Source organism: Oenanthe melanoleuca, chromosome 5, assembly GCF_029582105.1.
Source record: "Oenanthe melanoleuca isolate GR-GAL-2019-014 chromosome 5, OMel1.0, whole genome shotgun sequence".
Lineage (NCBI taxonomy): Eukaryota > Metazoa > Chordata > Aves > Passeriformes > Muscicapidae > Oenanthe > Oenanthe melanoleuca.
Window position 1 is genome coordinate 18,444,112 of NC_079339.1, and position 106,551 is coordinate 18,550,662.

A 106,551-nucleotide genomic window follows, 5' to 3' on the forward strand; every position below is an offset into this window, starting at 1 on the left:
CACCTGAGCAGCTGGCAAGAGTTTCTGGACAAAGCACAAAGGCCAGGCCACGTTAGCCTGTTTGCAGCTGTTATAAATCTGGTAGCTACCTTTTTCTTAGAAACAAGTGTCTTAACCTATGTTTCTGTATTTAGAGAAACCCCGAGCAATCTATATCCTATTTTGTAATTCTTGAACAGGATACCATTGTGAAGATGTGGAGTCCCTCTGATCTGAAAAGGACAATCACCAAAAGGTAAGCAAACGCTCTAAAAGTGTTTACACTGTTTAAACCCCAAGATGTTTTATGTAGAGACAGGCTCCCATCAGCTCCCTCCTACCTTATTCTTGTAGACCAAGGATTGAGCCCATTTCTAGCTTGGATTACTGTTTCTCTCCTGAAAAAGGTGCTGCTTTCTGCAGCAACCTCAATATTTGTGTCCTTATAATATCACCAGCTTTGTCTAAATGGGAGCAGACCTGCTGATTGTTTTTCAGTAAGATGTAAGTACAGCTGTACTGAGCTTAACTTTGTCAGCTGAGCAAGTGAAAGATGTGAAGATATATTATTCACAGTGTAGTTGCTTTATTCTATTTATGCTGATTCATAATGAAGTTAAAGAAATATATTGTTTTCTCCTTCCTTTGGTACATGAAATAAACACAGTTCTACCGTCCAGTTTTCATGTCCTCTACACTAGGGGCCTGCAAGCACTACCCCAATGCTAAACTATCATTTCAGCTTTGTTGTTTCTTTCTCCAGTGTAAATAAATAAATTAATGAATCCTTAACTAGCCCGTGCCCTCGTAACAAGAAACCACACTGAAACCTGACAAAGTCCCATTGAAGGCAGGCGAAAGTCCACCAAAACCAGACAAAATCTGTGGACACCAGGCAAGGCAGGTAGCTGATGGTAACCTGCTGCCCACAGGCGATGTGCTGCTGACCACGGCTGGGTGGTCTCCAACAGGGACATGGATGTCATCCTGACTGTGACACTCTGAAAACGGGGAGGCTGTCCTGAGGGGCCAAGGGGCTGGAGCCAGAGGGGTCACCACCTCTTTGGGCAGAGGTGATTCGAGAGGCTTTGTGAGGGAAGGCCAAAAGTATCCTGGCTGGCCAGAATTTGTTCATGCCTTTAGGAGACAGGGCGCTCAACGCGCACCGTGGATGCCCTATGGCAGATGTGGGGCATAAGAGGCTGCCTGTGAGGTGTGTGTCACCTGTGAGGTGTGTGCCACCTGTGCAGGTGAGTGTCACCTGTGATGCTGTGTCTCACCTGTGCAGGTGAGTGTCACCTGAGCTCTCCAGCAGAGGTGCCCGCCGTCTCAGCCGAGCGGGGCTGCAGTGCAGGTGGCACCCAGGGGGGTTTGCCAAGGCTGAGGCACAGCACCCACCCTGGATCTCACTCACGATCATTCCAGGGCACTTTGGGCTGTACTGGGAATTGTGTGGCCACAGGAGCAGGGCAGTGATTGTCCCCCTGTGCTGGGCACTGCTGAGGCTGCACCTCGAGCTGGATTGTGCCCAGAGAAGGAAAGGGTCTGGAGCACAAGTCTTGTGGGAGAGCTGGGGGTGTTCAGCCTGGGGAAAAGGAGGGTCATATCACTTATCTCTACAATTGCCTGAAAGGAGGGTGTAGCCAGGTGGGGGTTGGCCTGTTCTCCCAGCTAACAAGTGACATGGATGAGAGGAAATGGCCTCAAGTTGTGCCAGGGGAGGTTTAGATTGGATATTAGGAAAAATATATTCACTGAAAAAATGGTCATTAATTAGAACAGGCTTCCCGGGGAAGTGGTGCAATCAAAATCCCTAAAAGTGTTCAAAAAGCAGGTAGACCCTGGGGACATGGTTTAGTGGCAAGCAAGGCGGTGTTGCTGGCTGACGCCTGGACTTGATCACCTTAAATGTAGGTCATTTCCAACGATCCTACGGTTTTACAAAACACACGCTGCCGGCTCTCAGGCGGCGTTGGAGGCCTGGCGGGCACCTGCAGGGAGGCAGGCTCGGAAAAGGCAAGCCCCGCCGGCGGAGAGGGCGGGCACCGATCGCGCCCCCTCACGCAGCCCCGGCGGGCACTGACGCGGCCCCCCGCGGCCCCTCCGCGCGCCGCCGCCCTGTTGTCAGGCAGTTTGGCGCCCGCGCGCGCCCCGGGGGCGTGGCCCCGCGCGCTGGCCAATGGCGAGGCGCGGCGCATGAAGCTGCGGGACGGACGCCACGGCTGGTACCCGCCCCCCCCCGCCGCGGCCTCCGAGCGCCTCGGCTCCGGATTGGACGGAAAGGGTTTATTTTTAAAAGTAATCTGCTTTCTCTATTGGCCGAGGGAGACGCCTGTCAGCGTGACGTTGCCTTGTTGCTAGGCCGGGAAGGTGGGAATCGAGGTGCACCCGCCCCATGCACTGAGTGGCCAACGGGAAGACGAGCGCCCGCCGCCATCCGCGCCCCGCCCTGTGGCAGCCGCTCAGCCGCGTGAGTGACGTTGGCCAGGCGACCAATGAGAGACCGAGCTCGGCACAGCGCCCAATAGGAGGGCGCAAACCGGGGAGCGGGGCGGTGCCGAGACGAGGTGATTGGCAGGTGGGCGGAGGCAGAGGAGGGCTCGCCGGAGCTGCCATGTCCGCCATCTTGGAGCGTCGGTGATGGTGGCGAGCGGAGGTTTTCCCGCCTGAGCGGAGGCACCCGGGGCCTGTGGCGGGGGACGCGCTGCCGAGGTACGGCCGGGACGGCACCGTGATCTCCGCTCCGCCGCTTCCAGGGGAGCAGCGCTCCGGCGGCGGCTCCTCCGCGGCGGCGCGGGCCTGGCGCCCGCTCTCGGCCGTGTGGGGGCTCCGGGCGCTGCTCGGGCGGCTCCGGGCCGGGCCTGCCGGGGCTGCCGGGCCGGTGGTGCGCGGCCTCCCGCAGGCGCAGCGCGGGGCGCGGAGCGGCCGGGGCGCGGTGCGGGGCCGGGGCCGGGGCGCGGCTGGAGGCCGGGCCGCAGCGCGGAGCGCTCCCTGCCCGCCGCCGCCGCTGCCCCCGGGGCCGCGCGGGGCTGTCTGCCGGGACGGCTGCGGTGTTCTGGGGCTCTAGCAAGGCAGCTCGCCCAGCTATTATGTTTTAAGAGCGTAGCAGTGTTTGGGTAGGCTTTAACTGCTGTTAAATACGTTTGGCAAAATCTAACCTAGAACCTGCCAGTTTTTCTGGTTTTGTTTTGTGTTGGTTGCTAAGAACTTCCCAAAGTGTAAGAGGGAATTAGTGTTTTAGTCTATTTAGTGTCATATGAGACTATCTTGTATGACATAAGTGCAATTGAGGCTAAAGATCATTTCTGTCAGCATAAATGTTGTTTAAGTCGGAACAGTAGGATACTTTGAATGGGTGTGTTGCTATTTTAAAAAAATGTTCTGAGTGGAAGAGTGGAAAAAACTTAGGAATAGGTGGGTAGCTTTTGGAAGGGATCCTTTGAGATGTTGACAACTTAAAAATGAAACATTATTTTACTGCTGGTGATGTTACTTTGGTTTTAAATGTCCTTCAGTGAAATGAGTCTATAAATGTACTCTACCAGTCTTTGCATTACACAAATACCTGCGTGCTTTTTTTTTTTTTTTTTTTTTTTTTTTTTCCTCTGGGGTGCTGAAAGATGGGAAGTCTCCCTGTTTCAGTGTTCCAGAAAGATTGCTTCAGTTATTTGAACAGAATGGTCTATTTCCAGCCCAACAGACATTCAAATAAGACTGATTACTTAGCTCTGTGTTATTTATGTTTTCAGTGGCAAGACATGGACTAACTGAAGCTTGCAAGAGTTTCTTTTTATACAAGTAGAAAATAACACTGCCTTTCAATATGTAAATTGTTAATGAGACACCATGCAGAAGTGATATCGAGTTTATGTGTTTTTCTTGACAGTTTTTACTTTTAAGTACTTGTTTAGGTTCACTTAAGTTAGTTATTTTGTCCGTCTATGATATTATTTGAACATAAGGATTCTTTTTATTTGTTCTCTGTTTGAAAACTAAAATGTATAGGCATTGAATCCAGCACTATCTTGAGTTAATAAGGGAATTTATTTTCTAAAACTACTTGGAAATACTATTTTGGCAGATGAGGTCTGTTTACAGTGACCAAGGAAAACACTGAGTTAAGTGAAAGCTGTAGTTTAGAAATTCCGGAAAAGCAACCTGTTTAACAGGAATGCCTTCAAACAGTGTAGTGCATTGCAGCTTCTTTACAAGCCAGTTAGATTTGTATGCAAACTGCTGTAATCATCACAGCTTTGCATTGTTTTAAAAAATACAGTTCAACTAGCTGTTGTTCCCTTATGGAATTAAAGATACTGAGTAGTTTGTATGTCTCTTCACAATACTGCCTGTAAACTGCTCCCTTCTGCTGAGTTGCTGAAGTGAGCAAAAGTGACTTTTTCCTTCCAATGCCTCTGTCTTGCACTTAAGGGAGGTGATGCTACAGCCTATGTACCGCTCAGAGACTCAGATTGTGTTCCAAGAGTGAAATTCAAGTGAATTAGTAGGTGGAGCCTGAAATTAGCAGTATTAGAGCAGAAATCTGTGTATGTAGCTTTTGTATTGGCAGATGTTTAGAGAGTGAACTCTGTTATGGCTCAACATCTTTGCTTATTTACTCAGCTTAAGCTTGACGTGCATGTACTGTGAAATGCTAAAGAGCTGGCTCCAAACCAGCCAGTCAGAATGCTGGGACAGTCAGAAGGGAGAAATGTGTTGAAGAAGTGTTGGGTGCACTCTCCTTTCTGTCCATTAATGTCCTACTTTGTCCAAGTGCTTAACAAGCCTTGTAAGTATGTACTTAACACCACAGTTAAAGATTACTCTGTGTAACTATGTTGCAATAAGCCATTTTTTAGCTTCAGTATTTCAGCATAGTACACAACATCTTTGTAGGTGGGAGACTTTTGTATTCCCCTTTTTTTTGGGTGACCTTCTGAACTGTGGTGGAAACCATGACTTTTGTGCTTGAGCAGAAGAGATGCTGGTATGAGCATGAGTAGTCTCTTTCTGTGGTAAGGTAGGATGGCTTCAGCACATTGTGTGCCCTTTAGATTAGTCTTTTGTGGTAGCACCTTTGCCTGTGATCCTTAAGCTTTCTGTGTGCTCTGCTATCTGATATGCCAGGTTTAGGAATTCTCTGTTATCTCAAGTTAATATCTCTCAGCCGGATTCTAGAAGACCAGATGTCTGGTTGGGTTGTCCTTGGAGCAAGATGTAGAGTCATTGTTTTTGGCAAAACTTTTCACAATAATAAAACAAATATGAGTAAATGAGAAATAATATCTTGCTTGTGTCTTCTTATTTTGGTAAGTTGGAAGAAGAGAGCAAAGAACTTGAGAAACTAGTGGTCCTGATATTTTTGTGGTGGGAAGCAAGCCTGAACGATCAAGGAGAAGACACACATAGAACATGAAAATCATGCTGAAAGCTCTGCACAGCATGTTTAATTGTTTCTGTAGTGTGTCAGGGTGCCAGCATCTGTTTTAGAAACTATATGCTACTAGGCAACTGAAGTAAAATATTTTTCTACTCTTGGATATTATATGTAGCTTTATAGCTAGTTTGGGACACTTTTCAGGAAGTGGAATAGACTGACTTGAGGAGATTGGGAGGACATGTGGTTTAAGCTTGCCTGTTTATGGAATAGCTCTTCACATAATATTGGCAAAGAATTGTTGGGATGAAATACAAGACTTTTCGTGACTCTTGATTATTTAATAGCTTATATAACATGTCAAGAAGCATGTTTGAAATGCTGTATGAGATTTGGAATAGGTGAAAAAGTTCCTAACTCTTTGACTTTTTTTTTCTTCTTGCTGTTAGTTCATACAGTTACCCCTTAATTCTGTTAAATGATGTGTCTTTTCCTCTTAAATTTGAAATGCTCAGTGATAAATCTGTGGGATATATTGCAGGCCAGCTGTGGAAAAGAATAGCAGAAGCACCTCAGCATACAGCCTTATGGACTAGTAAAGCTGTAACACTCCACTGGGGGGAGATTTATGTTGTTAGGCATGTTGGCAAAATGGCAGAGTAGAGTGCCTGGGAAATGCATGGTGGGGATTTGATTAATGAAGGGGAGGAGAGTAGAAAAGGAGAATAAAAAAATGTGTGTACAAGCAGAAACTGCCCAATGGTGAGATTTGAGGATTGATTAGTTTCCTTGGAATGTTCTTAAAATTTTGTCCGATTTCGTTTTGAATGGGTTGGTTCCAAACGTTTATGTAATTTGTGTGTCTGTAAGGAGGTGGAGGACATGGCCTAGTGGTCACTGGCCTGTGTCCACTGGGCCCTCTTGAAAATGAGCACAGGAGCACCATAGGCCCTCTCTTGTCACCTGTGCCAGAAGTTACTTTTAAATGAGGAAATCTCTAAAGCCTGTTTAGGATGCCCAGGTGCATCCTGGATGAGGCTTGGGAGATGGCCACGTGATTTCCCGTTTGGTGGCAAAGCACAGTTGGGATGGAGGATGAAAACTTCAAATCTTTAAGTAAAAAGTAGTTTCTGAGTTAATTAAATATGTTATAGAATATCTCTTTCCGTACTAAAAGCATTCTGATTGTTAATTACAGAAGTGAATCCCAGGCCTCCACCCCTGTTACAGAGTGGGTGAGTTCTCTTCTTGAGTGACCATTGGCAGGATTTCTAACTGGATACCAGTATATAAAATAAGATTTTTGTTGTGCAAGTTTAACTCCTGGTGTGGGTTTTTGAAGTGAATCCCATTATTTCCTAACTATTCTGTAAATGTACATGATGCTCCTTTAGAAGAGCAAAGCCTAAGACTCTAATCCTTGGTTGTGTGTTGCATATTTCTCTCTTGTGGGAGTAACCTAATTGATAGATTAAAAGCTTCAAGTAGTGCTTTATGCAGTGGCTGTAGGCAATGCTAGTGCAGGTGTGATTGCATTTTCCATTGTAACTGGTTTAAGCCTTTGTTAGAGCAGAAAACAAGGGAGTAGCAGATACTCTCAAGTTGCTTGCTACAAGTTGGTATTATTTCAGTACTGTTTGCATTGTGAAAGGAGTGTAAGCCACTGCCTCCACACGGTGGATTTCTGCTTTTTTGTAGCAGTGTGCATAAGCAGAGTGCTTATACAATTAGTGATTCTCATAGAAACGGTGAAAATACAATGCTATTTGCTTTTTATGTAAGTGTAGTGGAAACCAAATCTTGTGTTTCCAGTATTAGGGGTGGGGGGCAGGGAGATGGAGGGGTTTTGTGTGGGGAGATTTTTTTTGTGTGTGGTTTTTTTTTTTTTCAATTACTCTAAGTTTCATTAAGGCAAAAATCATAGGTTAGGTATTGGTGAAAAGACTAATTCTTTCTGTGATTTGCAGAAGTAGGGCTCTCCATATTCTGTTCTTGCTTACCATGTACCTACTACTTTGACCAGTTCCAATCTTAAAAGTTCAGCTGGTTTGAACTGCAGAATTTGAATTAATGTTATTTCTTCTGCTACTGTCTTGAGGGACTTGCTGAATGTCCACATAACTGAAAGCTAAGTGTTCTAGAAAGTAAGAAGTAGTAGGTTACATTTGACAACTTCAGCTGTTATCACCAAACTTCCTGGAAAAGGATGGGAAGTTTAGAGACAGCTGGAACACACCCACTTTTAAGTAAGGGGTGGGGGGGGGCCCTACTGATGGGTTCCATCTCCTTTCTGTAGCAGCTCAAGGTCCATTTCATATCCGTGGTGCTCAGTCTAGATGGAAGTGCACCTAGAAGTTGCACCAGCACGGGGGTTTTGTTCCCTTTGGCCATGTTTGTGTTTCTGTGTCCTTTCTGGCTGTTACAAGGAGGAATTTGTGACTGCTCCTGACAGCTCTGAGGGGTAATGACATGTAGGTGTCTTTTCCTGTCTGTGAGGGACAGCTATAGAGGGTGCAGTGAGCTGGCCATGAAGTATCAATTCTTCCTTTTTCCTGTGACAAGCAAACATTCATCCAAGGATCCTTCTCTGTGTGTACTTGATGCTGATGATGGGCTCTTTGTTACAACTTTAATCCACATCTAAATAGCAAAAATTTGTTCACTGAACAGTTATTTAGTAAAATTTGCTTGATACAGGAGGCAGTAAAGGTAACATTACTGAGAGATCTGCATTTCTTAATGGTCAACATAAAAAACTAAATGTGTCTTTTCAGGCTGCTTGCCTATACTATAAGGGCTAAGGCAGTCTTCTAGAGTCACAACATTAAAGTTTATAAATTTCTCTGATATGAGTAATATGTAATTGAAGACTGAAGTTACTACTTCTCAACCCACTAATGCTTGATTTCTTTAATTACTCAGTAGTTGGACCAGGTGCAGTTGTCATAATTTGACTTCAGTCATAGATTGGCACTTGTTTTCCCCTGTGCCTGCCTCATCCTCCTGCTGTACTTAAATATCACTTATTTTGAGAACAAGAGCCAAAGAACTTTAACAAAGCTGAACTGAGTACCAGCTACACTTAGCTTTCATGCTCTGCTTCAAATATGCAAATTTATGATTTGCAAAAATTCAAGTTCTAAATATAAATTAATTCCTAATGCCTAAGCTATGGACTAGGAAATTTAGTTGCCCAGATTGGAATTGAAGAGATAGGATATTGAAGGCAAACAAGAATAATTCTGAATCTTTTATGTATGAGAGTGTTAGTGGAAAAAAGATTCAAAGTCTGAAAAACCCATGGGTTTTTGTATTTATTTATTTATTTATTTATTTATTTATTTATTTATTTATTTATTTATTTATTTATTACAGGGAACACTGGCAGATGCTTTTCACGGTGGATGCCTTTTAGGGCATAACAGAAAGCAATGATATCAATACTTGTATAAGAATCTTTTCTTTGAAATGCAGTGGTCCAGTCTTCCCCTCTTCTGGACTTGGAAATTCTGAAGTCTAACTTGCAATCCAAGCCATAGGGCTGGAGATTAGAATGTGGTGGAATTGGGTTTTTTCCCTCCCATGTTGAAGTTGTAGCCCCATGCAACCAGGAATGAATTATTTATAGAGACAGTAAAAATTGTAATATGGTACTGATCTCATCCTCATAAGAAGGGATTATAGGTTATCCAGATGTGTAATTTTTTACAAAATTATTGTAGGTTGTGAACATGGAGTGAAACCACCTAAGAAAGAAGTCTTGTTATAGGCTTCAAGGCATTTCAAACTAAGTTAATTTCTGTGCCACTTGGCATAGCAGTAACTTGATTTTTAGGAATGGTAATAGGACTGTCTTGACAAGTCTGTGTGGAACTCTAAGTGTTAGTGAAAAGGATCGAAGACTTAACTTAAGGTCCTAAGTAAATTGATTTCTTAGTCTTTGGCTTAGCAGGGTATTTCTCTCTAGGGCTCTATCATGTAATGCTGTAATAAATACCATTTTAGATTCTGAGCTTGCCATTTTAAATAGCTTGGTTTCTTTGAAACTTTATGCTTTAAATCCCTTGAGTAGGGCACAGAAGTATCACTGTAGTTTTGTGTAGCTGTACCTATCAGTGCTTTTTTCAGTCTTGCATTGGGATTAGTTTTAACAATATGTGTTCAGTAATTCCTAGTTAGTAAAGTAACACTTGGTGAGAATTGAGGTTCTTCTTGAGCAGGAGAAAACTGTTAAGAGAAAGAACTTGTAGGAAGGAATGGATGCTGAAAGTACTGTGGTGAGTTACTGTGTGGTAACCCTCTCTTGAAAGGGCACAAAGAAAATGAAAGAGAAAACAGCCGGTTGAAGGAAGGGTCATTTCAAAAGAACACTGTGTCCCTTAATTGTGGCATATTGCTTGAATGGGTTTTTTAAACTCTGTTTGCAAGTACATACTAGTGTCCTTATGGTATTGCACAACTGATGATCACTTCAGTGTAAAAATTTAGACTAATCACTCTTTGGAAACAGTAGTATTAAGAACTGCTGCTAAATCTTTGAGACAGACTTGCCCCATAGTTCCCTGTGACTGACTACTTGTGACTGCAGTAGAATTCTGAAAGGCACTCAAACAAATCTGCTCCTCTGATACTCCAGAGAGAAGTATTGAAGTAGAGTTTTGAAAAGATTATTTTGAAGATCACAGAGAAAATAGTAAGTTTGGCTTTTTTTTATGGAACTTCAGTTGTTGTTGGTTTTTTTTTTTCATTAAACAAGGGTGAGTGTTGCACTTAGAAGAAGTGTCTTATTCTGTTAGGCGGCCTTGATTTTGGACTGTTGTCTAACAAAAAAAAAAGAGTTCCATGGTGGAGGCCTTACTTCTGTTCAGTTGAGACACCAGAGACACTTGTGCCTAAAAAAATGTTGTGTGATTGCTCTCTGTATGTGGTTTGTGAAAGCACAACATTGCAAAACTCACGTTGTTGGAGTGTCCAAAATATAAATTGCCTGTGGGAGTGGGGAATGGGAAAGAAAGATAGCATTAGCTAATAGCCACTTCAGACTTCACTGGGAAGGCTTTTTGCATTGAAGTTTCATGATTTTGCTGGGTTTCTAATTTGTTTTCTGGAACATATTTTTGCATGTACCTAAATAAAAATGATGGTAATTCATTAAACTTACGTAGATGATAATTGGTGAAATCTTCTCATTCAAGGCATTATTTTCTTAGTTTTCTAAGATGAATCTCAGAAAAGACAAGCTGGTCATTCTCATTGTTTAAGTAACATTGGACAGTTGTCTTCGTAGCACTCTGTGTTAAGGAGGATATTGAGTCACTATTCAGCTGTCTTAGTCTTTGAGTGAAAAGTTAATCTGACTTTGGCATCAAGTACTTAATTGACATTTCATATGTATTAGAATATTTTTCTTTTCTAAGTATTTACCTTCATCCTCAGAATATCTGCAGAAGTAGGGAAACTGTTGTGTAGACAATTTTCCCTGGATATGTAGGGTGTGTTATATGAAGTAGTGTTCTTGTTGGTAAAAGACTCAAATAAAGCTGTACCATTTGCACTAGGCTGGGGAAGATTCCAGTTTTTTCCAGGTGTGTATCTATATAATGTTCCAGGCATGAAAGCATTTTGCTAAATGCAGGTACCAAAATCTAGAGAAATTAATATGCTAAAGTAGCATCACTCCTCTTGCATCTAGGTGCTGCTTCTGTGTTTTATTTCTCTTGCTTGGCATTGGAAGAACTTTTCTACTTTTGTCCTAGGAATTGTATCGTTAAACTTGAAAATGCTGGTATTGTAGAAAAAAAGTATAGATGGGGCTTAAGCTCTTTGGTAAATCAAGTCAATTTTGTAGTCCTTACCCATGAGCCAGTCAAAATAAAAGATGTTTTATCTTGCTTGATGATTAAAAGAAGAAATATCTTCAACTCTTCATTATTTTGGATTTGAACCTTTGAAGAGTGTTAGAGAGTCTTTCATTTTGAAAGGCAAAAACATGTTTATGATACTGTCATTAAGGGAATATTTAGCTTCTGAGGGTGGGTTGAGTAGTTCTGTCAGCTTTTTCAGGATATGGTTGCGTATCTTGATACCCTAATTAAAAGAACTTGAGAACTTGCAGCTGTCAAAACTTATTTGAATGGCTTTGTAAAGCTTAGTATGAGGACAACAAGGAAGATACTCTTGCCCACAGCCTTTAACTAGTGCAGTTCATGTAACTTACAATGAAAATTCAGGTTACCTGAACAACAGGTCCCAGAAACCTTTAATGAAAGTGAAGAGTTAAGCTAAGAAGTTATAAGTTGCTTTGGATTTAATTTTAAAATTTCTGTCTTCATGCAAGAGTCCACTCCAGTTCTGGCTGCAACTACAGCTGACTGGAGCTTCAGGAGGCAAAACATTGATGTGCTCCTAGAAGCTGCTGACTTTATTTCTGAACTGCAAATGGTCTTTGAGTATTCTTTTTAACAAGACTGGGATTTTGCTTGAAAAAAACATAAAGCAAATAATAGTCATGAATGCACTGTCTGTACAGAAGGAACACTGGTGTCCTGGTTAGAAGTTGATGAAGTAGCTTTCTTTTACCTCTATGTATTTTTCATGTGCCTCAAAATTTATGTCCAACTTTCAAGGCCTAATCCACAAGGGTAATAGGAGGATGAACTTGAGAAAAAAAATCCAAACCCATGATGTCTTTGAACTGATACAGTGAACAGAATAAAACACATGCTTATAAAAGAAACCTCTGATAAAATTAATTTCTTTCAACTTCAGCCTGTGTCTTTAAGTTACAGTAGTTGTTTCCAAAATGTTCAAACAAAAAAGTTAAGTTTACTGCTAAAGCAGTGAGTCAGTGTTACTGGGGTTTTCTGCAATTCCAGAGTAGTAGTTAGGAATTCAGGTCTTATTTACAGTTGCAAATTATTAGCTGGTTGAGACAATAGTAGAACTGATGCTGAATTATCTACATTCAGGATCACGCATCTTATTTATCAGATTCAGGGGAGTTTTTACTCTGTAATCCTGAGCAGGCTTGATGTGATATAATTTAGGGCAAAGGTGGAAGAGTCAGTTCCTGATTGCATTGTCCCTAATGGTGTGTTCCCTCTTCCTTGGCTGCACTGGCCCCAGTGATTGATGGACCCTTTGAACTGTTTCATCCCATGGACGTGGCAGAAAAACTCTTTTCCCTCCTTCCTCCTGCATTTGCCACTTTTAGTGTAGGTTTTTTTCATTTGGAAGTGTCTTGGCAGAAGTTTCATCAGTTTCATTAGTTGGGGAGCTAACAGCAAGGGGTAGAACAAAGCTGCTTTGCATAATCTAATTTAGCATCCTAAAGCACTCCTGTGAGAGACCATCTCAGTCCTTATCCTCATTCTGAGTGTGGATGGTAGCATTTCAGCAAACAAATGTATCCTCTAAGCAAGGTATTGGGAACTGATAGCCAAAGCATTCAAAGTTCGAGTTCTGATCTAAATGAGATGCTTCTTAGTGTTTAAAAATTGCCTTGATTATCATGAAGATTTTTCTATAAACTTAATTAGTTAATAAATGAGAATTCTAGACTAGTTCAGATGCAGCAATGTCTTGGCCCTTCAGCTCTCACCACTACCAAACTGATGGTTGTGGATAACACGCAGGTCAAGTTTCTTCGAGAACCATCTGTCCAAGGGGTTTTTGGGAAGAGATGTTCCTGATTGTGTGGGAACATGAGTGTTCTAAGGAGTGTATATTACTTTGATTTTCTCACCTGACATTTGGAAAGGTGTGATAGGGAACAATGCTGAGTCTTAAATTATGATTTCACAGTACTCTGCTTAAATGTTACATTAAGCAGTTTTGTATTGCTGGACTATGATTTCACTGGGGGATCTTTCTGGCCTGTAAGCCAGTGGAAGAAGGGAAAAGATTCTGCCGTGCTTCAGCTGTTTTTCATGTTTGTTGCATAAAAGTTCTTGCACTTGTGGCCCAGAGAGGTGATAGAACTAAACCATTCCATGCCCTGTGCTTCCCTTTTTAAATTGTAGTCCAGACCCTTATGTTCTTTCTGGAAGAGATGCTGGTGTTCTGCTAGTGGTTTTGTCAAGCTTATGTAACAACTTTATTTCAGATATATGAAGTTATATAAGGTAATGCATGCAGTGAATTACTCTGGGAGCAGCACTCTTCAGGAGCTTGCAGATCTTGCACTTTTCAGCCAGGATGCACAAATGTTGGATTGGTTTCTATTAGTAGACATTTGGTTGGTGTCAGTGTTTGGGCCCATAGAGATGCATGGGAGTGGTTTTAGAAACAGACATGGCCAGTTCATGCAACATTAATAAAATTAGTTTAGTCCTCTTTATGGTAACTGGTCGCATAGTGGTTGACTTCTCTTACCTAAAAATGTGTGAAGGAAGTTTATTAGGTAATATTAAAACAGACTTTGCCATGCTATTGCATTTTATGTGAAGATGGATCCTACCCTGGGGTAGTTGTGCTTTGCTTTATTTTCTGGGTATATCAGATAAACGTGAATATGGGTGTGGTCCTGGTTGTGATGAGTTTTCATAGTTCTGTGTTTGAATGTAATCCATCTGTTCACATGACAAATACTTCCATCCTGCCTTTGCATGTTACCTTCAGGTCTAAGGCTTTGACCTTCCATCATTTGATACTTCATGACAGGACTGTATTGACTTGGCTGAACTATTGCTGAATGTAAGCCATCCCTGGATCTAGGAAAGTCAAATTTAAATAGACTTGAACTTCACCCAGTCAGGTGATTCTTTTTATGCATTATTTTATGGAAAGAACTCCTGTGGGCTTTTGGGGGTGGGGGTTTGTCCTTTTTTTCGTGATGCAATACCTAATCTGTGCTGTGGGGAGGAACAGTCTAAGTTAATAAGCCATATGTACCCACTAAGTGTAAGTCAGTCTTTAGACCAACCTCTCCACTCTAGCAGATTCTGAGGTGGACTGAAAAAGTCCTGATTGACCAGAGCAGGGTTCTGGTGGCACACCTTTCACAGGGTATGCTTTAATACATGCATTCCAGGTATCTTGCTAATTTTGCTTACACTGGTGTCTAATTTACTATGTAATCCTACTGTATTGAATTCAGAAGCCAACTGTTCTGGTGCTACACAGTGGTATTTACACACTGAAGTCTTCAAACAGAAAGCAGAGTAGAGGAATAACAAAGACATCCTTGTGAGGGGAGTAATCATAGTGGTTTCCATTTGGGTAGTTCTACTAGCAATTGAAATCTGTGGATCTTAATGTGTAAGTTCTTCAGAAAGTGCATTAAGCTAAGCAGGCTTTGTTTCCACATGACATAACTGAAGAAGTGATGTTCTCTCCCTTTTTGGAGCTCTGTTTTGGAACACAGCACTTTTAAAATGCAGAAACAATAACCTAGAAGACTTCAGTAAAGTGAACTGAGTCCAGAAAATGTGTTTACTTTTTCTGCTCTAGTTCATCACTTGACTCACAGGGGATTGGCAGGTCTGTCAGGCATGGAGACCTAAAGGTCTGCAGATGCAAAAACATATTTAAAAGACTTTTAAGAGAATTGTGGCCAATGTGTTGCTGAGCTTCAGTTCATGTGTGTGTTGGTTACCGAAATAACGCGAGAAATAAAGTGAGTAATTATCTTTAAGGTCATTTCCAGCCCCAGGTATTCTTTGAATCTATGATCTTTAGGTTGACAGAGACCATCTGTTAAATCACCTGCAAAGATAAAAAACCAGCTTTGAAGACACAGCTCCTTATCTTTAACATGGAAGGTGTAAAATCAAATCATTCTCTTTGGCAGAATACTTGAAATGCTTTTCAGGTGAATAGTTTGGGTTTTTTAGTTCAAGATATGTTTGTGACAAACTGATAGCAGAGCTTCTCAGCCAAATACCGAGTAGTCACTGACCTTGGTTAATAAACATGCCACTAATTTTGCTACCCTTCTTAGTTGCTAATACTTTATTTTCCTTAAACAATATTACCAGTGTTCCCAAAAGAAACGAAAGTACTGTGTTGCTTGAAACCTGTGTTTCAACCCTCAAAGTGCTGGAAAGTGGAGGTGAATTTTTGTTTTAGAAATTCTTCCTGCAACTAGTACAAATGGCTAATTGGAAAGAAAAGTCAAGATGCAGGATCAAAATCAGTTTGTAGGATGCTTTTTCTTCCCTGTTTGGTGTTGACTAGAGCACAGACAGTAAGGACAGGTAAGTAAGTGTTAGTCTGAAGCCAGTTAAGGATACCTAATAGAGCTCTTCAATTCTTCCAGTGTAAAGCAAAGTAACATTAAACTATCAAAAGTAGAGATTTTCATAATGGTGAGTGAATGCTATCTTAATTCAGCTGTTACTTTGGAAGCCTGGATGTGGTCTATGTTGGTTTTTGCAAAGTTGACCTGTTTTCAGATTGAAATTGGCTGAATTCTTTATAAACTTGTGCCAACATAACAGGCATTCTTAATTCTTCTTAGTTTATTTCTGTGCAAGTTTGTGGATAAATTACATTAATATGAGGGAATAGTTACGAAGATAGTAAAAAAGCTACTGCAGAAAGCTCTAGTAATGGGATTTTCAGATCTTCCAGATCTGAAGGTGCTACTTTATGGAAAATGGCTAATAGTTTTTTTTCAGACAGTCTGGATTTGTATTAGATTTCGGTGAAGAACAGATTATAAAGGCAGTTTCATTTTAGTGACATAAAGTAATTTCTTCCTCTGACTCCAAAAAATAGAGGGAAATGTTAAAACTGGTTTAAAAGTAAATAAGTATTTCAGATGACATGCCGTTTCATTTTATTTGCAGTGTATGCTCCGCTGAACTGACACTTTTCTTCCTAGCAAGTTGTTTCCTTCCTCTGTTCACGTGTTTTATTTGTTGCAAAACAGTCCTTAGTGTTCATGCAGTTGTCAAGCTATTGAATAGAACTTATTAACATTATTAAATTATACAATTTTTTTTGTCGTTGTAGGAAGAAATCTGCTTCATCTAATTCAATGCTAATTCAGTCCTGCTAATCTGCTAGTACTGTAGATTGAAAGATTTTTTTGCTGTTGCCAGGATACCCTGTAATGGGCAAGAAGCCTGAGAGAATACAAAACGTTCTGATTTTTTAACTTAAAAACTTTTGTGTTTAACAGGTAAGAAACTATTAAACTTCACCTACAGCAGTAGATTTTACTTCATCTATAAAACTTATCCTAAAGCATTCAGAAACCACTTAAAATTTAAGCTTTTCATCTCCCTGATGTCTGCTAAAATCACCTGATTTTGTAGGTTCACATTTACCACTTTCTAAGCTGCAGTTTCTTCTTCAGTTCAGGCTTTGCGGCCACGTCTTCCCTTCTCTTGCAGTTTTTTCTGACTACTTTCTAGCTGGCTGATTATAACTTTGTATTTTAACCTGCCCTGCTCTTACACTATCTTCTTTCATCATCCTTCTTTGGTTTACTGTGACAATCAGGGGTGTTCCAGACACACTGTTGTGGATATTCTGTTTCTTTTACACTGTTTTGCTTTTGTGCCGGGAAGTGTATCTGTTGCCTAACCTTTTTGAAAGAGTTTCAAAGCAAATGTGTTCAGGAGCTGACATATAGTATGTATGAGTGATTTATAGATTATTATATTGAAGTAATACTGTCTTCTGTAATTTAATTTTTTAGTACTTCATGTTTTAGCGCAAAAGTGTCTTCTGGGTAGCTATGCAGTGTTGAGCTTGCATTTTAAATTGTTATGGAATCATATGCATTTCTTAGTGCAAAGATTTCTTCATTTTCTTTGTTTTGAAGCTAATTGGAAGAATTCAGAATAGGAAAAATCTAACTGAATTCTGTGACCAGTGAATATTTTAAATTTGTAATTGACAGTTGATGTGGAATTACTAGAAAATGATTCATCTTCTCTACTTGGGCAGGAGAGATTAGTGTCTTAATTTGAAGTTATTGCAGGTAATTAAGATCTTTATTTATTAACACTTACTAATGTGGATTGAGATAGTGTAGGAATTGATGAGGATATAGTTGTTGCTCGGTATAAAATTGCTCTTGTAAATTCTGTGTAGACTGTAGATTTCACCTGATTTTTGTACTTCTGTTGAACAGTTATGACCTCTTGAATCTTGGGGGATTGGTGTCTTGGAGTAAACTTTAACTAGCTTGGATTTATTTACATATTTCAGCACGTCAAAGCTGTTGATTATTGGGGCATTCAGTCATAAGGGGGGATGTATATGCACATGTGTGTGTATATCTGTATAATGTATTATGTAAAAGATCATAGGATGGCAGAAGAGTTAGGGTTGGAAGGAGCCTCCAGAGATCATCTAGTTCCCCCCTCATGCCAAGGCAGGGTCACCTAGAGCAGGTGACACAGGAGCATACTCAGGTGGGGGACTCCATGACCTCCCTGGGCAGCCTGTTCCAGTGCTCTGCCACCCTCAGTGTAAAGAAGTTCTTCTTCATGTTGAGGTGGAACTTCTTGTAATTTAGTTTATGGCCATTGCTCCTTATCCTATTGCTGGGCACCATGGAAAGGAGTCCAGCACCATCGTCTTGGCACCCAGCTTAGATATTTGTATGCAAGAATGAGATGCCTTCTGAGTCCTTTCTTTTCTGGGGCCCAGCTCCCACAGTGTCTCCTCATAAGTGATGCTCCAGACCTGAAATCCATCTGTGTGGCCTCTCTTCTTGCTTGAATGGTGGAGACTAGATTGAGCATAGCTCCACTCCAGATGTGGCCTCCCTAGGGCTGAATGGAGGGGCAGGATCACCTTCCTCCCCCTGCTGGCCACACTCTTAGTGATGCACCCTAGGGATACCATTGTCCCTGGACAATGTGGTGTCTGCAAGCAATTCTATCATGACATCAGGCCACTGTGGCAGCAGTGTGTGTGACCCACTGTGGCTGTCCTGGGAGCTGGGGAGGCTGTGGCCTTAGACATCACTCATGTGGGAGAAGGAGGCTTAGATAGACTGAGGGCCCCTTTTTGGGGGCTCACTCCCCTCTTCCTGATGCTCCTTGGGCATAGGGACTGCCCTCTGCCTCCCCTCATGTGCCTAAGCTTCAGCCAGCTCTTTATGCTGTGCCTGGGGACCCCTGCAGGAGACAGTGGCAGCAGTTTTGCAGGAGGGTCAGAGATCCTTGGTAACCTCCCACTCTGCAGCCCCCTGTGCCCAGCAGTGGCTGGGAAGAGGGTGAAGCATCTAGAAATCCTGCTGTGAGCAAGGAAGTGCAGCCTGCACAAGATCTTCCAGCCTTCCATGAAAGAATTGTTGGTTGGTTTTGTTTCCTTTTTAGTATCTCTTCTAGTTTGTTATGCCCGTGGACTAGGAAAGAATGTGCATGGTATTAGAAGTTTGCATTAAATTGTTGAGGTAGAGGTGTTTCTATTTTCTGTTCTATTTAATTCCTATTAGGTTCAAACCATTTATTTGCTTCTTTCTCCAAAGTTTCTTTGAAACTTCACTAGCTTATTATAAGTAATGAAGTATTTCCTTTCCACTAGGTTTTGGGTTTGTGACCTTAATAGGCTGTTCTGACACTGAAGAAACAGCTACATGTTATTTTGTATTCACTTGAGAATAGTATTCTGTATCAAATTGATCTTACATTTTGTTTCAAAATGCAGCAACTGTACTATGAAAGTTCTCCTTTATTACTGCATTTATTTTTTTGTGATTGCTGTGTGTAATTGTAAAGTACTGTAATTAAATCTAGGGATTTTGAACACCAACTTATATCTTTCTAGCTGATAGAGCTCAGTGAACCTCTCTGCTCTGATTGAAACAAAATTTATTCTAAATAGGTTAGGACAGGCAGTTGTAGACAGCAAGTTTATTGTGGGTGATGCTTTGAGTACAGCAGGCACTTTAAAAAGTAGCAGCTGGAGTGTCTTCTGTCATTTTTGTTCACTGGTAATTCTCCTTAGCTTTAAATTTTTTTCAGACGTGCATTCATGCTTAGTTTGGTTTTAAACAGAGTCCATTTTCAGTGTTAAAATAAGCACTTTATAAATGCTGTGACATTGTCTTATTACTGTCCATTAATTGAAGAAAAGGGATCTCTTGCCCCAAACTGGAATCTAACTAAACAGACCTAGATAGTAACTAGGTGAGGTTATGTGACGCATATTTTCATCATTACTGTCTTTCCTTAAACTTATCTGCCTAATTGTTTTTTAGGAGGCAAGGGATTCTTTGTGTTTATCATTAAGAAGTGCAAGACCATCTTAAAATCAAGGACTCCTTTGTGGTGCTTGCTCTCCTTGCATCCAGTAACTAGTTTGGCTTTTGCTAGGTGCTGCACAGAAATTATAAATCCTGATTTGCTGAAGGAGGCTACATCACTTAAGGCCTCTTTCAGTTGAGGAAACGTTTGTTGGTGCATAAGTAACTGATCTTCTTTTCCACGTGTGTACTTGAACCCTATAGTAAGAAAATACAGTAGTACACAGAGAAAAATGACAGATTCAGGGTTTATTTTTTCTATAATGCAGTAATTGTTACAACACCTTATGTAGCATTTTTCAGGATTTTACATGCTGCAGAATCTTCAGCTTGACACTGATACTCTTAAAGCTTCCCTTGCTTGAAAAATGGAACTGGGCATTGCAGTAAAATCTGCAGAGTTCCTACCTGAAGCTCTGTGTCTATGCCTTTGACATCTGTGTATTTGTCAGATAAAGATTCTTCAGCTGAAATCCTTCTGGTTTTCATTCTGCACTGGTCTAGATGCCCATGTCTGCTAGGAGCTGCATATACTCAGCTTTTGTGTGGAGCTCTGAGGTACTGAGAAGGAACTCAGTGTAAACCACCCTTCCCAACTCAAAGGAACAGCTTACTTTAGTTTTCTTATTTGCTGAAAAGACTTCTGGCTGCCTTAAAAACTTGTTAGTCTGTTTTGTGAAAGGTTCAGTATAGGAGACATTGTCCAAGATTACACCATATGTTTTCTGACTGGAGTTCACATTTTAGTCTGGTAGCTTGAAAACAGTAATGTGTCTATTCAGGAGAGTGTGTGACAGCCACCATGACTTGAAGCTAAAGAGAGACTTTGTGATAGAACTGTTACCAACTTTTTTGATGGAAATGCCACTTAAGCACCTGATGTCTAGAAAGAACCACTGATAACTGTTAGAGTACTCCTGTGGTTTTGTTTCCCTGTAACAGACAGAAGATTTGATTTTGCTTCTTGGTCTGAAAGGATTGTTTTTAAGCTTTATTTCTTCCATTTAGCACATAATAAAAGTGAGAATTTCAGTTACCTGTATGCCAGTAGCTGAAAGCAGGCTTTCTTTGCTTTGTTGAACTGCTTTTTATTTTCAGATTTAAGTCAAATGTTTATTACATGAAATGCTATTCAGTATTCATTCAGAGAAGAATTTGTTGACAATATGAAAACAAAGCCATATTTTTCCGGATTTTAGATGTTACTCAGGAATTGAATTGTCATAAGTTATGCATCAGCATAAGTACTTATGTCAGTCTTGCTTACTGGGAACTTTCAGAGATTATAGAAAGCTAACATGTTACAAAAGACAGGCAAATGCATGCAGCATATTTACCATCTTTAACACGTTTTGTCTTTCCACATATGAAAGTTTTTAACATCATCCTGGGTTATTTTGCTTCTTGTAGTTTCTAATCTTGAGCACGTCTCATATTTGGAAGTCTTGTATCTTGCATTGAGTCCAAAAGTCTTTTTCTGCTCTGACTGAAAGTGAAGTAACATTGGGAGTAATACAACCCATGTGACCCATTGAGTTTTTTGTAAATTTGCATGTAGTGAAGTTTTGGAAGAGCAGACTTGTGAGTTTTGGAAAGAAGGCCTAATGCTGACTGTTAATGGGACTGAAATTTGAAAAAGCATGATGATGTTTCAGAATTAGTAGTTGGGAGGGAGGGTAGAACAGTAGGCTCTGAGAAAAGTAGCAATAACCTGTTTTGATTTTAAAACTTCCAATCAAAACTATTCTAGGCTGATTCTAGATTACTGTCAGTAATAATGCCTAAGAAAATTCTCTTCAGGGTTCCTGGACTTTCCCTTTGGCACAGTTTATGTTGTTTATTTTTCCTTATTTCAAAGGACCTGGGCTCCTGTTGAGAAGTGATGGAATAATCTGTGGCCGGCACCTGACATGTTGAGGGAGCAGCCCCTAAAAGAGCTTGCCTGGGAGACACTTTGTGAAATAACACAGTAACATGTTTGCAGTAGTATGCCTCTTTTTTTGTTATTGCTCTTTTCCATTGTTGAATTTCTCTTGAAATAACTGACTGAGAAATACATTCACGCTACTGAAATGAGCATTAATCATTACAGAGGTATTTACATCTGGAATTAGCATTGATAGTGGTTACTTACAAGGATGGTGCTTTGACTAATTGGGGCAATGGGAGGGATTTGATCTACTTTCTAGAGGTTTAAAAATCCCAATCAAAAAATATCCTCTAGCTTTTAATAATGCACTGGTTTCACTTCCTTACAATAAGTTTGTATCTTGCATTACCCACAAGCTAGTGTTTTTCCTAAATGTACAAGTTGATTTAAGCCAATTTGTAAGATCAGGTGTGTTAAACCCTGCTTGCAAGTTTACTAATACTTCTAGTACAAAATAATTTCTTTCTGCTTCCTAATCGTTTAATACTTGCATGGGATGTTAGATAAGTACCAATACTGCAGTCAGATAAATCTGTACATTGCCTGATTGATTTTATTTGAACCCTATATCTTTATAAACAGAGAGCTGCATAATCTAGGACCAGTAATGAATGTCATAATTTTTGAAAAAAGTTTAAGCAGAGTAATGTGTAGTATGTATGTATTGGTTATGTAGTGGTTAAAGCAATAATTAAAACTCTTAAAGCAATTAAAATGTCTCCATACTGAATATACCAAGCTTTAAAATATTTAGGCTGAATACTGAGTGTCTTGCTTGTGGAAAAATTGTGCACACAAAGGTTTTGCTAGATCCTTGTTTTTTCTGTTTCCAAACTGCTCAAGTACTAAATTTGACACAATGCTGTTCTGAGTAGCTGTTGTGTGCATGCTGAATCAATTTTAACTCCGAAATAAGTGCTTAAATGCTGTCTCTTAGTTGCAGAAGAATTGGATATTTCTATTCTAATTTCATGGGGTGTTTTGAGTGTATGACAACAGCATAGTTGGATTATTGCCTTTAAGCTTGCTCCTGTATACAGCCTACAGTTTACAGAAGTGTCCTTGCTAAAATAATACTATTCACTGAAATTCTCTGCCTTACTACATGTCCTCACAGCTGATATTGCTAATGCACAGCAGTAACTAATATATTGAATTAATCTTTCACATTTGGAAAATACTTACTAAAGGAGGAAAAGGAGTGTGTGTTTCTTCCTTTCTTTAAGAGTGCTGCTCAAAACTGCTGCTTTCAATTGTAAGGAAAGTAAAGTTTTTCTTAGTGTGTTCTAGTATATGTAGTATCTCTCTTCAGTCCACTTAAAACCTGCATTCATGTAAGCCCAGTTAATACTGTGTCAGAGGTCAAGTGTCATATAAAAGCCCTGTTTTCAGGGCTGGAGGGAAATGAAGTGTTTATATGGAGCTTAATGAGAGGTGAAAGCAAGAATTTATTTGATATATTGTAGACTGAAATACTCTTTTCTAATAGCACTGAGTTGTCCTAGTAGCAACTGTTCAAAAGGTTTCTTAGAGAAATGGAATTAATATAGAGGTGCCAAAACATTTTATGGGAAAAGATGAAGTTGTTCATTCTTACAGATCAGTTATAGTCTCTTAGAGTGTTTCAGTGGTTGGAGCCACAGCCCTTGGCATGTTTGAGTAACACATCTTGACCTTTGATGTTCCTCCTCTGCCAAGTTTGTTGAGGGAGGGACAATTAGCATAGTGTTGAAATTAGCTCCTGTATTCTGAAGTGTTCTCCCTGCAAGCAAAAATTCTTTTCATTTCTCTACCTTTATAGATGTTTTCTTCGATGTAGGGGTGGTATGTCAGTGCAGTTATTCTTTGTCCATTTCATCTTCGCCCAGCTTGATTAGTTGCTGAGCAAATTGTTCTGAATCTCTGACTCAATGCATAGATTAAAAACAAGGAATGGGAAAAGCAAATTTCATACCTTTTTCTTTAATGTAAATTAGCATGTTCCTTTCATGTAAATAAAAGCCTGCCTAACTCTCACCTTTAGATGTTAGAATAATGGCTACTGCTAACCTACTGCTGTTCTTCTTACACAGACCAGCATGTTTTGGAAATTTGATCTCCATTCGTCATCGCACATAGATACACTTCTAGAGAGAGAAGATGTAACACTGAAGGAATTGATGGATGAAGAGGATGTTCTACAGGAGTGCAAGGCTCAGAATCGCAAACTTATAGAGTTTCTGCTGAAGTCAGAATGTTTGGAAGACTTAGTTTCATTTATTATTGAAGAGCCACCTCAAGACATGGATGAAAAAATTCGATATAAGTAGGAAAACTTTTGGGATTGGGGGGGATTTGGAAGGTGGAAAGAGGACTAAATAAATCTAGTAATTTGATAGTGTGAATCCCTGTGTGCTGGTGTATAGCTATATTGATGTGTTTTAGATGAAGTGTTTTCAAGAGGCTTCATGGAACTTATAAGTAAATTTTTCTAATGTATGCATAGTTTTCAAGTGGAAGCTTCTTATCCACAAATGCTTCCAAAAAGAGTTCATGTCCAAAGGAATTGACAAAAAGATGTGCAATCAGAACTCACATTAAGAATCCTGTAGTTGTGATAAAAAATAGTTGACAGAAAACCCCTTTTTGGGTAGTATAACTGAATGGTTAGCTTTGTTTTGTTGACTTTGTAAGATGTTTTGGAGGTGCCTTTTAGAAGAATTGTGATGCTCCTGGGGAGAATGTCCTTAGGGTCTAAATGCTGATGTTTTCCTTTCCAGAGTATGGGCACGACTTCTTGCTTGCTGAGAAGGTTCAGACTCAAAATCCATCTAGAAATTTGTAGAAAAGCACTTCTACTGCTTTTGGCCTCTTTTAGAAAGCTGCTTTTTTTCTTAAAATTGTGTGTTAAAATAATGTGAAATAAGCTACACTCTTAGTTGCAGAACTTCACCATTTCTGGTAAACCATGCATCCTGTAAGTGTTTCTAGTAGTGTTGGAAATTAAAGCAAATAAGAAGTCAGTACTTGTAGAGATGGATTTAACAATATATCTTGAAATGAAGGCTTGCTCTTACCTTTTTCAGCTTTTCTGCTGATGTACTATTGCTACTGATGATCTAAGTAGTGCCCTTTTTAAATGAAAACAAAGCTTATAGGCTGAATGTGCAGTTTTACTACTTTGTGTTAGTTTGCTACTTTAGAGTAAATCAACCCTGCATAAAAATTTAGTCAGATGCATTACCAGGTTCTGAATTCAGAGCTGGAAGTATGAGAAATCTGAAGTATGAGTGATGTATAACTTTTTTCTTTTCCCCAGATACCCAAACATATCATGTGAGCTGCTTACATCAGATGTCTCACAGATCAATGATAGGTTGGGAGAAGAAGAATCCTTACTCCTGAAACTGTACAGCTTCCTCCTAAATGAATCTCCTCTAAACCCTCTACTGGCCAGTTTCTTCAGCAAGGTGTTAAGTATTCTTATCAGCAGAAAACCAGAACAGGTAACTTTTTGCCAACTCGCTAATTTTACAAGTGCTCTGATAACACTGTAGTACTCAGCTATTTTGCTTTAAGACTGCATGATTGAGGGATAGCAGCAGAGTCAAAAGAATATTCAGGTTCCATCCTTGCTGAAGACATCTTTTCATTAAGTACACGATCGAAAAATGCACTTGGATGAGTAGGATGTATTTGATTCAGATTTGCCTGAGCTATTTATGCAATCAGTGTGCGAGTGCCTACCTTTTGGCTTAGCTTAGCTCAGTGTTTTATATGATCATATTTGCATTTATTGCTGTTAAAAACAAATGTAAATTACTTGAATCAGTGACAGTGGTTCTGACTTGGTGTGAAGAATTATTCAGAACAAGGAGAAAAACATGGGAGTCCTTGCTCAGAAATGCATTTGTACTCCGTGCACATGATCCAATACTGCAAACAGCTGCAATGACTTGATTCTCAGACCTGAAATACCTGTCTGTGTTAAGAGTTTTGCTGTGTTGAGCTTTGCCCGCTAAGCAGAGATGAGACTGATTCATATCAAAAAGGAAACCTGACTCTGCATTGGATTATAAGTAGGTTATGGTCAGCAAGTTGGGTTTGAGAGGAGACCCAGGACACACTGTACGTAGTATGGATCTGCCCTGTGCCACTTCTGCTGTTGCAGAGGCCTGGGTTTTATTTTATCTTCTCTTGTACTGCAGGCTTTAAATAGCAGAAGTGTTTAAGAAGTTCTCATCTATTTTGTCAGTTTGATAGGAAAGTGAAATTAAAAGTCATTGGTGTAATTTATCATGTAAAATACATGAAACAAATATAAGCTTATTTTTTCATTTCCAGATTGTGGATTTTTTGAAGAGGAAACATGATTTTGTAGACCTCATTATTAAGCACATAGGGACCTCTGCTATCATGGACTTGTTGCTCAGGCTACTGACTTGCATAGAACCTCCACAGCCCCGGCAAGAAGTGCTAAATGTAAGTATAATGTCACAGAACTTCTGTCTGACTTGTGTGAACTCTAACCTGGCTTAACTTCTGCTGGCTTTACTAAGTTTATTTCTTGAATATGCTGAAATTAGATGTGTGGATTTTATTTGTTTGTGGGATTTTTTTTAGTTTGTTAGTTTTTGGTTTTGTTTTTTTTTTCTGAGCTGCCAATACTTTTCCAGTGTAACCCCAGTGCTGCTGGGGACAACTTAGAACCTGAGTGGCTGGTCTCTTCCCTGATCTTTAGTATCTAACTTCTACCTGGCAGATATAATTTTAAGATTGTTTTGGACCTTACCAAACACACTTTTGGCAGCAAAGTTTGTTGAAATTAACCGAAGATTTTTTTTTTTGCTGTGGCTCAGAAATGCTGCTTTATTTTTTATTTTTCTTCATTTTCTGAAGTACTCTTAATACTTATTTAGGAGTATTGGCCTTATGACTTGTGGTAGTTGTCAAAAGGTTACTTTCAATTTCATTAGTTCATTTAATTAATTCACTGTGGAAAAATTAACATCCACACACATTTTTACAGTGGCTGAATGAGGAGAGAATTATCCAGCGGCTTGTGGAAATTGTACACCCATCTCAAGATGAAGATGTAAGTATTGGTCTGATGATGCCTTGGACTGGCTACCTGAAACAGAGGCTAGACAGAATTAAAGTGGGTGTTCATTAAATGCCTTTAACAGATATACCTTGGCCAGTGCAGGAGCCTCACAGAGGCTTACACCCAAGATGGATGGTGGTCATGAGTTTTCTCAGATCTAAGTTTAGTCTGTGTGCATATCAGAAGTAAATTGTCCAGTTACAGCTTCAGGTAATCAAGTCACATGTGGCTCCAGTTTGCTTCTGCCCTGGATTCACTTTTGTTTATACTTTTCAGGTCTGAGGCTGTGATGGTGACCTTGGTTCTCAGACCTGGAAGGATTTTGTCTGACCAAACTGTAAAGAGAGCTTACTAACACTCTAGATGAAGTTCAGAGTTATACACTAATGTATACTTATTACTGTATTCTAAAACCCCAAATTCCAAATCTTTCACAGTGTGATATTACACAGTGTGATATCCAAACTACATACCATTGGTTCTAATTCTGTCATTTAATTTTGGAAGCCTTCTCCAAGGCCTCAGGTCAAAAGCAGTCCTCTTTTGGGGGTCTGGCCTGACAGCACAGAAAGTTCAAAACTTTCAGTTTCCAGAGTTCCAACAGTGCAGGATCTGAAAAATATGAAAGCTGAAACTTAAGGCATTACTGGCACTCTCCTGGGTGTATGTTCAGCTGTGTTAGAACTTTTAGTTTTACTATTTTCTGCTTGCTTATTTCAGTAAGCTGATTTCAGTATTAAGTGTGGTTATTTGACGAAGGTTATGTAGTTTTGTTCACCTCCCCGCCTCCTTTTTGAGATCCATATCAAAGCCTTAGGTGTACTTGGAGTTGTTGGAAGATTCAGCTGTCATATTTTGCCACCTTATTGTTGGAAATAGATTCTTGTCTCGTGCTTCAAGGCTTTTGTTTTTTTTTTTTTTTTTTAAGGGTTAGTTATGGCATAAAGCTACTGCCTGAAAGTTTTTTGGGTAGGAGAGCTCTTGTCCATGTTGAAGCTTTCACCTTTTTTAACTGAAGAATTAGAGTCCAGCATGTTATTGTTCTTGTAGTGAAAAGTGCTGTTTTTCTGTTTCAGAGGCATTCAAATGCATCACAGTCACTCTGTGAAATTATTCGTCTAAGCAGAGACCAGATGCTACAAGTACAGAACAGTTCAGAGCCAGATCCCCTGCTTGCAAGTTTAGAGAAGTAAGTTGGTTTGAATTTTTGATTTTATTCTCACTTCATAAGAAACTAATTTTTAAATTTTGACCTTGAAAACCTTCAATGGCAAGCTCTTTTCAGGTGAATTTTCTTGACTACCCATCTGTTGTTGTGTAATGAAAAATAACTTGGCAAGTAAGCAGAGCACACCTGGAGGATTTTCTGTTGGGGAGTGTGAGAGAGGAGTTGTCATTAAATTATTTCCTGTGCTGCTCAATTGAATGGTATCTTATATATGGAGGTCAGCTTGATACAGTGCAGACTAAATAACAGGAGACTTCAGCTTTGTTCTGTTAATTATTTTAAGTTAATCTAAGTGTATATTTCTGCCAGAAAAGATTCTCCTGTATTCCCTTCTCCCTTTTTTATGTGGGCAAATGATAGTTACTTCTGCTAACAGCTGTATCCTGAAGTGGTTTCATCTGTTGCCAATGCTTTTCTTTTCAGACAAGAAATCATAGAGCAGCTTCTGTCTAATATTTTTCATAAAGAAAAAAATGAATCTGCAATAGTCAGTGCAATTCAAATCCTATTGACCTTACTTGAGACAAGACGACAGACGTAAGTGTTATTTCACTTGGTTTATGCCTGCAGTAGCAAATGCCTTCCTTGTGCTTGTGACCAAACCATTTCTGTGACCTGTTGTAGCTGAAGGAGTAAAAATTCAAATCAAGTGATTGTGGTTGACATTGCTACACTTTTACCAAATTACTGGTCTTTCTACAGCTTTTTCTAGTGTGAGTATCAGTAGACAGATCAGACTAAATACATTTCATCAATTTGTTTCTGGATACAGAGAATAGAGTAAATATGTATAGTGCAGTGACTGAATATTGACTTCTAAAAAGTTACTTGTAATGTTATTGCAACTTCATTTGGAGAAACAGCTGAACAGATCTCTTTGGTACATTCAATTGATGTTGTTTCCAATAGACAAATGAAGCTCTTTATCTGCTTCAATAAAGCAAATTAAAATGTAATTTTTAATCTCAAAACTATTTTGGGGATTTCAAGCACAACAGAAATACTAGGGCTAGTTTGGGAAAATCTCTTGTTCAACCATTATGTCACCCTTAATTTTTGTGTGTGTGTAAGCCTATGTTTTTGAATTTTTTTTTCTCTGTTATTTTCACATCCTTTCAGAACTGTTACATACCTCAGACATGTTTTACAACTAGTTTAGGTACTAATTATCAAATTTTGCTTATGTGCATTTTAGATTTGAAGGCCATGTAGAGATCTGTCCTCCAGGCATGAGCAATTCCACATATTCTGTCAACAAAAGTGTTTTAGAAGCCATAAAAGCACGACTTTCGTCCTTCCATGAGCTCCTACTTGAGCCTCCCAAAGTAAGTGAAATCTTGTGTTAACAAATTAATTGAAGCAAAACTCACTATGTGTCTCTGTTAGGCAGATTATAACAAACAAAACCCAGTCTGACAACTTTCAGGCAAGCACCCAGGCTACTTCCTTGCCTGTTGTGAGCCTTGGCTCAGGCAAACAGTAATAATGAACAGCAATGTTTTGTGCTTTTCCAGCACAAACTTTAATTAGCAAAGTAACCTTGGAGCAATTACTTTTTTCTAAAAGCAATGAAAAGAGATTTGCTATATATTCTCAAGGGAGGTTCTGTTTTCTGCTTGGAAATCGAGTTCGGATAGGAAACACAGACTATAGCTGCACTAGTTGTTCGGAACTTTGCAATGGCTCACATTAGGCTCGTGCAATTCTCTTGACTTTCCCAGGACCCAAGTAGATTAGCTTCATGACACAGCCCTGCACTCTAGGCATGTTAAATTCCTTGGGTTTTTTAACTGATTTAAGCAACTTACCTATGTCGTGCTCTTGTCAAAGATTAAAAAAAAATGTATAAATAGGGAGTTTACCTGTGATCCATTTGTATTTTTTACTCACATTTTCACTGGCAGAATTTCAGCTGAAGCACTGCACCTGAACTGAGTGATGCAGATTTTAACAGAGAAATGAACATGAAATTGTTTTTAAATATATGAAGTTAGGGTTGCTAAGGCATTATAATTTATTTAGACTGTCCACCTAGCTGTTCTGTGTATGTTGTGGTAACATAGAATATAGCTGGATTATGAGTGAGATCTGTTTCTGAGGAGCTATCTCCCAATTCCTGTCAAAGTTGAGTAGACTTCATCTCCTTTGAGATCCTGTTTGTAATTAGCAATAATTTTTTTACCAAGTTGTTGCTTTTGTGTGACTGGTTTTAGTACTTCCTGTCTGTGGAGTTAAAATAAGCTACAATATTTGAAATTAAAAAATAGGGTTTTTTTGTAGGATGGAGGTAAGACAGTTGCTCAAGGACTATGTGTATCCATTTTTAAGCACTACTCAGTCATTGTATGTAGTAATGATAAGCTGATATTTTTTTAAAGACATTTTAATGGGTTTATGTATTAAACTTTTTTCTTATTCAGAAAAGCGTCATGAAGACAACCTGGGGTGTACTGGATCCACCTGTAGGAAACACTCGTCTAAATGTGATTAGATTAATATCTAGCCTTTTACAGATAAATACAAGCAGTGTGAATCAGGAGCTTATAGAACTTAACAGCATAGGAGTTATACTGGTAAGAACTTTACACTGTCTTCTTTATTTTTATGGATTGCTGATAAGATCTTGTCTGCTTTTTCTGACTTGACAAATAATTTCCCAGTCTAACTTATTTTCCAGCCTAATTTTTCATCACCTTTGTATTGTGATGTCTCTTGCTTGGTTTAAGAACTTTTAATACTAGATTTGACTGTTAATCAGTCTGTCTGAGGTCAGTCTGACCACTTGACTAGCTGTTACTTCCTATGCCTTCATAAATACATGAAGTCGTTTTCTTAATAATCTTATTTTCAACTGGATGTTCTTGAGTTTTCAGCCATGTTCAAGGCTGAAATTGCTTCATTGCTATTTTCATTTCTTCCCTAAGTTTCTTCCTCAAAGCCCTTTTTTCTAATGTATGGCCTACAAAATGGTATTTCAGCAGTGTCCTGTAAAGGAACAGTTATTCTTGGTAGCTTGTACTCCTTCAAACCTCAAAGCAAGATCGTGTACAACAAACTCAGTTACCTCACTCATTGCTCTTTGCTAATGTGAACATGTACTTTGAGTACTTCTTACCTCATACTTCCACTATAGCAGATGTATTCTTTGTGTTTAGGTTCACCCAAGAAATCCAGATGTTGGTTGATTAAAAAATAACTAGCAAGTCATGTAGAACTTAAGCTAGTTACTGAATAACAGTGTGTAAACTTCTAAGTTGGCAGTTTTAAGCTTAAAGTGTAAATACCTACTCTTCCCTGATTCTAGCCCAAAACTTCTTTTTCCTGTGACTGATTAATACAGTGTGATTGAAATGTTTTCATCTCAAATTTTCTTCACAGTTGGGTTTGTACACAGGAACTAACTTTCATACAAATACCTGACTTCACCATTTTCTTCAAAAACTTCACAGCTGAAGTTTTTTCTAAATCCATTGTGTAAGGGAACATACACACTACAAATACTTGCATGTTCTTGTAAATACGTTTTTTTGTTAACTAAGTTCAGTGAGGTTTGAACACACTTTTCTGTTGCAGTTTTTAGGTAAGGAAAAAAGTAGTTGTAGCCATAGAAACATCAGTGCTTCATGCTGTTTGCTGAAAAAGCACATTTTTTACTGGGCAGACTTGACTTAGGAACAGTTACAGAAGAATGTCATTAGTTTAGGAGGACTGAAGATAGATTGAAGACCTTTAGCTGTAGTTTGAATGAGACTGAAATTGTTCAATACTGTTCCAGTCACTGCATGGTTTTCCAGAACCCCACTACATTTTACCAGTGACAGGAATAATTTGAATTTTGCGGTGAATAGCCTAAAATAAAATAGCTAGGCTTGACAAAAATCTTTCCTGTGTTTAAGAGGAAAAATGAGAAGCAGGAACTTGACTAAATGGATGCTGTTCATTGTATCTCAGCCTCAGTATTTGTCTTGTGCTTAATAATCTTAAACTGCTTTCAGGTTATCTGAGGCTAGTGAATTGTGTTGGTTTTGAAACAGGTAGATACAATTTCATAAGGAATGTTGCTGAGATGGGGAGCACATTTATAAAAGGGTATTAAAGGTACTAGGAAGGTTAAGTGAACTCAAAAATGTCAAGGACTTTTAAGGTCATAAATAACATTTCTGACTCTGGGGCTTTCTGGACTGCAGCTGGTGGAAGAAATGTAAGGGGGGAGAGCATTGTTTTTCCATGTCTTGATAGTCTGAAGTGTAGTACTTATGACCCTGCAATAAATCCAGTTAGTTTTGATCCAGTATAGTATTTCTTGCATTCAGATGATGACAGGCACAAAAATTTTTTGTGTGTAATGATACTTAGTGTACAACTTAGGATTTCTTCTGGTGTAGTCATTCAAATGATTAGGTGGGTGAGACTATTGGTCATGTTTAAAGAAAAGATCTTGGTTTTTGTAAATCTCGGTGAATTTGTTTTTCAGGACATGTTTTTTAAGTATACGTGGAATAACTTTTTACATACTCAAGTAGAAATCTGTATTGCGTTGATTCTTGCAAGTCCTCTTGAAAACACGGAAAATGGCACAATTACAGATCAGGATTCCAATGGGGACAATCTCTTACTGAAACATGTAAGTTGTGTTTTGTGAGTCTCTTGAATTTTCCCATTTGCATGCAGTTAATGTTACATAAAATACACTCCAATTCTACTTAATATATGGAATGAAAAAGAACGTCTGTCTGGTTTTACTTAAAATGTTAGTTCAGGGTGTTAAATCTGAAACTGCCATAGAGTAGATTATTTTTTTGTTGCTCCAAAGTGAGCATGGTGAAGAGCTGTAAGTAGTTATTTTCCCTGAAGTTCCTCCTATTTTTAAGGCTTAAAATTGCTATTTCAGTAGCTTTATGCTGCTACAACAACTCAGCACTTAAAAACAGGAGTAGAATTAATACAAGTTTCAAGGTGTGATCTGACTGCTGGACTTTCAACCCTTTAATGGCAGTATGTATCCTGAATGTGAAATTACTAGTCTTGAAGACTTTAGTAAGAGCTGTAAAATGCATAAATAGTGTTCTATTTTACTGCTACTAAGCATCTTTTGCTTTTTTGACAGCTCTTCCTTAAGTGCCAATTAATAGAAAGAATACTTGAAGCGTGGGAGATGAATGAGAAGAAACAGTGAGTAATTAGTTGCCTCATTCCCTGCAATTGTGAATAAGTCTTGTGAAATGAATGTATAACCAATCCAGAAGTGATCTAGCCAGTTTTCTAAAATCACTTTTAGGTTAATATTTGGGTTAAAGCCTTCTCTTGTACTTTTTTGATAGCATTCTAATTCTTTTTCCTGTGACCATTTGAGAGCACAAGAGTTGTCATTCTTGCCATGTTTAAAATATTACTATGATCTTTAAAGTTTACTCATGTTTGAGTACAGAAACATAATGTCAGTTTTGAGGGGACAGGAGATATTTTTCACCAGTAAGTAGAGAATTACTTGTGAACACATCAGAGCATATCACATACTGGGGAGCATCGGGCTCCTAAATAGTAGAAGCCAATTCCTCAGCAATAGAATACCTTCTAAAATTATGTGTTTGAAAGGGTGTAAGCTTCAAGTAGCTAACATTGTCTGAAACTGTTTTTGTAGCAGGAGAAAAAATCCTTAGTCATCACCTGAGATGGTAAAACATTGTCATGAAGGCCAAATAATTTTAGCTCTGGAGATACTGAACAGTAAATGTTAGTTCTGACCTGTCAAAATATTGAATTAACTGGCTGGGGTAGTGCTACTGGTTTGATGGAATGTTGAGACAGTTCCACTCCCCAAAACATTCCTGTTCCTATCTTAAGTGAATCAAATAGTAAGTATATGGCTAATGTAACTGACCTGGAAATAAGGATAGTGAAGAAGGGGGTAACAAAAAAAGGAATGTGCTAAATTTAACTATAGAAAGCATGCTCTCCTGAATGTCTTCCATTTTATATCAATTCTCCTGAGGTTATAGAGAATTGCCAACTTTACTGGCAATTAGATTCTTGTAGGACAGAAATATGAAAAGTTTTCTCTGTAATTCCAGCCTAAAACTCAAGTTTTGCTTGATTAAGACTATTCTTGATCCAGTGCTTACTGTATGAACAATTTAATTAAATATTTAGTCTCACTTTTGAGAGTACTGATGAAGAAAATAGTGTTTCAAGCCTTAGGTAGTGCTTTTATCTGGAAACAGACTTGTAATGAATTCACTCCTTTATCCAGTTTTGTACAGGTGTGTCTCCAGCTGTAAAAGATAAGTCTTTAAGGGTACTTTTAGCTTAGCTGTTTCAGGAAATGGTATTTTTTTAGTCCTTTTGTATTGTATCACTTAACGTTATTTCAGGCAGCTCTGGAAGCTTGAGTGACTGCTTTCTGCTGGTAGAAATCTGACATAGTACAAGTTGTTTGGTTTGCTGGGATTAATAAGCATTTGCTAACAAGAGATAACAATTGTATTCCAGACTTTCTGGCTAGGCAATGACAAGTCAGTCTAGTTTGTCTAATAGAAGCACTCTGTGTCATATCCTGTATTAGAAACTGTAACCTTTGCTGTTATCATGTGCTGCTTGTTTTGAATGTGCTTGTTACCTAAAAGCAAGCTGTAAGCAGTGTGGTAGTTTATTAATGATATCTTGCATAGGCATAACATAATTTCAGTTACCTCCTATGTTAGATGATGATTGTGGAAAATAAAATCATGTGACCTATGTGTGCATAACAAGGTACTTCATGAGCTGCTGTCACTTTACAAAGATTTCAGTCATGGGAGGTTTGTCTAGCTGGGTGAGGGGGTCTTGGTTTTGTTTAAAACACAAAACCTTAAACTGATGCAGCAAAAGTTTGGTTGGCTTGCAGCCAAATGCTGGAGAATCAGTTCAAGCTGGACCTCTCATGGTTGCTATTTGGTCAGATGTAGAATGGTTCCAGCTGGCACTACTACTAGTGTTCAGAGCACTACTCTAATGTCTGGTAATTCCTGTTTCTGCAGAGCAGTTCTGTGTGAAATATTTAAATGGCTTTGTAATTTTAGTTTTGGTAAGCATGTAAATGTTGTTCCTAAATTTCAGGAAAGCAATGACCCTAACTTAAATGGATATGCTACATGTAATGATAAGAAAATACTGAAGTACGTGAAATACTAAAGCATACTTAAGAATACTCTTCCCTTTTGATCATGGGCTGAATGCTCTGAGGGAATATTTGGTGTTTTGGGGTTCTGTAGAATACTCTCAGCAACAGAAATTTCCTAAAAACTCTGAATTAATTGCTAGTTCTGTCATTATTTTGCTAACACTATGCATTTTGCTTTCTACACACAAGCAGTACAAACACTTGTACATCCTTCTTGGTACTTTATGTGCTTGTTAAGTCTCCTAAACTGGCTCAGTGAAGTCAAACCAGTTGATACCTTAAATTCATAAGTGTTTTTGTGAGCCTGTGGTTTTAGGATGCAGCTGTAACTTAAGAAGCCCTGTTCATTGTATAGCATCTTGACTCTGGCAGTGTTTCACAGCAACGTGCGGTATCAGAGTTAGTCTGAGTAAAGCACTTGAGCTCTTGGTCTCTTGCAGGGCTGAAGGAGGAAGGAGGCACGGCTATATGGGTCACCTGACAAGGATAGCAAACTGCATCGTGCACAGTACAGATAAGGGGCCAAACAGCACACTAGTCCAGCAGCTCATCAAAGGTATTCATTCATGGTCTTGACTTTATCTTCAAGGCTTTCATTATCAAATGGTGAGGAAATTAAGCAAATCTGAATGAGAAGGCAGCTGTTGGAATAAAGAATAAAACAACTGGATTACTTCGGAAGCGTTAAATTTAAAGCGGTCATCCTTGAACAAATGCTTAAGTATTTTCATTTCAAGCAGTGTTAAAGCTTCTTGAAATAGATGCAAAGAGGTGCTGACCTGCTTAATTTGGACTTGCTTGCTAGATGGAGTTGCATTTTTGGATTTAGGGGGATGTATAAGTTCTTACTGGTATTTCTGGTAGAGCAGAAAAAAATATTTGAAAATTAAGTGATGCTTCATTGTTGATAGTTTGTAACTGGTTTGGTTTCTTTGTTTCCTGTGCTAGAGCTTCCAGAGGAGGTCAGAGAGCGATGGGAAACATTCTGCACAAGCTCTTTAGGAGAAACCAACAAGAGGAATACAGTGGATCTGGTAAGTAGTGATGGGTAAGGTATGAAAATTGCTGCTGCTTTACTTGGACAGTTTCTTTTTGTCCGCAGCGCTTCCAAAATCCAGTGTACTTGTAAGAAGTCCCTCTAGTTGCTGAGCTATGGAACTGATAATTCTTTAATTTACTTTTCAGCTAAAGCCATATTATTAATATTTGTGCAGGCAATCAGTTTGTAATAACTAACTGGCTCATTACCTACTGTAGCTAATCCCAGGCAGTCTGCAAGGAGGAGGATTTCTTTACCACTTCAAGGTAGTGTCCTTGAAAACTCCTGTCTGCTTGAGACTACAAACTAAAAGTGCAGGAACTGGTGTTGATTGCTTTATCTACAGGATATAAATGACCCAGTACAAGTTTAACAGAAGACTGCTACCTGCATTCCACTGCCTGTGTTACTGACCTTGCTTAAGTAATTTTGCTTACTGTTGTGCACCTGCCATGTTTCTTCTGTGTGCAGCTGTAGCGATTACACTTTCGGAGAAACACTTAAGTAGAAGAGGTTTATGTAATCCTGTTAAAAATACAGTCTTAGGGTGATCACTTGGAGACTTTAATAAACAGAGGCAGTTTCCAATGTCATCAGATCAGTTAATGAATTGTTTTACCTGACTTCTCCAGGAAATGCAGTGCTTTGCATGTGGCTTCATTAAACTTGTGCTAGTCCTATGTTATTTGGACTATATTTAATTGTTGAATTTGCTATTTCAAAATAAATATTAACTGGAGCATGATGTTAACAGGTGTTAATAGAAGCAACAGGAAATTTATCTGAAACCAGCTTTGAACAGGACCTAAAGTTAAGGCATTTTTTCTTGAGCCAGTGAATGCAGAGAAGTGTGTAGGGCTTGCAGATGAATGTTTTTCTTTTTTTTTTTTCCTCTGAAAAACTACATCTACTGAAACTACATCTTGGTCAAGACCAAGAGAAGGATCATGTAAAGAGGAAGAATTTTAGGCTTAAAAAAGGGCGCTAATTGGCTCTTTAGATGCATAATCATTTACTTGGAGGTACTTGATGTAGTAGCAGTAAAACTGAATTGAAAACTAATCTCCAAACTCCACAGTTTTCAGTAGAATAGGAAGACAAAGAATTAAAACAATTTCTTTTATCTTTTAAACAAATACATTATATACTATGCTAATGACCCAATTTCTTTGTACAGGTTACTACCTGCCACATTCATTCTTCCAGTGATGATGAAATAGACTTCAAAGAAACTGGCTTCTCACAGGATTCTTCTTTGCAGCAGGTGAGTTGAATTCTTTTAACAGCTTAATTTGCCCTTTCTGTAAAAGTAAATTAGGGCATTTTTAAATACGCAGTGGAACTTTTAATTTCTCTCAAAAGCAAATATAAGTCTAGAAAGTTTAAATTTAAATCTAGACCTGTGTGCATGCACACAACTGTGTCTTACCAGACTCATAGCATCTCTTTGAATTCTTTTTCTGGTAGTGAATGAGTGGGAGCCTTGTGGCACAAGATTGCCAGTAGATCACTTAGATAGAATCAGATGCTTTTGATGGCGTTATTTGTCTGGGTTACTAACCAAAATCTTTCAGATCACACTAACAGCTGTGTAGTAACTACCTAGTCTAATACTGGCTTTGGTATTTTATGCATTTTCTGTAGTTTTTATAATAAGTAATTGCTTGTCTAAGTTTAAACTGTGGGTGGTGGCTCAGTCTTAAAGAATCTGATGCATTTTTATCTGATTAAGTGCTTTTGTACCTGTAAGGTGCACCTGTAAAATAACTTGATAAGTTGGGTGCTATCTGTAGCAGCTTTAGTGAGAAAGTAAGATCTTCTAATATCTCTGTGCTTTTCATGCATCCCCTTAGTGACCTGCTGTGCCTAGGCAATCCCAGCAGTTCCAGGTAGTTAATCTGGAGAAATGCAGATGGTCCAGTGCTGCTTCTTTCAAGTTTGTCTTGCTGTATACCTCCTCCTTTTATATATATTTTCTTTTTCCTTCAGTTTTCATAATGCCTTAATCTAAACTTGGGGTTTTTTGATTGTTCTTTCATTTTCTTTCCATATTCACTTTGTTTAACTTTACCACCATACTGTGTCCCCTCAGCTACCTGGGCAAGGAACCAAGAGTTGATATTACAGCTTTATATCTTAGCGTTGGCTGACTTTACACATGGAAATAACGTTACTAAAAGTCCCTAGAGGATGTGTAGTAATTTATAATTTAGTGATAGTCCTGGTAAATAAGAGACTAAAAGCTATTGTTATGGATAGATGATGCCCACATGTACCTTAGTGTATATACTGCTCTGCTGGCAGCTGACACTGTCATCTTTATTTAAAAAACCAGCTCACTTGTGTCAGTGACACTGCACTGAGATCTAAAATATTCCATGGTTTCATTCTTCTAATATTTAATAGATGCTGCTGGTGTGTGTGCCCAATACTGATTTTGCTAGTGATACGTGCATAATAAACATGCAACGGTACTTTAGTATCTATATATAGTTTATTTTTCTGGTTCTTACTATTTATAACTTCATGTTATTTTGATCAAGGCAGCTTTTTCTTTTATATAGTGTTGTTTCTCTGTTTCTTTGGGGTCCATTTGGAAAGGTGCTGGTTAATGTGATTAAACCACAGATTTAACTTTTTTTTATTGAAAACTGTTAGTTTGGCTTTCAAGTCAGTAAATGTAAGTAGGGTTGATGCTGCCTTTCAAAATTCAGAGGTTAAGACAAATCCTTCTCCTGTCCTTTTACATTCAATTTAGATAGACTTTTATTTCTTTGAAGCAAAATGGGCAAATAGAGTATTAGTAGAATCATTATATCACTGTCGTTGGTCCTGGGGTTGCCAGGCCTTTTCTGATTATCAGATGCAACAAATGACGTCCAATTTTATTGACCAGTTTGGCTTCAACGATGAGAAGTTTGCTGATCAAGATGACATTGGCAAGTGAGTATAATATTATACCGAATTTGGCTATAGTCTTGTGAGTTTTCTTTCTTACTGTGTTTTTGGCTGTGGTTTTGCTTATGATAAGTACAAGCATTTACTGATGTAAAGCAGATGCCAATCAGTCCTGTTTTTGTGCCATCTGTGTGCATTGATAGAAACCTCCCTGAACAGAAAAAAGCAACGGCTTTTCTTCTTTTTCTAATCTCCTGGTTGTGCCAGTGTTGAGAATGCTGTGCTTGTGAACAAAAAAATGAATTATAACTCTGCTTTTTAACAGAGAGCTATGGCTCTCTGTTGACCTGACATTATTTGGATCACTTTCTCTCTGTCTCAAAGTGGCTTTTTTCCCATGCTGATGACCATATGAATAGCTCTATTTCTATGTTTTCCTGGAAAAGATGACAGGAACAGCATGTCTGAGTATACTTTTCTATAGGGGAAAGGAAGGAGGGGCATTGTAAGTCTACCTTTGTTTACAAGGTTGAGGCAGTTATGACTGCTTTCTACAAATAGTCTAGATGAAAGATGAGGGAATGAGAACAGTCTTGGTCAGGTTAAAAAGCCCCAAATGAAACAAAGACCAGCACATAAGAAAAAACACCTCTCACAAAAGCTGGTATCTTTCTTTGTAAGTAAACAGATGCAGTAAAGAGAAAAGGGGAGAATAGGGGTTTTTGCTAGTGGTAGAGTTGATCATAGTTTTTATAAGATTTCATGGCTTGGGGTGCCAGAACATGCAGGTAGGAATAAAAAGCTTTATTTCAAGATGGTTTTTAGAAGGGTATTTTTATAATAATCTCAGTGCTCCTCTATAAGAGATATGCTTAGTATCATTTACTATGCTTAGTAAGTGATATCTGGCTGTAGCTTGTACCTTCCATCCAAGAAGCATTTCTGGATTTTTACACCACAGATATGATGGTAGAGGAAGTAACGCAGGGTACTCCTTAACTTTGTTAGAAGCAAGTGGATTTTGGCAAGATAGGAGTTGGAATTCCTTAAAGTTCATGCCTTTGGAAGTCTGTTCTCTTGGTAGAAAGATGATGACTACTTATGTAAAGAGGTCTCAAGATTTGGGACAGGTACACTGACGATGTACTCATGAGCTGAATTAAGCTATAGGTGAAGTTACTTTGAAGTTATGCCTTCTGTGCCAGAATCATTGCACTCTTAAGTTACCTGCATGGCTTTGTACAGTAATTCAGGTGGTATCTTGAATAGTAATGCAGTCACACTTGTGACTTAGGTTCCTGTAGACCACTTACCTTTTTCCCTGCTTCGCAATGCAGTGAATATTAGAGGAGGAGTAGTGTGTGCTCTTCTTAATGCACTCATGGTTAGACAAGGAATGTATTAACTCTTCTGATATGTAAAGATATGTCAAGCCTAATACTTAGCATTATTTCTGGGAAAATATTTCAATGATAGGTTAAAAAAAAGTTTATGAAGTTCTTTTGTTAGGAAACAGAATTTAATATTATTTTTGTTTTGTCCCTTCCTATAGAAAATGTGAGATATTAATGGTAGAGCATAGTCAGACTAGGCATTCTTTAGGCCTAGGTTTTTTCCAGTGCATAGCAATACAGTATTTGAGATTTGGGTCTATAATTTCAGTTATACTTGTTTAGGCTTGTTGCATGCACCTAACTGTAGATGGCAATGTTCTGTGTTTTTGTTTAAAATATTTAACAGATAAAAAAATCACAGAAATGCCAGGCCTCCTTGGCGTGTAATTTTGACTGTTTTGTGTTGGAGACTACTTTGTCTTTTGTCTTCTATTTTTAAATTATTGGAAAATAAGAAACCAAAGAGAAGTTAAATGTCTTCATGTCACAACAGAAAATCCTGTGTTATTGAGTACATTTCTTTTTTTCTTGTAGTGTTTCTTTTGATCGGGTTTCGGACATCAACTTTACCCTCAATACAAATGAAAGTGTAAGTATGTGTTCCAGTACTTTCAGAAAAATTACTGCCTTTTAAACTTTGACATGACCTCAAAGTGTTGGCAGTGGTTATATTTACTGTTTTTATGTGGAAGTCACTGGAAAATATTTCCCTACCTTATTCCTATGTAATGAGATTTACTAATTGGAAGACGCTATTATCGTTCTTTTTGATAAGTATTAAGCAGAATTGCTTCTGATTTTTATAAATGGGTTTGAGATTGGTCTTAGATCTGATTTGTGCATGCTGCACACTTGTGTTTTATGATTAGAAGCTCTTTAAGTCGAGTGAGATTATAGTGACAGGAAAGTAATGACAGAGACTCTGAACCTCGATATTATTTGTTGGTTGAGCTAAAATGACCCTCCACTACGGAAAATAAAGGTGGAGTACTTTGTGCTCTGGTTGTCTGGAAGGCTTTTTGGGATCACTCCTACATCCCATTTTTAAACATGATGGAAACTCCTAAGTGTTCTTTGGTCCACTTAGCTTGTTAGTAGCCAAGTAAAACAAGCAGCCCTGCCTATTTTCTTGACAAGCTTTAAGTTAAGACATTCTGGTTTTCTGCTGTTTTTAGAGAAATGCTTAGGATTCTCTTCAGAATAGTCATGTGTTTTCAAGATGCTTACTCATGTAATGTGGATTTTATACTATTTAGGGCAATATAGCCTTGTTTGAGGCTTGCTGTAAGGAGCGGATACAGCAGTTTGATGATGGTGGCTCTGATGAAGAAGACATTTGGGAAGAAAAACACATTGCATTTGCACCAGAGTCCCAGAGGCGTTCCAGGTGAGAAGGGTGTTTATCATCCAAATAGCAGTGCAGTGAGCCTGCAGTAATGCACCTTTCCTCTGATTCAGTCTGTCTGTTAGTACAGACTATCCAGCATAACTTCTTTGGAGAAATGAGTAGATATGGGACTCTAGTGCTTTGTTTTCCAGCTATAATTTGCAGAAGATGCACTTTGGCTTTTGTAGCTTGTTGGTTTTGGGTTTTTTTCCTTCTGCGTCTTCTTTCCTTCTGCCTTTAAACTGGCCCAGCTGTCCTTGCTTCAGACAAGGCAGCCCAGCTCCACACCTCTATTAGATTTTGCTGTCATCACTACAGTACCAGTATGGCTGTGGACAAAGGAAAATGCATTCAGGGGAAGGAGCATCTAGTCCCCAAAACTCAGGACTGTTCAGCCTCCCTCGATATGTAATGAAAGCCTCTTCATGTAATCAAGTGAAAAATCTTAAACCTGGTTTCTTTGAGAGAGAAATGAGGGGAATACTAAGAGCTAAAAATCATACCTCAAGTAATCTGTCAGAAATAATTGTAATTCTCTTTAGTCTGAAACTCATTTCATTGTGCCCAGAGTGTTATACTAAAAACAGAATGTAAACTCTCTCTTTGTATTTGAAGTTCGGGCAGTACAGACAGTGAAGAAAGTACAGATTCTGAAGAAGAAGATGGAACTAAACAAGACTTGTTTGAATCCCACACCAATACAGAAGACAAAATGGAAGTAGACTTAAGTGAACGTACGTAGCTTTTTTCCTTGCTGCTTTGGGTTGTAGGAAATTGTTTGATCTAGCAGCCTGTTTTTTTAGGAGTTTCCTTGTTATCTGCTTGTATTCCAACTGTCTTAAAGTAGTCTTTCCCACTTGCTACAGGGCATGCATGTATTGGGAAGTTTGAATTCCTTACATGTCTTAAATTACTTACTCTCTAAAATTCATGTTTCTACTCTTCAGGAGTTAAAAAAGGAGGAGTAGTCAGAAAGGGGAGGATTAAATACTCATTTATAAATATTGAGTGCCTACAAAAACCTAATATGTTACTATCTAAACCCAAAAGATGGTATTTTTACTGGAAGCCTTGCAGACCTGCTTTTTGTCTAAAAATGCTCTTTTAGAAGACTTCCTAGAGAAGCTAAGTGAATTTGCATTGTTCTGTTTTCATGTGAATGAAAGATATGAATCAGGAGACTCTTACACGGAATCTTAACTGATGTAATAAGTTGAAAAGTTTTCACATTCAAGTCAAGACTAAACTGGCTTTTGTTAAACTGGCAATGTCTGTAGGTAAAAGCCCTGTGTTTATCTAGACTGTAAGGAATTACATTAGAAGGAAAAGTTAAGGGTTTTCTTTTCTTTTGTCAGATTGGTGTCGTTGGCATCTGTGTGTCAAACAAGTTTTGATCCATGTGGGTCTCCTCCCATATCTGCCTGGGTTGGATTTTCTAATTACTAGTCAGAGCTTCCTTTTCAGCCTGTTTTTTTGTATGTAAGTGTTAAAGAAAAACATGTTTCCCTTGGGTAGGTGAAGTATTTTGAATTGACCTATCCTAAATTAGATGCTATTCACAGTTGCTCCCAAATTTAAATTATCAATAGATATTTTAAGTTGTAAAAAGCCTTAAACTTTTCTGAAACTAAGCAGTGATGTTAGTGCATGAGAAATTATTTGAAAAAAATGAAAAAGGGACGAAAACTCTTACAATTGTCATCAGTATAGAAATTAGTTTGAAAAATGATAGCAAATATTGAGGTTAATTTAAAGGATAAAGTGGGATTGTACTTGTGACTTAATATGTTTTATTAGTTTTGTTCTTTGGATAAACTTTTTTTTTTTTTAGCGGAGTACTCTGAATTACTGATCTTAAAATTCTGCCTTACTAGCAGAATTTTCCTTTTGGGGAATACATTCATTTTTTAACAGGAAGTACAGGATTTTTCTGCATGTGCTTTCAAATCTAGTTATGAGTCTTGCTTCTCTTTATGGAATGTTCATAGAGAGAATCAGTGTGTTAGGCATATGTGCACTCCTGTTCTTTGTAGAAATGTGTTCTTAATGAACTTAATGATGGTTTTTCAGCACCTAACTGGTCAGCAAACTTCGATGTACCCATGGAGACAGCACATGGTGCCAGTCTGGATTCTGTTGGCTCTGCTGTGTGGAGTACTGGAGCACCAGTGCCAGCTAAAGAAACTGGCTGGGCTTCCTTTTCTGACTTCACATCCTCTTTGAGGTAAGAATATCAGTTACTCAGGGTGAGTTTGGTTTTGTTGGGGTGTCCATCTCTGCACAAGCTTGTGTTGCTGGAGCATGTAAAGGGTCTGAAGAGCGCCATGTGTTCCAACAGCATGTGTCTGTATGATGTCCCTTTCCAGGATGGATGGGTAATAGTGTTTTGGGTTTTTTAAATTTTGTATCAGTATGCACTTGTGATAACTAGGTTAAGAAATTCTGCATGATTTTGAGAACACCCAAGATAGTGCTGTTCTTCTTTTGGATTGAACTCTACACTCTAGTGAAGTCTTGTGTATATACCTAATCAAATAGATATTATTTTGGAGTTGCCAAATATTGCCAGTCAGGAACTAATTCCTTCTCTTATTGGAAGACTTTGCTTTTGTACATTTAGCTTTTCACTTTGTCTGGGCATTAAAACAGCTCAGATACAAAAGTATGATTTTTTCCAACCTAGAACAGTTTTGTTTCATGATTGAGGCAGGTAAATTGATAACCAGATTAAGGGCCTAGAAAATGAAGATGTGGAGTTGCCACATTACTGGATAGAAAAGACATTCTGTAAATAGTGAGATGTTTTTCAAGTGGCCAAATCTTGTCACCTTAATTCCTTTAGAATGAAAAACTTGTAGCTGTACAATGTATAAAATTAAACAGTGAAATTGCTTTTGTAGTTGTTCATGACTTCACTGCCAGTCTCAACAGTGAACTATCAAGTTAGAAAAACACATTTAGCAAAACAGTTTAAAATATTTGGAAACAATGCAAGGAGCTGGTGATACCTGTATGCCTTAGTTACTAGGGACATGTCCACTAATACTTGTAATGTAATACAATCAAGTAAAAATAAAGTGGCCATCAAACACCCTCAGCTCAGTTCTGGTGCATTTTCCATTACTGAGCTTCTTTAGTATGGCTTTCCATCACTCCTAGAAGCAAACTTGCTGTAATTTAGTTTTGGTATAGTTCTAGGCCTTATAGCTTTCATTGAGAACTAATACTGTTAAAGAACACTTCATTTTGCTATTCAGAAATGTTTCTAAAGTTTTTTTTATTCTACTTGAAGCTCAAAAGACTCCTTAAGAAGTAATTCTCCTGTGGAAATGGAAACAAACACAGATGCAGGTGATCCCTTGAGTGCAAACGCAACTACTCTTACAACACCGCTGGAGAGTAAGTAAACTTCATTCCCAAATGCAAATGGCTTGATCATAGGGGGTGTGTGTAAGAAAAATCTCCCTGAAATTTAAAATTTTAGGTTTCCAGAGACTCTCCTCTAGCTCTGCTGCTGTTCTGACAGGTATTAAAAGTATTTTCAAAGAATTTATAGACTACTTAAAATACCTTCTAATTTGAAACAAGAGCTAGTGTTACTAATACCTTAAAGTCTGCACATCATGAACAGAAAAGCATTACAAAGAAGCAAAGTTTGTTCTGTTAGAGCATCTTCTCGCTTGTGTCAGCTTTTAGCTGAGCTGTGCCCAAAAAGAATGCCTCCACTTTTGTCCTGTGTGGTAATAGGCCAGTAGCTTCAATGTGTTCAAATTTCTCCTCCTTGCTCATGCCTTTCTGAGCCACCTTCACTATGCATGCTCTAATCGTTTGTTCTACATGTATGAACTGGTTAAAAGGACAAAAATATTTTAATGATCTTCTTTTTGTATATATTACTACCAGAGAGAGCAAGAAGTGTATTTGAGAAGTCCAGGCAGACTGGACTTCTCAAAGATTTGTCAGTACTTTTGAAGCTTAGAGTCAAATTTGTGCTGTGTAGACTTGTCGTGAATTTGACTGTACAGAAAAATAATTTGTCACTGTAATCCTACTAAGGTCTTGTTTAGGCAAAACTGTTGCAGTAACCATTGTCAGTCAAAATGAAAATATCTACAGACTGTGGCTTTTTGTTAAGCCACCTGTAAGTAATACTCATATTCTCTATGTGACACTTGGAGAAAGGTGACATTCTCTGTAAGGAAGAATTCAAGAAGTGTGCAAAACTGCAGAAATACTGTTCTTGATGTATTGGCTTATGTGCTTGCACATGAAATAGAAACATGACCAGCCATGTACTGAATTGCTTCTGTATCTACTTGCAGCCCCAGCAAGTGTTGCTATGGAGGCCAGCTCAGATGGAGAGGATGATGTGGAAAACACAGACAAGGTAACCGAGACAGTCATGAATGGCAGCATGAAGGAGACACTGAGCCTAACTGTAGATGCAAAAACTGAAACTGCCGTTTTCAAAAGGTAAGAGTGCCTATTTACTGTCTTTCCACCATGTGAATAGAATACTGTTGATGGAACACTGTATCATCAGAGAGAGTTCTTATTAAGTGATAATTCGAGGCTTTAACTAGAAATCTTTCAAAGTAACTGTTTTGAAATTTGACTCCTAGTTGTTACTATAACATGTGACTTTGCCTATCAAGCCTTAGTTTCAGTGGAAGGTTATTAGCAGAAGACTGACTCAGCTTTTGCCCCTGATGCACATTACTATGCATTTTTCATGTATGGTTCTTTTTACATTGCATATCAAAACTAAGCTTTTAAAATTTTGGACAGAGTTCTTAGATTTGGATTGGAACTTCATTCTTTTCATAAAGAGTAAAAGAAGTTGAAGGCCAGTCAGGCACTGCTTTTAAGTGTAGCTCAACAGACAGTTGGGGTGATCGCTGTTGGTGGTATACATGATGGTATTAAATCTGTTCTGGACTACAGGTGGCACATGGAATTCTTGAATAACTGGAAGAACAACTTCTTAATTTTGCCATCTTCTGATACAAAGATTCAGGAATAAGTGTCTTACAACATAGTCAAATTGTATATTATATGTATATCAACACTGTGATCCTTTTATGAGAATAAAGCTTATTACAGTGTTGTGTACTCCAATCCATCTATTAAGATATTGTGATCTCAGATTTAATGATCAAGTGTTTTTTGTTTAGTATCAAATATTAATGTAGGGAAACAGAGGCTACAAACAGTATGACATGCAAAAATTTTGTCTTTATTGAAGCTGATGTGTCCTGCCTCCACCTTGGTGTTGATAAATTGGAGCACACTGCTAGAGCATTTTGACATGCAGCCCTTTTCTTGTTCTTTTAGAATAACTTCCTAGTATCTGTTGCTATTCTAGCTTTAAATACTAAAATTTGTCAGTATGTCTTAGAAGTTGCTTTAAAAAAAAACCCTGAATCAATTCCAGTATAAGAAACTTTTCCAGTGTTACTCCTCCTTACATTGCCTGTTGTATAAATTAATTTACTTCATTAATGTTAGGAGATAATTCCTGAACCATCCAAAATGAATAGACCTTGAAAACCAAATGGCTTTCCATCATTCTTGTTTGCATCCATTTCATTATCTGGGTGACTTCTGATGGTTTTTCAGCACAGAGGAGGGAAAATCTGTGACTGCACAGTGCTTCTAAATCAAATGGCATTGATAGAGGAATGAACCACAGCACTTTAGAGAAGTGTTGAGACTCCGTGCAGATCGATGTCACGTGGAGCCATCCATAGTGCATTGCTGATTTAGTAAATGATATGTACGCTCTCCAGTTTGTTCTGTCTTTTCATAATGTTTTTTTCATGGTCTTTACTTGTAGATGCTTACAAATTTGGTTTAGTTATCCATGGTGTCTTTAAACTTCTCTTTAAACTAGTTTAGCTCACGCGCACTTTCAAGTTGTGTGTCTTGTGATACTGGTGCAAAAACTAAGGAGGAGGCAGCATCTGGTGACAATTCCTGCCTGCCTTCATGGAACTGCCTGCTGGAACTGTAGTTAAAAGAACATAGAGGTGCAAAGGGAGACAATATCATAGAATTGCCCCAGTCAGAAGGGACCTTGAAAGTTTCTGTTCCAATATTTTATGGGAAAGGGAGTCCAGATGAGATTACCAGGCACTCTGTCTGATTGCACATGGAAAACTTCTAGTTATGGGAACTCTGGGATCTTGATTTGAAAGGGAAATGTCAAAGAAACATGCAAGGGGGTACAAACATGAGGTCTTAAATGTGCAGACTGTTCTACTCTGATAGAGATATGCTGCTTCATTGTGGTTCAATGCTCAAGTGGCATTTTTTAAAACCAACTTGCTGGGAAAAAGTTTAAATTAAGGGACAGTTAGAGTACTGAGGGGAAGTCCAACTCTGGCCTGTTTGCCTTTCAAAGTGGATGCTTCCAGACTTCAGCTTTATCTAGGTTTCTGACAATAGAAAATTGATGGCGTTGAAGTCAACATTGAGGGGATTTATAAGTGCAGTAGCTAATTTGTGAAAAGTTGCAAAGGACAAAAATTTGATTTCCAAACTTAGTTCACAGTGGAGAAAAAGTAGGAAGCAGAGACTGTCTCTTTAAAAAAATTAAAAAATCCTAGGGCATCCTTTTTGATAGTGATGGTGACAAAAATATTATTTGGAAGCAATGCAAAGAGCATCAAAGCAAATGAGATGGGGAGATTAGATGGGGAAAACTTGATGCAAGATTGCAATGCAAAAGACAGTATTTTTGCAGGCTCTGCAGGATAGAAGGAGAAAAGAGAAGGATTCATTGAAATTTAAAGGATCCATGGAAAGGAGAACTGTGAGAATAGGAAGAAAACCAGCAGAGGAGATTGGCACTTCTTGAATAAATAGATTTGTTGCCACAGAGGTATAAGATTGATGTTTGTCTACTTCAGAGCTACTTTATAACTATCTCTTGCAGGTATATACGCTCAAATTTGTGTTTTAGTTCATTCATAATGGTGTGGTTGAGGTGGAAGAGGGTGGAATAGAGAGGCAGAAAAGTTTGGGTTTAGAGGCAAACCAGAAGGTTTATTCAATAATGACTTTTGAGGCTGCCTGGTTACATGGTACTGTCTTACATAGTGTGAGTGTACAGCTTTTTCACTGAACTTTGTTTTTGTCTATAAGAGGAAATTTGTGAAGTAGATTGGGCTGCAGTCTTTGTACTTCATAAACTGTACATAGTATTCACTGTGGAGTTACTAGGAAGTTTATTATGAAATTTAGTGATGAGTTAATGATTTTGCTGGTACGTTTCGTGGACAGACTTTATTAATGCCAGTTTCTGAGGGAATCTTGAATTTCTTTTATACTTTCTTCCATTTTTGCATACTTCTGGCTTCAGAGTGTTGAAATCCTATCGGTATGTATAGTAAAGGATCGTGATTGTTATCACTTCAGGCATCACATACATTCCTTTTTTCCTTTCTGATCGTATTTGCAATCACTGTGTTTCCTGCCCTTTTATCTGGTCAAGTTTTAATGGAATGTAAACACCAGTGCATCATTAGGTGTTTGTAAAGTCTAGAGCCATGTGCTTGATCTTCATGTTGCAATCATAACTTAAAATCCATTTGCATGTGAAATATGGACCCGTCTCAGTTTTCTCCTGTTGCCTGAAATTCCCTATAAATAAATTCAACGTTAAATACATTAAATAACCTCTTGCTTTTGTTTTGTTTTGATTTTTAAGTGAGGAAGGAAAATTGACTACCTCGCAGGATCCTTCTTGTAAATATGTAGTAGAAGAGAATACAGAGGTTGCAGAAGAGGTCCCTTCAGGTCTTCAGCCTGCTAACAGCAGTCCAGAACAGAGGTAACTACATTCAAGGATGCTTTCAATTCTCTAAATAGCAGTTTGTGTGCTTTTCTAATAGGATTGATCTAAAGAGATTGAGTTTGGCTCAGTCTAAAAATCTGCTTGCTTTTATTTTATTTTATTTATTTTTTATTTTATTTAAATTCTCACAAGTTGAATTTTTAGTTGGTTCTGTGACTCTTGAGTCATCAAAGGCTTTTTCTTTCCAATACTTTTCAAAGTATTTTTCTTGCAGGAAGTTGTAAAAATCCCCATTCTGTTTTGTGACAATGTTACTAAGTTAGAATAGTGAATTGCACAGAAATACTGCATGTTCTGATTATACTGTACATAGACTAAAAAAATGGAAGCATGTTTGGCAAATTTAAATTCTGGTTTTTAAGATTTGTTTGTGAGCCAATATTTAGTTCATTTCCTCTAACTTCTTATCTGCATAAATCTCAGACTTGGTCAAGGAGGGGATTCTAATCAGACAAAAACCCTGTTTACTTAGTGGGAAGCACTAAAACTCTTTCACAGTGTCTCCTAGAGATGCAGTCTTTATCAAGACAATATTTTTTCAATGCTGCTAAGCATTAAATTGTAGGGAAAAGGTCCTTGGGTACTAGGTGATTACCTTTTGAGTGAAGATGCTTGTCTGAACCAACAGAGTTAGCAGATTGCTAGCTTGCCTTTAGGTTGTGGGAAATCTCAGGAGCTCCTTTCACTGACTCCTGCTGGCTTCAGCAAAGCTCAGAACTTTCTCAAAAGGTGGCTGTTGCAGTAGATCCTCGTAAGCACAGGATAAATACCAAGATCAACCTAATGGTGCTTTTGGGGCTCCATGTATGTATGACCAGTGGAAGGAGTCCCCTAGGTAGGTCTGTGGCTGCTGGCTAGCAGGAGTAACCTCTGCTAGGAGCCCTGTTCTATCATAGACTTTTTTGCAGTTAATAAATGGATGATGGTTGTGCAGGCTGTTACACTTCCTGTCCATGCAACATTTGTTTCTTGCCCTCCAGGTTTCTCTAAAAAGTGTTTGCTTTTGTCTAGTGCTGTCTTTAATGTTTACATATGTTTTTTAAAAAGTATTTTTAGAGCTTAGCAGCCAAAGACTTAGCTAGGGGGCTCCTGCTGGTCATGTGCATGTAGAGCACGGACCCCAGAGTGGCTTCTCTGTGATGTCCACCATCAGAGAACAGGAGTTACAGGTAACTTTCCTCATCTGTAGTTTCAAGCAGTATTTGCATTCTTTTAGAGATGCAATTCCATAGAGATGTATTCCATAGACTTGCACTGAATGGAAATTGAGATTTTTTTGCCTCTGTTGCTTGCATATTTTTAATGTCTTCATGCACTGGTTTGATCTTGGTGTCAGTCCAGAGCAATTGAGCCCATGTTTACACTAAACTTTTATCTAGAAATGTATATACTGTTACTGTTTTCACTCTTGTAGGCTTGCTCTCCATTTTCCTCCATACTTCATGAATGTTTCATCCTAGTAGCCTGACATTCAAAGTATTTTTGAAAGGCTCTTTGTAGATTAGATGAATAACTAAAGCAATTTTTTAAGACACTGTTGTTTTTCCTGTTGTGTCTTAGCTGCTGACTTTCCAGTGCAACCATAAATACTCCTAGTATCACATTTTGCTTCACGGAATAAGATTTGGATAAGTATCAGAAACATGCTCTTTATTAGTAATTCTGAGATACCACATCTCTAGAGATAACTTATTATCTCAGTTAATGAAGACCACACATTTTTCAATGGTGTGTCCAGTTAATTAAGTGCTATGCTTAATGAGGAAATAAGGACTCCAGAAATGCTGGACTGCAGAAGATAATTGGGATGAGCATGTTATTAGCACATTTCCTTCTTTCAGTTCACAGGTTGTGCTACACAGGATCTGATGTTGTTGGTTTTTTGTTTGGTTTTTATTGCACCTACCTGAATTGTCTTTGAATCTTTCTTGTGTACTTACATCTCTTTGTTTGTTTTTTTTTTTTTTTGGCCTCTTAGGACTGATCAGCACACCCATTTAGGAGAGGCATCTGTTAATGGCCCTGTATGATATGTGATGTCTACTACCTTGGCTGAAGAGAAAGAACTGATGTCCAGGTGTTTGAGTGTTTCTTGAGGATATCATCTAGACCCTGTTGAAGCCAGTCACTGCTGCACTAATTTCGCAAGGAATCAGGACCAGCAACATTTATATTCTAGATTTTAAGACATTGTACAGAAATTCATAAGTGTAAAAATATTGCACATTGAGAAATACCAATAATTTTTGCGTATGTTTATATTGTATTGTTCTAAATAACGGGGGGCCTGTGAAATAAGATCCTGCTACCCATGTAATGATGACAGTAGTGTTACTATAGTTAAAATGGCTGTAAGAATAGTTTTATAAAAAAGTGAATACAAAAATCTAATGTATTTGAGACATAACTATTTGACGATTAGTGTGACCAAAGTATTTAGGAGTTTTCTTACATTTTTCACCTTGTAAAAAAGAAAAAGAAAATTCATGTTTTTTCTGAAACTGAAATGCCCTATAAATGTTATTTTGGTTGGTTTAGCTTACAAAAGTGATTTAAATAAGAATTTTTTGGTGTTCAACATTTTACAACAGGTTTTTTAATTGGTAATTGTTTTCTGTATTGTTCAAAACAGATCAAAAAATGTAAGTCTATTGGTAGAGATTTTAAGTATTTATTGCAACAGCTTAGTTGACAAATTGATGTTACTGTAAAGCCATATGTTCTGTTAAGTCTAGTTTGCTTGAAACAATACCTTCCAGGTGAAACACTAGAATATTTGGAGTGCACATGGCTTGTTGTGTTTAAGTGGTTCACCTGCCTTTAAACAGTTCACCAAGATTTAGTTTAATACCAAGCATTATACAATGGAACATTTCAGAACAATCTGCGTATTTAAAACGCTATAATCCTTTTAGACAAGTCAAGTAAAAGAAGTGCTCATGCTGCTAATGTAATTACAGTACCTGCATTTTAAAAGTTAAATAGTGTTTTTAATACAAATTTTGGCAGCAGAGCGTATTAATTGGTAATTTCACTGTACTGATCTGTGTGAGGCTTTCATTTGTATGTTCTAAACCAGTTTTTTCACAGCTGGTTTGTGTATATATATAGTGATTATGGAAACTAATTCTGTGTAATTTATAATTTTCTATGTCAGTGTAAAATTCCAACAGCCTTCTCAAACAAACAGAAGCAATATACTGTATATTGCCACATTGTCTGGTGAAAGGGTTAAAATACTCCTGCACTTTTAGACGCAAAACCATTTTTGTTTCTGTAATAGTCATATTCATTTATTTTTACATCATTTGTTTTCCTGACCAGTATTTAAAGCCAAAAGGATATTCTAAACAATGGCCAATGATTTCTTTTAGAAGGCGTCCCAAACAACGTGCCTAAACATTACATTGCATACAGAAATAAAAAACCCACATGTATGTCACTGCCCTTATTGCTTTCTCTTTTGCATTTTCTGCAAGGTTCAGTGCACTTGTCCTTGGAAGTTTTTGGAAACTGATCAGTTGTGTCAAAACAAACTACAATATCATAAGTGGATTTGGTAGCTATGGTTGCCCTTTTATTTGTACTTTATAAATGATGGAATCCAGTCAGTTTCTAAGTTTTCTTTATCAATTAAGAATTACTTTCAGATCAGCTTGACCAAAACCATTTTGTGTGTTAGCTTTAGCGCAGGCGGCTGTCCTTCTTGTCACTTTAATCTGTCACTGAACAAGTAGCTTTGGAAACAAAACTGCTCATTTCATCATATGAATTGGAGTCAAGTAGAAATTCTAAATACAGGCAAAAGCAGCAAGTTCGTTTGTGTAAGTTTGATGTTTGTAAGGAGAGAAACTTGGGTCCTTTCCAGTGGAATTATTTGTCCCTTGCTAAAAAGTTGATTTATCTAGTTCTGTAGTTGTGAAAACCAGAGTACACAGTAGATGAAATTGAATCTGGGCCCTGTTGCCTTCAGTTCAGCAGTCTTGTACTTGTCTTTCTGTTCACAAGTTGTCATATCAGTCCACTGTTTTGAGGAAGTGTAGGGTGTGTTTTATCCACTCACTCTATTACTCGCACAAGGAATCCAGAACTTGAAAGCATTGGAGGTGTGTTTGGGGAGGGGAGGGGTGTATGGGTGTGTGTAAACAAACCTCTTTTGCCATCTTTTATCAATAGTGTTGCTCACGTAGCCTTACAGAGGTTTGAATGCACTGTGAGAATCCTGAGTGGCTGTTACCCAGCCTGTTTAATGAGATTTGACTTGGATGCAATGGAATTTGAGTCTTCTTTATGAAAAGGTATTTTAATGCATTTGCAGCATGGACTGAAGCCTCATACCTTTGTACAGGTTTGAGTTCCTACAGTGTTTTTAGCAGCAATTAGGATGAAATGAGCTTGTTTTGAAAGACTTGTCCATTGCCACATTCCACAGTGCTCTTTGAAGTGGCCAAAGGTTCAGTCACTTGAAACTGAGGAATAATCAGTTATATCAGTTGATGCCAATGGGCAGTGGATTTAATCCTCAGGATTCCTCTGGTGAAGGATTTTTACTCCAGAGTCTGTTTCAAAAGTGGCTAGACCAGTAATATCTCTAGTAGCTCATTGCCTCTTCCCACCTGGCAGAGTGGATGAATCATGCCTCTTGACCAGTGAAACCATTGTTTTTAAGTGTAAGCCCTGAATTAGTCTCATAGCAAGATTGTTCCATTTAAGTAAAAGCATAAGTCATCATCTTGACTAGCATTGCCATTAATTCACTGAAAAGATAACAGGATAGTGGAAACAATCTCATTATGTCGTTGTACATGGAATCCCATGTGACCATGCTCTTGAGTGAAGTCTACATTTTTGCACCTATTAAACCTTGTATCTACCTCTTGAAAGCAGTGAGTTCTGTGTTGTCATCTGCATACTTCTTGTGGAAACTTGCTGTGGTATTCATTCTTTGTGTGAAATCCATTGAGATTTGTGAGGAAGATGAATCAGATTCTTACCGTCATTTATTATAAACTTACCTTTCTGTTTAAATTTTAAAGCATTAATTTCCTTGGAGATTTTGTTTTCTGTCATATGTCCCATACAGTTATATCAGGAAGTACTTACTGTATATAACTGGCTCTATTAATAGACTTAATCACTTCTGACTGTCTCAGAATAAATAGTGCTTTCTCCAGTGTAGTATAAGTGCTTTGAGTTTCGTTATGGAAGTGTCTGTATTGTTTTCCAAACTAGGATGGAAAATGACTGTCACTGTGGCAGCAAAATGCCCTTTTTTGATAAAGTTTTAAGATTTGTTTTTTAGCTTCTGTGTCTTACTTACTAGCAGGTAAGGATTTGGCATCTTCCTGTTCCATTATTGTTTAAGTATGTAAGGTTACAGCATGGAAGGAGACGAAGACAATAAAATTAAAATAAAAAATATTCTTATTGTAAAGATAGAGGCATTTTTCTGTCTGCTTTAGATAGGACAGTTCATGAAATTTTTTGGACTTGCTCAGACCAGATTCTGTTACTTGTTTTAAATTGTGGTTTGCCCTGTGTTCAGTCTTGGTTAATGACTTGGATGCAGTCATACTTTTAATTATATCCAAAGGAAAGCTCAGTACTTCTAACTCTGCTGCCACAACTTAGAAAGCACTGAGACCCAAACTTTATCTTGTGTTTTGCTGATAGCATCTTTCATAATTTGTTTTTATATGAGTCTGGGCTTAGTGTTTGCATAATTTTTATTGGAGAGAACTTTATCTGTATTTCTGCCTTCTCTAAGTCACTAAGTACCTTGCAAAATGAGGTGGGATTCCCTTTATCTTTCAGGCCATAGCTTAAATACTGTAATTCTGATTCTAGGGCCTCATTCTGGATTTGAGTTGTGTATGGTGCGGGTGCTTTCCTGTCCATCTGTGTTTTCTGTGTCTCAAATCATGATTCTGAAGACCACAGTTTAGATCATGATTGTTTGTTGGCATACAGCCACCCAGAGAAAAAAGCTACACCTTGCCTAGCTGTGATTGTGTAGATTTTGTTGCTCATGTCCCATTAGATATAATTCTTGCCCATTTGCACAGAGGAAGTTTATCTAGTAGTCTCATTACTGTGATCTGTGGATCATATTTAGGTAGATGGGTGTTTGATTCTCAAGGGTCTAATAACTTTTTCAGATGGAACCTGAACCTGTTAGAAATCAGTTAGGTCTGCTTTTAAAGTCTACTATATGCCACACTTCTATCTTTCTTAGCTGGGAAGGGTTCTCCCATTCCACTTATCTACACCAATTATCTGTCTAAGGTTGTCACAATTTCACCTTGGGTAATGCACTAGCCTGGCTCTTTTGCAAGGGCACCAAAGCCTGACTGCAGACATTGCAAATAAAACCTGCTTTTCCTTACGCTAAACAGAATTAAGTATTTGGGAAATCTCTGCTATTTTTTCAAACGAAACATAAAAAGTGTTGACTGTCTTTTATTGATTCTCATATCAGAGAGAGGCACGAGATTGCTAAAATAAGCTAAGACTGCTGAAACTCAAGTGACCTTATTTCTGTTGTTGGGAGTTCTCCAAAGCACCTTTCCTCCTTTATCTTTATAGAAGCATTTATGTTAATGCTGTGTTCATTTAAAAGGGGTTTTTTTATTTAGTCACTGCTAAACTTAAGATTCTGATGAGAAGGGCTCTGCATTGGAGTGAGCCATGGAGGACTGTGCATATTGACAGGGTGGTAACAAGAAACTGAGATATTCATGGGACTGTGGGGGCCCTATTATTTCTCTTTAGTCCTTTCAGATTCAAGTAGCTTGAAAAGATAAAAGGGCTGACGAAACGTGCCACTTTTCTTTTTAATGCTAGTATATTGCTTACCTAGTTTGAATAACTCCAAAGACAAATCTCTGAACTTGGAAAGTAGTGGGTGACTTCCTGGTAAGTAAATTGTTTCAAGCTTTAGTTACACGATTCGTGTGGAATTCATACTTATTTTTATGTACAAGCACTGAAGACAATTTTTAACTGAACTGTTTAAATAAATACCTATAGATTCACATCTGTGTGCATGCACATCAGTATGTAGAATACCAGGAAGAATTAAGAGATACTTGTGCAAAAGTTACAGCCCATTCTTAAGCATTTCAGGTTTGTGTCTGCATATGTAGACATTGTCAGTGGTGTCTGACTAGCCTGAAGGTATCTTGATGGGAGGAGGAACTGGTGCTTCTGGTGTCAAACTTCAGCTTTTGTCAGATGATTTCTCTGATGCTCTCTTAGTCTAGCTGCTTGATACATTTGAGCCTGTGGTACGACATATCCAACTGGGAGTCCCTTTTGCAATCTCAGTTTCGATCTAGAATGGAATAACTCAGGAAAGGACTTGGATTGTAAAAGTGCAGGGCAAGGGTTATGTTGAGCATGAATTTGTACATGTACATGCTTGATGCTCTTCCATGTGAGCTGTACTCCTATTTTGTCATAAGAGAAGGTATGGACTATGTGTTAAATGACTAACCAGTTCCTTCAGTGAGAGACTAGGTATTACTTCTAGATACATTTTTATGCCAAGTATCTGGAAAGGAATCAAGAAAGTGATGGTGGTGTAGTGTGACACTTGTACAGAAACTAGATCATCTAGTCACACTAAAATATTTATTAGGAGCGAGAAGTCTCTTGTGTTAATGTTCACACAAAGTGTGCAAAAAGGTTATAGGTAGCAACACTCAAATGGAAAGGTGATGGCTTTCAAGTATCAAGGCGCTGGCTTGAAAGAGATAAAGGAGGGACATGGCAAAGCTTTGAGTGCAGGGGGAGGCAGTTTGAATTTCTTAATCTCAGGCAAGGCATCGTATCACTTTTTGGTCATTGCAGCGCTTCAGGGAGCTAGAAAAGATGAAATCTTTCTGGCTGTGGAATAATGGATTGCTCTGAACAAGAATCATCCAATAGCCTTGGGCTCCTGGAATTCTTTTTCATAGTTCATGGCAGTGATGCATGTGGCATGTTATTCATGAAGGGAAAAGACTGAAGTTGCAAGTTGCAACAGGAGAAGAAAATACACATTAATGAAATCCATTGAATAAATTGAGTATTGAAGTCAGAACTCATGATATGGCTGTGTGTTACATAGTGACATCTGGCCCTCTGGAATGTGAAGATTCAGAAACTTGAATGATTGCTGCTGCTGCAAGACAAAATTAGAAGGTTATTGGTTTTGTGTTAATATCAGTTGTCTTACAAAACCTGTCTAAACTTGCTGTGAGGACTGTGAATTTAGTTTTCATTTACTCACAAAAAATATAACTAATAATATGACATGTTTGAAAGAGTAACTTGTTAATTTTTAAGATTATTTTTGCGACTGTTGTAATGTCCAGCCATATGTGCCATCGGTATTCCACAGGGACTTATCTGACTGTAGGGACTTAGTGTAGCCTCTGGACTTTGGATTTGCTCCTGCTTTGACACGAACCAGTATTTCACTGCTTGAATACTTCTATCTCTGACAATCTTCGTTGTATGTTCTTATGACAAAAAAAGCTTTTTTGACCTCAGAGCAGAAAGGGTAATGGAGCAAGAATGACTTGTATATAAACAATCTGTGGCCTTGATGCGTGCTACAAACCTCTAAGAATGTCTTAGAAACTCAAAAATAAGCACAAGCATTTTTGTTAGCTACAGCTTTTCTGTTGAGGAGAAATAAATGTAATGAGGCTGACTGCTAAGATGGCAGGCGTTTATCAGTTTACTGAATATGTCTAAGAGTAAACTGCTGCTGCCATAGCAGCTTCTGTGGTGGCTGAGGATGGGACTGATGAAGTTCTACAGTAATAATAGATGAACTTTGAAACAAATAACTCTTAGTCTAAGAAGCAAAGAGGAGAAAAGAATCCATGTCAGTATTTCCCAGTGCTTTTCATTAGAAGAGGCTTGTATCCTTTTTCTCCAAGTGCTTTATCAGGATAATCCCTTACAGAAATAAGGGAAAAGGAACCTGTCCTAGAAATGTTTTGGGTTTTTTTGTTTGGTTGGGTTTTTTTTGTTTGTTTGGTTTTTTTTGGTTTTTTTGGTTTTTTTTTTGCTTTTGTTGAGTTTGTTTGTTTGTTTGTTTGTTTTTTACAGTTAAAGGATGAAAATAAGAAATAGGGTGACATTTGCAGGTTGTGAATTATTTACAGGAAGCTCTTCTTTACTCTTCATTAGGAATCCTGGCAGTATATTTGTAATTCTTTTTTGCCTGATGTCTCATGGAAGATTTCACAGAAGTATTTGTGCTTGTAGAAAAATAGAATGAACTGTTATCAGGGCTGCAAAAATAACATACTCAAGGCAAATGTGTTTATGAAGTGAAAGCTGAAAGAGGTAATTAAAAATATCTCTTATACAAGACTATAATTTCACTTCATTCTGGATCAGCTTGAACTCTGGTCTGTCACATGCTCTGTGAAAAGCTCAGTTTCACTTGGCTTCACAGAGCGTAATTAAGATCATTGATGCTTAAATTCTAACTCCTCCTCTAATTTCTTCTTCCTGCCCTCATTCACTTCTTGAAAAATGAACAAAATACTAGAAATCCAAGTAAGATGTATTTTTCCTCTATGGGAGACTGAAAATAAGTAAAACTTAGCAAAATTATACTTTCTGAGATGCTGGAATCAGGGAAGAATATGAAACAAAGAAACAGGAGAAGAAATTCAAGAAATGAAATGCAAAACAAAAAAAAAACCACAAAACAAACAAAAACCAAGAAAAAATTCTGAAATGAAATCAGTAAAATGGAGTGGGAAGTTCAGTGAGGCTTTGTACAGTTCAATTTGCTTAGACAGTTGTATCCAATACTTCAAGATCACCTGAGCTGCACAGCCAGGTTGCAATACAAGAAGGGAAAACATGACCACTCATCCCACTCATGGCATTTTTTTCCCCCACAATGCAATTCTACACATTTATAAGTACTTTAAAGTTTCTAAATCAGTTCCCATAATATATTTTACTACTGTCAGTATCTTTGAAGGAAGTAATTTGTTTAGTTAAAAGATCTAAATGTATTTGTAATAGGTTAGAGCTGTTAAATAAAAATCTGAATGCTTAAATGGGTTTGAGATCAAAGCTTTTGTTATTTTCATCAAGTTTTACAGCTGTTTACAACTTCAGATAATCAGTAGTAGTGGCATGTTCTCCAAAAGCTGTTAATGTGATATTGAAAGGCATAAATTGCACATATCATCCATCACACTGCAATCACTAATATAAATCTGACTGTTGTAGCTGACAAAGTGTAAGGGAGAAAAAAATTTCAAATTTCAAATTCAAATGGACAATTCTTACAAGATTTTAAAAAAAATTCTTAATGAAGTACACCAGAATAGTCTTACTAATTGCATAATTAAAAAAAAGAAAAACTCAGCAGTCTTGGCTTTAATGAAAAACTGCCAGGGAATTTATAATATGTTAAAATTGCAAAGATCTGGCAAGTCATTAAACTGAGATTTAATCAGAACTGGGCACTTTGGTATTGGTGAAAAATTTTCTGCAGAAAACATTTGAACAATGACCAGGATAATGGTTTTTGTGAATGATTGGTGTATTGTAGGCATCAGCAAACATTGTTAGTTGATTGTAGTAAGATTAACCTCTAAAATCTTCATTGCCTAGATCCATCTGTTGGCACCTTGTCATATTTATTTAGTCTGAGAGAAGTGACTTAACTGGTTTTTGTGTTTGAGAAGGAAGTATTCCTGAGCTGCACTAAGTAGGTCTTGAGTGATCCTCTAGAGAAACCTGTTTCTCCAATGGTTATCAGGAAAGCCTAGGGAAATATCTATCATGTGTAATTATGTAATTATGTTAACTAAGACTGAATGATCCAGTCCTTTCACAAAAACACTTTGAGTTTTCCCTCCCTATAATGCTCTTTACTCCTATTCCTCTTTCCTTGTGACAATAGATTCATGTTGTGTTGGGGAAGGCAAGAGAAAGACCAGCTCCTTAATTATACTTTCAAATTTCCTGCTTCCTAGTCAGCAGAACATTAAGTACAAATAACATGGAAGTGATATTCTTTAGCACTGAACAGCACTTATATAAGAAGTAATGTACTGAATTTCCTAATCAGGAAGGTCAACTTGCCCCATACTGCTCTACTTACCTGTTAGGCTGGTGAGTAGCCTTGTAGAATGTAAAATGCAAAGTGAGGACAAGAACCTTAAAGCTTTCAAACTGAGAAGGGTAACAAGATGAATCAGTGACTAGAAAAGTTTAAAGGAATTAGGCAACTATCCTATGATATCTTAAAGTAACACCAGACAATTCAAGTGCCTCAGATGCATATGAATTCTGATCAATAATTTTAAAAAGTGAATTTAAATGTATGCTCTGTTTCTATTATTAGGATTAGCTTTAAAGGTCACAATCCCATTTGTAATACTGAATCTCACAGTTGTGAGGCACAACTTTCCATGTTTACCAAAAAGATTGCGTTTATCTGCTTATTTTTAAATTTTATTCCTTATTACAACCTGTGCTTACTTATTATTAGCTTGGTCTCCTTAAAGCGCCATAAAAATAGTCCCTGTTTTGTGGTTTTCCATTCCTCTTGTTCAAAGTTGTGTTTATCAACTAAAACCAGTTGCTCTTTATTCTGCCCTTGACAGGAAGCATTGATGTCAGAGAAACTTTGACCCTCTTGAAGGCAGATTACAACAAATACATCACTGTATTAACAAATGCAGAGTATCCACCCAAACCCCCTGAAACCAAGCCTGAGAAACTTAAACCTTTTCCTGTATTGCAGTGTCTCCTTTGGTTACAGACTAAGTAGTTTCTCTTCATAGTCAGTTTCAACATCAGTAATTTTCCTGGTTGCATGATATTTGATCATGTCCTCTCTCTTTGTCTTTTCAATCATAGTAAACTTCTCTAACAGCATCTGAACTTGGGTCCTGAAGTCTTCAGCTGTAAAACATTCTTACTAACCAGTCACCCACAAGACCAGGAGTCCTAACTGTGCTCCCTGGACTGTGTTTGTAAGTAACTGAGTTCACCATATTGCATAGAAAGAGTGAACTGGCTTTTAGTGGTGCTGATGAGCTTGAAAAACAAATGCTGAGTACTCTAGGGTATACATGGATAAAACCTTGAGGGTTTTTTTTTTTTACAGATTTCACAGAGGTAGGTTACTGATTTTGTGTGCCCAAGCAAACAGGATTACTATTTCCTAAAATACAAGTACTGCTGTTGTTACAAGGACTCTGGGAACTTGCCATGTTATCCAAGCTGTCAAAAATTAAAAAATCCTGAGGTCTTTGAACTTGTCATGGCTTAACCCCATCCAGCAACTAAATACCATGCAGCTGCTCACTCACATAAGTAAAAGTGAGCCATATGATAACTGTCCTCTGAGTTTACAAACAAATTGCTTAGATAAGTAAAAACAGATATCAGATATTATCATCTGATAAAATGAAAGTTAACACCTGGAGCTTTAAATGTGATTTCAAATGTGTATCCTTGATTTTTAGTGGTTCTCTCAAAAACCCCAATAAAATGAAAACATTTGTAGTCTTTATAAGCAAAAACAATCAAAGAAATTGAAGCTGATTCAAAATTGGATGTTTTTTATGGGTAAAGATTTACCTCTTTACAATTAAGTTATATTGCAAAACTTAAGATTCCTCTATGAAAGAGTGTTGATGCTATCATCACATTAACCACAGAGTGGGTCACAGTGATGCATATGATCCATAGGAGTATTATCATGGCAAATTCCAAATTTGGATTTTGATGAGTACATCTGGAATTTAGACAATGAAAAATGATGAAAAAAGTCATGACCTGGTCATACTCTGAAATGGGATTAAAAAATTGCAATCAGCTAGGTAACATTTTGAATAATGGACATAGAACTGAAATCTTAAGTGGAAAAAGTCAGGTAAATTATTGTTAAAAAGAAAAGAGGGATCACTGGAGCTGTAGAGCTGTTCGTAGAGCACATGTTCTTGTTACTTTCCTTGAGATATCTCTCTGTGTAATTTGGGGTGGATTGGTTTTTCTCTGCTGATCCTGAGGTGACAGGATAGCTGCATATTTTTATGTAGTCCATGAAACTGAGCCATAAAGACAAACATCAATTAAACATAGATCAATAAATCCAAGCAGATGGAAAAAAGCAAACTAAGAACTATAGCAAACAGATTGATACATGATATACTCATTCAGCACAGGAAAAACTCCAGCTGGAGAACACTTTGGTGTTTCTAGAAGCATGTACCCATTTGGACAGAGAACTTAGAAAGCTATGCAAGTTGGAGATGTCTAGTAAATATAACTCATGAAAAACACTTGTATGAATTATTGGATAATTTTGGTCTCTAAAACTCTATTTTCAGCCCCCTGATTCTTGATTTACCTTTTTGGATAGACACAGCAAATAGTTATTGTTCTATTTACAGCTAAGAGTTCCTGTATGGTGCAAAAGGTTTTCTTCCTGATAATGATTGCTTGCAAATTTTCAAGGCAAATACGAAATGGATCTTTTGACTCATCCATTTCATGGGGAAATACAGTGTGCAGTCTAAATTGAGAAAATGAATGTTCTGTTGCAAATAATCTACATTCTGTTGGAGGGAATATTATACTATATGCAAAAGAAGTAAAATGCAGATTGGCTAATTTAACTGAAATCATGCACTTATTTCAGAATAAATTACTTGGAAAGGCTTCATATCTTATTCTGTACTACGCAGTTCTTTCTTTGAAAAAAGAAAATCAACTTTTTTATCATCTATTGTAGTAAAAGAATCTGATTTAATAATATCGGAAGGAACACCAAGGCAGGCAGGAGACAAGTGATTTAAAACAGATGTGAAATTCCCTCTGTGTAGAAAATTATAGGCACTGGTGATGACATTAGATGCATATGACTAATCACAGTTAATGCTTGCTGTTGCCAATTAGCTTTATTAGCACAAGCAATTTGAGCACAGCATGACATTACTTTAATTACTGTAAGCAGTTTGTTCATTTATTGAGCAGTATGCATTTAGAAAAGGGGTATTCTATCTGTAAATTAATCATAACCCTCTTTGTCATTAGAATTTCAGGAACACTGAGGAAAAAGACTTTACCGTGCAAATAGAAAAAATGAGTGATGAAAGTCTGGCAGTAATTTTAGTATTTTACTACTATTCCACTTTTTTATAAAAAGACAAAAGCTATTGTATGATTTCTGTCTGAAAGCTGGGCATGAGTGAGACAAAATTGCTACCATTAGAGTTAAGACAAGACATTATGACCATTAGGTGGTAGCAATGCAAAAAAAATCTTGTGAAAGTGTACAGGAAAAATAAGGCATCAGGTATCTAGGACAGAAAAAGCCCAATCCAAACTCCAAGCTGCACAAAAAGCTTATTTTCTCCTTTTTATATCATATGAAGATACATTTGTTATCTGTGACATAGGTAAAAATTTGCATATCAGAATACAGTCTTCAGAGGGTGGAGGATGCATCATTTCATTAGGAAAATGCAAAAAGAGTCATTGTGCAATTATATTACTCAAAATTGCTGTAGCAAATGAAACAGCTGCATTATAGCTGGTTGCATTGGCACCACCCCACTGGCTCACAAAACTTGCAGAAATGAAAATGGATGTTGTGGAAGCAAGAATTCAAGATAAGGATTTTTTTTTCTTTTTTGGTTTCTCCTATAGAGAAAGACTTTATAATATCTCAGAAATTTGTATTTCTTAATTCAAAAGGTAATAGATTGAAGAGACAGAACATATCTCTCCTGTATTTTATGTCTATAGATATTTTGAAATTGGATCAGGAGTCATATTCCCCATACTTTACAATAACTATTTGCAATCTTCCTTTTACCCTTCCTGTCACAAATCTTGTTTTGGACAAGATATTCACTGTCCAAAAATTAGTTTAGAGAGGTCTTAAAAGAGAGGCCTTATAAGTTGTTGGCTTTTGTGCTACTTTTATTCTTCTGTTCACCCACAGAGGAAGTAACAAGTCTGTGTGAAGAGGTTGCACTGAGATGTGCAAGTGTCAGGCTGGGTGGAGCTTTGAGCTCCATCTGATCTGTTGGAAGATGTCCATGCCCACCATAGGGGGGTCAGCCCATTTTGGGTTACAAGGTGCAGGAAATCAGGTAAAAAGGAAAGAGGGCTCAGTACTGGTGCCAAGGATTGTTGACTTTTACATCCCAAGATAGTGTTTAAAAAGGCATTTCTCAATGTGTAGCAGCAATATTTTAATTTCCTAGTATTTAAAGCACTTGAAGGAGATCTGATTCAAATCCTTACTTAATACAGAGTTTAGACAAACCTCTGTAACAGGAATATGTCCATGACAGAACAGGCAAAGTTTGAAACAGATATATATATATATAGGTAATGGAAAAGCCCCCATGCAAAAGAATAAATGAAAAATTACAGAAAGGGAAATGTATCCAGCAAAAAATGAAAGGTGCAGGGTAAGTGCAGTTTTGAGGGGAAGGCTGCCATACAGCTGAATGGCTTGGAGGGAAGACAAGATCATATAACCTGCACATCATCTGCAGTCAGGGTGCATGGAGAGCTTCACACCTGACACCCACAGCTGCCTGCATGCTAGGGCTGTGTTAAGCACTGGGCAGGCACTGAAAGAGGAGGAGCTCCTGTGCCTGGGTTCCCAAACGAGCTGGTTCTGTGTGCCTGCACTCATCAACATCTCATTATACTCATTGCATGAATGCACCACAGATTTCTGTGTTGTGTTCAAAGGCCAGTCTGGGTAATTATAGTTTATCCCAATTTTCCTGTTTTCACTCAGATATGGTTGTCAGTAGCCTAACAAAGATATACATGAAATAATGTGCTCTTATTCATGTGCTGCATCACAGTGAATGTTGAAAAAGCAACACCAGCGAATGCAATTTATTAACAGTATTGTTAAGGTTGGAAAAGACCCCTAAGGTGGTCAGGTCCAGCTCTTCACCCAGCCAGGTCCCCAAATGCCCCCTTCACACATTTTTTGAATGTCTCCAGGAGAGATGTTTGTACCACTTCCCTGGGCAGCTGTGGGTAAAATACTGAAAACCAAAGTTCAGTAAGAGGTCATGCTTGTGTTGGCTGTGGTTCAGCAGGGACAAACTGTCTGCACACCTTAGGAACAGAAACACAGAGGGAGCTTTGTGTACCATGACGAGGGAGATGGGGAACGAGGGGTGGAGTGGCACTGAGGTGTTGAGGTCATGCTCTGTCAAAAACAATGCAGCAAAGGGGAACTAAGCCAAAGGAATGATCCCAACAGTAATTGAAATGGAAATACATATTAATTTTCATCATCCTATATATGCTAATAGCTAATAACACTGTTCCTTATTTGTCTTAAAAATCTACTAAAGAGGGGAAAGTGAGGATGAATGGGAGAGTTAATATGGATGCCATTTCAAGGTAATATTTAAGGGAGAACAGTAATCTTATATTTTTTCTTAAATCTGACAGTAGCACAAATTTAAATTGCATGTATTATAAATGCTTGATGAGTGTTATAAGGTAAAGCTGCTTGGAGATGCTTCCTAAATAAGGCTGCATATAGGCTGACAGTTTGGACTTTTTTAGTCCCATCTCAACTAAATGTGGAGCTGCAAATAGCAAGCATCACAAACTTACAAAAACATAATAGTTCGTGCAAGTGGATACCAAGAGGCTAATTAGAATTCACAGGCAATCAGATAATTATTAAATTAAAAAAATATTAAGGTGTCCTAATACAGAGTTAGATCCCTGAATTTAGAGATTTATTTTTCTGAAATCTGTTTAAACATGGCTTAATAAGGAAGTTTGGAGGTTAACACCTCCCCATTCTGCATTTGCTGTAAAGGTTGGGCTTATTTCAAAAGAGCTGATTGATGTATGACTGGAACAAGAGTCCTGCATCCCAAGGAGTGCTAATACAGTCTTCAGCCAAGTCCTGAAGCTTTCTGAGCAGTTTCATTGCCAGGGTGGGGCTGCAGAGTGGGGAGGGAGAAGTTCAGAACAAACTAAAGGGAAACAAAAAGGCAAAGGGTGAGAACTATTTCAGCAAAACTTGATATGGAGAATATCCAATGAATCAGACTGGGCAATAAAGCAGTGTCCAGAAAACTGTGATAAGGCTGCATGGAAGTGCAAAAAAACAAATGTAATTCTCATTGCTTACAGTGGGGTTATTTGGCAAATGAGAGGACTATTTGCTATTCAGTATTTTCTGAATATTCTATGAATTAGTATTTTGTTTTAAAAATGCCATCTTGAGAAAAGATGGATCTGCTTCTTAATAGCACAGAATGACTCACAAGGCTTCATGGTTGACACTAATTGCATTTTAAAGGTCTTAGTTTACAGAAGTCTAATAAAAAATATTCTAGACAACTCTAAATATTGAAATGTCTTTCAAAGCATTAAAATTTCCCTAAATATCACATACATTTTTTCAAATAGGAGCTAATGCAGGAATAAAATGCTAATAAAATAAGCAAGCTAACCATAAATATACACAAAATGAGTAAATTTCATTTATATAAACCATGAATGTCATTTTCTAACTGTAGGCCACACAGTGAAAACTGACAGAAAAATGTGATGCTCTTTAAAGAAGCCAAGAGGAAGATCTCTGTGGTGACAGAAATCATAGAAGAGAAAATTATCTAGCTATTTCTAATATCTGTGGTTCATGTGAGAAAAGAACAGAACTGCCACTTCAAAGGGTAAGTTTTTTCTTAGCCTTCAAAACTGACAGTAAATACATTTAAAAAGTATTATGCACACAGTATCTATAGGATCTTTGCAATAGAAGAAATCAGCTCTAATATGTGTTGTGCTCTTTTATGCACTATCTTTCAGCATTTTTTTCCATTAACTGACTTTTTCTTATCTGAGTTACAAATGAAAAAGAAAAAACACATTTTAACATGCACAGTTTGAAATTTGGAGCCACATTCATGAATGGAAACAATAAAATGAAAATTTCAACTTAATGGTTACAGGTTTTGTTTTATTAAAAAACCAGCTTTCTTCATGTTGAAGTCTGTAACAGAAAAAAGATTAATCAAAAGTGATATTCTCCAGAATCACTTGGCAAAGGTATCAGTTATTTTTGCATTTTCAGTTTGCTTGCATGGTTAATAATTAAAATAAGGAAAACACTGTCATTTTGATTAGTGTCTAATCAAAGTCATCATGTCATTTAGCAGATGGGACAGTGATTCTTCTTCCATTCTGTTCCTCCTCTTGATGCTTTTATTTTTCCCAGTGGGAGCCTGGAATGTCCTAATTCAAACCTAAGGCATCTTGGTTTATGAGAGGAGCAAAGGAAGAGGGAATGTCTCATTTTCCCTTGCAGGAAGGTGAAGGAAAGTTCTCCAATCACTCAGAAGATTCTGCTGCTAAGTAAGGCAGAGAAAGAACTTGCTTTGCTCCCCTCAGCACACAGAGAAATCTTGCAACCACTGATGCAAGTTTAGCTCTTAAAATCCAAACAGCAAGCCTTCCCCAGTTGTTTGCCTGTGGGACTCCAGATACCATTTTCATGTTAGTACAAAGAACTTGGAAGATTATAAGTTAAATTGTGACAACATTTTTTTCAAATTTGTTACTTCATCTTATTTCTTTGTGTTCAGCTGAAGTGGAATTTTACCTCAGTCTTGAATTCATCATTGAGGAAAAATGCAAAACATGCAGAATGTATTTCTTATCACAATTGACTGCTGTGCTGATTCTACTGACAAGGGCCAGGAATAGCAGTGTCCAGCATAAATTTTTGAAAGGAGGCTACATTTACATGACATAAACAAATCTTCTGACAAAGTCAGTGAGGAAGCCAGAGCAGTCTGCATCACCAATCAGTTACTAAGGATATTGATATACATTGAACATGTATTGAAGGGACTGGGATCCCAGCTGGGCCCTCTCCTGGCTCCTTGTACACTCCCATGGGAAGCAGAGAAAGCCTTGATGCTGTGCAGACACTGTTCAGCAATAGCTGAAACACTGGGGTGCTTTCAAACATGTGAGCTGCTATGAAGGAAGTTAAGTCTGGCCCAACCCAGTACACCTACAGAACAGGCATCCTAAAGCTGGTGGAGCTCATAAACAAGTATGGTATTCTCATTTTCCATAAAGTAACTGGAATTTGCATGTTGTTTTCACCACTGGGCAAGTAAATAACTTTCCATGTCCACCCTGAAGGGTATGTACATAAGGAATTGTTGTTCATGGTGGCACTATATTTGCAAGAGAAGAAGCCAGTGGAGTTCAGAATGTGATACATCTCAGCTCAGCTGCCTAAAGGTAGGTGGGCAAAATAAATTTTACTCCTGTTTAAATATCTTTTTCTGTAGTCTAGAGAGACATTTGCAAGTAAAAAGGCAAATTCATTCATTCTTATCTTGCCCCAATCCACCTTCCTTCACCTACTGTTGTTCCTAAGTCAAAATACCATGCAATCTTTAAAATTCTCAGTATTTTAAAACCTTCTATTGGCAAAACACTCTTCTTGCCACAGAATATCATCTTGCAACTGAGTTGTCTGTCAAAATGTGTAGTTTTATGGTATTAGGGCTTTGATTATTAAACATTTCCTGATAAGCTTCACTAGAGTGTGCGTTTATTAACTTGAAAAGACTAGAAAAGGCCATTTTGGTTAGCCAAAAACAGATGGAAAAGCAAAGTTCTATTTTATGCATGTGTGCATATCATTACCCACCAGGTAAAACTTGAGACCAACCATATTGTTTCATTTATTTCTTAACATGTGGGTCATGCTAGACTCTGCACCTACTGATATTAATTCTTTTTACAATGATATATTGATGATACCCAGGACATAGAGAAAAACTAACTGCAAAAAGAATAAGCAAAATTATTCATGTTTTTATCATGCTGGGAAAGTCTGTATTGATACAAGTGTTTGTTACAGAAACCTTCATGAAATTTCTGTAGATTTCTAATGAAGAACAGGCAAAACTATTTTCACAGTTTATAATACTTGCTTTTTCAGTGTCTACAAAACTTATTAGATAAATATTTTTAAGTTATTCAAGAAAACTAGTAAGGTACCTGCCTGACAGGTATCTGCCTGACAGGTAATTTGTTTTATTCAGTTATTTAGGGAAAATTGAGCCTGTAAATTTTCAGTAATAACTGAACTGCTATGATGAAAGAAGGAAAGAAATAAAGAAAGAATAAACACACAGAACTAATCTAAAAAAACCCACCATTAGTTTTACCTCAACACTTGTACATTTAGAGAATTAAATTTTGAGATGAATGATGAACTTCTACTATTTGTAAAAAGGGAAGAAGTATAATTTTTCAGTGAAGACTGGCTTATAAAGTCAGGCATTGGTGGCTGTAGTTCTGAAGAATGAATCTTTAATCTGTTCTTAAAGGCAATGTAGTTGTTTTTTGGTTGGTTTTTTTTTTGTTTGTTTGTTTGGTTTTTTTTGCAAATTAATATAATATCATTGACTAAGATGGTAATAATTTTACTCCAAGTTACAACATACTGAGGTGATCTGGTAGGGGTGACTTTGTAAGTACAAAATTCAATATTTTTGCCTTATACATGTTTACATGTATAAGCAAAAGAAAATAAAATTTAACTACTGGTTAAAACTCTTTAAAAACAATCCCAATATCTTCTGGTGGCTTTCTTACACTGATAATAAAGAAGTGAAAGTTGATTAAAACACACCCACAGAACAGTACTTCTAAACTTTACAATCCTGCTGAAGTGTTTAGCCAAGTAATGATTTTCTGTACTGGAAAAATAAAATAAATATTTCTTTCCCTCATGTAAAAACAAAATATCCTCAAGTAACTCTTAGGAAACACAGAACAAAGACAACAACCAGCAATAAAGTAACATATTCTTCTGGTAAGTGTTTCACATTTATTCATTTTTACTCATAAAAAAAGACATCAAAGAATTAAATGGGTGTGGGAGGGGAAAATATAAAGAAGAAAATGCAGGCTTTATCTGAATTTACTTGGTGCTACATAATAAATGTGTAGTAATTCCAAAGGTGGCAATCCAAAGGACTCCATGAGATGTTGTTTTTTTCTTTTTTCTTGAAGAGTTTGCAACTCTTTGCTAGTAGTTAATAGAAATCTCTAACTTTCCTTCAAAACAAATGACTCATCTTCTTTGAAGCAATACTGGAAAAGATTGTGTATAGTAAACATATCTTTTCCTTGGATAGAAGTGGGAGGAAACACTCAATTTGAAGCCTGCAAATTCATGTTTAGCTACCAGCAGCAACAGATAGCTTTGAAAATGGCAAAGAATCAAGATGCTCATATAATGCAGCAGTGCTGATTCACTAGGATAAAGCTCTAAATTGCTCCAATACCTGAGAAATTTTCCACTTTATGAATACTGCAGAACTCAGAGCATACAGTTTCTGTGCACAAAAGGCCAGGTTGCTCTGCAAGCAGCCAGATTAAGCCTCTCCTTGATCAAATATTGTGTCAGGTCCATCCACATCTAGAATATCCCATACTTTGTCTTTTGAGAGCATAGGTAGAACTAAATAAATTCCCACATCTGTCTTGCAAACCAGGCCTTTGACTGGGGGCTTGTTATTTTTTTTTTTTTTTTTTTTTTTTTTTTTTTTTTTTGCTTATTTCCTTTTTTTGTGTGTACTGAGGAGACTCCAAGGTGGCTTTATCAGTGTTTTGGCACTGTATCAATTACCTCTCTGAAATGCCTGCACACCAACACACAGCATGGGGGAAAGCCAGGCAGAATTAGAGATGTGTGTGCACATCCTCACTGCAGATACAGAGACACAGTGGGATGGCTCACCTGACTGGAATGCTGCCAGGGATGGCTAAGTCCTTTCTAGGATAGACCAGCCAGCAAGGGGAGGTGGTGGAACTGCTCTTTACGAGAGAGAACAACGGGGATGTATCCAGCTGTGCCTCGGGCTGGCTGAAGGGCAAGACAAGAGCTCACGGGTAGGAATTCAGGGACAGCGTGGGTGACACTGCTGTGGCTGTTTGCTACTGCCACCCTGTCAGGAAGGGGAAGTCAATGAGGAATTCTCCAGTCAGCTGCAAGGGGCCTCACAGTCACAGGCTCTGGTGCTGACAGGGAACTTCTGCCCTGATCTCTGCTGGGAAAACAGCTCATGTGGGCACAAGGAGCCACAATGAAGAGGTTCCTGCAGAGCTGATGGTGATGTTTTCACACAGCTGCTGGAGGAGTCATCAAGGAAAGGGGTGCTCCTGGACCTTGCACTGACAAACAAGGAAGGACTGGCTGGGGAATCACAGAATCATAGAAGCACTAAGGTTGGGAATGACCTCCAGGTTCACCAAGTCCAACCTCTAACCATGTGAATGTTGGGGTCGGCCTTGGCTGCAGTGCCATGGAGTACAGGATCTGGCATAGAGGAAGCCAGGCAATGAATAGGATCACAGCCCTTGACTTCAGGAGAGATGTCTTTGGCCTCCTCAAGGATTTACCTGAAGGAATCCCATGTGCTAGGAATCTGGAAGGTAAGGGTGTCCAAGAGAGCTGGGTAATACTCAAGCACCACTTCCTCCAACCTCGAGACTGGTGCATCCCTATGAGTAAGAAATCACACAAAGCAGAGCAGGAGACCTGCATGGATGAGCAAAGAGCTTCAGGCAAAACCCAAAAGGAAGAAGGAAGTTTATGAAATGCTGAAAAAGGGACAGGCTGTTTGGGAGGAATATATGAAGTTGTCAGAGTATGCACAGATGTGATGAGGTCCACTTGGAATTAAACAGGGTAAGGGATGTCACGGACAACAAGAAAGGTATTCCACCCAATTTTCTCTAACCTGTTTTCAGATTACACAGTGAGCCTGTAAGATGGAATGGGTTATTTCTTATCATAGCAGAAAAAGACTAACAGGTGCACTTATGGTACAATAATGAAGACTGTGTATGATCATCCTGCTAACTCTATTTTGTGCTTTAACAAAATAAAAACCAGTAACAAACAAGATGCAAAATTATATTTTGTAGCTGAATATCTATCTTTTAACATTCTGTCTATTTTTTTTTTAACACTTCAATGAACTTAATATAAAAACACTTTTGGAAAATATTTTATGTAAATATTATTCTGTAGCTCCTTTTTGAATTACTGTGAATGCATTCCATGTCTGAAATGCCTACTTGTGAGGCTTTTTGTATTATAAGGTTACAACATACTTGCTAATGAAGCAGCTGGCACTGTGTCATGTTAAAAGACAAGAGCCATGAAAGCACTGACCTGCTTCCCTGCAGCTTCTCACTTTAGCACACATAATTTGGTGAAGCACTTATTGTAATTTAGCTCAGGTTGGAATGGATCTTGAAAATTCATCTCTTGTTTAGCACCCTGACCACTTGACTTTAAAACCTCCATGATGGGGACTCCACTAAGGCCCTGGGACATTGATTGTTTTCACTGTAAAATATTCCTCTCTTACATCCAAATGAAACCTCTCTGAGTACAGCCTGTGCTCTTTGCTTATTGTTCTCTCCATGTCTGCCCTTGTGAAGAGAGAGCATTTGTGCTTTTTGTGGCTGACTTTTGGGAACTGGAAAACTATGATGAGATTCCTTTGAGCCTCCTCTTCTCCAGGATGAAAAGACCTAACTCCTCAAGTCTTTCCCCACAGAGCAGGTTCTCCAGCTCCTTGATCACCTTTATGGCCCTCCCTTGAGCCCTCTCCAATGTGTCTGTGTTTTGCACTGACAAGGGCTGACTAGACTGGGATGATCACAACTCTACCTCCGTGAGTTATGCTCCATGGATGCAGCCTAGGATCCAATCTGCCTTCCTTGCTGCAGCAGCACACTGTTATCTTGTCCACTAGGATTTCCAGGTCCTTCTCACCAAGCTCCTCCTCAGACAGATGGATTCTAGCCTGTCCTGGTAGCTTTGGTTACGCCTTGCACTTGTCTTTGTTAAACTTCATACTGTTCTTCCTATCCCACTCTTCCAGCCTGTCCAGCTCTCCCTCCAAGATTTCCCTTCTGACATGTTCAGTGCACACCCAGTTTGGTGCCACCACCAGATTTGGTGAAGGTGCTTTCAATCCCATCCTCCAGACCATTGAGGAGGATGTTAAACAGCACATGGCCCTATAGGGATTGGGTAGGCAGGAATTCCTCCTGAGATCTTGCAGGACCAGGAACTCCATGGTGTGTGGTGGGTGTGAGCTGCCCCTGAAGCTGACCAAAGGAGCAGGAAGTCACCAGTGAGTGAGGAATTAGATGGAAAACTATGCCAAGAACCAGCCTGCTTCAGGTACGCATCAGAATTCAGAGTTTGGTAAAGGAGCCTCTGCTCCTTTATATAAATCCTATAAATCCTGAATCAGCTCTTTGAGTCAGAGGATCCACTTGGACTCAGAGAGAGTCAGAGAAGCTGAGCTCTAACATTAGGAGGAGCTGAGTGCCAAACTCGGCCCCTTACAAAACTGAGATGTATAAAGCTGTGTTTGCTTCTGAGAGAGGCAGTGCCTCTGACCCATCCTTCTCCTTGGCTACAAAGGAAATAGCTGGAGCAGTGGCTCTCCTGGAATTTCAGTGAGCCTTCTGCACATATCCTCTTTGCCCAAATAGAAGTGTTCTGGGGATGCATAGGATGGGGATGGCAGTGGGGTGTGCAATCTGTATTGATCCACTACTATTCAGACCAGAAACACTGGAAAATGGGATTTCTTAGAATACTTCGAGTTCTCAGTGCTCTTCTCAGATAAACTGCCATCAGGAGAGCCTGTAGTTCTGTCTGACTTCTTTAGGAAATGAAATTTGTGTCTTTGTGCTGTCGAGAAATCCATGATAGGTTTGAACCTACTGGCTCATCTTATCCAAATTGATTTTTGCCTGTAAGGAAGCAGGAATCAAGACTGTTTTCTTATCATTCCTCACAATGTTATTGATGTGTATAGTAACTAACTTCCAGAATTTTTCTCTGAAGTGTTTATTGTGTTGTTTATTTTCTATAGATACACAATTAGTCTAAAAACACCATGATTCTTGAATCAAAATTCATTTTAAAAATACAGGAAATTATGAGGTAGTCACAGTTTTGATGCAATGGTATATGTTTGTGAATAATAGCTCTGGTAGCACACTGAATGATGTAATAATAGGAAATTGTTGATTGATATCTGTAATTTAGAACAGAAAATCGCCTTTTATTCAGAAGATATCTATAATATTTAGTTCTATTTGATGCCGAGGTTGTAAAATGTGCAACAGATTCACTCAGTGAAAATTGCCTACACTTCACAGAAATTACAAAATGGGAAGAAAACAAAGTAAAAGGATGAAAGATGAAGGAAAGTATCTTCTCTTATTAATATTTTTAAGAGCAAAACACCTGTTCTCTGTTCTACCTCAATTAAAGGAGGAAGTAATTCTATACATGTGAGGAAAAGAATAATCATGAGGTTTCTTTAAGACTTAAGAGCAAACTACTTACAAAATGATAGTTGCATATTGAAGTTCTGTCATCTTCAGATAAATAGAGACAGCATCATCTTCAACTTATCTCTGCTTAGGTTAACAATGAGCAACTGAGATGTAAATATTGAGGGCTGGGGAAACAGTTTTGAGCTGAAAGAAAAACTTTAAATAACTTTTCAGCTTTGGCAGAACCACCAGACTCATTTACCATAAGAATAGCAATAAGTCTTTAGAACAGTGAAGCAATTCACAGCCTTGATGGCAACTGGAATGGCTCTTTGCTTCTGGTTACTCAGATTTCTCAGTGTCCACACTCTTAGAAAGAGACCTGTGCCTTTCCTGCTCAGATTTAGCCACAGAAAAGATAGCAATGTAAGTTACTGGTGTCACTGCATTTTAGTGATCATCTGGTAAATATTGAATAGGATTCAGAATAGACATCTTGAAACTTCTGTAACCAATCTTTTCTAGTTAGCTGGATAACATTTACTTTCTGCAATGTCATTTTTTTCACTGAATTACTCATATATAGGAGACATTTTTGTCTGGTAATTTGTCTCCCAAGCCTAGAATTCATTACAATTGCTCATGTAATATTAGAGGTTTTGTGTACACATCTGAGAAAGGTCTTAAACAATATGTTTACACTTGATGTTGCCTGGGAAGTAGGAAAAAAACTCACTCATTTTTTTTGTGCAGATGGACATCACTGTGGCTGCAGTGGTTTCCAAGATTTGATTTTGATATTCATTGGTGAGTTGGTGAAAACAGCCCTATTAGACAACTTCAACACAGAAATAGCAGACATGCTTTTCCCAGCTTCATTCATTATCTCTCAGTAATCTCAGCTGTGAAGGGAGTCAACTGCAGACTCCAGACCCTTTGAAATTATAATGCAAAATCCACTTTTATTCAGTGTGTTTCCTACTCTACAAGATAGTCATCCTGTATGGTTTATGTTTTTGCTAATTAAAATTTAAGTGGTCCATCCTACCTCATAAATTGTATAAAAGGGATATTTTTATCATTAAAGACATGGTAGAATCCTTAGGATTTACTGTTTGTTCTCAAAATTAAATCTCCAGTGACAAAAATGCAATAATTTTATTTCCTAAGTTTAGTGTTTCAATACTGTCATTTATTTAATCCACATTTTCATTTCCTTAAAAATTCAAAGCTTTTTGCTCTGGCTGCAAACAGTATCCTTCCCTGTTTTTCTTCTAATTATTTTTGGAATGCAGTTACAATCACATCTGTAAAGTTACATATCCATGTTGCTGTGTGAGACAGCCAGTCCTGCCTCTCATGTATCAGTTTAGAGACATCAGAGACAGTTTTGTTATCAGTGCTTATTGTTCCACTGACTTGAGTGAATTTCAGATGAGCTTCATTGTGAGTCTATCTGATGATGGACCTCTGGTGAGGATTAGGCATAACCTAACAGCTCCTGCAAATTGCATTTGGCCTTTCCAATTAACCAGACAATAAATAAATCAATGGAGGAATTAGTACACTGAAGGGTCTCAATGAAAACAAGCTGTGCAGTCACAGAGATGGCCATTAGTCAAGCTAAGATGGGAAAGGCAGGCTTCAGACTAATGCCCATTTTTTTCTCTCTGAGCAGTGAGATTTAAAATTTCTATGGAATAAAAAAAAGACTAATAGCATTCTTGAGGGAGAAAATTGTGGGAATGAGAAACATCAATTGTAGGAATGACTGATAAAATTATTTAATTGACACTAACATAAATATGGATTTAGACAAAAAAGTATGATGAGCAAGTGATGGATTAAGCTTTTCAGTATCCAAGAAAACTTTCTTTTGCATCTGACTCTAGTGGTGATGAAGAGATCATTTCACTCTAATTTGGCAGGTGCAAGTACTGTGGATGAAAAATCAGAATAAAAACTGCAGGTTCAAAAACATTACAAATACCTTTTACAGGAACATAAAAAATAAAATTAGTCAAAGTTCACAGAATTAACACATACTTATAACATTTCTTGAATGTAAAATTAGACATCTCTTGAGGTAATTTCTGTGGTTTTTTAAAATAACATAACAAAAAGAAAACATTTTGTGGCACAAAGGAGCTTAATGTTTCAAAAATTGCTTAGTCGAAGTTAACAGCTGAAAACTAGGGGACTTCAGTCAAAAGTGCACTTTTGATAAGGTAAAGGAAAACATATCACTTTGCATAAATTATACTGCTATTTTTCATATCTATCTAATCTGAATTGTGAGGATCAGGCAATAGCTGAGAGAACAACTTCAGTAAATGATAAAAAATACCAAATAAAATCTACAAAGCTGAGCTTCCCATATAGGTACATCAGCATTTAAGAACTGTATAAAATAAACTTTTTCCCAGCAGTTTTTGCTCAGAGACCCAAGGACAAGACTAGACTATTATAACCCTCCTGCATCTGACAAAAGAGGGTAAGAAGTAGAAATACAAGGCACAGCTTCTGCTTCTAGCTTGGGTTGTGAACATTATACTACCTTATAGTAAAAAAAAAAAAAAAAAAAAAAAAAAAAAGTTTGCTTTTAAATTAGTGGATGATATGTATGTTGTTCAAAAGTCTGCAGACTCTTTGGCAGTTTCTGGAAAGGGAGATGTAAGTATAACTTATTCTATGCAACGTCTGTGATGTTTTGTCATTGAAAGGCAAATGAATTTGAGGGACTTGCAGTGAATAAACTAATTGGTTGCAGAGAAAGTACAATTTGGCAGGGGGGAAAAACTGAACTAACATTGGATTCTCTGCTTTGTATTCAGTTCTGCACATCCCGATGCGGGCTGTAATCACAACTAAGATAAGCAAATTGTTGAAGATTGTAAAGGCACAGGCCAGGGCTGGTCGAGTCACCGGAGAGAGCTAAAGCCCTGCCTTTCATAAATAACCCGAGAGAAGTGCTGTCTCAGATAGAGAGCGGCGGGAACCACGGACTTCCAGCAGCTCCTCTCACTGATGCTGGAGCACCGCGCACGGCTCTAAGGGATTTCAGGCACGGGGAGCTGCAGGGCTGGGGAGCAGAGCAGAGATGTGTGAAATCCTCACAGTCCCCGAATGCCGGGACTCTGCACCGTCTGCAGAGTGAGTGAACACACTTGAGTGAAAGTCTCTGAGCAGTGATGTGCGGTCCCTGTCCGTGAGAGTCTCTCAGCAGTGATGTGTGGTCCCTGTCCGCATCCCTGTCCGTGAAAGTCTCTCAGAAGTGATGTGCAGTCCCTGTCCGTGAGAGTCTCTCAGAAGTGATGTGCAGTCCCTGTCCGCATTCCCTGTCCATGGAAGTCTCTGAGCAGTGATGTGCGGTCCCTGTCCGCATTCCCTGTCCATGGAAGTCTCTGAGCAGTGATGTGCGGTCCCTGTCCGCATTCCCTGTCCATGGAAGTCTCTGAGCAGTGATGTGCAGTCGCTGTCCCTGCTGTCCCCGCTGTCTCCGGTCCCCGGTCCCGCGGAGGAGCGGGCAGGGCAGGTTGATCTCCCCGCTGCAGCTCCCCGCTCCCCGGGTCGTGCCTCCAAGCGCCTCTAATTGGATTTGTGGCCGTGTTGCTGCCTCCCGAGGCGGCGGCGGGCGCGGGGCCGTGTCCCGGGGGAGGCGCTGGGCGGCTCTGCGCGCATAAAGCGGCGGAGCGCGGCCGTGCGGGGAGAGCGCCGTGGGACCAGCCCCGCTCCGGCCGTGCCGCGGCAGCTGCGAGGGACACAGGCCCAGAGCAAGGTACCATCCTCCCCGGCCCCTGTCCCGCCGGAACCGGGCTGCCCGGCCAGGGAACCGCACCGGGAGAGGGTTCGCTGTCCGCGCTCCCCTCCCAGCCCCGCGCCCGGGGCGCGCAGCGCCTTCACCCGCCGCGCTTTCCCGCAGATGCAGAGGTGCACCAGCTTCCTGCTCCTGGCTTTAATCCTTTGTGCCACCCTCTCGGAAACGCTCGGGCTGGTTTTCTCGGTAAGTATCTGCGGCTGAGCTAGCGAGGAACCGTGAACATCCCACTGATAGATGCCCTTAGATATAGGGATTGCAAAGGATGCAGCACTCAAAATCATTTCGGGCTATAAACAGTTTGCCTTTTTTTTTTCTTTTTTTTTTCTGTTTGTTTATTTTCAGCTAAGAATTTGGAGATTTTAAATACTAGCTCCCTTGAAAAAAAATACCGTGACTAACAATGTCTAGTTGTTAGCCCAAAATGGAATGGGTTCAGAAAAACTCTGCCTCAGAAAAGATGATGTACATAGGGACTTCTTCTAGGAAGAGGCTGTCGTGTAAACCCAAGCAATAGAAAGAAGCACTGCTGCTTGCCAAGGTGGCTGTCTGGTGGTAATATCAACTTCAAGTATAAAGTCGAAATTTCTGCCTCCAAAGTGTGATTTGCAGTCATTATTTATGTAGTGTGAAACTGTCAAAGCACATGGATGTCAATAGCAACACTACAGACTTAGGGAGGGGGCAAGGGCTCACCATGAATATTTACTTCAATATGATCGGCTTTATTTTAAATATACTTTTTCTTGATTTTGAGCCTTCAGAAGATTCTTTCTGCTTAAAGAATGTCCTTTTGAGTGTAAGTCGTGCAATAACCTACTTGTGGTTTTTTTTTCTTTAAGGCAAAAGACAAAAGGGGTTGGACTTTGAATAGTGCTGGTTATCTACTTGGGCCACGTAAGTGAGGCACTTTTATTTTTCCTCATTATTTCAAAATGCAAAAATTGTGTTATTCACTTCTCTGTATATAGCAATTTTGTCTAAACCTGCAAGACTGAAGAAAGTCATTTGGGAAAACGCTTACTTAGATGTTTGCTACATGCCTATCATTGAACTGAGTTGTCTTAGACAGCTGTTCTTTTCTAAAGAAGTGTGATGGGGGGGCTTATGTCCAGAAACACATCTGCTTACATTTTGTGCTTCTGAACTGTAATTTTCATATGACAAATATGTGATCACCAGAAGAGTGAAAAAATCTTGCATCATTTTAGATGTCAAGGGCAGAATGACAACTTGTGGTATTTGGCACTTCTTCATCTATTTCAAATTTCACTTTAAATCTTTTTACAAACTTTCACTATTTCAATTTGTTATAATACATTTTTTTTAAAAATTAAAGCAAAATTAATTAAAACAGTGTCTTGCAAACTCAAGACTGTTAACAGTTCACTGTATGAAAAATCAATATACAGGAGTACTGGTTTACAGGTGGAGATAACAAATACAGGCTGTAAGAAAAGTAATGCAGAACTAAGCTGTCTCCAATATTTGTCCTTTTACCATTAATTCTTGTGAATGTGATAAAGTTCATCACTAATGTTTCTATATATTCAATCTCAGTAACACATAGACAAATACTACACATACTTACTCTGACACTCTTCATTCTTTTTAGCTAGCAATAAGGATACATTTTAAAAAGGAAAGGAATTTAATTGATCTTAAATATGTTAACTGGTTCTGTAAATGTCTAGAAGTGTATTTGCCCAAAGCAGATCTAAGCAAATTGGGAAAAATACTGTGGGGAAATGTGCTTGTCAAAGCCTTATATTTTACATCTAAGCCTGGATAATATGAATCATGCTTAGTTGCAGTCATATTGATCAGCTTTTACTGATAAAGGAAATGCCTGTGGCAAGGGGAGGAGAAGAGGCACCAGGGGCATGTAAGAGTTTCTGGAGGTTATTCATGTAAACTATCTGTAGTTTTCTTTTAAGCACACTCACCAGCAATACCCTCTTAAAGAGAGAGGAAAGGCTTGTAAGAACAACTTCCCAGTTCACATGCAGATATACCCTTACATTTTTTTCTTTACAACTTCTGAATCCAGCAATAACTTCAGCATAGGACTGGGTCTGTAATTTATATAAATCACAAGCACAGATTTGGAAGAAAGATTATTGTGTTCAATGACACATTAGCTTCTTGTAACTTTGTACATCAAACTGCCCAACATGATATTTTCATGGAAATCCACGAAAAGCAAGCAAGAAAGGAAAGGTTGTTGCTAAGTCAATTAACTCCTCTGATTTTTAATTTATTTATCAGATGCAGTAGATAACCACAGGTCTTTTAATGACAAGCATGGTTTCACTGGTAAACGTGAAATACCACCTGATGAAGATATTAAAGCAGGTAATGAAAATCTGGAAACCAGCATTTTTTATTTCTTCTTTGTATTAAGTAATTTACTTGCTTTTGAGCTCATTATTGAATAAAAAACTGTTTCTGCATTTCAACAGAAATCCTAATAAACATATGAAAGGAAGAAAAAGGTCATTTGGGCATTCAGTGTGATATTTCTATGGTTATGGATTACAACCTCTAAATGATTAAGAAAATGTATCACAGTTTTGCTGCTTTAAATATGTAATAGATCATATTGCTTTGAAGAAACTTTGTTTTTTTCCTCTTTTCATATGTTCAAATAAGTATTTCAAATGTCACTCTAGCCACTCCAGAGTTAATTGTTTTTTGGCAAAGAAGACAGTCCATAAAGGCTGTCAGTAATGAAGGCTATAGAAAATACAGTATTTCCTATGATTTAGCAAGGTGGATTATCTTCCTTAAAAGGTTCAGAATGTGGTCACAACTCAAGTCAAAATGTTTAGTTGTTGCATGTGTCAGAATTTAGTAAATGGCAATGAAAAGGGTGCAGCTTTATTCTGGATTTGTCATCCAAAGCTGGGCCACTAAAATAAATGTCTAGACTCCCTTTATGAAGAGAAACTGACAACATCTTGGTTTTATTTTGAACACTTATTTCAGGATAAGGTGCAGAAACTTCTAGAAAAACCTATTTTATCTCCTGAGGAGAAACTAAACCTGCTGCAGACATCCAAATTGAGTTGGGCTGCATCTCATCCTTAGGCTGATAAAAGTGAGCACAGTACTTACTGAGTACATTTATCACTGCACTAATGGGGGCACAACAAAGGTCTTGGAGCCTATTTTAAACACACCTAGTACAGCACAAATGTAGTTAACACTAAATAAGTTCATAAATAAAGGACATATGCTTAATTACAATCTCATACATATATACTTCTTGAAGAGAAGAGAAACATTAATAAATTTCTGAATTGTTAACACTCTCTGAAGGACTGTCAGTTCAGTTCTGGTACACAGTTACAGAATGGGAGTTTGTGTGGGGTTTTTTTGGGGCTGTGCTTTGGTTTGTTTGCTGGTTTTTAAGGGAAAAAACAACTCTGCTGTCTCAAATACTGGTGTTAAAATGATATATGGCCAGTCAAAAACAATGTAAAAGTTCTTGCAAAGGACTGTGCTCTCCTTGAAGGAATGCTGCAAAATTCATAAACTCTCCAGACAACCTAGAAAAATTTGTAAGCTGTATTAGGGACTGAACACTAGGTCCAGGAAAAAAGCCCTCTACAAAACTGGAAGTATTTCTGAGCATAATCAGTCAAATCTTCCAGTTACAAGATCATAATGGCTTGTTTACTGAAATCTGCAAGTTATCCACTATGCAGAATTAAGGTCAATAGCAGAGCAATACATAAGTACAGTATTTCCTAGTCACTGAGGAATAATATTTATCCAATAAATATCACATGGATAATAAAATTTGGGTAAAAATGTAACTAATACAATAGTAAAAAGATCCATAACAGGTTAGGTGGATATAAAGGTTAAGGAAAAATTTAAAAAAAAGTATTATTGATGCAAATAATAATAACATCTTCGTGGGAGTTCAAAGACTGGTAGACAAGATTTTTAGGTGCAAGCCTATTAAATGCATTCTTAAGTGCTTATTCTCCATGTACCAGAAACCTTTGTGTCCCTTGCAACCCTCATCAATGTTTTAAATTTGTGCTGCAGAGCTCAGTCTGCCTTCTGACCCATCTGATAATGTTTTCAGTGATGTAATAATGGACTGATGGTTCTGGTACCCATATCTGTGTGCAGAGGATTAAAAATCTTGGGGGAATTATTACCATTTGTTCTTAAGAGAGAGGAGTTCTCCATCCTCCTAAAAATAGCAAGGTGTCTTTCTCCAATTCCCTGCTGATTTTTTGTATCTCTCATTTACAGATGTATGCAGAAAACATCTTTCTCAAAAGTGCAATAACAAGCACCCATTAGGTCATTAAAATAGCATCAAAAAGCTATTTTCACAAGCTTGAAGACAAGTGTATTTGATTAGATACCTATGTAAAAACATAGTTTTCTGGACTTTAGAAAAACACCCAGGCCTAGGTTTTGGGCTACAAATCACTTCTAGATCATTTGAAAGGCTTATTTGGAACAAAGTCAGGTTACATGAACGAACTTCTAACTGTTTTGTAAAGCTGATGAATTTGTTTGCTAAATTTAAAATTTAGTCTGTCCCTGCAGGCTCAGGTGGACACAAGGGAGAGAGCTGGAACAGATTTCATAAGGCCTAGAGACCACAACCATGAAGGTGTCAAAGCAGCTGCTCTGCAGCCATGGCATACAAAGCTGGCTGATTTTTACTCTGAGAATTGCAGTTACCTACCTTATGGGGGCTTTTCCTGTCCATGAAATGAGGTTTTCCATCCAGGTTTTTAAGGAAAAAGGAATTTCAGATAGTTTTGGAGGGTTTTTTTCTGTCCCCAGTGTCATTAGGATACTGCTGGGAACCAGGGAAAAAACAGCCTTGAAGCCTTGGATTTCTCAGACTGCTCAAGGACAAGGAATTATAACAATGATTAAACACCTGCTGGAGACATGAGAGATGTGATATTTTGCAGAAAGCATGTTTTCAAAGAGGTGTTGCCTTCTTGGACCGATGAGTCTTTTCTATTCTGTATTGCACAAAGTACCCTATATATAAGTGTAGTGTTTCTTTAAATAAAACTCTTTTTTGCTTCTCCATTACATGAAGAACTATGTTGCATTATCCTTTTCAATGCAACACCCCAGAGTACTCATAAACAACCACAATATTTCATGCAATGTGTCTTTGAACCATGTTACCTCTGAGTAACAACCAGCTGGTTTTGCAGGGAGCCTTGGAAGACCCGTGGCTGATGAAAACATTGTGCGCACAGTAATCGAATTTTTGACTTACTTGCACCTGAAAGGTTAGTGAATGCCTTTTAATCTGACACAGTTGCTGGTAGGAAATTTACTGAGGAGGCAAGACCATCCCTTAATGTACACATCTGCTGCAGATTTGGGTGTACAAGACCTGGAACAGCACCTGGCATCACTCACACACAGAGTGCAGGTGGTCCTGAAAAATCACAGCTCAGAGGAGACCTGACACCATTCCATTGCTTGTTAGTGACCAAGGACAAACATCTCCCTTTTTGCACGTGTTCTACAATAAAGTTGCATGATAAAATTGCAACAACACTGAGCTGGGTGTTAGCAAACAGCTAAGAGTTCTGTGAAGTGAAAATTCTGTACAGCCTCACAGTTGTGACAGGAATTGCAATGCTGAGCTTACAGCTGATTCTGTAAGAATGGTAACTCCACTATGGAATTCAGTGAAGAATAAATTCATCTGCTGCTGAATTTTCATTAGTTTTTCTTTAAAACTCCCCCCAAAACCCACAATATTCAGCTTTTAAAAGCCTCTTCAGCTCTTCTAGAACTGTCTACACAATGTATAAAACTAGAATACATACAACAGGTAGAAAAAATTTATTCTACTGCAAAAGTTTGAAGGTTTTTTCTGTCTCAAGAAGTAGACAATTCAATAAATCAGCAACTTCTATATTCTTACTTTTATATACAACAAATTATAAGCAGCTTTGTGGCAAGTGTATGCTGTGGAACTGTGTGTACATTTGTGTTTTAATTTCATTATTAAAAGAGGCTTTCAATAGATGAGTTCATTTTCTGCATACCCAGGATGCTTTTTACTCTTTTTTTTGGAATTATTTGTATCCACCCAAGGAAAATAACTCTCATTACTAAAATGTGAGTCCAGTGTTTATTGAATTGAATTTGCATTTGAAAATAAAACCTCTTTATAGCTAGTCCTAAGGGCCTGAAATAATTCAAATACATATTTAAAGTAGATTATTAGCATATATATTTACTGTGGATAAAGTAGTAGTTTATTTGTTGCACCATTGTGAAGAAAGAGCCCAAAACACTCCTTTACTCTGCTGTGTGAGCCTAGGAGGTAAAATAAATGTTTGGACACAGCAAAAGGGGTGTAAAACAAATTAAACTCAAGCACACACCCTCTGCCTAGGCTAAAAGCTGCTAAATCAGACAAGAAAATAAAAAGCATCTCACAGAACTACAAATTACTTCTTCCCTGGAGCAAATGAGCTAAAAAGGCTCCTTTCTTAGGATGGTGGTGACTAACAGTTGTATTTTTATTCAGAAAAGGTGGTGGCATTATCATGTCCTCATGAGAAACAAAAAAATGGATCTCCTGGTCTGGCTTTTTTCAGACGTAGTTCTTGTATTCTCAGGCTGCAACAGTCACAGAATGTTATCACTTATTATCTCTTAACAATATTCATTGGAAAGGCTTAGTACAAACTCTTACACAAACACAGAACTGTAAACTAAGTAGGAGAAAACCATATTTTTTCATGATAGAAATCCTTTAACACATTTGTTTAAATGAAATCCTACTACATCAAATACATTGGTTTAGATATGTTCCTTGGTGGGGGAAGGGGGAAAACCCCACTCATGGGGTTCAGATTCAGGCACTGGTTATTCAGATTAGATATACACTTCAATCTGCAAGAAAAAGACATTACTTTTACTGCTAAGAAGTACCTTGGAAATAACTAAAACTGGCCTTCATCTTTTTCTCTTGGAAATTATTCCCTCCAGCTTTAAGTGCTTCTCATAAAGAGCAACAAGTAGAATGGCAGCTGTAACTAGATAATATTAAGTCTAATGAGATGCTGGGATCCAGCAATATCAATTGACATAATAAAATTAATGTAATTGTTGTTCTGTCACTGCTGTTTCTAAAATGCTGAAATTGTATCAGGAAGATATTATTGACATGCAAAAGAAAAATCCCCAATATTTTATAAATTAAAATAAGAAAAGTTCAAAGATTTGTCTCTTATAGTTGAGAAAAATATTAGAAAAATTATATTACTGAAACTGGATTTCATTACTTAATTGCTAAGATAAATATGCATACTTACATATGTGTTAATTATATTTTTTTTTCCTATTTTGCAGAGGTGGGAGCACTGGACAAGCTACCTACACCAGAGGAAATGAACCAGTCTTGAAGAATGCATTTTTATTTTGTTGCAGTGTAGATTTAGACAGAATTCTAAACAAAAGACCAAAATGACCTGAAGTTAAGAGTTATGGTTTGCATTTATCTGATAAACGATAAACAGCATTCTGTCCTCTGGTTGGTTTGTTGGATTTTTTTGTTTTTGCTTTTTTTTTTTTTTTTTCTTCCTTCCCTCTCCTGCAGTGTTACAGTGTGTAATTTTGCTTTGGCAAAATTTTTCTGTAGGTAAATGATAAAATAAAAATAAAGAGCAACTGAGTTGTTTCATTTTACAATTATGTACATACCAGCACACAATGCATCATATATAAAGCCCAGGGTAAATTGTAGCATTACACTGCATCCATACAGTATTAGACCAAATAAATAGAGCAATATTAGAGCAAAATAAAACATATACACTATATACTGGGTACTTTAAATAACAGGAAAATAACAGTGATTTCAGAGTACTGCCATGTAGAATCATTTTAGGTCACAGATCTGTCTATACTTCTGTGCTTCAAGGAAACATTACTTTGCATTAACATGAACATTCATGTTGTCATAGACACAAAATAAATTCCTTTTCATAATAAATTTCATATTATTGACCTGTATTACACCAGCCCACTGGCTGGAGCACACCTTGATGCAATGCAAATGTAAGAGTTCTGTGCAGGATTACACAAATCTTGGGTGTAGGATTCCTGGGGCTGTGCTCCTTAATGAAGAAAAGCTCCTGGCTGCTGCCAGATCAAAAATACACCTCATGAGATGCTTTATTCTGAGTCTAGCAAAGCACTTGGATCCATGTTTAATCCATGCAAAACAGCTTTGATGTGCTGGACCAGGATGCTGGGCCTGCACACAATAAATGTCAGATCAAGACTGAGGAAAGGTTTGAGAGGATACAGAGCCTTAGAAAGGTTTTTCATATTCAGATGACTTTCAGCCTCTGCAATGAAATATCATCCTTTCAAAATGCTGACATGCACTGGAGTGCACAGACTGACAGAAATTTTGCAGACCTTTATTATCTAATCTTTTCCACTTGTAGCATGGCAAGATTCTAAAAGCCAAGCCACCAGTGTGTGCTTTGTACCCTCACAGCTATCCCACCTTGTCATTCTGTGCTCTCCCTGTGATAACCACTCAGCCTTTGATCTATTGTCTGATGTTCCCACTTTCCAAAGTCTGAAAATACACTTCACATCAGATCCAGTGAGCTTCTGAGCAAACCCTTCACACCATGTTTTACTGGATTTCTTTTGGGTTTTTAAGAGTAATGAAAAAGGTATGTATTGCATTAATATACATGCTGCTAGTTCAACATTATTTAACAAATTTATGGGCTTCCCAAAAGGGGAAAAAAAGAATAGAGAGAAATTTAACTTTTGTACATTAGTATAGCTCAGTAAGTCCAAACCCTCATTTCCATTAGTAATGTCCACACTTCTTACAAAATCTTGAAGTAGAGCTCACTAAGACCAAGAGTTTTCCTTTTCATTGCCTTCCATGGCCTTTGGTTCATCGACTGTTAAAACCCAGGATTTATTTGAAGTGCTCAGTAGCAAACCATCTCTGGCAAAGCAGCTGAATCTATGATCAAATTAAAGGGACTTCATTTTAGTATTGAATTTCTTTCCTTTTCAAAAAGGATAAGAAATTTGAAACACTAGGATTAGAAAACAGTTATTACTTTGATCAAATTACCTCACCTTCAGCTCCTTAAAGCTGGAGTTGTCCTGTTAGAATGGTTATTAAAAATTCTGAAATTTGAGATTATTTGAAATAGTGGAAAACTCACAGGATCAGGGAGATTTACAGCACTGTCCAAACAGGGATGCTCACAAGGTTCTACATTGTGCTGCACTGTTTTATGCATGCATTATAGAAACTAGATTATTATAAACTAATTACCAAATGCAGCCCACATGATTTCACTCGATAATTTCTGCATTCAAACACATATTGATACTATTCTGAAATAGAAACTGGTAAAATTTTCAGCTTGTTTCTTCACCCTTGTTATGCCTCTTATCTTTGCAAATATGAAGGGGGAAACCACAGTAAGGAGCTGTTCTCCTGGATCAATTTTAAATTATTATTTTATTAACACTCATTTTATTTAAAGTATGTTTAAATCACTTTATCTCAAGCATAAGTCCTCCAAATATTTGGAATAACATCTTCATAATCAACCTCTTGGACAAACACCTGATAAAAATGTCCAGTGTCCTTTAATCCACAGTTCAAAAAATAAGTTTCAGTGGGGCAGTTGGACAATAAAAGAATGTGACATTTCAGTAGAAAATAATAATTTTAAAAATCCCCTTTTCTATCATATTGTGTCATTTATTGCTTATTTGCATATATTCTATTCCACTGTTGTCTAGGATTCAGTCAAACTTATATTTAAACTACAGACAAAAGCCAAAAAAACCCAAAAGAGTAAACATTTCTTGTAATGTTGGCCAGTGATATGAAATTACCCTTCATGCAAATTTAACTCTGACAATGAACAGAAGGCTGGCATGATGCTGAATGACTGGACAATAAAATGGAAGATGAGATTAAATGCTGATGCAAGCAAATTATGTGCGCAGAGGACAACAACTCTAATTTTACATAGGCATACTGATGCTCCCAATTATGCCAGGAAATATAACTCAGACCCCTTGTACACAGTCCTCTAAAAATGTTTTTTAAATTTCAACAGTGGATAGAAAGCCACAGAGAATACTAGGAATTACAGTGAAAATATACCATTCCAAATTTTGATATCAACATCACTTCTGGGCAGTTCACTGCAGAGAAAAAAATCGTTGTCAGGCCAGAAAAGCCACAGGGAAACCTGTTAAATATTTTTACAGTGATTTTCATACACAGAGAAACTAAAGAGGTAGATGATGAGAATCTTAAATATTGTTCTAAAAGTGCTTTTTCTTGTAAATCAATATGAAATTATTAAATGCCAAATGATGACAAACTTATCAAGTAACACTTTTAAACTCCATACCCAGAAAGACCCAGAGGCCTTTTCCATACAGCTCCTGATGAAACTGTGCACAAAACTGTGGGAGCCATAGTTTCTGAAATGGCTATATCCATGGAAGAAAAGTCCTTCAAGGTCCAAATGTTCAATTAAATTTTTTTCAGACCTAATTAGGGGCATGAGAGCACAGAGCTATAAAACAACCCTTAGAATTTGATCCAGGGGTTAATTAAACAGGGCTCCTTCAGCTGCACAGCACTTCATGCCAGTTTACAACAGAAACTTGGAAATCACATTTATTTTGCAAAAAAATTCTGGAGAAATACTGAATTCTGAGCAATACCTATAACAAAAAAAACCCCTAAATTTTATACTGTGTTTCAGCTGCCTGCCAGGTAGTCTCATTAAATCTTGTTTAAATGCAAATCAGTTGAGCATAAAAGGGGGAATTTCTGGTGGCACAGCTGGCACAGAGGAGTCTATTCAGATTAGGAAGTCATTAGGGAGCTGACAGGATACATGGATGTTCCCACCTGTCTACTCAAGTAAAGGTCAGACTGCAGCATTAGCATAGAAAAATCAGATAGGGCTCAGAGTACTGGGGATGTCTGGGGAGCTTGGGTTGGGGCTGGCAGAATCCTGCTCCAGGTTTAATGTTACCAGGTTCAAAGCTCCTTTTGCCTGAGGTCAAAGAGAAGCCTGGTGTGAGTCCATTTACAAAAGGTTCTGACATATTCCTGAGTGCCCTTTTGTATTTCCAGAGAGATGGGAGGACATGATATGAGAGAGCATGTGAAGAAATGCGTTAACTCCCCAAAAAAGAATTTTAAAATTATTTCAGAATATGTAACAAAACATGGAAGCAAGTTAGAGAAGTATTTTGCAGTTTGTCCAGAATGCAGATTACCTCGGGAGTTTTCTAAATTCAAAGGGTTAAAAGAAAGTTTAGACTCAAGTGTTATTATTGTTATAGAACAATTTTTCACCAATTCACAGAGTACATTAACAATGCAGTACTTCTGTCACTGTTTATTTTTAAATAAATGCAAATAATAATTCTGATATATGATTGTATGAGGATTGAGCATGATCCAGCCATAGAAAACTGCACCTCACTGACCCCTTTACTACTCAGATTCAGTAACTGGGTAAACAAATATCAAGTTGTTAAGATTTTTATTACCTCAGAGCCTTTGTCAGTGCATGTGCCACACTCAGAACCTCCCAGAGATGAGCTGTGAAAAGCAAGAGTTGAACCAAAGATGAGAATTATTTTATCTCCTTGCTTGTAAACGAATAAAAACTTTATTAAAAGACTTATTTCCTAAAACTTTATCAAATTCCCTTGAGATTGTACTTATGCATTTCTAATTTAATTGATCTCCACAGACTTTTTTTCTAATAAGTATATATAAATCATAGAGCCTTTCTGAGTGCTAGGAGACATGAGTCTCATAAAGAATGTCTGCCTGGGGAAAAATTCTAAAATACCTGTTACCATTCAGATTGGATTTTTTTTTTACAGTTTTAAAAATAAATGTTGCCTATATATCACTCATCAACACATATATAATTAACTCAGAATGTATTGTTTCTATAATTTCCCCTTTAAAATGTTCACAAGATAATGCATTTCCTTGAAATTATTCAATTCCATTACAAATCATTGTATTGGAAAATAATTGATCAGATTTATGAACATTATGGTGATTATTTACATTTATCAATATTAAAGGTAGCATTTCTTGACAAAATCTGAAACTGATGTTTCAATTATTTACATCCATTCAAGTTCCTATGCCATATCTTTAGGAGTATTCTTTGCTTGCTATTTATTCAGATGACAGTGTAGGGGAATCACACCCTGCTTCCCTAAGATCTTTCAGTAATTTCATAATGTTACCTGGTTCTTCTTCTAAAAGGTGATTTAGGAATCATGAGCTCTCTGATACTTTTCATATCTATTGCTCTCTACAGCAATTAAAATCTTACTTAAAGAATTCTCCAAAGGTTTCTGTGAGATTTGATGCAGTTTTTCTGCAAATCAGTTTGAGGACACTTGAATTGAGTGACTGCTTCCAGGGCTCTGGGCATGAAGAGGGCAGCTCTGAGAAATGAGGATTTGAATCTTCCTGCTAGCAGAGCCTGAGTGCTGGCTCTGAACCCAGAGCAACCTTTTAAATGAGACATTTGGATTTCCTTCTTCAACTCCAGCAGAATGAACCCAGGCACTGAGGCTTAGGGAGCCAGTAGAAGCAGACAGGAAAAACAACCATGTTTTTACAGCTGAATGTTACATTTTTGCACCACTTTTCAAAACACGGTTTTGCAAATTGTGCCTGCTTGGCTTTCCTGCTGATTACCCACTTAGCCACTGTTTCAAAATAAAACTCATCCAATACAACACATAAGGGCTAAATCCTGACCTATGAAACTAACTGCAGTGGCACTGTTGACTTTGAAAGTAAATTTATTTGTATCAGCCAAGGTTCTACTTTATCCAGTGCAGCAATGTTATTAAAAAAAAAAATAATTAATTTTAACAAATTTCAGATCTTACACAAAAAATAAAATTTCAGAAATAAAACTATAGCCACCCTTATTCAATCAACAATACTTCTCCCTTCCACCTGCTACAAAGCATGTTGTTCATTAATTCCTACTGTCACTTTGGGCTATCAGAATCATCTACTGCTTCTAGCCATTAAAGAAATTATACTCTGTGTATTATTTAGAAGGATTCCCACATCTGTGAAATTTTAATTAATTTTCTGTAGTTCAAACTGTATACACTCCCCAGATTTACATTTTTCTTTGCTGTCTAGTCCATTTTTGTTTGAATTCCTTTTGCAGTGCACATTAGAGACAGTATTTTATTGTTCACCAGAGCCCTCAAACATCTGCTCAATTAGACATAATAATTTTGCAATGTTAATTATTATTTTGATATTCTTCTCCCCATTCTAGCTATGTTTTAGCATTAAACATAGTAATTACCAAAAATCAATATTTGTGCCAATGTTGATAAGCCACTGGATAAAGGGAAGAAGTTGTAGCTTGTTTTTTTATTCTATCATCTGTAGCAGTTAATAAGCATAAACATTATTCTTCATCTCAGCCAGACAGAAAGGAAGCTTTAATTTGTGGGGGAAAAAATCCTAATATTTTTTACTACATTACTTTTTGTGAATTCATAGTGGAGTCACATCTCAAGTTGACAGACTTGGGATACATTCTTCAGAAGAATTAAAGCAATTAAGGATTTCAATCCTTCATTTTCAAGAATGGTTTGAGGAGGTTTTTTTGGCTTTTTTTTTTGGAGGTGTTAAGTTGTTTTGAGATGCAGAAACATACTTGATTGGATCTATTAGTCAAGTATTGAATTACCAACATGATTTGAAATTTTAATTATTTATATGTAATATGAACCATTATTAAAGCAAGAACTTAAGTGATCTTATAAATAAAATTTAATACACATCTTAATCTTAGGATGCTGGAATAAATCCCCTCTAGAGGTGAAAGCATGGAGAACACTATTAACTTATGCTACCAAAGTTTTTTTTCTGTTACCTATTTCTCAGCAAAAATGTGATGTTATCCAGCAAATATAATGAACTCACCAACATCTCCAGACCAAGAACCTGCCAGGAAGGTGCCAAGGCAAGTCCATGGCAGCACAGCTGCAGGGGCTGGGCCATTCCACACAGGAACCCTGCACTGCTCTGGCTGTGCCTGAGAGCAGACTGGGAGATCCAGGCATCACCCAAATTTCCCCTGATGATAAGACTTTGGCACCATAGTGCTTCAAATTGTGCTGTAAAATTGTGCTAGGGACTTGCATCACCTGCTGAAAACCTTACCCAAAATTTTTGTGGAACTTTCAATTCCTGTTAGGATTAATAATCCTAAAATCACATAAAAAGCTGAAACTATAGCTTACAGCAGGAAGGACCTTCCTTTGGAAGAAGGAAGGTATGAATAAAAAGAGGAACAAGGAATATCCATGCATGCTGTGAAAAGAGCCAGGAAACCCTCTGTGCACAATCTTTCTTCATTGCCTGGTGTCATGGCACTTCCCTTCTGAGCTCCCTGCTGCCATTTGCAGCAAAACCACAACCAGAGGGACAGGCACACTGTATTTATTCCTGGGCTCATTTTCTGTGCACTTGTGCCTTTGCTACCAAGCACTTATTTTGTTGACCCTGAACATGGGAGTAATTTTTCCCTTTGCTGTTACTAAACCAATACATTTCAGGACAGTTCCTATGCCCTGTCTCACAACCCTTTTGGACTTTTTTCCTAAAGGTAAAGAACCACAACTTGCTAAACTTGGAGAAAGCATGGTAAGGGTTCCCAGAAGAAAAGTTTCAGATATTTGAAGGATCAAGGTTTACAGTTTTCTTTGATTCAAAATTTTATGTAGAACATGTTGGGGCTGTTTGGATGCTGAATGCTTTAGTTCTCTAGTTTTTGTGCATGCAGGTGACAGCACAGATAAAGCAGAGAGGGATGACAATTTAGAAGGCTGCAGTACACTCCAGCACTGTTCTCCTGGGTGCAATAGATGGCTTAAATAGCCACAAGGTGGTAATAGTGCTCTTCATGGCAAAGCTCAGGCTGCTTAGCAGAGCAGGGTTAACCCTACAGAGATGTCTGGTTTGCTAAGGATGATAATCACAAGGAACAGTTGTGCCTTTGGAAATGAGGAAGTGAAAACTTCTAGCAGAACACTGTGTGCTGGCTAAGAGAGAAGTGCCCTGGCTCAGTGGTACACACTGACAGTAAACTGATTTAAATAATGTTCTTGTAGTAGCATGACAAACATTAGGAACACCAGGGGAGTAAAGTCAGGTGATAAAATCCATGACAGTCGTGCAGTGGCTGTCTGGGTAAATTGCCAAGGTTCTAGTGAGAAATAATGGGGGAAAAACATTCATAAATTTTGCATTAGAAATAAGTAAGTTTATAGCTCTTCTGATTTGAGCTGAGGTATAGTTAGTTTTCTTACCAGTGGATAACATGAGGCTGTGTTTTGGATTCCTGCTGAACACAGGGTTGATAATCTAGAGCTGTTTTTGTTATTGCTGAGCAGGGCTTACACATTTCAGTGCTTAAAAGCACAAGAAAAAATCCTCTCTATATTAAATACATATTTATTTATATACATTTTTTTTATGTAAGGCAAATCTGATTCAGAGAGAAATGAATTTGGATATTTGGGCTTGTAGAGAGTGTATCAGTCCAGGCATAAACCATAAATTGTCTGATCATTCACATAACTCAACAGAAATATTGCTGATTTAGAACACTATTTTAAAACTTAGCATATGTCTGTGGACTCCAAGGAACATCCTGGTGCTAAAGTTGCATGGAAAAAAAATATTTCCAGTTGATGGATGTGTGCTACAATCATGCAGAATAAAGACTATGATACATGCAAAGTAACACTTCAATTTCTAATCACACAGCTCAGCAATTATTATGTAGCCAAGCAATTTCATTACAAGGTTTTACTTACTCTAAGATGATATTTGAAGAGCATTTTTGCAATGCAATTTAAAATTTATTTCACATCATTTCACAAAGGATCTGTAATTCTTCTTGTGTTCCACTTAAACCCTGCTAGGCATGGCAGACTTTACAGCACAGTGTTCTACACAGGCTGGAACAAAAGGAATATCATGAATTTAAATTTTACCATCACTTCTGAGTCCAGACTTTTAAATCACCCCATGTAAATTCAAGGCACCATTTCCACATCTAGATACTACCTCCACTAAAAGTTTTAAAATCAGGCTTTTTTTCCTTTAATTTTAAATAAAGAAGAAGGATTGGATCAATTGCCTGTGGTGTTTAGATCACTGAATCATGTTAGTAATACTTCACCCATCTTTTGGCTGTCTAATCCATGGTTGCTGAATGCTCCTCATGCCCCCTTCACCAAAAGGACTCAGCTCATAAATAGCTGACAATTCCTAGGGGAGTTCATTTAGCCTGAAGAAACAGATTTTGTAATGATGTGACTTTTATGCTTGTCATCTCTGCAGAAAGTAGCAAGTCCGTGGAAAAAAAAAAAAAGTAAATCACACTACCCTGACCCACAGCAATTTTCTTTTGTCTTGGTACAAAGAGATTCTCATTTAAGCATATAACAGGACAGCATTTAGTCTACTTTATCATAAGGCTTTCTTTTTTCTCCTCATCTCCTTAAAAAGACCTCACACACGCTGTTTCCTTTCAATCATATATTTTTTAAAAGTTTCAATTATAATTTTGTAACCTTTTTCCCTCTTGTGACTTCACTGACCCATTTAAACATCTTGGTTTTAGCCACTCTAAGGTTTACAATATCTCTTTCTGTAAAAGAGGTAACAATGCCCCCAAGCCTGCAAACAGGGAGAGCCCAGGCTGCCTGTGGGGTGTCCAACACCTGAGTTTGAACAAGTTCTCAGAACAAGGACCTGTCATCCTCAGGAGTGCCAGTTGCAGCAAGAATGAGCAACTTTTGTGTCTTTTAAGGCAGAGTCAGGCACTGGTGCTGGGCACAGGGCATGCAGGGCTGCACAGCATGGATTATTTACCTCCAGGGATGGTACAAAACAAAGACTTCTTAGCCCACCAAGTTCAGTCCTTTGCTTTTAGTAACTGAGCTTGCAAAATCCCTTTGCTTGTTAATAAGACAGAGCTAGCCAAGCATGTTGAGAACTAAAGAAAAGTTTAGCTTAAGTAAATTTTAAGTAGAATGAATAGATTTATAATAATGATTTAGTACATTCTTTGCTTAACTTTACTTGCTCAGCAGGAGTGTTGGGATTTGCTGAAGCCTTAGGCTGCAATCTGTGAGCTCACACCTAGATGTGTTTTCAGCTGGAATAGAGTTAATTCTCTAACTAATTTTCCCACTGTCTGGTACAGTGCTGGGTTCTGTCTTTAGCAGGAGAAGGAAATTGGCAAACAGGTTTCCATTTTGGTTGTTGCTGAGCCCTGTTAATCTTGACTCCAGGGCTGTTTTGGTTTCCCATGCTCTACCAGCAAGCAGGTGCACCAGAAGCACAATAAGAAGATAAGGAAGCTGTGACCATCAGCAGGAGCTGCAGCTTGACAAGACAAGAACAGGGCACAACCTGCCTGCATGAACAATAAGGTGTTAAAAGACCCCAGTCCAAAAATATTGCCATTCCACCAAGAGGTTCATGCAAAGTGCTTGAAGAGCAGAGGAGGGGTGGGTACATGAGTTAAAAAGGTGGAATTGCCTTAATTATTTCTTTGTTCTGGGTCCCTCTGCAGAGGCACCCAACTCAAGCTAACCTGCTGCTGTACCACACTGTTAAATTATTTATTTCTATAAATCCAGTGCCTGAGATTCTGCTCCTGGGGGCCCAGGGCCAAGGGTGTAGAAGGAAAAAGTGCAAAGGGACTCAGGTCACAGCAGGTAAAGTCTGTGGTGGTCTGTGTGCGGTGCTCAGGCAGAGGTTTCTCCTCTAACAGAAATGTTATTCCACACTCTGTCTATACATACTCAAATTAGGCTGCTGGAAAAGGTTAAATCAAACAACAGCTCTGTGGAGTTCACTCAGGATGCAACATTTCTGACAGAGATTAAAGGGGGTGTGGATGCCCTGAGCTCTTTCCTTATAAAAGCATATTCTGTCCAGGTAAATGCCACATCTTTCTTCTGTGCACTGAATACATTGGTATTGTGCCACATTATGCTATTAGAGTTCTGATTGTCCTGAAATGGTTGTCCCAATAGAGATGCTGTGAAATAGCTAGTTCACAGAAACCAATTAAAAAAGTTGTGTCTTCCTTTGTCATAATTCATCTGATGTCCCTTCTGTGCTCATCACAGTAACATAATCAAGCCCCTCTCAATCCAGCATTAAGAGCATAAAAAAAAAAGTTAACCTGAAGAAGAATTTGTGAGTGGATACTGAGAAAAGTCCTGCCAATTCTGTGTAATAATTAGGTTATCATTAGTGTGTGGGATGGATTTAAATGAGAGTAAATTTTTAATAAATTATCAAAGCTGTGACTGAAATGACCTATGGAAGCTTGTTTGGACAAGTTGTTACAAATCACTACAGTTTGCTTAAGAAAAGACAGGAAAGGAAAAAAAAAGTTCTTCATTTTCAGAGCTTCAGCTGGACAACACTTCTGTGGGAAGTTTGGGAGGAAGATATTCCTGTATTTCCAGGCTGTGCTGAGTTTCACTTGCTGCAGTTAAGACATGGAAAGTGATCCCATTTTCACAGTTTCCAAGTGTTCTGTCACTGCACAGAGTCACCTTGTACATCAGCACACAGCACCCTTAAACACAGGGGGAATGGCTGACAGTTAGTCAGCTGTGCTGTGATTTTTTTTCTTTCAGGTACAGATTATTTCCAGATCTCCTGGCGTCAACTACCATTAACTACCCTGATACAATGGAGCCTGGCATATTATCTCAAAAGTAGGTTAGTGTTTTATACCTAACTAATTTTCACCAACTAATCTGCACACAAACACTGTGGGACAAAAATCTGGGAAAGACCCAGGTCACTTGAACTGAGATTTATATATTTTATGATCTTCAGCTATTTTACAGGTTAGATACTTGGGCAGTATTTGAATGACAGGAGGGAGTGCCAGCAGATGTGATAGAAGTAAGATTATCATTAGCACACAGCTAAACCCTTCCCTTTATCTTATGTTTCTGCTTGCAGTCAAGCTTTCAAAAACAGATAAACATAATTAATTACCTGTTCTTTTACCAGGAAACAGAACTGTACACCTTATTGCAGAGCTTAAAACACCATTTCTGAGGACTTTTAAGGTTACCAAGTAAGTAGGTATTTTTTCTGGTATTTTCTTTACACTGATGTATTTATTTTATACTGATATAATTTATCTATTTTTTACTGATACTTGAAGGAATCTACATGGCATGCAATCTTCTTCTTCTATTAAGAAGACCCTTATATTATTACATTACCTGAAAAAAGACAAGTGCTTGTGGTTAATGATTGAGTGGAATGTGAAGTTTGCTGCCACTTGACAACAGAATGTCACTGAGTAGGCAGCCCCTCTACAAATATCTTTGAAACCAAGACATTTGAATTAATAAGTCAGTCAAAGAACAGACAGTGCTACACCTACTTCAGATATTATTCAGGTGGCATTTGCTCTAGAGACTGTGGATTATATCTGACCTACTGTTGACTTTTAAGATTTATGTACAATATCTCAGGAACATTTTCAAGGAGTGAGTGATGATCCAGGAGTTATCCCTGTAATACTATATATCCTCTGCTTTTTCAAAAGTTAGTCAGTCTTGCCTAAGAAGTTTTATTCTAGATTGAGACATTGCTACAATGATCTAGGAGCAGTTCAACTTGAAATCAAAATACTTTGAACATGTATATAGGTTAAACCTGAGGTGAATTTAACCAGCCATGGAATTATTATTCAAAGTAGCATCACCTTTGGCTAGAATTGGGATGTTAATAATGTCATATTCCAGTTGTTTCTTCCTCATTGGAACAGTGAGTGCCAGGATAAGGAGTAAATGATTCTTCCACAGTTGTCCCAAGTGTCAGAAAAACTTTATGAAATTGCAGCAAGTTAGAATCTTCTCCACACTTTTGAATCATCTGTGCTGGCAGAAAACCAGTGCAGACCAACAGCAGGCAGTCTAATGCCTGTTACCTTGAGCTGGGTGCTGTGTTGATGGGATAGTTTTCCCCAATTGTTTGTTTCTTCCTCTCACTATTACTAGATGGCAGAAGATATGTCTCTGATAATGATGGACAATATTACAAGCTTACTCTGGAGGATTTTTGCTTTTCAAAAGCAATTTTAAGAGAAAAACTCTACATAATTTACCAGTATACAAGTTACATATCCATTCCTTTTTATCACATGAAAAGTAAAATACTTTTCTGATGGTATAAGTAGTTCTAACTACATGGGATAATTCACACTATAGGGAATACATTCCTTGGTCTGATATGCTGACTGAAATCTACAGGATAACAGAGGCAGGTCAGGATTTTTCAAAGTGGTCTGAATTATTCTGTCTCTGCTGCCAGTGCCAATCTGAATTCTCTAAGAGCATAATTCACTAAGCACACTGTGCTGCCCTCACTCCAAAACCAGTGGTATTCTAAGAATTCAATCATTTATTGGAAAAAACCCTCACCAAGTCAGAAGTTTTGTGATTTTTCTGTGTGTCTGAAGTAGAGGAAAGGCTGGCAGCAGTTTGATGCATTTCCCACATCCAGAAGAGCAGCAGCAGGATGGCAGCAGAAGCCAGAAGCAGCAGACAAGATGAACAGCTGCACAGCTGCTGGACAGATGTAGGACCAAACCCAATGCCTGCTTATGGCAGAGGAAACTCCTTATTCTCAGGGCAGCAGTAATAGCTTAGGAAAATTAATCACAGACATTCTCTGCAGAATGCCCAGGAAATAAATGCACTTTTGTTTCTTTTCTGATTTGGGCTTTAGACTGAAAAACTCGAGTTCAACACCAAGGAACGTTCTGAACATCAAAAGAAGATTTACAGTACAACATACATACATAAGGTGCTTTAATAAAACAAAACTTTCTGATGTTTGCTGCAAACCTCTCCTCACACTGAAAATCAATAATTAAAAAAGTCAACTGAATCTTACTATTCTGCAGTCACAGTGCAAGTTTCTTTAAAGACCAGCAAATCAATTTAAATTAAATTGTTAAATCAATTTGCTCCAGGATTAAACTTAATTTTATCCCATTAAAGTTACATCTGAGAGTTATGAAAACTAAAGGTTGCTGTCCATTGTCCCCAGTGCTGTTGGTATGTAACAGGAAAATACTGTATTATCTTGCATAATTTCTCTTCCTGCAAAAAATGCTTTTGAAGTTGTTGCTCTGATCCTGTAAGATTTCTAATTTGTAAACATTTTAGAAGATGCCACTTCCTTCACCATGAATATTCCTAATAGATGTAAACTACACACAACAGTTGCCAGGATACTTGCATAAAAGCAATTTAGCTTAACCAGACACATTCTCATATTCTGCTGTGCCAATTGAAAAATACATGTTTAGTTTCTAGGATTTACCTTTGTTTTGTAATCCAAACAATTTTGAGCATCATGCCAATCTTATGAGTTTTGCATATGATATATTGCAAGATTCCTTCCACAGCTGAACATTTCCTCTCTCCTTGAGGGCTATCAGGGTTTCAACCATGGCACATTGATCCTACAGAAAACAAAATCTGCCAGGAGTATTTATATCATGCAACAGACTCTCATCAGCCCCCAAACACAAACTCACTCATGACCTAATGATACTCACTGTCTATAAATTTTGACACTGCATGATGTCTCTGAAGAGATTAATTTTTTAATATCCCTCCTAGAATATTTAGGTTTTAATTACTTAACTACATTTACAGGGAACCGCCTGTCTGTTCTCCCTCAGCTGTTATATTAAATTTCTAATATTGTATTAATGTGAAATGTCAAGTTTTCATCAAAGATGTCAAGAAAGGTGAAAATTAATATAAAATTAAATTCTATAACACACAGTCTAATTAGAATTTTACCCTAGCATTCACGAGGTTTGCCATTAAATTAAAAAATTAATACCCATTTATTTTGTATAAAAATATCATCATATGAGTTTCTCTGGAGCTGCTGGAACCAAGAAAATTGCACTTTTGCATAATAAAGTTTCTTCAAAGACAGACATCTAATACTTCCAAAGTACAAAACACAAACTCATTCATCTATTTCAAATACATTTCCTCCATACTTGTTAAGGCATCTAAATGCAAAAGATCTTTCCCCCCCTCCCCTTTCTAGACTAAGATTTTATAGCTTCAAACTCTTATTTTGTCTCCATGCTCCTTTCAAACAGGAAAACTTCTCCTACGCCGCATCAATAATGTAATTACACCTTAATGTTTCTCTTGTTACAAAGAATTGAAGCATTACACTGCTTTTTACCAGCTTCCTTGCTAGGACAGAATACAGAGGGATGTGTTTTTAGCTACAGTAATTACCTTAATTTTGTAGGAACATAAGATTGCTGTGTAATCGGCTATTACTAATGCAATTACTCTGAAGAAATGGCTCACAAAGAGATGTGTCAGGGGTGCTTCTACATCAGCACAGATTGAAGTAATTTAATAATGAGTCACATTTGGTCTCTGAAGTGGGTAATACTGAATGGCAAATATCCACTCTGTAATGAAGATTTATGAAAGCATTATTTTGGCATGTAGTTACAGGTCAGCTACTGGGTTTTGCAAATTAACTGTACACCTCTTCTCTTTCCAAACATGTCATTTGTGTTCTAGTTGAGACCCCAGCTGGGCTCAGGGTGCCTTTCTGTGAGGTACCTGGTCAGGACCTGGTATTCCTTATTCTTTTCTTGTTTCTTAGTCTTTTAAAAGCCCAAGTCAGAGCTTGCTGAAGTAAACAGGGAGACTTTGGGTGAGTTATGGACTCATAAATGACAGACTACACGAAAACAAGGTGGAGGTAGGGGCCTGTCATCCCACTTCCAGGAGTCCTAGCTTAAGAAGGCTCTTGAAAACATGACTGACTTTATTATTCAGCACTCACTCAAATATTTTCCTGAGTCAAAGCCAGGGAAATTCAGTGAGTACCTCAAGACCAGAAGCATGTGACACAGTGCAAGGTGAACTCAGATCTTTGAAGTCCCTCTTTGGCTCCTTAGCCACACACCACACAATGTCTGTCTGTAGTGTGCAGATAACCAGTAAATTTTTAAACTTATTAGCATGTCTCAAAAGGCCTGACATAGCTTAATTAGTTATTGATTATGATTGCAAAAAAACACCCTAGTGAATAAACACCATAAAATATGCCACAGCAGGTTGCCTCACTGCAAGAGCTGGAATGAAAACCCTTTGGGTGAAGATCAATTGCTCTACAGAATGTGCTGATTTATCACAGCTTTACTGCAGAAGCAGAAGCACTGACACACCCAGGGTGCCAAACATACACAGAGCTGTCACTACAACAGGTATGGTAAGTCTTTCCCCAACCCTTTTTTTTTTTTTTCTATTCCTGCAACTGAAAAACATAAGCTAAAATCAACTAAACATAGGGATTAAATGATGATAGTAGAGTTTTGTCATTCCATAAGAAATGACTGCTCCCCCTACTAGTGCAGCATAATAGAATGAGAAGAGTATAATAATTTTATATCAGTACAAAACTAGTTACTTTCAGCAATATTAATTACAAAGGTGTTTGTAATTATACAGAAGGCTTGACCTGGCCAGGGTTAACACAACAGGTTGTGAGAAAGAATCAGATTCTGCAGATAACAGAAGCTGGCCAATGTGGAGTTATATTAATATGACAGTCAAAGGAGAAAATGTCTAGATTAAAAACGCTGAAAGAGAGTATCCTGAACTCCCTTTGAGTGAAGAATGAAAAGATTTACTGGGGTGCCTAAAACAAGATTGAAACGACCAAGCCAGGACGCAACCCCTGACCCCACAACTCTTCAAACAACAACAAAAAGGAAAGCAAACCCCAAACTAAATACCAAGCCCAATAAAACAGGGAGTATTAAGAGTGTAAAATGGGGATGAGCTGTTTGTTAGAGAGGGGGTAAAAAGGGGCACATACTTTAGAGGTTTCTGCCTCATCAGCCCAACCTGCAGAGCACAAACCTTCCTTTGTCCATCCTCTCAGGGCTCCAAGGCACCAACAGAGCTTGCAGCCTCCTTCCCCCTCCTGGGCTGGGCTGCCTGTGCCAGGGCCAGCTCTGGCAGGGCATCCCTGCAGCCCTGGCCAGGCTTGTGTCAGAAGGAGCCCCAGGAAGCCTCTTTGGTGCCTCCTCCCTGCACTCCAGAGCTGCACTAAGCTCAGCCCCTGCTCCTTCCCTACAGATCCGTGCCTGGTTCCATCCCCTGGGATCCTCCCTCACTGACTGGAATTCCTGCTCTGGCATCACCTTTCCCTCATCCCTGTGGACTCATCTGGCAGCAAGCAGAGTGTGGACTGATCTCATAACAACAACCAGAGCTCTTCTGCTCTGCTTGCCCAGGTGCCCTGCAGGTCACTGGTGTGGAATTTGGGCACACAGGGCTGCAGCTCCAAACCCAGATCCTTACTGGCCATAACCAACATCTGTGTCCAGCTTGAAACAAGCCACAGAACACTGGCATCCCTTTCCCCAAACACTTCCCAGCACTTTTCTATTTCACACATCACGAGATTACCCAGTGCCATGGCACAGAAAGAATCAGAAACGGAGAGTTTCAACATCAAGGAAGTCTTTAAACTGGCAGAACATGAACATTGTTCTCAACAAAAAAAACAATCCCTATTTTTGTAGTTGAAAATTCTTTCATTCTAAAAGAGTGGAATTCTTTCCAAAAGAGTGTTTGAGCAATTCAAGCTCAGCATTTAAACAGGACTATTCAATATCTCCAGGAAGGTGAATACACACTGCCTGCATTGTGCCTCAGCATCTCTTGGTGTTCAGTCCTTAGTGGTTCTAAGAAGGCCATATCAATGAGGTGTGGTATTTTTTGGGTGACTAGCAAAAGTCCTGAAGTATGAGATTCATGGCATCCTCTTCTGCTTTTCCTTTCAGAATCCCCTGAATATGCCAATATGCACAGACACCCAAAACTTTGCACCACAGATTTATTCTCTCCAGGAAATCTGTTTTAATTGCACAATTTTTGAAGTTCAGTTTTTAAATAGTTTAGGTTCCTGGCTCACACTATCCTCTCTGGAAGAACATTTCAGAACCTTAGTCTTTGAACAGTTAAGAAAACTTCATTTCTATGCTAAATTTAAGTGATATGTAGCCTTTAAAGACTTCTAGTCCTCTCCAATATCGATTTCCTGAATTTAGTTATGAAGAGGAAGCATATATCTTCTCAGGCTTAATTTGCCTAGACTAAATCAAACTCCTCTGTTCTCTCCATTAAGACACATATTCCATTCTCTCATTTTCCCCAGGAGACCTTGAGGACTGCATCTGTTCCAAATCAAGTTTCTTTTCCATGAGCACAGATGACCAGAACTGTACACAGTAAACCAAACAGAGATTTCCCAGCATTTTATAAAATACTACTAACATCTTCCTTCCTCTACTAAAAATATACTTTCCAGTATTCCCTGGAACAGTATAAAGCTTTTTCATAGCTGTGTGGTATGAACAAGTAGTGGTAGCCAACAGTGACCTTTTGATTCTCATTTAATTCACATTTTTCTTTTTGCTTCCCCTTGCCCCAAACCAGTACAAAACTATACAGAGTTAGAAGCCATTTCTTACATCTTGCTGCTTTATTCCAGCTGACTCTCTTCCTGAGGTGTGTTTCTCATATTTCCATTTCTTTTCATGTTCCTCTGCATTGTGCTTTTTATTAAAACTTGGGCCCTTTTGAAATTTGCCCTTTTCTTTTTCTGTCCATATAAGTCAGCTTTTCAAATGGACCATGTAGTGTGGAAAGAGAAGGGGTTTCTTGTCAGGGAATTTTTATAATTCCCTAAGAACACTAAGTACAGTTGACTAAATTTGAAGTCACCTGGTCTGATCAAGCAGGGACTAATTTAAAATCTAATTAATAGGGAGGGCAGCTAATAGCAGCTTCCAATTTTATGTGAATACCTCATTTAGTGGATGGTGTTTTAATTCTCTGTATTATTTCCTTTAAATTTTCCCTGTGATTTTTTTTCCTCCTTATTGTTTTCCTACCTCTACTAGTCAAAATTTCTATGTTTTTTCCCATCATCATTTGAGCTTATTTGTCTTTTTAACTTAATAACTTGACACTTTATATTATGGCACTGTTCCCTGCTGTGTGTTCTCAAATAGAGATGCATCTGATGATGAGAGTGTATTACATGAAATTCTGTTTTTCAAGAATTCTAAGTTCACCTTGTAATGCATTTGTCTTTTTCTACTCCTTCCAGTAATTTTAAATTTTATTTTTAATTTATACTCCTAATTTCTACATTTAATCCATGCTTATGTCACTAGTCCTAACCCTAATTTCTTGTTTTCTGATCATGATCCTACTAAAACTCAATTGTACTGGGAATTTTAGGAAGTGGATTTCTCTTCTACACTGGGTAGCTTCTTCTTCTAACAGATTGCTTCTGAGTTTTTCCTAATTTATCACATGGATGACTGTGTTCTCACTACATAATTAAACTATATCAATTCTGCTGAATGGCTGCAGATGGGAAAGGTTAAACAAAAAATCTCTTACTCCATCTGCATGCAGCATTCAGATCCTGCCTCACAGGACAATTTAATTATTGCCTGACTTTGGGATACTATATCTTTGCATTCAAGTGAAAAACTTTCTGAAATAAGATTTGGGGTAGAATGCTTCCTTGAAAGAATAAAAATTATCATTCAGTTAACATGTGACTAGTTTTCATCCATTCTATAAAGGGAATGAATGACATCCCATTTTTCTTTATGGAAAAATAATACAGAGGCAACACTCAGCTTTGTTTAGGGCAAAAATAATCTATTTCAAATATTGTAATTAATGGAAAAAAACACCTGTATTCTTTATACTTGAAGCTGATACCAGTGTGTACCATACATTTTTCTTTTTCTGTTTTTTTACCTTACTTTTTAATCACTCAGTTTCATGAACTCAGTTGCTGTAACAATTTACTGCAGTTGCAGTTGTTGCAAAAATCACCACTGGGAAAGCAGTCACAGTATTTATGATCAACCATGCAAAAAACCATAAAAATATTTTAACTGGTTTACGTTTTGAAATTTAAGTTTATTTTTAGGCAGAATTCTTTCCTTTCTACTAAAGAAAAATGTTCATTTCTGTGTAATTTAATCACATGCAAACCTAGACACAGAGTTTCATGCTATGGGTTATATGCAGTCATCTTCAGCCCTGCCCAGAATTCTGAGCTTCTGTGACACAAACCTACACAAAATGTGGATTTTTCTATCTCAGTATCAGATGAATAATTTTTAACACAAACATAATGTCTGTCTTAAAGCACAGGTCCTGTGTGTTTGTCCTTTCCTCTACACATTGCAATCAGAAACCCTTAAATGTTGATAAACACTCACTTACATTTAAGGCACTGAGATTCTGTGCAGTTATGTGGTTTCTTGGCCCCTAAAACAAAAGGTAAGCTACACAGGTTGAAAAAAAAGGAGACAAAACATGTACAAATACAAGGAAAATATTCTATAGTTTTAAAACAGTAAGTACTGTTTTTATCCTTTTTTAAATAGCTTCTACCTAACAAGACTGCCTCTTATTTAAAAGTTATCTGCCATTAAATATTAAAGGAAATAATTACTGTTAAAAATACAGGCTAAACACATGTTAATTAGATTTAGAGACATCTCCATTAAGTAAGATAATGAAATGTTTTTG

At 37.9% G+C, this 106,551-nt stretch overlaps 2 protein-coding genes and 1 long non-coding RNA gene across 8 annotated transcripts; 2 read left to right on the plus strand and 1 right to left on the minus strand.

The window, feature by feature from the left end:
• Positions 1–2,568: 2,568 nt before the first annotated feature.
• PPP6R3 (protein phosphatase 6 regulatory subunit 3) lies at positions 2,569–52,975 on the plus strand. Of its 6 annotated transcripts, none has more exons than XM_056492072.1 (25): positions 2,569–2,691; positions 16,399–16,478; positions 21,421–21,548; positions 23,565–23,797; positions 24,791–24,977; positions 25,816–25,953; positions 26,501–26,566; positions 27,652–27,764; positions 28,227–28,340; positions 28,999–29,128; positions 30,224–30,376; positions 32,278–32,427; positions 32,911–32,975; positions 35,403–35,518; positions 35,911–35,996; positions 37,179–37,265; positions 38,847–38,944; positions 40,828–40,882; positions 41,550–41,680; positions 42,296–42,414; positions 43,751–43,904; positions 44,973–45,079; positions 46,003–46,153; positions 49,392–49,514; positions 51,517–52,975. In XM_056492072.1, the coding sequence occupies exons 3-25, from the start codon at positions 21,537–21,539 to the stop codon at positions 51,566–51,568; spliced, it is 2,640 nt and encodes an 879-aa protein (XP_056348047.1). In that variant the 5' UTR covers positions 2,569–2,691; positions 16,399–16,478; positions 21,421–21,536; the 3' UTR covers positions 51,569–52,975. The 6 variants fall into 6 exon arrangements, with proteins under 6 accessions (XP_056348047.1, XP_056348051.1, XP_056348049.1 ...); XM_056492076.1 differs by having other exon boundaries at positions 38,898–38,944; XM_056492074.1 differs by having other exon boundaries at positions 2,570–2,691; positions 16,310–16,478.
• Positions 52,976–55,301: 2,326 nt separating this feature from the next.
• LOC130253485 (uncharacterized) lies at positions 55,302–63,348 on the minus strand. Its single transcript, XR_008840563.1, has 2 exons — positions 62,229–63,348; positions 55,302–62,193 (listed from the first exon to the last, which is right to left on the minus strand). It is a non-coding gene; the product is annotated as an uncharacterized LOC130253485 (long non-coding RNA).
• Positions 63,349–78,611: 15,263 nt separating this feature from the next.
• Positions 78,612–86,439, plus strand: GAL (galanin and GMAP prepropeptide). Its single transcript, XM_056492985.1, has 6 exons — positions 78,612–78,708; positions 78,853–78,933; positions 79,590–79,644; positions 81,016–81,102; positions 83,955–84,032; positions 86,119–86,439. Exons 2-6 carry the CDS (start codon positions 78,853–78,855, stop codon positions 86,169–86,171), a joined length of 354 nt encoding a protein of 117 aa, XP_056348960.1. The 5' UTR covers positions 78,612–78,708; the 3' UTR covers positions 86,172–86,439.
• Positions 86,440–106,551: the final 20,112 nt, after the last annotated feature.

Bases quoted from the DNA above. Each gene is read 5' to 3' on its own strand.
- PPP6R3 (XM_056492072.1), top strand. The intron at 24,978-25,815 runs GTAACTTTTTGC...TTTCATTTCCAG, and splicing joins TCAGCAGAAAACCAGAACAG to ATTGTGGATTTTTTGAAGAG. The intron at 27,765-28,226 runs GTAAGTTGGTTT...TTTTCTTTTCAG, and splicing joins CTGCTTGCAAGTTTAGAGAA to ACAAGAAATCATAGAGCAGC.
- GAL (XM_056492985.1), top strand. From the start codon at position 78,853: ATGCAGAGGTGCACCAGCTTCCTGCTCCTGGCTTTAATCCTTTGTGCC. The intron at 78,934-79,589 runs GTAAGTATCTGC...TTTTTCTTTAAG, and splicing joins CGCTCGGGCTGGTTTTCTCG to GCAAAAGACAAAAGGGGTTG. The intron at 81,103-83,954 runs GTAATGAAAATC...CTGGTTTTGCAG, and splicing joins TGATGAAGATATTAAAGCAG to GGAGCCTTGGAAGACCCGTG.